This window comes from Rattus norvegicus, chromosome 7, assembly GCF_021556685.1.
Source record: "Rattus norvegicus strain SHRSP/BbbUtx chromosome 7, alternate assembly SHRSP_T2T, whole genome shotgun sequence".
Lineage (NCBI taxonomy): Eukaryota > Metazoa > Chordata > Mammalia > Rodentia > Muridae > Rattus > Rattus norvegicus.
In genome coordinates, this window is record NC_141540.1 from 61031136 (window position 1) to 61172500 (window position 141365).

General features: G+C 41.9%; 2 protein-coding genes across 7 annotated transcripts in view; one reads left to right on the top strand and one right to left on the bottom strand.

Annotated features, from left to right (window-relative positions):
• Nucleotides 1–17546: 17546 nt before the first annotated feature.
• On the bottom strand, nt 17547–81532 carry LOC134479797 (large ribosomal subunit protein eL19-like). Of its 5 annotated transcripts, XR_015624660.1 has the most exons (5): nt 81265–81532; nt 38743–38963; nt 37125–37177; nt 33430–33553; nt 31128–32683 (listed from the first exon to the last, which is right to left on the bottom strand). XR_015624660.1 is itself a non-coding variant. In XM_087559479.1 (4 exons), exons 1-4 carry the CDS (start codon nt 81291–81293, stop codon nt 18678–18680), a joined length of 378 nt encoding a protein of 125 aa, XP_087415605.1. In that variant the 5' UTR covers nt 81294–81532; the 3' UTR covers nt 17547–18677. The 5 variants fall into 5 exon arrangements, 3 of the variants coding, with proteins under 3 accessions (XP_087415605.1, XP_087415604.1, XP_087415606.1); XM_087559479.1 differs by lacking the exons at nt 31128–32683; nt 37125–37177 and adding an exon at nt 17547–18681; XR_015624661.1 differs by lacking the exon at nt 37125–37177 and having other exon boundaries at nt 31114–32683; nt 32942–33553.
• A 40758-nt stretch (nt 81533–122290) lies between these two features.
• The window catches only part of Tspan8 (tetraspanin 8), a 34272-nt gene continuing 15197 nt past the window's right edge, over nt 122291–141365 (top strand). Inside the window, exons 1-6 of one of the 2 annotated variants that reach the window (XM_087555621.1) lie at nt 122291–122354; nt 122443–122610; nt 131514–131576; nt 136574–136711; nt 138558–138632; nt 138739–138846. In XM_087555621.1, coding sequence (XP_087411747.1) covers nt 122551–122610; nt 131514–131576; nt 136574–136711; nt 138558–138632; nt 138739–138846 — 444 coding nt within the window. In that variant the 5' untranslated portion in view covers nt 122291–122354; nt 122443–122550. Of the gene's footprint in view, nt 122611–131513; nt 131577–136573; nt 136712–138557; nt 138633–138738; nt 138847–141365 lie in introns of both variants that reach the window. The other variant, NM_133526.2, reaches the window with a different exon arrangement.

A 141365-nucleotide genomic window follows, 5' to 3' on the forward strand; every position in this document is an offset into this window, starting at 1 on the left:
TTGACGTCTTTTCTTGGGAATTGTAACTACAGATGTTCTACAGTAAAGTTTAGGCCTCTGTTAAGCAGCACATTGATATTACTACTAAGTCCATCATCACTCTTGTCTCTACTCACTCCCTGAGAAAATAATAGTCCTTTCCAGATTCCCTGTGGGAGTGTTTGCTCATTAATGTCTTTAACAGTTAATTGGTGAAGCGACCTGCTGAAGGTTGTTTCAGACTTTGTCTTTAGGAAACCTGAAAACTGGACTCAGCAGGAGAGCAGTGCTCGCCAATGCTGCTAGAGGCATCGGAAACTCCAGAGGTAGCGCTTTGGAACAGAACTGTGCTTGTAGGCAGAGGGAAAGGCTCCTGCAAATTAATTACAATGAAATAATTCCATGTGATGAACGCGTGCGCTTTCAAAGAAGCCGTTCAATATCGACGTTCTTAATGATGTACATAAACTTTCATGAGCAAAACACGAATGTGTGCCAAATGATATTTTAAGGCTGCATTTAAGAAACATTCATATGCCTACTGGACACTACAAGAGGCTAAACCAATACCGTGGTCCCTTCCCTCCAGCCATAGCTTGTTAAATCACAGATGTGACTTCATACCCAGACACTGCTCAGAATGAAAGGCCACTTTCAAAAGGCCTCCTGGTATCACTTTTAAGAGTGCTTTGTGCATGGCCACACTATGAGGCCCGGTGAGGGTCAGAGAGACAGCAGCTGGTAAGTACATAAAACCTCTTGACTCTGGAGAATCCCTGACTTTACAATTTACAGTTGCTTTGTCCACAAAGGGAAAAAAAATGACTTAATTCATTCTTGTTCCTACTTAGCCTCATTAGAAACATCACCACACCGTTTAGCTTGGCTTCTTCCAACTGGCCTAGCCCAGGAAGCATGCCTACAGGCAAAGGTGCTGGAAGGAACGTGCCTACCACCTGTCCGAGCTTGTGTTTCCTTTAAGGCCAGCACTAGTACTCCTTCTGTCACGACCACGAAATCCCCAAGCCTTCTCTGTTTTAACTTAGCACCAATTCAGGGGACATTTTCTCTTCAAAGGTTAAGAGCCGGACTGATAGACCTGTGGACTGGGATGAGGTCCCATTGGTGAAAAACTTTGTTTTTTGTCTCACCAGGGGATTCACTGGACCCCCAGCTGCTTGGATATTTAGTATCCTCTTTGTTGTAAGATTGAAGTGAGGCGTGAGTGGTTAAGACGTTCCATCAGAGAACGGAAGGCTTGAGACAAGTTGACAAGTTCTGGTCTTTCTACATCATTAATGCTTGGGAGCCCCTGGATCCAGCCCGGTTGGAGCTCTGAAGCAGATAGTTTCCACATGGGTTTAGCTGCCGCTCTAGGGTACCAGGGAGCCCTACTTAAGCCCAGGCTGGGCCTCTCACTTGGCTACCATTGACCGCCCAGTTCTCTCGTGCTTCTGACCAATTTGGCTACAGCTCTTGGACAAAGCACATGGCTCATTTCGTCTTAAAAAGGCCTCCACATTAGCCTCAAAACTCTTAAATTCTCAGAAGGAGTTTTAAGTCTTCCTCTGAAGCACTCTGTTAAATCACACATTGCCATGAAATCAGGCAATAGCATCTGACTAAATTGGGGAATAGCTCAGAAAACATATTTTTTTTTCCAGTATTTTAAACACTAGCACATGACAGACATGTTTTTGAGCTGAGGTGTAAGTGATCTGCCCTTCTTTTTATCTCTCTCCTGGCTTGGCCAAGTGGAGGAGAGAAGACACATTTGAGAAGTGAGGATTATCAGAGAAAGGAAAATCTCATACTTACTCCAATTTAGAGGCCACAAGCTCTCTGACACCACGTTCAGCTCTCCATACTTTTACAGAAACCAGTGAAGGCATGCAGTGCAGCTCCACTAGCAATCGTTGTCTGTGAATGTTGTTTTCAAATTTCCGCAGCAACACAGAGGGCAGACTGGATGCAGGGGAATATGAGTTTACCTCACTTCTCAGTTCCTTCCTTTGTCCTCACCCTCAGGGAGCCCTCAGAAACCGCTTCTTCCTGCCCTGGATTGATGGGTGGGCCCCACGCTTCTTTAAGAAAGTTTATTGGGCAATCCCTTGATGGACAGTGGTCTCTGTGCTGGGAACCATGGGATCAAGCATTGACTCAGACTGAAAACTGGTGAACTGGAGAGAGTGAGAGTCGGCCTTTAAGAGTTGACATTTGCCTTGCATGCGCAACAGGAAATGTGAAGAGGGCTTTTCAACTCCTTGCAGAGCCTGTCACAGTTTTGAGACTGCCTGTACAGGATTCAAGGGTCCTGGCTTAGAGACCAAGTGTAGTTTATTATTCTCAGGAATAAGAGTTGTAATGTGACAGCCTAGCTGTACAGCTGAAATCCCGCCACGTTGGGTGTGAAGGGGGCCAGATGCTGAACATGCGCATGCGCAGAGTGGTAACTTAGCAGTTAGAAGCCCGAGTCCTTACCATGGGCAGTGAGCACTCAACCCTTTATTTAGAAGGGAGATGTCTCTATTATGCCTGTCAGGGGTCACTTGCTTCACCCTGCCAGGAGGAGCCACCAGTTTTTCTTTCTAAGGCTGTCAACTATACAAAAGGACGTTTGGAAAAGGAAAGAGTTGCAGCTTCATAAGTAAAATGTGTGAACACACGAACCACGGATAGAATATTTTTTCCAACAGGTCCAGCAATAGTCTGGTATTTTGCAGTGAAGACAGCTCTGTTTACATAGGTGAGTGACTTTTTTCCTCACAGATTACCTTCTGGTCCTTATGACCACTAAATTGAAAAGGGTGTGTCTTCAGGTGGGGCAGAGGAAGAATGTGGCTGAGCCTTCTCCGAGCATCCGTAGATCAGTAGCGGTTTGAGATATTAGGTAAGCATCTCAAAGCCAGAAGCATCAGGATGCAGATGTCGGCCAGGCCAGGCATCAGAGTGACTGAGAGACTTGGAGGAGAGATGAGGTCTGGTCATGGAATAATGACATTAAATTTAAACAAAGTCCCTGTGTTTGAAGGGAATTAGCTTAAATAAGTGTCTCATGTTGGCCAGGATTTTTCTTATTTAAGTTTGGTATACAGGGATTTAGAAATAGCCATATGGAATTTCTTGAAGGTTGGTAAAAACAAAATGTGCTTGTAAGCTGCCTGCCAAGTTTCAGCCTTAGTTAATTTTTATGGACGAGCTTTAAACTCCTAAAATACAAATGTATAATAGAAGTGCTGATGTAGACACAAACCTAATTACGAAAACATGCAGGGGAAGCCGAGACGGGCATCGTGGAATTTTGCAGAGTGAATTAGATAATGGTGTGTTTGATGATAAATTTAAGTCGAGTGAAATTTAGCAAAAACACGAAATAGCAAAAATAAAACACCCAAACCCCAAAAAGCCAAAAGCCAAACAGCAACAAAAAACCCTGAAAATAACAACATCCAAAATCCTGCTTGCAGGGATTTATAAAATGAGTCAAAAATACTTATTAATTAGAGGCTGTGATGTGGGAAATGTAAGTATATTCTGTATATTCCTGCCTATCTAGAGAAATAAATGGACCCAATGCAAATTGTCTGAATGGTCTTGAACTCACCCACGCTCCCAATTCTACTTCACCATTGGCTGCACACTTCACTTTCCAGTCTTCCTCAGAAAATCTACATTGTGCTGATTTATTTTGTTTTTAATTTTAAGCATATCTCTTGTGAAGGCTTGAGGTACTTATGCTGGAAAAGAAAACACTAAAACACCTCTCAACAGTTTACCAACAGACTTTTGCACACTCCATTTGTTTGGTCCCCCTTGGTTTTAATGACCGAGCTCTCTGTAGAGAAATTATCTCCATTCAAGAGCTTGGGAAACGAAGCATCTTCAGCGGCTGCCTTAGGCCATGCAGTAGGCAGCAGTGAGGAATGATTGATGGCTACTGAAGAAGTTCTGCAAGCTGATCCCCGGGAAATGTTGTTAAGTAGTACATGCTCGTCAGCACGGTGGGATGACAATTTCTGGCTAGCGTTGTCCTTGTAATGAAGCTATTTCTATTTAAAAATTGATGCAAACATGTTAGTAAATGAATACATTAATATAATGTGGATTTCTGTGTGTGGATTTCTGTGGTCTCTCTCTCACACACACACATATACACATACATGCACACACATACACAATCACATACATATACACACACATCTACATACATACACACACATATACACAGCCATACATATTCACACACTTTCACAGACACACACACACACACACACACACACACACACACACACACAGTGATTTCTGTGGTTCAATTCTGTAAGACAAGAAATCAAATAAATCCTGCCACTGCTTCACGGAGGAATGAAGGAGTGAGCAAGAAATGGCGCCTGCCCAGGCCATCCTTGAGACTGCACCATGAACCTTGACTCTTGACTCATGAGCTTCTGACACAGAGGTGAAGTCACTAGGATAAATAAAAGTACATGTATTCAACGAAATGTTTTAGAAGACATGTTTTTACTAAGGTGGTAAATTTTGGCAACTTAGAAATTGAATATATTTTGGAAATTAATTTTATCCCCCACAACTTATAATTGCTTCTGTTTTCAATTTAAAACAGAATTTACAGGTTTGTTGTTGTCCTTGTTGTTGTTGTTTTAGTAAAGATAACAGCAACTTGTGTTTACATGGTGAAGGGAGGAGCTTTACTCTCAGATGGGCGGCGAGCAGCCATATTGTAAACCTGACTGGGAAGCTGAGCTCTTATTCCACTTCTGTGAAACTGAAAAGCTGCCTTCATGCTCTATGAGGCTCTTTCATGTGCAAGACCCATTTCGTTTCCACGATATGTCCCTTTGCTTCTGTAATACAACTATACAGATTTGACCTCAAAATAAATAACTACTCAAAAAATCGCCAGCAATTCTTCAGCATGCATTCCTAAAAAATGAAAAAAAAATTTTTTTTCTTTAAATGTGGAGCTGGGAAGATGGCTCAGCAGGCTGAGCTGCCTGCCGACAAACCGGAGACCCTCGTTCCATCCCCAGAGCCCACCAAAGTGAGAAAGAAAGAAACTGACTTCACGCATATCTGGTGACCTCCATATGTGTCATGTGTCATGCGCATCTGCATATATCACACGTCCACACACGTCCACACACGTCCACACACGTAATGAAGAGGAAAATTCTGGGAGAAGAGTAAATATACAAACTACACAATCATCTTGGAATGACTGACTCTGTCAGGAGATAATCCTATCAGCTCAGGGACAGAGTGTGTCTCTTATTTTATTGGGAATACTCAGTAGCCCTCATAACTTCCGACCTAATTGCTAATGAAAAGAATAGTGATAATTTTATGCTAATAGAGATTAGCTCCCTACGTTCTTCCCCCCCCCCCCCCCCCCCCGGAGCTGGGGACCGAACCCAGGGCCTTGCGGTTGCTAGGCAAGCACTCTACCACTTAGCAAGCACTCTACCACTGAGCTAAATCCCCAAACCCTGCTACCTACGTTCTAGTTGAATCATTTATTATAGGTATGAGATGTCGAGATATTTATCTTTTACTATTTATACTATTTTTATTTTACACTGTTTTACTAAGAAACTCCAAAATATTACTTATTGATAAATTAAACGAACGCTCTGGTCTTTTTTACTTTTAGTGTGAGTAGTTCCAATAGTTTGTTCTGTACCACGAGACAGGCTGTTGGAAACCTGTTTACAGCTGTGTGCTTGCAGCTGGACTGAGGTAAGCAGGGGCTCGCAGAGACGGTGGGAGCACAGATTCAAAGGAGAAAGGGTCCCAGAGCTGAGAGGAGGACCAGACAAGAAGAGCTCCATCCCCGCCCAAGAATCTGTCTCCCAGCAACAACCACTGCCAGCAAAAGCTGCTTTTCCAAGGGAGTCTCGCTGAGGAAACAAAGGCAAGCCCCACACCGGACAGTAGGTGGCCAACACAGAATGAACCCACAGGGATGGGGGGGGGGATTTTGGGTCTCATATTGCTTTGCTTGGGCATGCTTTTCCAAACTTTACTGCTCTTCTTCTTGTCTGCTATGGTTTCCGACTTTGAGTGTTTGAGGTTTTGTGTGTCTTTGCGTGCATGCGTTTCTTGTACTCTTTCTTAGTTTCTATTTCCTTCTTTTTCTTTGTTAAGTTTGTTAATTTTCTTACATTTTTCTTAGCCCTTTTTACTTGCCTGTTTATTGAGAGGAGAGAGCCAGGGAGAGAGAATGGAGTTGGAAGGGTGGGGAGATGGGGAGGACCTAGGAGGGAAAGAGGGAAGGGAAACCAATTTTTGTATAAAATAATTTTATTTTCAATAAAAAGGTAATACTATAGGAAAACCACATGTCTGTTCATGTGTGCATGAGCTGTGGAGGTCTGAGGACGACTCAGGAATTCCTTCTCTTCTTCGTTTCTGAAGCAGGGTCATTTAGTTGGTTCTCAAGCTTCCAGTCATCCTGCTTCTGACCTTAGAAGCACAAGAAGACCCCCATTCATCTCGGTTTGTACATGGGTTCTAGGACTCAAACTCAGCCATCTTCCCGGCTCCCACCCTCCTAAGATAGGCCTTTATTGTTATTGGTTTTTTTTTCTGTTTCCGCTTTTCCTGATGTTTTAATTAGAAATACAATGGCCGAAAAAAAATGATTTCCCACAAATAACCAGATCTTTAACATTGCGCCTCCCACCTCCCCCCAATAAATCAATCTTCATGGTTCTCAGTTGACCTTTGCTCAGTTTTAAGCACCGAAACCTGTCGGCACCACAACTTCCGGTCACCGAGGAGGCTACTTTTTATTTCTTGGCTGCCGTCCAGCATGATGTCCTTGTAAAGCTGTGACGATGAAATGCTCTCTGAGGCACCAGTATGAGACCAGAAGGAGTTTTTATAAACATTAGCCCAGAGAAACTGACTCGGGAAGTACTAATTTGCCAAAGTTCGTGTGAGTCAGTGTCTATGCCGGGATGGCCCCAGACCCTGCCTCTCCACCTCTTCATCTCAGGCACTGAGGTTAGCTGCTCTGAGCGTGTGCCTTCCCCGCAGTAAGCCAAAAACAGTGCTGTTTTCAAAATTAAAATGAAGACTCGATAAGATTTTGCTCTTCTGCTCCATGTTTTTGTCTCCGTATTTCCATGTGTGTTCTTTTGTGATTGAGTTACCTCACTCAGGATGATATTTTCTAGTTCCATCCACTTGCCTGCAAATTTCATGAAGTCATTGTTTTTGATGGCTGAATAGTACTCCATTGTGTAGATGTACCACATGTTCTGTATCCATTCCGCTGTTGAAGGGCATTTGGGATCTTTCCAGCTTCTGGCTACTATAAATAAGGCTGCTATGAACATAGTGGAGCATGTGTCCTTGTTATATGTTGGAGCATCTTTTGGGTATATGCTCAAGAGAGGTATAGCTGGATCCTCAGGTAGTTCAATGTCCAATTTTCTGAAGAACCACAGGAACAGCCATCCAGAGACTGCCCCACCTAGGGAACCATCCCATCTGCAGACACCAAACTCCACCACTAGTGCTGATACCAAGAAGTGCTTGCTGACAAGAGCCTGGTCTGACTGTTCCCTGAGAGGTTCTACCAGCACCTGACCAATACAGATGCAGATGCTCACAGCCAACCATCAGACTGAGCTGGGGGACCCCAATGGAAGAGTTAGGAGAAGGCCTGAAGGAACTGAAGGCTTCGAAACTTCATAGGAAGAACAACAATATCAGCTAACGGGACCCCCCCAGAGCTCCCAGGGACTAAACCACCAACCAAGGGTACACATGGAGTGAGCTATGTCTCCGGCTGCATCTGTAGCAGAGGATGGCCTTACCTTGCATCAATGGGAGGGGAGGCCTTGGTCCTGTGGGGGTTTGATACCATATTGTAAGGAGATATTAGAGTGCTGAGCTGGGCTGGGTTGTGGGGAGGGGAGCACCCTCATAGAGGCAAAGGGGAGGGAGATGGAATGGGGGGTTTATGGAGGGGAAACCAGGAAAGGGGACAACATTTGAAATGTAAATAAATAAAATATCCAATAAAAAAGAGTAAATTCCCTTACTTACAGAAGCAATTTGAAGGGGCTCAATTGCTTTGTTGAGTGTGATTGTTTTTAAATTACAGCCTGTTTTGTATGACTCATGAGCTAAGGAGAGTTTGTACTATATCAGTTATGTATTAAAATATGAAAATTGAAAAATATTTTGCTTCTTTGGCTTTAAAAGACACTTGAGTATTTTTCTTTATTCTTGTATTTTTGTTTTCATTTCGGATAAACTGACTCGATTAGAGACGTTTATATCTCACAAAAGTGTGTTCTTACCCTGAAGTTCTACAGGAGTAGAGCCAGAGATAAGAGCATGTAAATACAAATTATAACTTACATGCCTGTCTGAACTCTGCAAATACCAAGGTAGTTCACATGGTTCTATGCATGAACGGGACAGGAACAACATCTTCTAAGGTTCAGACTTTCATAAGAAGGTATGTGATGACTCGTATTTATGGAGTAAACGTTGGCTTTTCAAATAAAAGATGGGGTAGAGGGATAAATGTGATGTGTAAGGAAATAGACACACAATCAGGGTGCATTCCCTGCTCGTACTGACCATGATGTCGTTTTGCTTGTATTATGTTTCAGCTTATCAGGAGCACTATGGGAGACTGAAAGGAAGGTACCTTCCTGTGTCTGTCGAAGTTAGCCCTGCATAAAAGGAGATTTGAGGATTTTAGATGCTGGCCTTTGATTGCCTACTTATAGAAGCAATTTGAAGGGGCTGTGTAGGGGAACAGTTATTGAGTGTGGTTGCTTTTAAATCTCGGCCTATCTGTTTTGTGTGGTTTGTAAGCTAAGGAGAGTTTTTGTGCTTCTTAAATCTTAGAAAGAAAAAAAAACAATACTTATGACACCAATTATAGAGAGTTTGAATTTCACCATTCACAAATCACAAGGACATACTAGTCTCATGTGTGTGTGTGTGTGTGTGTGTGTGTGTGTGTGTGTGTGTGTGTGTGTGTGTGCATGTATGTGCTTGTTGTTCAGGACTGCTTTCTCACAAGAGTGACCATGTTGAGTTCACATGCATTCCTAACACACACATATATGTGTATATACTGTACTGTTATAGGTGTATGGTTTTGTCCTTGTTCTTAAGCCAAATTTTTCCTCACAGTGTTTTATTTCTGAGATGTCAATTTTTAGGTAAGTCTCTTAAGTTACGGCTACATCACAGCAAATAAATATTTAACAGGAAATATGCTGTTTCCAGCTTGTGGGATGAATGGTTTAGATACAAGAACGACTGCCTCTCAAAACCTAAAATATTTACTCTCCCTTTACAGAAAACTAGAAAAACCTTTTAGTGTACTTGCAATGAAGAACTGCGCATGTAGCATTCATTCATTCATTCATTCATTCATTCATTCAACTATCTAGTGATGTATTCAATAAAGCCATTATTAAACAGTGACACAGATCCAGTATTAAGACTAGAGATGTTATAGGACTTTTTTTTTTGTTTTTGTTTTTGTTTTTTTTTTTAGAATTCAACCTGTAGGCCTGGCCTAGAGTCTAGTCTTCAAAATCTAAAATTTTGCAATCACCTACATCCTATATTAAAACCCATTTTACTTAAATTATTGTCAGGTGATTGTTTCTTTTTCTTTTAATTTAATTTTTTACTTATTCACTTTACGTCCAGCTCACTGCCCCCTCCCATGCTCCTTCCCCATCCCGTCTGCCCTTCTCTGAGCATGTGGGGTCCCCCTGGGTATCCCCTCTGACCCTGGCACTTCAAGTCTCTGCGAGGCTAGGTGCTTCCTCTCCCACTGAGGCCAGACAAGACAGCCCAGCTAGAAGACCACAGCCATGTATAGACAGCAGCTTTTGGGATAACCCATGCTCCAGTAGTTCAGGACCCACATGAAGACCAAGCTGCACATCTGCTACATACCAGTGGGAAGGCTATGTCCAGTCTGTGTATGTTCTCTGGTTGTTGGCTCATCTCTGAGAAACCCAAAGGTCCAGGTTAGTAGAGTCTGTTGGTCTTCCTGTGGAGTTCCTAATCTCTTTGGCCTGCAATCCTTTCTCCTATTCTTTCATGAAGTCTCCAATCTCCATCCACCGTTTGGCTGTTGGTGTCTATGTCTGTCTGAGTCAGCTGCTGGGTGGAGTCTCAGAGGACAACATGCTCCTGTCTGCAAGCTTAACAGAGTATCGTTAACAGTATTAGAGGTTGGTGCTTGTCTATGGGACGGGTCTCAAGTTGGGCTGGTTTTTGGTTGACCATTCCCTCAGTCTCTGCTCTATCCCCGGTGCTTGCATTTCTTATTAAAAGGACAAATTCTGGGTCAAAGGTTTTGTGAATGGGTTGGTGTCTCTAACCATCTACTGGGGTTCCTGCCTGGCTAGAGGAGGTGGTCTCTTTAGGTTCCATATCCCCAGTACTGTGAGTCACAGCTAAGGTCACCACCATTGATTTTTGGTCACCTCCCCTAACCTAGGTCTTTGGCATGTTGTCATACTTGAGATCTCCCTCCCCCACAGACTTCCATTCATTCTCATGGCCATCTGGCCATCTCTCCTGTCTCTCACACCCCATCCAGAACTCCCCCCATTCATCTTCCCCACCCAGTTCCCTCCCTCCATCTGCCTCCTATGACTATTTTATTCCCCTTGTAAGTGAGATTCAAGCTTCCTCACTAGGGCCTTCCTTCTTTAGCTTTTTTGTGTCTGTGGAGTATAAAAGGGTACCTGTATTTTATGGCTTATATCCACTTATAAATGAGTACATATCATGCATGTCATTTTGGGACTGGGTTATCTCTCTCAGGATGATATTCTCAAGTTCCATCCATTTGCTTACAAAATTTGTGGTATCTTGGTTTTTAATAGCCGAGTACTACTCCATTGTGTAGATGTATCACATTTCCTTTATCCATTCTTCAGTTGAGGGACATCTAGGTTGTTCCCAGCTTTGGCTATTACAAACAAAACTGCTATGAGCATAGCTGAGCAAACACTTTTGTGGGATGTTGGAACATCTATTGGGCATATGCTCAGGAGTGGTATAGCCGGGTCTTGAGGTGGAATTGTTCCCAGTTTTCGGAGAAACTGCTAGAATTCATTTCTACAAGTCTGCACTCCTACCAGCAATGAAGTGGTCCCCGGCTTCACATCCTCGGCAGCATGTGCTGGAACTTGAGTTTTTGATCTTAGCCATCAAAGGAGTTTTCTTACTGGGCCGAAAACCATACCAAACTATGTGACTTTGTTCCTAAGAAGAGTACCGTTGTGTAGTTGGTACACTACATGCGACTGTCACCTTTGATCTTTATACCAGCAGCTTCCTTATCTCCCTTTCCCAACATACCTGGCCTTAGGAATTTCCTGCTTACTGTCTCCATGTTTGACCATTTTTAGGGGTTCAGCCAAAGTCCTTTCATGTGGAGATCAGGGGAGTAGGGCCCGAAGTGGCATGATTTTGATCTTCCTACTCCCCATGGTAGATATTGCCTTCCCTTTTTTATACTTGCATTTTTTTTAAAGAGGGAATTTCAAAGATGTCACGGGGTGGAAACAGATCTCAGACATAAAGGTTGCCTGTTTCCAAAGCTTCCTGTGCCAATTTAGTAAACTTTGCCTTATGTTGAAGATTTCCCTCACCACACAGTTGCTTTTACCCTGTGTTTTTGATGTTTCTTGAGAGGTCAGCTATGAAGGGAGTCTCTCAGGCGGTGGTGGCTGTGTGGCAACAAATAAATATTTACTTAGAGCTAGCCTTCTTCCCTCTTTGTGGCGGCAGTGTGTTCATACAAGAGCGATTCCATCTTGCGTTCTATTCTTGTTCTACCTTTGTTTCTAAATCATGTGTGTTTACATGAGTAAGGAACGTTTTCCATGTGCTTCTTGAGTCACTGGAGGCCTTGGTCATATGGTAGATACTGTGGAGGGATGGCAAGAGAGGTAGCTCAGGGACATGGGACACCCGTGTTCACATCTGACTGACACGTTCTGGGTGTGAACCCTTGTTAAATGTCAGCATACTTTCCCAGCCTAAGTATTCTTCAGTTCCCCACACATCCTGGTTGAATATTTTTATACTGACAATGATTCAGTCTGGGGCCCCTGATTGTGTTGAATTAAAAGGTCAGAAAATTTTCAAACACAACAGGTGGCAGTGGAGAAATCTGGAAAGCCAAAGACAGCAGCAGACAGAGTCCAGGGGTGAAGAAAGCTGTTTATTGTGAGAGGACGAAGCAGAGTCCTGCAGTGGATTCACAGAAAGAAAGACCCTCCACAAAGCAGAGGGGGCAGGGCCTCAGGGAGCTGAACCATCTAGTCTCTTCTCAAGGGCTGGGTTGTTTTTTAAGTGTCCGAAGAGTTTTTGTCCTTTAATTTAGGGTCGGTCAGTTTGAAGAAAGATAAGATGGTTGATTGGCTTGCAATGGTTGTGTAATGTGCTCTGATCTCTCCTCAAACTTGTTGAGCCAGTTCTGTAGCAAGGGGCCTGCTGGCAGGAGAGAAAAACAAAGCAAAACAAAAAGCAAGAGAACAACCACCTTTGTTTCAATCTTCCAGCTCATTCCAGGTCAGGACGGTGAGGAAGAACCTAGTCATCTTATTACCTTGTCTTGGTCTGGTTCCAACTTCTAGTCTCTCAAAATAACCTTAGCATTGTTCCAGTCCAGTCTACTAAAAGTACGGAATTGTCCCCACGGCACCTGTGTCATTTCAGAAGTTTTTCCCCAGGCTCCACCTGAGTTCCTGGTGATGGTGAAGGGCCTTTCTCTTAGGGGACTTTATCGCCTTTTTACCTTTTTTTTTAAATTGGATTTTTTAAAATTTACATTTCAAATGGTATCCCCTTTCCCAGTTTCTCATCCATAAACACCCTATCCCATCCCCCTCCTCCTTCTTGTATGAGGGTGTTCCCCCTCTCCTACGACTCACTCCTGCCTGCCTCCCTGCCCTGACATTCCCCTACACTGGGGGGTCCAGCCTTGGCAGGACCAAGGGCCTCTCCTCCCATTGGTGCCCAGCAAGGCCATCCTCTGCTACATATGCAGCTGGAGCCTTGGGTCTGTCCATGTGCACTCTTTGGATGGTGGTTTAGTCCCTGGGAGCTCTGGTTGGTTGGTATTGTTCTTATGGGGTAGCAAACTTCTTCAGCTCCTTCAATCCTTTCTCCAATTCCTCCAATGCCCCATTGCCTTTTCACTTTGAAAGTTCCTCATTGTTAGATAAGTCTTCCATGAGTAACTGAGTGAAAAGAAAAGATCTTTATCTAATTATGTGTGTGCACATTCATGTGTGAGTATATGCATGTTCGTGTGTGAGTGTGTACATGCCTATGTAACTGTGTTCATCTATGTGTGAGTGTATTATGTTCATGCATGTCTGTGCAGTGTCTTAGCCTGAGGTTAATGTGACCTCTTCTTTTGTTGCTGGAAGGAATAATTCTTTGCAATTATTTTCTTTCTTTCTCTTCTTTCTTTCTTTCTTTCTTTCTTTCCTTCTTTCTTTCCTTCTCCCCTCCTTCCTTCCTTTCTTCCTTTCTTCCTTTCTTCCTTTCTTCCCTTTCTTTCAAAATTGAACCTGAAGACTATCGATTTGGCTAGCCCCAGGGATCAGCCTGTGTTAACCTCCCAAGGTCTGGCATATGCCTCTATGCCTAGAGCTTTGACAGGAGCGCCAGGGATCAAACTCAAGTCCTCATGTTCATGTGACAAGCTAACGGGGCCATCTTCTCATGTCCTCTGAATCGCACAATTCAGCGCGGGAAGGCAATGAGAAATCCACTCAGAGAGTGCAAGAGCTTAGATATTAGAAAGAACAAACTGAAATGCAGTCTGTAGATTGAACAAGGACCCATGGAGGAGGTCCTCAGGGTGATGTCTGTCTCGGGACAGTGACAAGAAACCTGCAAAGGAATCGTACACAGGAATCTAGGTCAGAGGACAAGCAAATGATAACATCGTAAGGGAGAGGGACAGAGTATGGTGGCTAAGACATGCCGCAGACACGGGGAGTGGGTAGTCACAGGAATATCTGTGCTCAATGCCAGGGTGAGGTCATGGGCAATTAAGCAGACACCAATACGACTGCATTCCTAAGTCAGGATCCTTTCTTTCAGTGGGCAAGGAGTTATGGTTCCACATTTTATCTTTGAAATGTTTAGTGATTAAATAAAACTAGAGGCCGGGCGGTCCCAGGCAGGGGGATTCTGAGGCAGGATGTGCACATTTCTTCATTCAGTCATCAAAATATTCAGAGAGCCTTTCCCCCTCTGCCAGTCTTCATTCCTAGGGTTTCCACTGACCATGGGAACACAGTGTTTAGCTTCTGGACCCTTTTCTAGTTGGCAGACGTGTTGTTCAGAAGCCCCCGTTTGATGCTGTTCACCTAAAACCCAGTATCCACCAGCAAGTACCAGGTTCAAATACAGCATGGTGCTGTGGACTGCTCCGGGTCACCTCCTGTTATCTTCCAATCCCTTTCTGATTAGGCAGGTAATAGATCCCCAGAACCTCACTCCAGCTAAGGCACATTAGCTCTTCCAACAGCCAAATCATGCCCTTGACTCAAATTAAATTTTCTGTCAGTAAAATCTCTGTGCTTTACTCACATAAAAAGACTACTAAGCCAAGACAAATTCAGCTAATTTGGGGTAACTGAATGTTTGAACCTAAGTGGGGGGTTTTATATTTATTTCTGATGAATTGGATCTTGTTAGCTTTGGCCCAACAGAGACGTATTTTTAAATTTTTAGTTGTTGTGTAACATATTTGGTTCGCCTTTTCATCATACGCCATTAAAAAAATATTGCTGGGCCTTATACATGCTCGTGTAAGCCATCACTAGACAGTTTTGAAGTGGTCGACATGCACTTCCTTGAATATCCATCCCTTCCTCGGGATATCCCGCCATTTGTTGTGTCCTCTGAGGCAGTTGTTACGTATCAAACGCCACATTTTGTGCCGCGGATGAAACTGTGAGCACGGTCTAGCGTGCTCCTGTGAAATTCGAACAGGAGATTCAAGAAGAAGGGTGACTAAAAGACAAATGTGCTGTCGTGTAATGTGGGCGGGGCCAGAAGACTGCACAACGCCGGGTGAGGGAGGAGTCAGGATTTCGTGAAATAATCGCAGAGCAAAATGAAGCCACTTGGAGACAGGCGGAGCCTCGCGCTTTAGAAACTCTTCTTCCCTCACGTCTGTAGCCAATCTTAGAAGAACCCCCTTTTTACATCCCTTCTATGTAGCACCAAAATTTACCACCATTGGGTCCTTTAATATAACAACAACAACAGCAGCAGCAGCAGCAGCAGCAGCAGCAACAACAACAACCACACGTTAACGAGAAGTCCTGCTGGGGTGTAGGACTTTTTACTCTTCACATTGTATGGGTGCTTTGACCAGCTTGTTCAGGATCCCCGTGTCCTGTTTCTCCATGAAGAACATTTTTAACCCCTTTTAAAGAGATTTGTTTCCGTTCTAATTACTTGTACGTGTCTGGGTACGCACTCGAGTGTCCATAGAAACTAGAAGAGGGCGTCTGAACCCCCAGAGCTGGAGTTACAAGTGGTTTTGAGTTGCCTGGTGTGGGTTCTGGGAACCGAACTCAGGGTCTCTACAAGGGCAGGAAGTGCATTTAACTGCGGAGCCGTATCTGCAGCCCTGACTCTTTTCCTTTTTCGTGTATCAGCTACGTTTCCTACTCCCTTAATTCTGCCGGGTAACCATGTCTAAGGGCACTTCAGCCACAGATGGCAACAAAGAGTGTTTATTTCAAATCCCTGTCGTGTTTGTGTGTATTCCTTAAATGCTAGAGGTGCTGTCGCCCCACCCTGATGTCCTGGTCCGAGGTGCGTTGCCAATGCTCGTTTAGAATCCTTCTGGTCTGGTCTCTCACACAAAGCGATGTGATTGGAGAAACAGGTTAGTCTCTGCTCCCCCGCCCACTGAATATCGGGGAGCACCCAAGCCCTTGTTTCACGATCGTATGGAAAGATCTTAGTTATTTTATAAGACACGAGTGAATTTTGAAATAATTTAGAAGCAGATCTTTGGACTGTGAAATGAGATTGGAAAATTACGTAGAGGTAGAAATTGGGCTCACTCACTATATGCAGCTTGGGTTGGTGCTAGTCACGGCTCGTGCTCAGGACAAAAGAGGCCGGTCTGTCTCTAAAACGTGAGGCTAGCAATGACCCCACGAAGTCCAACTCAAGTGAGAAAAACTGAGAAAAAATGTGCTCCATTTTACAGCGCATTAAAAACAGAACAAAACAAAACAAAAACAAAAACAACAACAAAAACAAAAAAACCCCATGCCATCTTCTTAGGCGTGTAGCTTTTCTTTTCAGCTCCTAATTTGGAAAGGAGCTGTGGGTTTGGGCTTTAATTTTAAAGTTTCTGAGTTAGGTTTGCACCCCAGTTTCTGTGTTTGAGATGGAGTACATTCAAAGAACTAAGGATGCCAGCGCATCTAGAGAACATCTGTACATGTGGGCTCCTGATTATCGGTGCTGGGTTAATGCTGCAAGGACTCTGGTGCCAGAGAGATGTGTGTGAAATAAAACCACTGGATTCTCCTGACCCGCAACCTCATAGCTCTAAGATGTTTCTTACCAGAGTTATGGGCGTTACTTATTGGACCAAACGGTTTTGATTTTTGTTGTTTTCCTTGAGGTGATGGTGGGCTGTGCTGTGCACAGTTGACAACAGTCTAGAAGCCAGTGACACCTCTTCCCCCAGTTGTGGTGACCAATAGTCCTTTAGACACTGCCGGATGTTTCTTGGAGGGTGACTAACCCCTCACTGACGACCATTATGCTTGGCTGAAAAGGGGATCATAAGTCATTTCCTTCAGTCCCAACACGGAGTAGTTCCCTCTACCTCTCCCTGGGAAATGTGGCGTGGAGTTCAGAGAAATACCCTTGACTTTGGCTGGTTCTTTACATCATTTAAACAGATGTGTTCTTTAGCCACAAGGTTAATTTTTTTTAAACCGTTTGACAGCGTAACCACCGTCTGAATCGGGTCCTGTGCTGTGCTTCCTTGAGAGCATTTCAGGGTACTGAGGGTGGTGTGCTAAGCTTGTGTGCTGGCCTACTTACTGGGTTTGGCCTGGCCAAGAATTCTACAGTAGAGAAAGAATTTTCGTAAATAATAATAAATGGCCTTTTTTCAACAAATATTCTTAGAGATCACCAAATAAAAGGCACGATGCTAGGAAAGTTAAATGGCAGAAAAACGATATTCACATAAAATTAATGTGCTAATTGGCCAGAGTGTTTCAAGAGGATTTTTCTATTTTCCATATGCCTCGAGCCTTTCTTGGTTTTCCCTTGGCAGCATGGTGTAGAAATGGACTCTTCTGAGCCTTTCGATGACATGCTGTTGGATTACAAAACACATTGACTTTAGATTTGTGACCTGTAAGAATTCCATCTGTACCATTCACTGGGGACGGTGCCACTGATGACAATACCAAATGTTCTATAATAATTTACCCAGCCAGCTGATAAGAACAAATGATATACAGAACAATTTCATGAGGAGAGCTGAATCAGTGATTTTATTTCTCAGAGTGGCTTGTGCAGAGAAAAATGGCCCTTACTCCACATAGTTACAGTTAACTTACAGCTAATTACTTTTTCTCCTAGAATAGACAACAGAGATTCACAAAGAAACTCACGTTAAAGGACGCTTCAATGAGGCATGTGCTAGAAGTAAATAGCACAATGATATTCACAATTCTTTTAAAACTGAGTGTTTTAACTTTTAGCCTTCATTCCAATCCATGAGAACGAATTCCCTGAGTTGACATCGTACCATGTTGTGCATGCCCGTGGTGCCGTGAAGGAAGGGGGGGGGGGCTCCAGAGAGACGAAACTCGAGTTGCTGCTCCAACCTTAGGGGACCAATTATATAGCTTCGTTTGGCAGCTATTGCTATGGCCACTTAAGTGTCAAGGCTTTGATATCCATTTGTAACCATAACCTCGCATTTCAGAAATAACTACTTGTGTTGGCAGCCATCCTAACCTAATTAGGAACTAACGCAGACTCGTGCGTTTCTTGTAAACACATCAGCCCGAGGTAAGGGCTAACACATGCTCTGAGCCTGCCCGCGGGTTTATCGGTTTCCTCCTTCCTGCGATGCTCGTCCGGGCCTGGATTATATTCAGCAGGGCTGCTTTTCCTTTGATTTCCCAGTTTTGACATTTTAAATTGATGACTCTCTTACTCCTTCCGCTCTCTGGCAAGAGTTTCCCCTTTTTCCTTTCTTTCGCCCTTACTGTTATTTCATTTGTTTTACAACTTTGTCATTTAAACATTTATAGAAAGACAAGCCGGACACCCACTGGGACAGAAAGGAATGAAGTTTAATGCTGACTGTAGAGATAACAATTATTTACTCCTTGAGTTCTAGATTAGGAATTTGATTCTTTTCAAAACAAACCTTCATTTCAGAGGAAGATTCTCTCATCTTCTGTCTTGATCTAGTTGAGACCATCTCTTAGATGAATACGGAGAAGTGGACATCCGTCTTTGGCTAAGTGCCGCGGGAAGGATGCTCTCGAGTGCCTGTGGGTATACGGTTCTACCACGGACTTGAGTTGCGGTGAAGGGACCATGCGCTTTAGATCTTGGATGACACTGGTGACAAGATGTAATTATCAATCTCACCTGTGAAAAGGAAGGATTGTGACAAGAGATAAGGATGTGCACTTACTATGCACAAGACAGTCACTGTCCTCAGAAAGGTAGTAGTTCCGATTTTGACTTTTAACATAAAAAAAAAAAAACTATGCCCAGTACTTAAATATTATCCACATAATATTTGGAGCAACACAATGGAGTCAGAAATCAATTTCATTTCATTTTGGGATGAATCTATGCTTTGACACAGTCACACATCTGTGAAGTCTGGTTCCAAACCTTCTACTACCTGTCAACCACCACATTTGGCTGTTGTCCTATTAATTTGATTTTTTTAAAAGTAATCCTCCAGAAACAAAGAATTAACTTTCATTACATAAAATGGGGATGAGATGAAGATTGTTTTTCATAACTGTGTATGTTGGCTAGGAAAAGTCAATCCTGGGGATTGGTATTTTCTGTACCATATCTTACTCCCTGGGTGTTCTGATGAGTTTTGGTAAATGGAAACAGCTCAGTGTGGCTTTTCTTTTAAGGTTGGTCCATTTATAAAGCCAATACTTTCCAATTAAGTGTTTTACCAAATTTGGGAATACAGATTCTGCTCAACACCGATACAGGACTAGCATGGAAACATCTTCTTCTATGGCTGCTAGTCTTGGAGTGGGTTGGGCACCAAGAACAGACAGGCAATGGACTTCAGGTGGTGAATTAGACAGTGTCACTGTTGGCCAAAAGGTCTTCTGGCTCTGGCTTTTAAGGTAAAAATGTGTTCCCTAAGGTATCTCTCTGTCTTAGACTATAAACAGGGGCAAAACTTTTCTATAAGTATTGCTTTTCCTGTATTTCTTCACAGTTTCATTAGCCATGTCTTTTCATTTATATTCATTTTATTTATCATTTTAAATATTCCATCAAGATATTTTCCTCTGATCCGTGTGTTATTTAAAAGTGCGTTGTTTAATTTACACGCATCTTGAAATTAGACACGGCGGTGCGATGTGCATTATTCCAGCCCTTGGGAGGTAAAGGCAGGAGAATCAGGTGATGAAGGTTATCTTCAGCCACACAGAAAGTTGGAGGCATGGATAAAAACTGTTGCAAACTTAAAAATGTTGCAAAATTCAAAGTTGAGAAAATAGAATAGTAATATTTCTGATTGCTTTGATTGCTTTCTAATTTGATTTCATTGTTGTATGGGAATGGCTATTGTTCAATATCTAATCCCAATCTCTCACGTTTGCTATGTTGTCTCTGAGGCCTAACATATAACATAATTGACAGACTGTGTGGGCGTAGTGCAGATCAGTTTGCCTTGATATTTATCTTGACCAGTGCCTGCTGAGCACCTAAGGACTATAATTTGGCCTGTGGAACTAACTTAGAAGAAGTTCTCAGTTGTAATTGTTTCAGATTTTTCTTGGTTACTTTCTTTAGTATTCAGCTTCACTTAAGAGATACACTCAGATTTATGTCTATTGCTTTATCCCCTCTATATTTTTCTATGACTTAATGATACAAATCAATTAACTGTTTCAACATTTTAAGTCCCTGATTTAGGAAAGTGGTATTCTTTATTGCAGTCATATGCAGTCTTTATACTAGTTAATTTCCTTAACAGGTTGTATTTAAAAGGATTAGAGATTAGTAAAATTCAATTATTTCTTTTTTATTTAATTCCATAAGAACAGAGGAAACAATGCAGGCAAAGTTTATCTTCTGTTGTTTTTATTTTAACTTTCAACTTTACACATTCTGGGAAGTGCTTGGAAGGACACTTAGAACAGAGAAGAGCTGGGGAAGCCTCATCTCAGAGGGCTGAGGACAAAACCCATCCCCAGTGGATGGAATCTCTCCCCTGCTTCTTACATATCATGGGGCAAACTGTTGAGCTTCTCTGTGCCTTGATTGTTCTCATCTATAAAACGGAGTGCAATATGAACCATAGAGATTTGCGAAGAACAAATTTGTAATGAGCAAATGCGAAAATACACAGAATGTACTTATCTAATAGTTGTCATTGTTGTGCCCACAGCTCCAAGCATCATGTTTTCAGAGTCTGCCCTTCCTGCCTAGAGTCTAGGCAGCAGACGTGAGTCCTCTTGTTGACATACCATTCTAATGCTAAAAGGCCTAAATCATATTATGTTCCCCAAGATATACCTTTCTGGCAAGGCTCAAGTACATGACACTTCTACTTTCAGTCTTGGCTAGCACATCTACATATGTACATTGTCCTTCTGAAGCATAAGGCATAGAGGCTTTCAGATAGACGTTGTTCTATTTTTGCTTGAGTGGATGCTTTAAGTGGAAAAGCTGTTCTTAGGTGAATGGATGATTGAATGTTTAAGCTTTGACTCTTTCTTATAATATGCATCAAAGTTTTACATTATGTTTTATGTCTACAGTGACTGCAGGTCAAACTAAAAAGTTCAAAAGCTTATCACAGCTTAACTTAACGCACAGCTTCCTAATTACCAGCCCTGGTCATGACTCTTGCGACTCATGCTGCGTGTGTGGCATAAGGGTGGGATGGGGGCGGGAATCAGCGCAGTGAGCGTTGTTGTTTCTCACCTCCCTGAGGTTTTAGGGAGCATAGGAGGGTCTCGTGCGTAACCCAAGCTGCTGCCTCCTTACCTGATGCTCTTACCCCTGTATCCTTTGCTCTGTGTGCTGTTGTTGCTCGGTGAGTGCCAGCGATGAGCAGCTGACCCTAATACAAGGTTGTTACTGCTTAGAACTTCTTGTCCTCTCCATCTGGCCATCTAGCCAGGCTCTGTCCCCACGATGGGACACACACCCACTGTGTCTACTCCTCCATTTAAACATGTTTTCGTTCAGTGATCTACTGTCCCTTCCTCCAGTTTGATGTCATTCAGGGAGCCCCTAAGCCTGAAGAATCTGTGTCTGAATCTCATTTGCTGTCCAATTTTAAATTCGTTCCCATAGAACCCCACAAAGGTCAGAGCCTCTGGTCGTTTCACATCAAGAACCGTAGACCACTCAGCGCACACAGGAAACCTCTAGGGGGTGGTGTGGACTGACACTTCAAGTCATCCCAAAGATGCTTAACTGGAAGGCAGCCCAGAATACTTTCCCTACACTCACGTTCACAGCAGCTGCTTGGGTTTCTATGAGTTTGGCTGCCTTTGGTGGGGAACTGAAAGCCCAGGCCTGTACCACTTAAACACAAAAACACCTATTCAAGTAAATTTGTTTTCCACGACACTACCATGGATGAAACAAGTCATAATACAAATTTAAGAGCTACTAGGATATATGAAGTCTATAGACTATGTTCTGTAAGGCTTAAAAAGAACGTGACGATATTAATAATTAACAGACATTAAAACAAACCCATACAAACTCACTGCTTTCTTAACACCGCATTTTGCTCTATGACGGTGGAGTTTGAGCCTCTGGCTTCATGCATGTCACCAAGTACCCTACTGCTAGGTTAATTCTCAGCCAGACAGGATCCTTGGAGCTAGGCAAGGTGATAAGCATTAAAAAATATCTCTCATTTCCACAGAGCTTCTGTTTTAGAATCCCATTAGACTACATTTTAGAGAGTTTGAAAATGTAGACATTTCACATTTAAGACAATGGGTTTTCCTGGTGTGGAGATGCCTATGAGAGGCAGCCAACTATCCCAGGACACGGGACAAAAGGATGTTTGGAATTTTCAGGAAAGTCAGATACTCCCTTTGTGAAGCTATAACATGAGGGCAAAAAAAGAGAGACTGTAATAGCACACATTTATGTGCAATTTATGAATCAAAATAATGTTAATCAGATTTCACAAGAAATTTTAATAATCATCTTTTAGAAGGCAGCACAATGCTGGTTCAGACTGGAGACTTTCCTTGAGTGAGAATCAGCGATGCATGGAGGTGTAAACTTGGGTAGTTCAGGGCCTCTGACATTGCAGAAGACTCTTAGACATCAGTCACGGTGAGACCATTCTTTCCTGCTGGTCAGAGGAAGCAGGTCATCTGAGGGTCACGCTATCTGAGGGGAGATATCTCAGAAACAAGATGGCCAGAAGCCCTGGCTCATCGCTTCAGAAGCTCTGGTTTCTGGCTGAGCTTCAGGGTTATTGCAAAACAAAAAGGACAACTGGTTAAAAATGATTAAAATTCTTACTATGAGTATGCATTATCAACCATAGAATCTCTTGCACAGCCAAGTTTATTTTATATGAAAACTACCCCCAAAAAACTGATTGGATTTGGAGGGATGATATATGCTTTCTTTCCCAGTTTCCACATTTCAAAAAGAAAAGTCTCAGTCGAGTTGAATGGGACCAGAATAGGGCATAAAATTTCCATTTAGACTGGAAAAAGTTTATGATATTTTAGGTGCTTTGGGGGAGTGGGTGGTAGGTTCTTGTTATATGGAAAAGTGGCATTTAATAAATTAACCTTTAAGAAATGAATCTAAATAGGTCCAAACCAGCCCATACCTGTTTCAAACTACCCAGGTCTCTGTCTCTTTAGCTGAAGTTTTTGTATCTCTGAATTATGAAGTTCAAAATCTCAAAAAAAAACCCACCTTTTTATGGACATTTAACAACTATGGATAATGGCACTAAAATAATTTTTAAATGTATTTTTAAGCTTTCTTACTATTCTCCTCAAGGAAAAGATAGCTTAAAGAACTGTATTGATAATTGGTATTAATTTTTAGATTAAAGTCCTCTGATACTAAAGGTTTATTCTGTAACTTAATAACTAGCACCTATTCCTTATAAAACAGAAATAAAATATAAATTGTCATCTTCCCTGAAAATATTGCTACATTGTAACTTAAAATGGTTAAGAAGCTTCTGCGGTAAATCAGGAAGGGAAGAGTTGATCAGTTGGATCTCCGTTTTAGCAGTCACGAGTTTAGTGTGCGTTTTTTTTGTTTGTTTGTTTGTTTTTTTGTTTTTTGTTGTTTTTGTTGTTTTTTTTTTTTTTTTTTTTGGTTCTTTTTTTCGGAGCTGGGGACCGAACCCATAGTGTGCGTTTGAATGCATCTGTAGCACTGTTCCAGGTGGCCGGGGCATGGTTCTGAGCATTGAGGAGCAAACATTTTTGTCAGCCTAAGGCAATAAATATGTAAAAACACCAGAGCAGAGAGCTGGCTGAGTATGACATTACAGAATAAACTTTTAGTATTAGAGAACTCTTATCTAAGATCGATACCAACTATTGATACAACGGAATTTTCCACAAGGTGGAAAGGCAGTGGAGACAAACTAACTAGGAAGTTAACATCGGGGCATGCCTTCAAGACTGGGAACAGACTGGAAATGATTACAGCATTGTGAGAGGAATCCCTCAAGCAAGGACATGGAGAGGCAGCAGCCTAAGGGAGAAATGGGAAAAACAGCAGTGATTCATTGAGGGTGCACTGTGCCAATTCCCTCTGGGTTTAAGAGGTAACCAAACACGGAAGAGAATAAAAGCACAGATGTGTGAGAGAAAACACTAGAATCTGACGAATCTGGCAGTGGCGTTTGGGACGACTTTAAGAGGTGAATGTGAAGCTAGGGGTACATTCTGAACTCGACAGCAGGAACTAGAAGTCTGATGCGCGCAGATCTGAGGCGCGCAGACAGAGGCTGTCGCCCCTTCTCCAGAGCTACTCACCGGGCTAGTGACTCAAGCCACTGACTGATAACAAGGGAGGACAAAGGGCACGCTCGTCACAGGTGATAAACGATCCCTTGTGTGTGGGCTTCTTGCCATTATCTGGGCTTCACCTTGAAGCCATTTCTCCACGCTCTTCTTTCAGCTTCGAGGAATGGCATCCATCAATCCAACCTTCCATAAAAGCCCAGTACCCCCATCACTCTTCCATTGCTTGGTGTCCTGCCAGGGTGCATCCATCCTCTTTCCATTCTCTCGTTCTCCCCTCATAATTTCCCATGAGTTCAGGGGTTCCTCTTCTACAACTGTACACCCTCTTAGGAATGTTCTGCATTCATTTTGAGACAGCCCCACTATATGTTCCTGGCTCTCCTGGAACTCAGTCTGTAGACCAGGTCTTGAGTCTGTTCTTAAGTCACAGAGATCGGCCCGACTCTCTGCCTTTTGAGTGCTTGGATTAAAGGAGTGAGCCGGCACACCTGGTAGACGCGATGTTTCATATCGCAACTTCCTACTCTTCTGATTCATCTGTTCCTCCTTTGAACTGAAGACTGTAAGGACCTGGGGGTGCTTGGTTGATCTCTGCATACCTAGCAAGTAGTATAATTAACCTAGTAGTTACCGGCAACAGCCATGCCGAAATACCACAACTTAAAGCACGCTGGGAAAGAAAGGGTTTATTTGGCTCGTACTTCTACGTCACAGTCCACGTCAAAGGAAGTCAGGACAGGAGCTTAAGGCAGGAACCAGTGGTAGGAGCTGAGGCAGAAGCCATTGAGGAAGGCTGCTCAATGGCTTGCTCCTCGTGGCTTGCTCAGCCTGCTTTCTTATAGAACGGCCCTTGGGTGGTACTACCCACAGTGAGCTTGGCCATCTCACCTCAATGATGGATCAAGAAAATGTCCCACAGACTCAACTAGGTAGTCTAATGGAGGCAGTTTCTCAACTGAAGACCCTCTTTCCAGATACTTTCATTAAGTTGGCAAAACAAAAACCAAACAAACAAACACACCAGGGGAGTTAGCAACACTGAATGGGTGCTCAACAAGTGATAGCTGTATGGATAAGGGCCTAATTTAACAACGCCTCAGTCATGTATTTAATAATAGTTACGTCCCCAGTATTTAACTGCACAGCATGTGAGACATGACAGAGATGATGACTGTCTGACTCTCTTGATTTCTCTCTCTCACAGACACAGAGACAGAGACACACTGAGAGACAGAAAGGTACAGCCACACAGAGACAGAGAAACAGACGCAAGGAGAGGGAAATTTAGCAAAACCATGATAACAAATGGTAGCTCCATGGCTTAGACATAAATAGCAAAGAACAATCAGATACAGGGAAGGCCTTCACCTTGGCTAAAACAACTCAGGAGAAGAAATGATATAAAACAACTTTTCAGAAGGAAAAAAAAAATGGACAAAGAGAACAAAGGAGCCAGTGCCAAGAGTGGATAAAGAGTAGTTTAGTTTTTTTATGTTATTGCGCAATGAAAGATTATTTTCTTTCAAGTCCTTCCTCAGACCCTCTTAGATCTGAGCACAGACTAGGAGTCTGAAGGAAGAAAGGGAAATTCTTTTTGAAGCCATGAAATACAGACATCATAGAATTGTTTCAGTAACGTTCTTTTGTCAGAAAAAGATTCAAAAGATAAATCAGTGTGGGCCCCTGGGAACCGGGCTGTGGGAATTTTGGTTATTAAATAACTGAGAATTAGTACAAGAGGCATATTTGCAGTCGTTCCTTGTGAGAGATAAAAGAGGGTGATGTAAGCCTCGAGAATCAAGTAACGTGTGATAGATTTTGGAAGAAATAGCTGGAAAAAAATAACAAGGAATTCTGGCTTGATGCTCCAGGAATACAGTCGAACAGGCCAAGACTTTATTAAAAGACAAAAGTGTGTGTTACAGAAATGAGAAGACAAAGGGTCAGAGGAAAGAGGCACTGTGATCTTTTAAGCTGGCTGAGTGAAATAGATTATGGCAAAGGAAACAGGCATAAAGGGGACAGAGGCAGACACTGGAAGAAACCAGATGGAGGAAATTCTCCCCTCGGAGCGGCGTCGAATCAATGCTGATAAATGAAGCCACCAGGAACCTGCCTTTGTAAGTGAATCTGCAAATACCAAATGGTTGGTTGACTTATGTTTACATGGTTACAATATTAGGAAAATCATACTCAACGCAGGGATTGAAATCTCAGTCTTTGGGAGGAAATATATTTATCCTAGGCTTTTAACACACAAATTCAAAACATGGTCAATAAGTAAAGGGTGACAAAAGAGTCAGAGATGACCAAAATCGATCTTGCCCGTACTTTGCCAAAATAGATACAGATATTTAAAAGGGGGGAAAAGTTAATTAAAGAGAACAGTTGTTCTGGGAGATTACTCAATACAAGATAGAGACTCCCAAGAATGATAGATGAACCGGCTTTATTTGGAAACAGCTTACTTTCTAGGAGGCACTATCTGCCCTAATGTACTGTTGAGTCTTTTAAGCTTTTAGCTATTATCACAGCCCCCAAAGACATTGCCTCCAATGAAATTCAGCAGGTACCATCACATTGACATGGATTCCAAAAGCTGTATTGTTCATATCACGAGACAAAAGTTTTATAAAAGTCAGATAAGATATGGAAAGGAAAAAGACATAACCAATGAGAACAGACATGTGATAAATGTTCAAAAAAGGAGAGCGAAAAATCCTGGGTTTGAAACAATCAATGATCAGATTTAGAAAGCTGGAAGATTGAGGGAAAATATTGGAGAAAATTCAATCTGATATCCTGATGTGTTTCAGTCCAATGGCTGAAAAAATATATTTAAGCATCCTTAATTTTTAGGCATTTCCATTTTTAACAGCAGAAGAGCATTACCTGGAGGTGGATTCACATGGGACAACTGATTGAAATATTGAAGTTTTGTATTACTTCCTTGGCATATTTTGATGTCTCTTGAACACAGACTATTGTTTAATATGGTAAGTACATGTCAAAGTGCTTTTGATATTTCCAACTTGTGCACCAAAACGTGTCCATTTTCCTCTGTGTTACAGGAACTTTAGTAACGGCTGTGTACCCACCAGGTCGCATGGATACGCTCCTTACAACAGCTCTGTCAGAGTGGTACTATGCCACTTACTGCTTTATGGCAGAAAATGCTAGGAGAGGAGATTCAACGTACGACAGACACTCAGGCAGCAAGTGAGTGATGGAGCTGATATTTAGACCCAGGGAGTTTGAGTTAGAAGTTTTGGCATTTGTATTGAAGCCATATTATCTTTGTCTTTTAAAGTATCGATCTTGGTGCCAGAGAGATGGCTCTGTGGGTAACGTGTTTCTTGCACAATCATAAGGCCCCACACAGCAATCCAGGAATCCCACAAATGCCTTTAACTCCAGCTCTGATGGACCTGACAACATCTGTCTCTTGCCCAGGTATGCACACCCCCACATGTTCACACAGACCCAGGCACACAGCCCTGAAATCTAAAAAAGGAGAGAAATATCAATCTGTCATGTAGTGACTACCCACCCAACCCCAAACCTTTTTCTGATACCAAAGAATGCTACTGTGTTAGGCACAAATGATCAAAGCTCTTGGCTTAACCTTTTATGTCTATGTCTGTTGAAGCAGCGATAAATCACGAGGAAAAGGAGAAATTGCTAAGCATACCTCTGATTTGATAGATTAATTAAACCCTAAAAAAGCCAAACGCAAAATCCCCACTTGCTAGTCTAAAGGAACACTCAAGTGAAATTTTTTTATTTACAACAGAGAATTCTGGGGTAAATTATAGTCCATATTTTACAAGGCTGTAGAAATTTGTCAAAACAAATCAAACCGTATCCTGAAAAGTGGAACATTTTGTTGGATGTAATTAGACCAAATAAAAATATATAGAAATTCATACAGTTGTTTTCTTTCCTTTCATGTTTGGAAGATTAAGTCTGGGAACACGGCTTTATGGTAGGGCATTTTCTAGCATTCACCAGGTCCTGGATTCAATCACTGGCAATATGAAATAAAAAGAAAACAAATTATAGAGGGATAGCCGTGGGGTTGTGGAAATCTAGATAACGTATGTTTCAGAAGTCAGTAGCAGTACTGATCCCAGTGTGAAAGCAGTACTGAGCTGTTTTTGTGTGATTCACATGCGTTCTGTGATATGAATGTGTCCAGTGGGAAAACAGTTCTTCTGTAGTCCTGGGTGGTGTCATTTCCAGAATAGACTTTTTAAATATATAATATAATATATATAATACATATATTTTGAGACATGGTCTGACTGGCCTGGAACTTAATCAGTGCACCAGACAGGCATCAGACTCAGAGAGATCTGCCTGCTTCTGCCTCCCAAATGAGGGTATTAAAGGTGTGTGCTACCACATCTGGGCCAAGACAGACTTCATAGATGGAAGATTAGCAACATGTACCCTGACCTCTGCCCTTGAACTTGGCCTCACAGTCTTGAGGTTCCTCATTTCTTTCTTCTATCATCCATTCTGGACTGAACTTCCCTATCTGGAATTTCTTATTTAGTTGCTGTCATGGTTGGCATGAGCCAGATCCTTATCCCCAGGAAGGGGCTGAGCCCCAGTCACAAGGATCTTTCTAGGTCCTGGCTGCTATATGTGTACATATACGGTAGTATCCTGTCCCTAAATAGAGGCAGACGATTCCTCCAAAGGCACATTACTGAGTTACCTGGAAGATGGCCTCTCTCCGTCTCAGCCATGTCCCCTTGGTATAATGAGACGTTTATTAGTCTCTCTGTGTACTGGTCTCTTTTTATGAGTTGCTCCAAAGTGCAGACATAACTACAGCTCAGCATTATTGGAAGCTGTGCTGTATCCTGGAGTGAAAACCTCTCCACTCTGCTGACTAGTCCTGAGGCCAGTTCTAGGGAGGGCAGATAGGAGCATCTCGCTTGAGCTTTGCAGATAAGATTTCCTTTTAATCCTTGTATGTTATCTTCGGCATGTCTTCTTTCAAAGGACTGATGTACTTCTCCACGAGGCTGGTGGCTTCAGATAGGAGATAAGATGAAAGGGTGTGACGGTCACATGTCCCCTGCCTAACTCCTTTTGTTTTTAAGTGGGTTTCTCTCTAGGATACCCTGGGGGATCCAATGTCAAGAGATCAAACATTCTGCAAACATCTGGAAGCAGCATTGGCTGAGGTCCCATGCTCAGGAAAGCCATTAGAAGTATGTGCTGGCTCTAGTTGAGAGCGGCTGTATGTTTAAGGTTAAAGAGGCGGTCATAGAGTGAACTAGTTATTGATGTGGTCCCTTCGGGAGATGGCACTGGGCGGAGTTTTTGCTGCAGCCTTCTGTTGTCGTGGGTTTGATCTTTAGACAGAAACTCTCTAGGTTAGCTAGGTCAGCCTTGATTAATGGGAGTATATGTTTGTTTTCTACTTCTGTGTCCTTCCTGCCACCATTGCTGCACACTTGTGCGTACACTGTGACGAAAATGGTGGTGGCTGAAGACAAAGGCTGCCATTGCCGAAATAATCATTCCGCTCCCTCCCTCCATAATCGGTAGATGTTCTTCCTGGGTAATGGGCTGTACCTGTGTTCAACTCTGTCAGCGGCCCACATGATCCCTCCCAGGCCTCCTTAGCGAGGACATAATATCCACCATGTATTGTGTTATTTATTCATTATATCATACTCAACTCTTACCCCAGGCTCTTTCTCCCTCCATGAAAGCACAGGTAGCAGATGGATTACCTGATGCCCTGTCCCATTGGAGGATTTCTTTTACCAGTGCTTTTCAAGGCCGCCCCTGTTGGCTTATTGAGTTTCAGCCATCCCTTTTTGATTTATACTGACATAGTGGTATGTCACCGAGACAAGCTTGGCCATTTTGGTCCTACACTGGGTAATGATAATGGACTCCTTCTGTAGCATAAGTGAGCTAAGGGGACAGGGGTACGGTCATGGTGGAGGCAGGAAGGTCTCGGGCAGTTGCTGTCTTTCTTATTCGGCCTTCTGTCTGTACCCGATGCCCATGGCTACCATTGGCGCCTTGCGACGATATGTTCACTCAGCTCGTGATTTATGAATTTGAAAGAACACGTCTCTGGATAGACCTGCGCGTGTCAGGCGAGCTCTCCAATCTTTCAAATCCCTCAATTCACACGTTTAGCAGTAGAGTTAGCAACCAAATACAATCCCTGGGGGTGGGGAGGGAGGAGACAAAGTAGGAGAAGGGAAGGCAGAGAAAGAACAGAGGGAAGGAAAGGAGGAGAGAGAATAGGAGATAAATGGGTGTGGGGGAGGTAAGCATAATTTCTTTGGTTTATTTATGACTTCTCCTTCCTTTCCTTCCCTTGCCTAACTGCGTATACACCTGAAGTTATGCTCAATGCCTTTCCATTGCTTCCTTCCCGTAGTCAATTTTCATGTAATTTATAAATGAAAATACCTCGGTTCAGACATATTCTTTAAAAAGAGAGACATATGTCGCATGAGTTAAGTAAAATCAGAACAACAAACCCAAGAGCAAATCACTCTTAACTGATTCGTGGACATGTGCGTTTCCACCCCACACCTCCTTTAAGCTTCCATATTGGCATCCATTTTGTTACTAAGTGAAGTGTCGGGCATGCTAAGAACCTACTGCTGGAAGAGTCTTTTCTGGCTGGAGAGATGGCTCAGCGGTTAAGAGCACTGACTGCTCTTCCAGGGGTCCTGAGTTCAATTCCCAGCACCCACATGGTGGCTCACAACCTTCTGTAATGGGATCTGATACCCTCTTCAGGTGTGCCTACAGTGCACTTATAGATAATAAATAAATCATAAATAATGAAGCCTTTTCTTCAGCTGCTTTATTATTAATAGTATAAATAGAAAATTATTTTAATTATTTTTGACAATTTCACATATATGTATAAAAACACTTGTGCTGATAGCCACTCTATTTCGCCAACACCCCTTCCCACTCCTGCTAACAGCCTTCTTTCAAGTGACCCCTTCCTGTTTGCTTTGTTCACTCCCCATCTATTCCCTTCTGGTTTGCTTTCTGCTGCTGTGATAAATGCCACAACCAAAAGCAACTTAGAGAAGGAAGGGTTTATTGGGCGTACACATCCACATCGCGGTCCATCTCTGAGCGCAGTCTGGGCAAGGACCTCAAGCAGCAGCCTGGAGGCGGGGACTGAGGCAGAGTTGGTAGAGACCGCCTTGCCCAGTCTTCGTTCTTCCCAGCACAAGATCACGTTTCCAGGGCTGGGAGAGTCCACAGCTGAGTGGGTTCTGTTACCTCAACCATTAATCAAAAGAGAGAGAAAAAACAAAAAACAAAACAAAACCCTGGGGACACACACGCCCACCGGCCAGTCCTCAGTTCTTTCTAGAGAACAACTCTAGTCCTCAGTAATTTACAACTCGATTCAACCTCACGTGTGTGAAGGGATTTAAACGGAATTTGTCTTTCACTATCCATCAATCATTTTCTTTTGGCCACGTTTCTAGGTGACCTTCATTTTCTGACGCCTAGGATTCGAGGGTTTATCTTGCTGTTACTTTTGCTCTCTACTGAATGTAACCAAAGTTGTCGCCTGTACACTTGCCAGATTGTTCGGGTAGCAGAGGAAGGAAACGACAAAATCCTTCACCGTAAGTACGGAGGACATGACAGGCTTGATCACTTTTTCTTAAAGGCTTGTTTTATTTTAATGACTAATCCATGTGAGGCCACAGCCAGGTCACTCTGTATGGAGACAAGAGAAGCTTTATTTCTGGTCTCTTCCTCCCGGGACAGTCTTGATGATCTCTTCCTTCTTGGCCTGGAGGCTCTCCTCCTGGCACTTCCGTGCTTCCTTGGTCTTAGATCTGCGAGCCTCAGCCTCCTCAGCCAGTAGCTTCTCGCGGGCCTTGTCTGGCTTCAGCTTGTGGCTGTGCTCCATGAGAATCCGCTTGTTTTTGAACACATTCCCTTTGACCTTCAGGGACAGGCTGATACATATGGCAGTCAGTCTTCTTAGATTCCGGGTATCTCCTGAGAAGCTGGTGCAGGACCCTCATCCTTCTCATCCAGGGCACCTTCTCGGGCATCCGCGCGTTAGCAGTATCCTTCCTCTTCCCTAGGCCCGTATGCCTGCCCTTCCGTCCGGCCAAGATGTTTTTCCCAGCAGTGCGCCTGGGAATGGACAGCCACAGGCTTCCGGATGATCAGCCCATTTTTGATCAGCTTCCTGATCTGCTGATGGAAGTTGGCATTGGCAATTTCGTTGGTCTCATTGGGGTCCAACAGACCTCCTTTTTACCACAGCGGAGGACACGAGAGGCAAGTGTCCTTTGGTAGCCTGCGTGTACTCATGGCTGCGGACGCAGCAGCGAAAGGCGCTTCATCACTTTTTGTGAAGATGAAAATAGCTAGGAAGACCACACAATGAAAAATTTACATCTATGTCTGTGTAGGGTTTTGGTTTTTAATTTTTGAGACTAGCTCGCCAGGTTGTGCATTTCCTTATGAAACTTTTGTTCTTGTTCTATTTGGCTGATTCTCCCCGCTCTCTTTCCCTCCTTTAAGCTCTTGTCCCTACTGTCTCTCCCTTTGAGCTACTAACTTCCTAGTCCTCGCCACAGGATCCCCTTTGTCTATTCCTGGTCTTGACTTATGTTTTCTCTCACCTGGATGTGCGTATTTAACCGTCATCTGATGTTATGTGTGTATCTTTGGAAGAGGAGAGAAAACACTAAAAAACACTTCTTAGCTGTATTCTCAAACGGACTTACAGTCACGTTTTCAGAGGTAGAAATTTTTGGAGGAGGAGTTTTTTTAACATTACTATCATTTCATTTTCCCTTCACAGATAAAAGCTGAAAGACCAAAAAAATAAAAACATAAAAATAAAAATGAGATCAAGTTGGTGAAGCCCTGAGACCAAATTTCCTCTCCTGAATGTCTTCATATGTTTGAACATGGGTCATCATTGCAGCCCGTGTGCTAGACACGCTGAGGCTAAATACAATACTGCAGCTTTCACCAAAAATAGGTGATCTGCAAAAGTCTATCGTTATCTTAGATGTATATTAAAATTGTACTTATGTCAACACTTTCTCTGTTAGGAACACACATGTACAGATGTTAGGTAAATCCATAAGAAGATAGGGTTTACACGTGATCTATAGTGATCCTCCAGAAACGCTGTGATGGTGACGGGGAAGACGGATCAGTGGTAACGTTGTTCGCTGGACAGACTTGAGCCCCTGAGCTCAGAGCCCTGTCATCCCTGCAAAAACCTGTAAAAAAAAAAACAAAAAAACAACAAAAAAACCCAACAACAACAACAACAAAAAACAAACAAACAAAAACCCAAAAAACCACAGTCCGGAGGGTGTGAGTGTGTATCTGGGTGGTAACGGGCAAATCGCTGGAGCTCAATGGCCATCCAATCAAAGCAGCCAGTGAGCTGCAGGTTCGGCGCATGCGGCTTGAGGCAGAATACACAGCTCAGAGAGGTCAGCAGTTAGAAGCACTGTGGTTCTTTCAGAGGACCTGAGCTTGATTTCCAGCACTCATATCATGGTGCCACAGCCATCTACAACTCCAGTCCCTAGATCAGAAGCTGCTTCTGGTGCCCACACAAATGGCAGATAGACACACACACATAAGTAAAAACAAATCTTAAAAAAAACCCATAAAGATTAAGAAATATATAAATGAAGTGAAAAGTTACAGAAGATGGTAACCTGGTGACATTAACCTCTGAACTCCGTACAGATCTGTACCCTCCACACACACACACACACACACACACACGCACGCACGCACGCACGCACGCACGCATCACATGAACTACGGAGTCACAGAAAGAATCATGGTGTAAACATGGAAGAAAGAAAGGAAATGAGAACTAAAGGGAGAAGACAAGGCTGACAAGGTGATCGGCAAGCAGACTTGGTGTCCGGCAAGCAGACTTGGTGCCCGAGGCTTCTGTCAGTGAGGCTGGAATTGCTCTGTGAAGTCTAATATGGTCTAGTAATAAAACAGGATGATCTGGGCTTGAAATACAGAGTGGAAAGGTTAAAAAATTTCCCAAACTATTTCCATAACAGCTGTTTTCCAAGAGCTTTGGAATTAAAGAAGGTTCAAATTTGAACAGCATCGTTTCTAGTTGGGGCCTTGAACTAAGGCCTGGGGTCTGCTAGGTAAGCATTCTATCACTAGCTACTTTCCTAGACCCTTGAATATAAATTTAAACAAAGTTCTTACTGTGAGCATATTGTATTTCCAGTATTTCCTTCACTGTGATTTAGGATAATACTATCCCAATAGCCACTGAACCAAAACAAAATGAGTGTTGGAAAGATTGGCCAAAATAAAAGTCCTAAGACAAGAATCAGAATGAACGTTCCTCCTTTTGTTTAATTTCCTTAGACTCAGAAGTTTATAAGCATAAAGTAGAAATACACATTTGTTCATGCCCGGCTCTAAACCTTCCACATGGATTTGCTCTGCAATAAACTTTTAAAGCATCTTGGGTAAATACTAATCATGTACAATTTAGTTCCAGTCAGGCATTTTAGAGGGTAGATGTTATCCATTTCAACATATTTATAATTTTCAACCCTAAGTATTTTAACCCTACAACTCTACAGCGTGCAGAAACAGTGAAGTGTCTTCTACAGTGGATCGGAACCAGAGATTCAAGGGTTAGGAGCCATGAGAGCACTAGGCACCCAACCTGGAACCATTGCTGCAGCCACAAGTGCCCTTAACCAGTGAGCCATCTTTCCATCCCAGAACGATTGAATTTTAACCAGGAGACAATGTTAAAAAGAAAGATCACAGGGTTGGGGATTTAGCTCAGTGGTAGAGCACTTGCCTAACAAGCGCAAGGCCCTGGGTTCGGTCCCCAGCTCCGGAAAGAAAGAAAGAAAGAAAGAAAGAAAGAAAGAAAGAAAGAAAGAAAGAAAGAAAGAAAGAAAGAAAGAAAGAAAGAAAGGAAGGAAGGAAGGAAGGAAGGAAGGAAGGAAGAAAGAAAGAAAGAAAGGAAGGAAGAAAGAAAGATCACACTCCCTGCATCCAGTGTATCTCGGTACAGTCACAAGGCTCACACAGAGGTGATAGGTGAAACTTTAGGAGGTGTATTTGACTTAGGAACGAGTTTGCTGAACAGTCTCGGTCCATCTAGGGGAAAAACATAGCAATGATGACAGAGCAAGAGTCCCGTCAGCAGGGATCCCTGTTCGCAATGCAACTTCTTCTGTACTTTGAGAGAAAATTTAGCTTCCACTTTGCTTAAACTAATATAAATATGGGATCTTCAGTATTCCCCACCGGCTGAACTATCTTAGTTATGACAGCCATCTAGCTTTGGCTCCCATCCAAAATCCCCTGAATATTTAAAAATAATTTCTGAAAAAAAAAGAGACAAATCTATGTTTAAAACTTCTGGACCAGCTTCATGGGATGCTTTAAAATTTTATTTCATCTTTAAATGTTCTTTTCCGAGTAGAATTTCGCTTTGTTTTCAGCTGTGCTTGTGCTTGTGTTTTATGAAATCATCACACGGAAACGTTGGCAGACGAACATACACTGAACAGGGAGTGTGTGTCCTGTTTCCCCTTAAATCAAGGGTCACAAGTACCTGTTTCATTCATGAATTTACCCCAGAGAGAAAACGTCAAATGCGCACAGGGGAGGATGCCAGTTTGTTCTGCTTGAGCTATGTGGCTGGCTTGAGCGGAAAAAGATAAAGTTACTGAGCCACCCAAGAGAGGTCTTTGAGGGAGGCTATTTCAGGCTCAACTGAGAATGTGAGGATGATGGTCCCTAAGGGTTGGACCACAAAAAATGTTTTAAATAAACACACGATCCCCACATTTTAAGCCTGAGAAAAGAGCAGCATTTAGATAGCAATTCTTTTTATTTTATTAGAAAATAATGTATCTAAGTAAGGAGTATTACTATAATATGCCATTTTGATTACTTGTAGCTGAAAGAATTCATAGATAGTTCAATACAAGAAAAGAAACTCAAGACAGACGAATTGCGGGCAGCACCTTCAAAAGTGCCTTAGAAGTGTTTTGTGGTGGTTTTAACACTTGCCTCTCTCCCTCTCAAAATGTCATACCACAAAATTCACTCCACAAGCTCCTGGGGGAAATTTCAAGTCCTAAAGTCTGACGCTAAGAGGGAAGTCAGTAGAGTTACAGCTGGCTCTGTTGAGATTAATGACCTTTCCACATTGGGTCAGCCATGTCTGCAATCACTGGAGAATGAAATGCTTCCTTCCTGCTGTATATGGGATGTATTTGTAGTGATGTGAGCATCTCACTACCGTAAAATATTCTTTTTTTTTTGTTCTTTTTTTTGTTCTTTTTTTTTTTTTCCGGAGCTGGGGACTGAACCCAGGGCCTTGCGCTTCCTAGGCAAGCGCTCTACCACTGAGCTAAATCCCCAACCCCGGTAAAATATTCTTTGAGCAGAAGCAATATTCTTTTTTAGCCCAGTAGAGTATTATAAAGTTGTAGCCATTTTGAAATAGCCTAATTTAATGTTCAAATGTTACCAATTCTTTTAAAGAATAAAAATATAATCATTAAACATTACACAGATATTAATATTTAGATATAGTTTAGGCACATGATTCTCCCTCCTGGGGCCATAGTCATTTAATAAAATCCCCAGTGCCTGGAAAGAGATGCCTCCTCTCTGATTATTGGCCAGGGGCATCCAGAGGCATCCAGACAACATAGGCTTTAGTAGCCTGCCTTTCGTTGCCTGCCCTAATTTGAAGAAAACATCTCATTGAAGACATCACACACACTTGGTCACAGGACTTGGAGAAATAAGGTTGTTACTAACCTGGAAGACTTCTTGAGTACTAGCTCTCACAGTGCCAGAAGGCGCTAAGCAAGCTACCAAGGAAGAAAAAGGAATCAGTTGTTCTACCCAACTCTAAAGTTTGGTAGCCGTAACAACAAGCAGTCTAGCAAGACACCCTCAAATGTGAGGTAGTGGCGCTTCTGTCTTGGGGGCAACCAACAGCTGTCTGATTGAACTTCAGGCCCACTTGGTAGAAGGAAACTCATGTCTAATACTGAAAAGCTACCCAAGAGTCCATAGCTGGAGTGGTCATGGACAGAGGGGAACCTACTACAACCATTTTACCTAACTAATATAGTTTCCAACTGCCTTTTAAATACTTACACCTATGAATAAGTTCAGGTCTTTCCCCCCTATCAAAGCAGCTTTTTTTTCAGCTGATGGATGCTAGGAGAGATATCTGTAACTGGTCAACACACAAAAACACGATGGTGGAGTTCTCAGCCCCAGTTGGGACATCTGTAACACAGCTCTTACACCCATGGCTGAGGGAACACCACGGAAGGGGAGCAGGAAGACTGTAAGAGACTGGCGACACCTGCTGCCAGACAGTGTTATGTGACCATGATGTGAACATGATGCTAGCTCGATAATATGGTTGAGTATACAGACCAGCACAAGACCAGGCCGTTTGTCCTGCCAACACGATGGTGAAATCTTTCGTAAGACTCTACCCCTAGATGATGAACTACAAGCGGTTAATGGATGATCGGGGAGAGATTCTGTTTGCTTCAGGTGCAAGCTCTCTGTTAGGTTTTCCAGTCGTAAGCGATTTCCCCTAAACACCCCTCCCATACACACACACACACATGCACACATACACATGCACACACACACACACACACACACACACACGCCTGCAAACACACACACATGCACACACACACACATGCACACACACACACACACACATGCACACATACACACACATGCACACATACACACACACACGTGGGCAATAGCACTTGGACTCAGCAGGTTGTATATATGTGTGTATGCACTATTATTGCTCTATATGAGTCTCGCCCACATTCTGCCTCTAACTGGTTCCCCGTTCCTGCTTTCACACCACGTGCGTCCCCTCCACCACCCTCCCATCCCCCAACTCCTCTTTCCCATCCCTGTGGTGTCTTTTCTGTCTTTATAGCCTATACCTCGACACACCCAACTGATACACCTACATAGAGACCCTATAAGCCAGGATTTACATCTGAGAGAATATGTGAGTTGCTTTTCTGAGTCTGAGTGCATCTTGCTTAACATAGTACCTTCCAGATGTGTGCATCCTCCCCACACATTTCCTCTTTAAATAGTTGGGTAAGATCCTGCTATCAACAAATGCCACATTTTCACTACCCACTCTTGTGTTGACCGTCAGGCAGGCTGGTTCCATTTCTTTGCCATGGTGAGTAATCCAGCGGTAAATGTGAACATGCATTGCCTCTGTGGTAAGATATGGACGCCTTTAGAAAGTTGCCTGTGAATTGTATATGTGGGTGTTATGGAAGTTCTGTTTGTTTGTTTGTTTGTTTGTTTGTTTGTTTTATTTATTTTGGGAAACCACTACCCTCATCTTGGTGACTACTAGTTTACTCACCAGGATTTGTGGAGTCTCGTCTCCTAATGATAGCCATTTCACAAACGTCATCAACGTTCTCACTGTAAAGTGACTGACCGGCCCCGGAGTTCAGCAATTGGAGTACCCAGGTTAGAATCTCAGCACTCACGGGATAGCTCAGCCATCCGGAAATCCAGATCCAGGGGATCTGATGCCCTCTTCTGGCAACTGCGGGCACTGCACATGCGCGGTACCTGGACCTGACATACGCACAGGCACAAGAAAGTGAAAATACAATCGATGTTTAAATAGACGTAGTGAAATACACGAGGCTATTCTCAAAATGCCTGTGTGGAACAAAAACTTATCTTTAAAATATAAAATATCCAAAGCCATATTATTGCTTGTATAAAACAAAACAAGAAACTTTACTGCGTGGTTCAGAGCAGAGTGATTGGAGTTAAGGGTTATTTTAAAGACACTGATCTTTGTATTTACTGCGTAAGTCAATGTTAAAGTTCTATTCCTTGTTTGACTACATATATATATATATATGCATATATATTTATATATTCTCAAGAGTTTTTGGGAGAATAAAAGCCCTTAATATTTTTCTCCATTTTTCTAAGGGTCAGGAAGTGACATCTTGAAAAATTCAGTATCTTATAGGAAAGTGGGTCAGTTGGATCTGTAGGCCTCCTTTCGAAATAAATACATTTATCTCTGATGTTTCTTGTGTTTGAATATGCAAAGTGCTTCCCCTTTAGGTTCTGGGTATTTGCATTTAACCTATGCAAACCTCCTGGAATTTATACCATGTTTCTATGTACATTAATATGGTGAGAAGGAACCTTATATTGAAACAATGATCCTGTTCTGTTCTCTAACTTTAGTGGTTCTTTTAGCTTTAGAATGCCTCCATTTCTCTACCAAAGTAATAGAAACTTAACTTGACCGTTTATGGCCCGGTAATGTTCTCATGAGCTATTATTCTCAAACTCCATTCTACATTGGAGGGTCATGACAAATACTTCTTAAGCTTTAGAAAGCAATGACAAGGGTTGGGGATTTAGCTTAGTGGTAGAGCGCTTGCCTAGCAAGCACAAGGCCCTGGGTTCGGTCCCCAGCTCCGGGAAAAAAAAAAAAAGAGAGAAAGCAATGACAAAAATCCCTACAAATGACAGCATTTTGGGCAAACTTTTAATAGGGTTTCTTTTTTTTTTTTATAAATTTATTTATTTATTATGTATACATCATACAGCTTTCTGCCTGCGTGTATTCCTGCAGGCCAGAAGAGGGCACCAGACCTGATTATAAGTGGTTGTGAGCCACCATGTGGTTGCTGGGAATTGAACTCAGGACCTCTGGAAGAGCAGACAGCGCTCTTAACCTCTGAGCCATCTCTCCAGCCCCTTTAATAGGGTTTCTAATATAAAAGAAGACACAGTGAAGTGACTTTGGTGCCCGTGGAGCTTGTGCTGCAGAGGGCAGAGTGAGCCGAAGGTCCCATCTGCTGCCCTCAGAGTCCCAGCATGCATCACACACTTTGATGGGTCAGGCCACCTCTGAGCCTGGAAGAAGTACTGGGGCATGGTACTTCCTGCCCGGGGAAGGACTCTTGGTGATAGACATTGGTGAAGGGCTCCTCACAATCTTGTCAAACTTCCTAACGATCTCACTATCTTCTAAGCTTCCCACAGCCTTGTATTCCTTCCCCTTCCTTCATATTGGTTAATCCTGCATCATAACCCCATGGCCCTCAGCGTCTCTGTCTCCCTCACGTTTTAACTCACAGGTGTTTCCCCCATTAAATCGCATTCCCCATCAATCCCAAGCTGGTGTTTGCTTTTACGCACTTGGTCCTTTTTGAAACTGCACTGAGAGATTTTTTCTTTGGTTTTGTAATTTGGTAGGTAGCTGACTTTCCTGTCAGCCTGTAGTGTTCATTAACTCGATGCTAAACAATAGCCCGTTTCATACCGCGTAACAGACAGACACTTCCACCTATTAAACCTTTTCCTCATGAACAATAGGGACGGCTTCTAAGAAGCACTTTTGATGCTGTTTTTATGAGACTGACTGTTCCAGAAGAATGTGAGTTAGTACTCTCTGAAGGATAATAATGCGAAAGAAACTCATCCTGCTTACATAGCATGGGTTTGAGTCAGTGACTACTCTTTTTTCTGATTCCTCCCCAAACACCTATCAAAATATCAAAACCAAGGCTAATGGAAATTATTTTTATTCCTTTGTAACAGCGGTATAACGATGAGAGCAGCCCATATGACAAAATGAATGGGGGCGTTTAGGGATAATTCAAGCATTAGTTCTGCCTTTATTACACTCACTGAATAATGGTGATTATTAGAAGAACAAAAATGTTTTAGGCTTTTTTTTTCTTATTTTTCATACATTCAATCATGCTATTCTTCCAAGTTATAGTACTTTTTCACACAGAAGCATATTTTTACTACCTATAAGTCAACCCCATAAATATTAACTAGAAAATAAAGTAAGTCACATGTATCAAACATTTAAAATTGTTTATAACTTCTGCTGATGAAAATAATGTTTTTTGTGTGGTTTTATGAATTTTCTGTGTTTAGAGTGATTTGCATTTCCTACAGAAATCATGAGGTTTTCCCTTTCACTATGCTGTTTGCACCATCTTGTTTTAGAAAATGAAATGAAACACTCTGAACTATTTTTCCAGAAGTGAGTATTTGACTGAGGTAGCGTCTGTATGTTTATTAATTGTGAGCCTTATTACCACCTTTGTGAACTATTTTCTTTCTGTTTCATACGTCTGTCTGTAGGATGTTTTCCTTATTTATTAATATATGTTTTCATCCAGCAAAGAAATTGCTGCCAGTCCATTGTATGGCACTAGATAGTGCCCTGTACATAGCCTCCTTCTTGTTTCTGTGTTTGGAGATTTATTTCCTCAGCCAGCACCTGGAGAAAGCTTCATTTTGTCAAGTTTAGGACTGGGAGCTACGGATAGTTTTGTACAAAGACAAATGCTATTTCTCTGATAGCTTCTATAATATATTAGCCAAATTAAACACCAAACAAGAAGTTATCAAAAACATCTGATATGTGCTAAGTCAGGAAACTAGGTGCAGTGTACAATAAATTATCCTAGCATCCGCACACTTCTGTGTACTAGAACACCGAGCTGCTTCATCCTTTGACAGACACTGTATATACACCGATGCATACTTAGTCACTCCCTATTTCTCTTCTCTGCATAGCCCAGCAACCATTTTTGATTCAGTGAATCTCACCACTGTACATTATGCAAATGAAATCATACGTCTTTCCATGGGTGGCTTGCTTGATTTTATACAGTGACTTTCAGGTTGCCTATTTCAGTGTTTTCTTCCTTAAAAAATAAACTAAAATGTTATTCCTTGAAATTTTTATACCTGCATACAATGTATCTTGACAATAGCCATCTCTCGTTGACCACCCCCCAGTTCCTCTCAGGAACCCAGACTATGTGTCCTCAACCGCACACCCTTCTTTAATATTCATTTACTTATTCAACCCACTGAGGACAGTTGGTGTGCTCATATGTGCACAGGCATGGAGTCATTCATGGGGACATTTGGAAGCAAAGGCCACACTGCTAAAGAAAACGGACTCACCTTGTGTCAGAAGCCATCGACTGCCAATATCAGAAACAAGATGAGGGTATCTACATCCCATTGCTATTCAAGGAAGTATTTGAGGTCTTAGAGCAATGAGACAAGAGAAGTAAATAAAAGCATATGAATGGGAAGAGAAACAGCCCAAGTGTCCTTATTTACACATGATATGATCTTACACATACAGCTGAAAAGATTCCCCTGGATCCACACATCACGGATGCCTGATCCATCCGTTAGAGGGCTTTATAGTTGCTCCCCACAGTGATTACTGTTAGAAAGGTTAGAGCGCACACAGGAAGACTGGTATGTGCTTGAGATTACCACTTATTTCAGATAAATACCCAGCGTGAACTCTGCATAATTTCTGGTTCTGTTCACTATTTTTGAGGAGCGCCCCAACTACTAGTTTTTTTCACAGCAGAGCCCTCTATGCTCCACCAAGGGTGAGCAAAGTTCCTCACTATCCATACCCGTTAACCTCTTGTTTGTTTGGTTTCTCTCCAATTAGTTCCCAAGGCTACTTGTGTGTCTTAGAGAAAATGTGTCCTGCAGGAGTAAGTTACTGTCTTGTGGGGCTAGATTAGTTTCATTGATCTTAGGTTGTTAGGTTGTTCTGCTGGTTTCTGTGTCTGTTTTTTATGCTGACACATTTGCCATCAGCTACCATGACCTTTAGCATATTTTGAAATAATGAAGTGTGTTGCTTACAGATTTTATTATCGTTTCAAAGGCTGATTCCCATATTTGTAGTCTTTTGTGGTTCTTTATGGGTTTTAGAATTCTCATTCATGTCTATGAAAAAAAGTCCTGAGTAATTTGATAGGAATTCCATGGAATCTATAGTTTTTTTCTGAGTGGATATATATATATATATATATATATATATATATATATACATATATATATATATATATTGTGTGTGTGTGTGTGTGAGAGAGAGAGAGAGAGAGAGAGAGAGAGAAACAGATATGTATATGGATTAATAGGTATGAGTAGTATGCATGTATGTGGAGGACCTAACACATGTTAGGTGTCTTCCTCAATCATTCCTCCATGTTATCGTTTGAGACAAGGCCTCTCACTGAACCTGAAGATCACCGACTGTCTAGACAAACTCAGGGATCCTCTGCCTCTGTCTCCTCAGTGCTAGGATTACAAGCACATGCCACCACACTAGGCTTTTACATAGTGCTATGGATCTGAACTCAGGCTTGGATTTTTCCTCCCATTTCTTTATCTTGCCTAATTGCTTTGACTAGACCTTCTAGTGCTAGGGTTGAAGTGCTGAGAGCAGACATCCTTATGTTGATCCTGATCTTAAAGAAAGCACTGTAAGTGACATGGTGTTGACCACACACAGTCTTTGTTTTAAAAGCTCAGGTAAGTTCATTCTTCCTCATCTCTTGAACACTTTTATGGTTAAACGGCTTTCAATGCAATCAAATCTTTTTCTTAAGCAAGTTAGATAATTATGTAATCTATTGCCCTTCATTCTGTTACCGTGGCATAATACATTACTGGTGATTTTAGCACTGACATATCTTCCCACCTCACTGATAAGTCCCATTTGATTGTGATGAGCAATCCTCTTGGTGGGCTGCTGGGATCTTGGTATTTTGTAGAGATATTTGGTATTCATATCCGCCAGAAAGGAAGGTTTGTTGTTTCTGTTGCCGTTGGTATTTCTTTCTCCAGATTTAGTGTCAGTGTAACACTGGCCTTAGAAAATGAGTTTGCGGGGTTGGGGATTTAGCTCAGTGGTAGAGCGCTTGCCTGGCAAGCACAAGGCCCTGTGTTCGGTCCCCAGCTCCGGAAAAAAAAAAAAAAGAAAATGAGTTTGCCGGCAACCAACAGATTGGGAAAAGATCTTTACCAATCCTACAACAGATAGAGGCCTTATATCCAAAATATACAAAGAACTCAAGAAGTTAGACCGCAGGGAGACAAATAACCCTATTAAAAAATGGGGTTCAGAGCTAAACAAAGAATTCACAGCTGAGGAATGCCGAATGGCTGAGAAACACCTAAAGAAATGTTCAACATCTTTAGTCATAAGGGAAATGCAAATCAAAACAACCCTGAGATTTCACCTCACACCAGTGAGAATGGCTAAGATCAAAAACTCAGGTGACAGCAGATGCTGGCGAGGATGTGGAGAAAGAGGAACACTCCTCCATTGTTGGTGGGATTGCAGAGTGGTAAAACCATTCTGGAAATCAGTCTGGAGGTTCCTCAGAAAATTGGACATTGAACTGCCTGAGGATCCAGCTATACCTCTCTTGGGCATATACCCAAAAGATGCCCCGACATATAAAAAAGACACGTGCTCCACTATGTTCATCGCAGCCTTATTTATAATAGCCAGAAGCTGGAAAGAACCCAGATGCCCTTCAACAGAGGAATGGATACAGAAAATGTGGTACATCTACACAATGGAATATTACTCAGCTATCAAAAACAATGACTTTATGAAATTCGTAGGCAAATGGTTGGAACTGGAAAATATCATCCTGAGTGAGGTAACCCAATCACAGAAAAACACACATGGTATGCACTCATTGATAAGTGGCTATTAGCCCAAATGCTTGAATTACCCTAGATGCCTAGAACACATGAAACTCAAGATGGATGATCAAAATGTGAGTGCTTCACTCCTTCTTTAAAAGGGGAACAAGAATACCCTTGGCAGGGAATAGAGAGGCAAAGATTAAAACAGAGACCGAAGGAACACCCATTCAGAGCCTGCCCCACATGTGGCCCATACATATTCAGCCATCCAATTAGACAAGATGGATGAAGCAAAGAAGTGCAGGCCGACAGGAGCCGGATGTAGATCGCTCCTGAGAGACACAGCCAGAATACAGCAAACACAGAGGCGAATGCCAGCAGCAAACCACTGAACTGAGAATAGGACCCCCGTTGAAGGAATCAGAGAAAGAACTGGAAGAGCTTGAAGGGGCTCGAGACTCCATATGTACAACAATGCCAAGCAACCAGAGCTTCCAGGTACTAAGCCACTACCTAAAGACTATACATGGACTGACCCTGGACTCTGACCCCATAGGTAGCAATGAATATCCTAGTAAGAGCACCAGTGGAAGGGGAAGCCCTGGGTCCTGCTAGACTGAACCCCCAGTGAACTAGACTGTTGGGGGGAGGGCGGCAATGGGGGGAGGATGGGGAGGGGAACACCCATAAAGAAGGTGAGGGGGAGGGATTAGGGGGATGTTTGCCCGGAAACCGGGAAAGGGAATAACACTCGAAATGTAAATAAGAAATACTCAAGTTAAAAAAAAAAAGAAAAAAGAAAGAAAGAAAAGAAAAGAAAATGACTTTGCAAGTTCTCCCTCCTCTCCAAGTCTTTGGAAGAGGTCAAGAAGAGGTCAAAGAGTTGGCATCAACTCTTTGAATGTTTGTGGGATTTGGCAGTGGAACCACCTGGTCCCAGGCTTTCATTGCTGAGAGGTTTTTAATTACTGACTGAATTTCCATGATAGCTCCAGGTCTGACTTTCTAGTTCTTCCTGATTTAGTGTTGGCATGTTGCATGTTGTTAGGTTCTTATCCATGCCTGTTAGAGCCTCCAACTGTTGGCGTATAGTGATTCACAACAGTCTCTTACCATTTTAATCATGCAGCTTTAATAGCAATACAGCCTTTGCTTGATTTTATTTATTTAAATGCTCTCATTTTTTTTTTCTAGTCGTTTGCCAATCTTGCTAACTTTTTAAAATGACAAGCTCAGTTTTGTGGTTTTTCTATTCTTAGCTGTATTTCTGTTCTGGCTTTAAGAATTTCTCTTTTTGCTAATTTTAAGGTTAGTATCTTTCTAATTTTTTTTTAGCTTAAAGAGGTGGTAAATTACTTATTTAGGAATCTAACTTTTAAATGTAGGCATTTATAATTATGAAATTCCCTCTTACTAATATTTTGCTGTATAGGATCTGATATACTGTGTTTGCACTCTTGTGACCTACGCTATGCTATCTATCTTGGAGTAATATTTGTGTTACCTTAAAAAGAATATATAGTCTGCTTATATTAGCTACTTACATACTATATTAGGCCTATTTGATCTATATTGCTAAAATCTCTTGTTTCTATATGGATAATTTAGCTAAATCAGGGATTCTCAACCTGGGGTCTTGACCCCCTGAGAAATTAAATAACCACACAAGATTGTCTGAATAGCAGATATTTTAATTATGACTCATAACAGTAGCAAAATTATGAAGTTATGAAGTCATAATAAAAACTGTATGATTGGGGTCACCACAACAAGAAGAACTATATTTAGGGGCCTCAGCGTTAGGAAGGTTGAGGACCATTGATCTAGATGACATGCCCAAGATTTAAAATGGAATCCTGACGTCTCCTACCATCTTAACATTGGTTCTTTATCTTTCTGTAGTTATGCAAGTGCTTGCTTTACATGTCTTGGTGTTGTGATTTGGATGTGTATCTCTAGTAATATCTTTTTGTGAACCGTCTCATTTATCATTTCACAATGAGCTCGTCTAATTTTTTAATTAAAGCTTATTCTGTCTGGTATAAGTGGATTTATTTTTTTTTCTGTGTGGAAAACTTGTTTTAATTTTTTCCTTAAATTAAACAGAAAGCCTTTTTTTGTTTTTGTTTTTCCTTTCTGAGAAATTAGTTTTGCTACGCTGGCTGGCCTAGAGCTCATTGCATGTCTCAAGCTAGCCTTGAACTGGTGACAATCCTGCAGTTTAAGTATCCAGAGGAATTGGATTTTAGGTGTATAACAGTACCTCCATTGAGTTTCTGTCTCTTTGCTTATATACATTTATCATAGTTAAAATTTTCATTCAGCTACTGCACACCTTTTAATTGGAAAATGTAACCCATTTATGTTTAACGCAGTGATGGGGAAAGCGTTGCTACAGAAGTTTTCATTGGTGTTTCTCATTTATCTTACAGGTTGTTGTTGTTGTTGTATACTTCTTTCTTGATATCTTCCTTTTTGTTTTGTTGGTTCTTGATTTTATGTGTTTTGACTTTTTACTCTTCTTTTGTGTAACATTATATGTATTCTTGTGTGGTTACCATGAGACTGACAGGCATATTCTTATATAGCCCATTCAAGGTTGACAATACATTCAATTGCACCGAACTTGTACCTTAATTTCTGTCTCTTTGCTTCATGTTTTTAAATAACAATTTATTATATTATTATATTGTACATTCTTTAAAATGTTAGTTATATTTATTGTGATATAATTATATATTGTTCTCTGTTCATGGTTCCTGTCTTTTCTTTGTAATTTTCTGTTAGTGCTATTAACAAACATTTTGAAATAATACTTATGTTTCCAGTGTACAGTTCATTCAATCCTCTCCTGATGGGCACCTAGAGTGAGTCCATATCTATCTATTGTAAATAGAGTCATAATGAATATAGGATTGTGGGCATCTCTTTTGTATGTTGGTTTCATATTCATCATATATATGATGTCATATATAGACCTGAATCATGCTGTAATTACATTTATAGTTTAATTATTTTTTATACAAGTCTTTCTCTGGGGGCCCAGGCTGGCCTGAACCTTACAATACCCATGCCCTTACCTTCTGAGTGCTGGGTTTACAGGTGTACACCATGTTGGCTAACTACTTTCGTTTAAGGAGGCTCTGCACTGTTTCATTTGTTTGTTCGTTTTGTGTGTGTGTTTGTGTATCTAATTTAAATTTCACTAGGGATGTATATGAATTTATTTTTATATACATACTCATCAACTTTTGTTATTATCTCTTTTGTCGTCAATAGCAAGGTAACTGGAGTGAGGTAACATTTTTTTCTTTGTAACTCTGGTTTACATTTCTCTCCTGGCTAATATTACTGCGCACTTTCTCCAGATTATTATTATATATCATATCATATCATATCATATCATATCATACTACATTACATTAGCTCTTTGTAGTTCTTTGGAGAAGTGAGTATTCAGATCGTCTCCCTAAGTTTTCTTTGCATTACATTTTTTGTTGCTTTTGTTGGTTTTTGGTTATTTAGATATTTTAAATAAACACATACACATATATATGACAAATGTTTTTCCTATTATATTGGTTGTCTCTTTAAATTTTTAAATTTAATTATTATTTTGTATATGAGTTTTTCCCATATATATGCCTTACACTACAGACACACCGAATTCTGCCAGAGGCCAGAAGAAGGCGTCTGTCAGAGCCCCTGGAACTGGAGCTACAGATGGTTGTAAGTCTCTGGGTGGGTGTTGAGAATGAAAGCCAGGTCCAATGGAAGAGCAACTGGCACTCTTAGCCACTGAGCCATCCCTCCAATCCTTGTAGGTTGTATCTTTACCAACACTGATGGTCTCCTTTGTTGTGTGGAAGCTTGTTAATTTAATACGATATCGGTTATAAGTTCTTGCTATTAAAGCCTTATCTAGTAAATTGTTGCCTATATCTTTAACTATTTCCCCTGCGTTGTTTCCTATCAGGTTCAGAAGTTTAGGTCTTACATTGAGGCCTAGGTTTTTATTGGAGTTTTATACAAGATAAGAGACAGGAATGAAAATTCTGTCTTCTACTTTGGGATATCCTTTGTTACCAGCAGCAATGGTTGAAAAGCTCTACTTTCTCCAGTATATAATTTTAAACATTTTGGTAAGAATCATTCTGGTAAAGACAGGTACCTATTTTTTCCCCTGGGCCTTCCATTTTGTTCCATTTATCTATGAGTCTGTTTTTAAGCCCACATCATATTGTTTTGTTTTGATAGTTTTAGGTATTATTATACTACCAGCATTGCTAACTTTCCTTGGGATAGATTTAGCTGTTCAGGAGATAAAGCTCCCATTCTAATTTTAGGGAAATTTCTAGTTCTGTGAAGATATCAGTTGGTATTTTGATCGGTATTGAATAGAATCTGTCATTCAGCTTTGATAGCGTGCCATCTTAACAATATTAATTTTCTCAATCCATGAATATCACTCTTTTTGCCTATTGATCTCTCCATTTTCAGTAATTTTCAATATAGAGATTTTCTGGTGTTATAGGATTATTTGTGGGGTTTTATTGATTACTTGCGACCATCGTGAATAGTGTCACTTTCTCAGCAAGTTTATTATAGGTGAATAAGGAAGCTACTGTGTTTTTAGTTTGTTTATTTTGTATCCTCTATTTTACTGACCTTATCAGTTCCAATAGTCCCTGGCAGAGTCTGTGAGATGTTTTACATATAGAACCACATTGTTTGCAAACAGGAATAATTTGACCTTGTTCTTTCCTATGAATATGCATTTAAAGGCACCTTTTAGTGCCCTATGGTATTGGCTAACATGTCTAGTGTATTGTTGGAAAAGGATAAAAGAGTTGACTCTTCTGCTTTGCTCTTGATCTCTGAGGAAATAGTTTCAGTTTTTCCCCATTGTGGTTTCTGCTCATAAGAATAACATAAATGGTCTTTACTATGTTTAAATAGTATCCCTCTACTCCTAGTTCAGTCAAGGCCATTGTTAGTATCAAAGATGACTGGAGATTGGGTCTTTTTGCAGTTCTGACCTGAATTCCCATGCTGGTTAAAGTTGGAGTAGGAGTGACTGCTAAAACACAGCTCAGCTGGTCTGGGAGTTCATGTCGGGGGTAAAACACCCTCTCTATGTCCCCAAGATCCTGGGCGTGATCTCAGCACTGTGCCATTTTTCTCCAAAGCTAAACATTAATACAACAGAAAATAAAAGGGAAATAATGTAAGGTTAAAAAATATAGAGAATAAGGTAAAAAAAAAAGCATGAAAAGTAAAAATTGAAAAAAAATTACAGAGAAGAGAGAAAGCAGCAACGAGAGAAAGCAGCAACACAAGTGAAATTGGAGCAAAACCAGGAACGGAGTCTCCCCACTTTCAGATGCTTGAACAAAGTGGTTGGTTGGTTAATTACAACCTAACCTAAAGGTCTTCCTAGGCTGTGTGCCCTAGACAGGGTGATGACTAAGCTTTCGCTTGTCTCCTCCTTTCGCTTGTGGTGTCTACCAGATGACGAACAGGGTGATTTTTTGGCTGAAGCTTGCTGAAGTCACTCTCAGCTGTTTTTCACACTGGAATGAGCTAGTGAGGGACGCCCGGCTGACAGGCAAAGCTCGTCTCTAGAGCTCTTCAGTCTGCCCATGCTAGGGTGGGCAAAGACTCGGACCGTGCTGTTTCTGTGTGGACCAAGTGGGGTGATACCTCTGAGGAAAAGTGGGGTGATGGAGCCAACACCAAGTTCAATGATGGGTGGGGTAGGATGGTGGGATCTGTGGCTCTCTGCCCAGCACATTCTCTCTCGGGGGCTCTGGGGACAGGATCCTCAAACCACAGATTTCTGAAAGGACTACTCCTGTTTCCTCCATTCTGTGTTACAATCTGCATGTCCTAGGCAGAGAACTCTTGGGGCTTGAACCCGAGTCATTCTTCTGACCCAAGACTACCCTAGGACACAGCTACGAGTTGAGGTGGTACAGCGGTATAGCTGTAGGGTTCCAGGGGTAGGAAAAATGCAGAGTTTCTGGCTCCCAAACAACAGGAGGGGTCTTCTCACGATGGCTGCTGACTGTTCACCAAGGGACCAGCAATGCCAGATCACCTACCTAGTTAGAGGGTACGTCTTGAGGAGACAGATTCTGCACTAATGGTGCTTACTCGGCACTGTCTTTCATGTGTGTCTTTCACATGTATCTCTGACTGGGAGATGCTCCCTCTTCTGGCCACATTGTCACAATACTGCATACTCTGTCCCAAGTGTCTGTGTTGCTACTGGTGGACTTCAGTGATCACCTCAACACGTTACTACACATCTACTGTTTTGATTCTGTTTCATAGAGAATTAGGCAAATGCTGGTGCCACTATTTGGAAATCTTTCCTTTCTGAATCTCTTTCTGGGTATAATACTATTGGTTAACAGGTCTTCTGTTTGGTTTTACCATTGGAATTCTATCAGCCTACTCTTTTATAGCCTTCATGGTTTCTGATAGAACTCCCCTGTTAGTTTAGTGTGATATCTTTTGTAAACAACAAACCATTTTTTTCTTGCCCCTTCCAAAATACTCTAATTTTTGACAGTTGTTTATAATATGCATTCGTGACTTTTATTGGATTCAAATCAGTTACTTATTAATTTTTGATTTCCTGGATCTACGTGTCAATTTCTTCCAGAATTTTGGGAATTTCTCAGCCCCCACTCTCCTTCCTTCCTTCCTTCCTTCCTTCCTTCCTTCCTTCCTTCCTTCCTTCCTTCCTTCCTTCTTTTTGAGTCAAAGTCTCACTTTGTAGCTCTGGGTGTCTGAGAACTCACTATGTAGACCAGGCTGGCCCTGGACTCACAAAGATTCACCTGCCTTGGCCTCCCTGCTGAGTGCTGAGATTAAAGGTGTGTGGCAGCTGCCATTCTTTGAGCAAGCTTTGTGTTTCCTTTGTCTTTCTCTGTTTGTTGAGTCTCAAGTCTCTCTGTAGGCTTTCATACCCCTTCCCCCCCACCTCTCCACCCCCCGCCACCCCCCAGGGTGCAGGAGCCTTTGAGTTGTTTCTGAATTTCTTGTTTGAGGAATTTGCTATGAGTTGTTACTACATTGTTTGTAGGAAAAGGAGGATTTGAGGTTTCCTCTTCTGCCATTCTGTTGGCAGTATTTCATTATTAATGTACTAAACACAACTGAAATTGTTAACAAATAAAATTTGATTGAACAAGAAGGTAGAAGTGGGGAAATGAGTCAAAGTTACGTAGCAGAAGGAAGCAGGGCTTGAGGGATTTAAAAGAATAAGAAACTTGGCTTTTATCACAAAATTTCAGAAGACCAATTAACAGTTTCTTAGTAGGAGGAGGATGCAATGGAATTTACTTGGGAAAACTTATTCTGGTTGCTGTGTAGAGAACGGCTAGAGGTAAAGAGCAAGGGCATCTCACCAATTAAAGAACAAATGATTCCTCCAGACTAGCAGTTCTCACACTACGGGCCCCGATCCCTTATCATAGCAGCTATCCTGCATATCAGATATTTACATTGCAATTCATAATAGTAGCAAAATTACAGTTATGAAGTGGCAATAAAAATTATGGTTGGGGGAATCACCACAACATGAAAAACTGCATTAAAGGGTCACAGTTTTGAGAATCACAGCTCTTGTGTAATCAGTTGAAAGTCAGTGGCTGCCTGGCTGGGCATTGTGTTAGTGGGCACATTAGAGTCCATTGGCCTGGGGACTGTATAGGCAAATGGCAGATTCCCAGGCTTCTGACCCAAATGATCAGAGGGTGCTGTCTCCTGAGACAGGAAACAGAAAGGCAAACAGGAAGGTGTCATCTGCAGATTTTTTAAAACTGTTCTGAATCAGAGCCCAGCCCCTGCTAAAAATGTCCGGGGACCCACATGAAGACCAAGTTGCACATCTGCTACAAATGTGTAGGGGTCTAGGTTTAACCCCTGCATGCTCTTTGGTTGGTAGTTCAGTCTCTGTGAGCCCCCATGGACCCAGGTTAGATTACTCTCTAGGTCTTCTTGTGGTGTCCTTTGACCCCTCCAGCTTGCTCAATCCTGTCCCCAACCCTTCCACAGGATCTCCAGAGCTCTGCCTGATGTTTGGTCATGGCTCTCTGTATGTGTTTCCATCCACTGCTGAATGAAGCCTCTCAGGAGACAGTTATGCTAGGGTCCTGTCAGAAAGCATAGCAGAGGATCATTAATAGTGTCAGGGGTTGGCTCTCCCCCATGGCGTGGGTCTCAAGTTGGACCAGTCCTTGTTTTGGCTGTTTCCTCAATCTCTGCTCCAATTTTATCCCTGGACATCCTGCCATTGGATCCCCTTCCCCTAGCTGGACTGCTTGGTGTGGTCTCGGTGGTAGAGGATGTACTTAGGCCTGTTGCAACTTGATGCCCCAAGGAGGGGCTCCCTCTTCCCCAGGAGAAAGGGAGGGAGTAATGGAGAGAGAGAGAGATATTTGTGAGGGTGGGGCTGGGAGGAGAGGAGGAAGGGAGTCTGGGATCAGAATGTAAGGCGAGTAAATAAATAAATAAATGGGGGAAAAAAGCTATTTTTAACCTAACAGTGTTCTTGGCGATTTGTTAATTCGAAAGATGAATAAAATTTTTGTTATCTATATTTTTCACAATTTTGAAATTCCCTTGGCTTCTGCTCAATAAAGATTTGTGATTTTGTTTAGGAGGGGACTTCCAGTTACTAAACCACAGGGAAGAACTTCTCTGCTGGCATTCCCCAGACTTACGATCAGACGTTGGGTCAATGACCAAATTCTCACAATCCTGAAGTCATAGTCAAGGTTTAATTGATAATATAGACAAAATTCTCCATAAACAATAGGCAATTACTTATGACCATGGAAGAACTGACAGAGGAGTGCTCCAAAAATGGTGTTAAATACAGCCAGTGTGGAACAGTGTTACTGTAACTTCTCACAGTGGCTCCCAGCAAGTCTATTATAAGTTTATATCCTTTTACATCCTTAAGAGTTAAGAGTTAGTTTCTTTTCTTTTCTGGTGTAGAAAAAATAAGCACATAAAAAATGAAACTGGGACTCTTCAAATATACAGCTAATAAAAATGATACAAAAGACACAGAAAAATTTTTTTATCAGAATTATGCACTGGTGTTATTTGGACTAGCCCATGAGTACTAACATTTTTATTTGCTAAACAATAGATAAGAACAGTTTTTTTTATAAGTTTCTTGATAGACAATTTAAAAATATTGTTTATTTATCTAATTCGTTTATAGCTGTGTGTGTATGACATATGTGGGGGCACATAGATGTCACAGCACTCAAATGGAGATAAGAGTATAACTGTGTGAGGTTGGCTCTCTCCATCCATGCAAAAATGAATTCCAGTGATCAAATTCAATCTTCAGCGTGCCTGGGAAGCACTTACTCACAGAACCATCTCATTAATCTGTTACTGGATCATTTGAAAGATAAAGAAACCTCTCAGAGTGTCATACTCTTGGGCATTTAAAACTAGACCATGATCTATGCTTCTAAAAGAGGGTACAGTAGTTTTACACACCAAACACGATGAAATAGTTCTCTCTCTCTCTCTCTCTCTCTCTCTCTCTCTCTCTCTCTCTCTCTCAGTGTGTGTGTGAGTGTGTGTGTGTGTGTGTGTGTGTGTAAGCAAGAATGGAGTATATACTCATGTGCTCTTATAGCATACTGATGTGGCTTAATTTTGTGTTCCCTGAACCTCAATATTATATTATTTTAATAATCTAATAATAGTATCCAAATTATATTCTAATACTTGGGTTTAATACTCATTCTGTGAGTTATAGGAAAAAAGCCATAGCTAACGAATTAGATGTGGGTTGGGGTCTGATTGCCTAGCTGGGTCTCACATCTCTCATTCTGAAGAAAAAGAAGGAGGAGAAGAAGTAGAAGGACAAGAAGGAGGAGGAGGAAGTGGAGGAGGAGGAAGGGAAGGAGGAGGAGGAGAAGGAGAAGGAGAAGAAGAAGAAGAAGAAGAAGAAGAAGAAGAAGAAGAAGAAGAAGAAGAAGAAGAAGAAGAAGAAGAAGAGGAGGAAGAGGAAGAGGAAGAGGAAGAGGAAGAGGAAGAGGAAGGAGGAGGAGGAGGAGAAGGAGAAGGAGAAGGAGAAGGAGGAGAAGGAGAAGAAGAAGGAGAAGAAGGAGAAGAAGGAGAAGGAAAAGGAGGAGGAGGAGAAGGAGGAGGAGAAGGAGAAGGAGGAGAAGGAGAAGGAGAAGAAGAAGGAGAAGAAGGAGAAGAAGGAGAAGGAAAAGGAGGAGGAGGAGAAGGAGGAGGAGGAGGAGAAGGAGAAGGAGAAGGAGAAGGAGAAGGAGAAGGAGAAGGAGAAGGAGAAGAAGAAGAAGAAGAAGAAGAAGAAGAAGAAGAAGAAGAAGAAGAAGAAGAAGAAGAAGAAAAAGAAGAGTGTAGTAGTAATAGAAGAAGAAGAACAACAACAACAACAATTGGGACATTCTGTCAAAAACAGAGGAGACTCACATATAGCGTGTTGTCCTCTTTATTAGGATCCTCTAAGTGGTTTACACACCCAGCTTGATGATTACCTGTTCTATCAGAAGTTGTCTGAGGGGTTGGGGATTTAGCTCAGTGGTAGAGCGCTTGCCTAGCAACCGCAAGGCCCTGGGTTCGGTCCCCAGCTCCGAAAAAAAGTTGTCTGAAAATAAAGTGTTGGGATTCGCCAGTCAGACTTCACACTTAGACGTATTTCATATCTAATGTATATGCATATTCATGTCTATTGAATCATTGAGAAACTGATTCTTGATGAATTTGAAAGGAAGATGATAAAATGTTGGGCCCTATTCAGGCCCAAAATCTCAGCTATACTCTGTGGTGGCCTGCCTTCTTCCTTCTCTTCCCTTCTTTCTTCTCCTTACCTGGTCTATGCTATACAGGAGACAGGAGACGCTAGGGCCCCTGAAATGCTCAGCCCCCAGGCAGCTTCTCCAGCTGACCTAGACACCTGGCTATAGGTACAGGGCTCCAAGGGCTGATTGAAACTGCTTTTTATTCATTTGTTCCTTTTTGAAACGAGTTAAAACCAAATCAAGATTGACAGATAAAGTTTTTATCATTTTTTCTTTTGAACATGAAACATAAAACATTTAAACAATGAGAAACAAAAACCACAGACATAAACTGACAGACATGGACAGCTTGGTGCACCAAGGTCAGACAATAGACAAAGGGGAAAAACTAGATGGTGTCCCACCAAAGGGACCCAGATTCCAATAGGAGTCAGCAGAGAGGTAGGATTTCCCCTTTCTCACCACCTCCACGGTTACCATCCACTCGAGTGGAGTTGATATGGACGATGGATTGTCTCAATTCCTGGACTAGTCCATCAACGTGTTGAAACTAAATTCCTGTAAGATACTGAGATATATTACAGGATATCTGAGCAGCACGACTGACATTCACAAATGGTATGGAAGTGAAACACAGTCCTGAATATTTCTACTCACAACCCAATTACATTAACTCCATCAAGCTGTGCATGGGCGTTGAGATGTCCTTGGGGGTAGGGGGTAGGAAAAATGAAACTAATGCTGTAGCTGATGTGTTCTGACTGGTCCCAGCTAAAAGTCCTTGAGACCAGGAATCCAAGTAGGCACACTCTGTAAAATACAACTCTGAAGTCAAAAGTTTAGAATTGAGATATCTTTTTGTTTGATTCTCCTGAATAAATGTTTCAGGCGGTCTACCTCTATCAAATCTGATCAGTATGACTCTGTGAAGTTTCCAGAGCCTAATCACACCTTTTACAAGCACAAAGACAAAATTTTTCTCCCAAAATACTGTGTTCCTTTTATCTCCTCCCTTTTTCTCTCCCAGGGCATCCTTTCCCTTATCTCTCGCTTCCTCGGATCCAAGGTCCTTGGAAGGGCCTCTTTTCTTAGGTGCACCTTTCCTTCTTAAAGCTTCTAATCTTTCACCTCGCTCTGTTTCTGACATGCTGTCCTGTAACTCCTCTAACACCCCTTGTCCTGTTATTACTGTTGGGCGGCATTTCTCATCTTCTAGGCACGACTTCTGACTGTGCCTAGTGGCAGCCGCAAAATCAAAAACCAAAAGAAAAAGAATAAGCGCTGCCAAAACAATAACAAAAGCTTCCACCGCATCTTCTAATGGGGGAGAGAGACGAGAGAGATCAAGACCAAACATGCCTCTCAGAGCGATGGTGAGGTGTTTTTCCCGGATTTCGGCACCAAATGCCCCGTGCTATCGTCCTGCCAGCAGGAACGACACACGGACACCAGGATCCTTCTGCAGCAAACCGTTTATTGCATCTTGAAGAGGAGAGACCCGGGGCCCAGAAAGGCACTGCTTATAAAACCCTAGCACGGCGTGTCCACGCCTGATTGGTCGCTTACCCATGATCTCACTGGCACGCCCCAGGGTGGGCAAAGACTTGGCGCGAACACACTCTTGCACATGCGCACACAGCTAGTTTCCTGAAAGGAAATCAGGCTGGCGCAGCGGAAGCCAGCGCCATCTTGTAATGGCGAATGTTATCGCGGCTTTCCACGTGGGGCACAGCGGAAGCTGGTGCCATCTTGTAATGGTGAATGCTATCACGGCTTTCCACATAGACATATACTTTTTAGGATTTTCATTTTGGCGTTTATTGCTTAAAATATAAAATATCCCCCATACATTCATGTGTTCAAGTCTCCATTCCTAGGTGGTGAGACTAACTTCGTAGCTTCTAAAAACTGTAAGGGGACACCTAACTAAAGGAAGTAGGTGGACTTATGGAGGTCTCATAGCCCTGGAACTTCTCTGTCTCTCTGTCTCTCTGTCTCTCTGTCTCTCTGTCTCTCTCTCTCTCTCTCTCTCTCTCTTTCTCTCTCTCTCTTTCTCTCTCTCTCTCTGCCTTCTGTCTGTCAAAAGGTTAAACGTTCTTTGTCTTATCTTCCCATTAGCCAAGCTTATGCCACTGAACAAAGGTGATGGAACCATCTGATACAATGAGCCAAAAGAAGTATGTCCCCCTTTGTATCCTGGCACAGAAGGTGGCTTCAGGCATTAAAGGTAGCTGGAGAAGGAGGGGAAAGGGAGAACATGATAAAGATGGGGATGAGAATTAAGGGGACTTCATCTTCAAGATGCCAAGACTTTTCCTTCTTCGCCTCAGCTGCACTAAGAGCTATTTCTAGTCATCCCTGCCTGAGTGGAATGCAGGTTTTTTTGGCTGTCTGATGGCCTCTCCAGATCACTGTCCAGGTGAAAACATAGTCCCTTTCTTAAAAATACAAAATACAAAGGAAAGAAAAACACCTACAGTGAAACTTGAAGACAACGAATAGAGAAGCTGGGAGAAATAGACAACAGAAGATACAAAGACTTCCCATGCTTATGGATCAAGTGTATCAGTATTGTGAAAAAGGTCAGCCTGCTAAAATCATCTGCAGATTCAACACAATCCTCTTGGCTGGGTTTATTTTGTTTGTTTGCTTGGGTTTTTTTTAAATACACTGGAAGGTTCTGTGCACACCACCGTAGGAGAAAAGTACTCAACGGTCTTATCCAGATATGAATTCTGGATGCTATAATGATTTGCATGGCAAGATACACCTAGTTGTAGAATAGAGACACAAATGCTATTGGAATAACCAGCCTCATTACAATTGGGTTTAAAGCTTGTTCCATAAGTCATTCTTGCCCAGAACCATTAACTGGGCCAAGAACCTACAACTGGCTAAGTTGTGGGCCCTAGGGTACAACATAGTGCTATTATTCTGCTAACTGAATATAGTATTAATTGGTCATACAAAATGGTAATACCATCCCCCTTAAGGCTCAGGAGACATTACAGAAGAGGGAGCAGAAAGAATTGAAGATAAGGGAAACAGAGAAAAGGAATGTGAAATGACATCTTCTAAGTACCTACTATAGCTGATGGCCTATTGACAAGTAACAAATTATTTGAGGGGATGGAGCGTGTCATCTAGTTCTATACCCACTGATGACCCCTTAGGCTCTCCCAGATGGTTCCAAGCCCATGGTCATGTAGATGTCCTTAGGTCTAATCAAACTGTGGGAAAAGAAAATAAACAGTCACAAATATGAGATAGAAATGTATGGGGAAGAAGGGAAGCAGGCAGGACTGGAGGGGGTTGCAAGAGAGGATTGAGGGAACACAGTAGCCAGACTGAGTTATACAATATAAGAAGTTGTCAAAGAACAAAGTTTATTAGAATACAAAATATACAATATTTTCTAATTTCAGTCTGTCAACTGCGTCTCCATTTCCTCTGGCACCAGAACCTCTCCTGCTGACTTCAGTCCATGTTAACCTTTCCCTTCTCAAAGTCTCCTGCATTAAAGTCAACGTCACATGGATTAGTATTCATTGCTCTCCAATGACTTCCATTCGTGATCAATTAATTTCCTAATAGCATCACAAAATGCTTAAAGACAAAGACTAGGTGTGACTTCTTTTAAATTCACTAGACAGAGGTTTCTTTGTGCAAATCCACAAGACACCCCCAGAGTTAATCTGAATAGGCTAAGGTTTGAAGACCGATGGTCTTCATTGTTGTGGTTTAAATATAGCACACGTACTGTTCCCTTCAGGGTTAGGTTGAAAGGACAGTGTCAGGTTCCTTGCTGGGAAACTATTCATTTTCAACCAACATAGGTAACAGCAATGTTTTAAAGCCAGTCTAAAGAGTAAGGAAAGCAATCTCCTAGCTCAGGGACAATATTAGACACATGGGGAGATTTTCAATTAATTCTTATCGATGACACCCGAGAGAATTGTCATATGAAAGGGTTACTACAAGTTTACTCAAGTGTGCCCACAGCAGAGAGAAAATAAAATTAAAAATGAGGAGAGGATTAAAAAAAGTAAAAGAATTGCACCTATGTAACAATTTTAATCAAAGATCTAAACCTCCCAAGTGGTACTTTCTATGCTGTTTTCCCCATTATCTTTTGTTTGACAGTTTCATGCCTGTGTATACTGAATTTTAGTCTTCTCAATCTCCCATTCTCCTCCTTTTACCACGGGCACCCTTTCTTAATCAAGCCCCTCCTACGATCACATCTTCTTTTTTATGCAACCCATACAGCTTAATTACAGTCTCTTGCCCTAGCATGGATGGGAGGTTTTTTTCAGTGGATAGGGACAAATTAGGACACATTAGAAAAACAAAACAACACGACAACGACAAAAATCCTTAATTTAAGTCTTAGGGTTTCACTGCTGTGAACTGACACCATGACCAAGGCAACTCTTATAAGGACAACATTTCATTGGGGCTGGACTACAGGTTCAGAGGTTCAGTCCATTATCATCAAGGTGGGAACATGGCAGTGTCTAGGCAGGCATGGTGCAGGAGGAGCTGAGAGTTCCATACCTTTATCTTAAGACTGATAGAAGGCTGACTTCCAGGCAGCTAGGATGAGGGTCTTAAAGTCCAAGCCCACAATGACACACCTACTCCAATGAGGCCACACTTACAAATAGTGCCACTCTCTGGGTCAAGCATATACAAACCAACACAATTTATTTTCTATTTTTCCTTATATCTTCAACAACTTACCTTGTAAATGTAAAGCAATACAGTAAGCCTTCATTTATCCCCAAAATAGGCATCTATAAGACATGGCTTAGGGCTAGGAACTCACTTGAGACTTGCTAAGTTGAGTTCTCTTAAACAGAATCCCTAGGGCTAAAAAGCAAAGCAGACAAAAGCAAGTGAACAGGAAAACCATTACCTGTTTCTGCCTACTTCTTCAAGTATGGAAGTTGAAAGAAGTTGTATAGTTCAATACTCTTTAAACAACTGGTAATGTTCTGAATACCACCCCTAGTAAAATGTAATCGCTGAGCAGCAAGTGGAGAGAAAAAGAAAATATTTTGAAAAGAATCAACTGCTGCGAAGAAGTATGCGCCTAACTGAAAGCCCTTTCAAGGGTAATTAAAATCACAAACATCAACTTCCTGGCTCCAATGGGCTCTGTGTTAAAGTGCGATGGGAATTTCTGGGCTGTTTCAGAACTACATTGCTAACACAAAACATTGCCATGCCTCATACGGAATGCACCCACCCAGAAGTCAAAAGCAATTTAACAAATGTCTTGAATAAAGACAATTTTGTAAGTCTATGGCACATTAAAAAACACATTCAAATAACCCTCAAATAAGACTTAAATTGAAGAATGTGAGGGTATTATGTTTTATGAGAGCCTTAGGTATAGGCAAGTAACACCTTCAGCACCTTACCCTCCATCTGCCTCAGATTTGGAATAAGGGATTATTTCAATAATATGCTTTTGCCAAGATTCACAAACATTGCGATCCACTCTGAATTTGTGGCAAAACAGTTCTTCTGTTGGCCTTTTTTTTTTTTTCCCGCTCATAAACAGATGAAAAGTAACGTGATTTCCCTTCAGTGGCTCCGCTTTTATGGAAACCTTTCCAATAACTTCACCTCTAAATACAGTGGAAGAGCACAGAACACAGATGAACATTTAGGTCAGAAACCAGCTGTGTGATTCAGAGGGGAAAAATGGACTAATTTATACCCCAGACTGAGCAAGAATGAAACACTTCCCAGGGTTCTGAAGCATCAGGAAAATCCGTTTTCACGCGATCCATTCCATTGGTTTTATCCCTTCGCGCACCTCCAGCCAACATGGGGAGCAAAAAGAAAGGGCAGAAACTTCTTGAGAGTGTTGCACTCAGCTGGAGCCTGAAGAATCCAGGCTTTTCCTACTTGACTTCCATCCCAATGCTGCATACTTCTGGGCTGGGGTTTTCAGTGTGCCAGCATTCCCTCCACCAAAATAAGCAAGGATCCAAGTACTTTGGATTTCCTCTGTCAAAATCATGTTTCATTACACTGGGTCTCAAAGGAGTTAAAGAGCACTGCAAAGTCCTGAATTGCTTTTGCATTTGTCTGGATATGTAGCAAAGGAGGAAAATGGAGGCACTGGGTTCACCTTACTGCATTCGAGCCCTGGTGAATAGCTGGTAAACCTGGACTCTCTTGTGTCCAAAGAGAACGGAGTCAAAAGAAGGTTTATTCTCATTGTATCAGATTCCCCCAAATCCAAAGACCTTGGTGAAACTCTCCTCTGCTACAGAGACTATCTCACTGACACAATCACTTGGGTGGAAATTCCTCTGACTGGAGGCAGTAAGGTCTTCTGGGTAAATATGAACTGAACTGCTGTCATACATGAGACACCCTCAGTGACTTAAGACCTGAGAATTGTCCGCTGTGGCTTTCGAAAGGTTTTGACCCTTGCCACCCAGTCTCTTGCAGAAGGGCAGTATTTCCTATCTACCCATGTCAATAAAATCAAGATTACTCACACAATAGCTCTTAACTCCACAAAAACTATTCCTCTATTCCCATCTGTAAAACTATGTGCATCTCTCGAAATGCCTGTTAGGTCGAACTGAAAGTGGCCCAGCTCCTGCTAAAGCCAGAACGTTTGGCCATCCTTCCTCCAGTTAGGATGCCCTCTGGAATCTTCTTCCTGAGCTTTGGGCTAATGACTTTCTCCCCTCCACACTAACAGTGCTGATCTGGGTATAGCATTGGGACATCTCTCTATTGTTCAGCCCAGAGCCACCAGAATCCTCTCTTCCTTCCTTGGTTTTGAAGTATCGTCCCAACATTTATTCTTCCCTGTCACTGCCTTTGTGTCCACCTCTTGATTTTTTTTTTTTACTATATTACCTTAATTGACGATCTTGCGGGTGAGGTATGCTCATAAAGTCAAGGAAAGTTTGTAAATTGTTAGGCCATTTGAATACATATTTTTATATAATAGATATAGTTGTTCTAGATACTAGAAACTCCAGCAGGATTTTACCAAGGACAGTTTAGTGCTTTTATGGTCAACTGAAAAATGTGGGGCACAAATAAAAGAATCCACTTTTATGTCACCACAGATTCAAAGATTCTAAGGATTCTAAATAATTTTTAATATTTGTAACTGGTATGAGGGAAGCTCTTAAAACAAAGAAATGCCCCGGAATAAATTTAGTCAAGGAAGTGGAATATATCTACCTCAAAAACTTTGACGATGAAGAAAGAGGTTGAAGAGTACACTTTCCCAGCTCTATAACAAGGGGGGTTAATATGTGGATTATATAAAGAATTATAAAATTAAACACTAAAGTAACCAAATCTTTTAATCAGTAGATGAACTAAGTGAAGTGGATCAACCATTTCAACAGAAGAAACACAATAACAAATAAATGCTTGAAATGAAAAATTGTTTTAGCATGCTTAGCCATGGAGGAAATTTGAGTTTAAAATGTTTCAAGATTCTACCTCAACCCAGTAAGCATAGTTACTATGGAGGACAAAACTTGCTGGCTGGCAAGGGTGTATCCAAGGAGCCTTTATTCACAGCAGGTGGGAATGTGAGGTAGAGCAACCACAAAAGAAATCACCGTGAAGATTTCTCAAAAACCTAGAGGTAGACCTACTGTCTGACCAATGTACCGCACACTTCGGTATAGTCAAAAGACTTTCAAGTCTTCCCACACAGACACTTACATAACTTCTTCATTCCTATGCTATCCACACCACACCAGCTAAGACATGGATGCCAATCGATAGATGAGTGGATAAAGAAAGTCTAGTACATACAATGGAATTTTCATTCACCCATAAAGAAAAATGAAATCATGATGCTCATAGGAATATGGATAGAACCGGAAGTCATTATGTTAAGCAAAGAAAGCCAGACTCAAAGAGACAACTACCACGCGTTTCTCTCTTATGGTGATCCTAGGCTTTAGTTTGTACAGAGGTGCCTATCAGTGTGTGTGTGTGTGTGTGTGTGTGTGTGTGTGTGTGTGAATTATGAAACTAGAAAGGGGACCACAAGAAGGAGAAAGGGGGAGAGAATAAACGAGGCAGAGGGTAAAGGAATGTATGTGACGTGAATGTAGAAGTGAAGATTTGGGATGAGGAAGAAAGGGTCTGAGTGAGCATGGAATCAGACGGAATCAGGACCGTAGGAGAAGGGCGTGGAAAGGAAACAGACATGAACACAGTGTGGGGGGTTGGGGATTTAGCTCAGTGGTAGAGCGCTTGCCTAGTGAGCGCAAGGCCCTGGGTTTGGTCCCCAGCTCTGAAAAAAGAAAAAAAAAACACAGTGTGGGAGAATATGCTGCATGAGAACCTTACTTTGTAAGGTGACTCTAACTCTGCCCCACACTCCAACCCTCTAACCACTGTCGCACCCCCAAACAGCAAACTGGAGCCAGGGACTGACATTGAGGGAAATAGGAGATGATTCGAGTTAGGATTTTAAGCTGTTACTGGGTAAGAACGTCCTTGTGTGGAAGGACGACGCATCCTACCATTCCGAAAAATAACACTGGGCTGTAAAGCAACAGAGGTTCCCCTGTGCCTCTCATACTGGACATTGAGATGCTAATACCCTAGCCGATTGTTCCTGTCCTGTTATTTCACCATGAAAAATATAATGATGCCTAGAGTAGGAACAATTACAGAGATTCTCGTTTTTAAAATCCGGGATCATGAAGATTTTCAATACATGCTGACCAATCTGATGAAAAAATAAGTTTTCAAAAATTGTGTTTTAGTCAGGGTTCTCTAGAGTAACAGAACTTATGAAGTGACTCTGTCTCTCATCTATCTGTCTGTCTGACATAACTTGAAGTGAATCTGTCTATCTGTCTATCTATCTATCTTATCTATCTATCTATCTATCTATCTATCTATCTATCTATCTATCTATCATCTATCTAAATGGAATTTATTAGAATGACTTACAGGCAGGCTATGGTCTAGCAAGTCCCACACTAGCTGCCTGTAGACATAAGGTCCAAGAATCCAGTAGTTGTTCAGACCACACGGCTGAATGTCTCAGCTGATCTTCAGTATATGTTGGAATCCTGAAGAGGTTGGCCTACCGCCAATGAAGGAATGGACTTGCTAGTAGGGTGAGAGCAAGAAGGCAAAGAGCAAAAGCTTCCTTCTTCCCTGTCCTTCCTCTAGGCTTCTAACAGAAGGTGCAGCCCAGATTATATCTGGATTAAAGATTTGGATTAAAGATCTTTACACTTCCTACCTCAAAGATCCAGATTAGAAGTGGATCTTCCCATTTTGAATTAAGTAGAAATCACTCATGGGTGTGCCATCTATTTTTGGATCTTAGTTAATTCCAGATGTAGTCAAGTTGACAACCAAGAATAGTCATCACAAGTCCACCCCTTGCCAATTTGACATACAATCGTATCTCCTTATATTGTGATAATTTCCAAATATCCAAATCATCATGACACCTAAACATAATATAACGATCCCATGTACAATTAAAATGTATTATATTTTTAAACGGGATATAATTATGCAGAACATGATATAACTATCCCTCCCTCATATAACCACAAATGCATTATATCTTTAGAATAGTTACAATGTCTCTTGAGGGACATTCTTTAGTATCTCAAACTTAAATATGATAGTTGTATCACCAATATTCTCTCCTTAATGTTACATCCCATGATAGAGAAATTGAAGAAAGAAAACACAAATATCTGCAGAAATGCATTCTTAACAAAACAGGACAGAAACACTCATGTCAATTATAATTCTATTTCCTGCAACTGGTCACATGGCCTTACTTGGTATTTATCCCTTCCTCTGCTACCCGTACTAGATGTCCTCCACTCTTGGCAAGCACTTCACAGATTAATAAAAAGTAGGCAAATATGGATATAAAGTAACCGAAAATAAGATCTCCTAGCAGTTATTTTGCGGTCTTCACTGATGAAATTGATTGGTTAAAAAACATCCAGTTATGTAGAGGAAGAAACTGGATCCATTGTCAATCTCAGGAAGGCTTCAATCTCTTCCAGAATATTCCATCTCAGCAGGAGTGAGGAGTTGTTGGTTTTCTTATACCGGAGGTGACAAATGACCTCAGGAACTAAAACACTGGGTGGAAGACTTTCCCTAATGGTAAGAGTTTGATTCGTATGCTGAAGCTCTTTTGCTTTAGAAAATATCATTATTGGGTAAATAAACAGCCTTTCAAATTAAGCTGTTAGAAAAATTCAAGATCAAGAGTACGCCCATGGTCCATCTATAAATAAAAACTTATATATTACCAAGTAAAGGAACACAGAAAAAAATTTTCCCTTCTTAATTAAGACACAGAATATGAAAAGATAAGGGATAAATGTCATGTGAAGGAAGAAATCCCCCTGAGGAAGCTGTTTGCACAGTTGCTTTTCAAACAATAGACAGGCGTTTTTTAAGCAACCTCCCTAGGTTGTCCCATCAGCTGGGACTAGGACTATAATTCTAGCCTTAAGGCCAGTGACCTTTCTATGATGCCTTCCTTTGAGTAACCAGAACATTCCAGCAGTGGGATTGTCAAGTGTTTCTCTTATGAGTCGACATACTTTCCACACAGTGATTCAAGCCCAATGCATTTGCGGCAAGAAATCTACTTTGTAAATTGGGTGTTACTCTTAACTGTGATCTGGAGAGGTTTTCTTCTGGAATGCCACCTAATAGAATCATCTGAAGTTGGTAGAGATTGATTTTTCTGATACTTGAGCTCATGGGGGGCAGGCACAATAGAATCTTCTATTACTGAAAAAGTGCCCAGCTAAAGATCCCAGGTTTAGATGCTTCAGTTGACACAGGCTTTTTCTTCTATGCTTACGTGACAGATTCAGAGAAGCACCCCTCCCAAGGGTGGGGTGGGGTTCCAGGACTTTCAGTAGCAACCCACTTTGCCACATTACATGAGCTGTCTTCTTTGTGTGCACTATCAAGAGCAAAGTCAGCTAAGCGGCTGACTTAAGATTCCATTTCCCCCTTTGGCTCTGCCATTCCCACTTTCTCTTGGCTGAAAATACCATGTAATTTTCTGTTTGTAGACTAAACTGTGGAATCTTACTCTTCTAAGCTGAATATATATCTACAACATAGCAATTTTTCACAACAGGACTTTGAGAAAGCCATACAAAAGACCTGAGACGCTTGGTATATATTTACTATATATCAGTTCCCAACAAAATCAGTGGTTCTCAATCTTCCTCGTGCTGTGACCCCTTAATACAAGTTCCTCATGCTGTGGTGACCCCTAAACATAAAGTTATTTTTTCGTTGCTGCTTCATAACTGTAATTTTGCTACTCTTATAATTAAATCATAACGTAAATATCTGCATCTTCCAATGGTTTTAGGCGGGACCCTGTGAAAGGGTCATTCGACCCCCATAAGCTTCACAATCCACAGGTTGTGAACCACTGTACTAAAGTATAAAAGTCAAGGTGAGGTCAGCCTATATTTCCATCCAAGAATGAAGCTAGAGCAACAGACAAACCTACATTTGATGAAATGAGAAGTCTTCCCATTGATGTTGAAGAGAGATGCTAAGAACATCGTCCCCTAAGGCTTCACGTATCCTGCTCTCCTTCACCTGTTTATCTGCCCTAAGTTATTGTTTTAGCTCCTGATGAGTCATCTTCTCTCCCTCTGATGATGTCTCCATTGTTAAACAATGATGCCAATCACAGGAACAATCCTGTTTTTTCCCATCTGAATTCTATGTCGGTGGAGGGACAGAACCTGCATTTGGTAGGACAAAGTCCTGGGGAGATGGGTAATGTTAAGGTAAGACAGGAGGCCGACACTAAGCCTTTGAGAAATACTGTGAAGAAAGCCAGGCACAGTTTTAAAAAACAGCTAAAGTCCTGGAGAATCGTATTTGGAATAGAAGATGTATTGTGAAGAATAAAACATAGAAAAAGGATAGAAAAAAGCAATATTTTACACAACGAAGTTAGTATTCCTTTATCATACAGCCCTGGGCTTAACAGTCCTCTTAGATGCACTAAGGTATGAGTACAAGTTGATTCTTTTTTTTTCCTTGGATTTCTTTAAATTTACATTTCAAATGTTATCCCCTTTCCAAGTTTCCTGTCCATAACCCCCCCACCCCTCCTCCCCCTGCTTCTATGAGGTTATTTCCCCACTCACCCACCCCTTTGAGCCTCCCACTCTGTCATTCCCCTACACTGAGGCATCGAGCCTTGGCAGGAGCAAAGACTTCTCCCATTGGTGCCCAACAAGGCCATCCTTTGCTACATATGCAGCTGGAGCCAGGGGTCTATCCATGTGTAGTCTTTGGATGGTGGTTTAGTCCCTGGGAGCTCTGGTTGGTTGGTATTGTTGTTCTTATGGGGTTACAAAGACCTTTAGCTCCTTCAGTCCTTTCTCTAACTCCTCCAATGGGAACTCCGTTCCAGTTCAATGGTTGGCTGTGAGCATTTGCCTCTGTATTTATCATGCTCTGGATGAGCCTCTCAGGAGACAGCTATATCAGGCTCCTGTCAGCATGCACTTCTTGGCATCAGAAATATTGTCTAGTTTTGGTGGCTGTATGTATATGGCTGGATCCCCAGGTGGGGCAGTTTCTGGATGGCCTTTCCTTCAGTCTCCACTCCAAACTTTGTCTCTGTATTTCCTCCTGTGAATATTTTTGTTCCCCCTTCTAAGAAGGACTGAAGAATCCACACTTTGTTGTCCTTCTTCTTGAGCTTCATGTGTCTGTGGACTGTATCTTGGGCTAATATCCACTTATCAGTGAGTGCATTCCATGTGTGTTTTTTTGTGATTGAGTTACCTCACCCAGGATATTTTCTAGTTCCCTCCATTTTCTATGAATTTCATGAAGTCATTGTTTTTAATAGCTAAGTAGTACTCCACTGTGTAGGTGTATGACATTTTCTGTATCCATTCCTCTGTTAAGGGACATTTGGGTTCTTTCCAGCTTCTGGCTATTATAAATAAGGCTGCGATGAACATAGTGGAGCACGTGTCTTTTTTATATGTTGGGGCATCTTTTGGGTATATGCCCAAGAGAGGTATAGCTGGATCCTCAGGCAGTTCAATGTCCAATTTTCTGAGGAACCTCCAGACTGATTTCCAGAATGGTTGTACCAGTCTGCAATCCCACCAACAATGGAGGAGTGTTCCTCTTTCTCCACATCCTCGCCAGCATCTGCTGTCACCTGAGTCTTTGATCTTAGCCATTCTCACTGGTGTGAGGTAGATTCTTGACTCCGTAGGGCAGCGTAGAAAGCCATCAATGGAACTAGCTATTATACAGTAAATAAAAGAAGAAGCTACACAGAAGCACATGACCAGTGACTTCAACACAGAAGCACATGACCTAAGTGACACATTCCATTTGCATCTTTTTGTAGGTGAGAAGATGGAATATCTTGAAAAACATTGCCCAGTGGAGCAGTTTTGTCTCAACTCACTACCTACATTTTATAGACCAGGAACCCTATTAAGCTCTTTCTGAATTTAATTTACAAAGACGTAAAGCTGAGAGCACATGTAGTACAGATTGGATATTTTATATCTAATATATATTTTATATATTTTAAATCTTATGGACCATAAATATTTCCTATTTAGATTTTTCCAGATTTTGAGGTGTCTGCACATGCATGATGAGATATCTTAGGGGTAGGAACAAAGTCTAAATATTAATAGATTTGTGTTTCATCTATACCTCATACAAGTATCCTGAAATAAATTTTAAAAAATTAGTTTGCTTATGACTTGTCACATGAAATTGGCGTGTGGTTTCTACATATCATGTTGATGCTATAATATTTCCAGTTTGAAGCATGTTGGGCTTCAGGTTAAAGGTGTTTAGCATGTGTGGGTAAGGTAGCAATCAGGCAAGGATAAACACCAAGCCAATAGCTGTGTCTTTCATCCTTCGGAAGCAATTCTAATTTTCTCACTGAAGAAGATACTTTCTGGGTACAAAGTCTTTTCATCTAAATGATCATGTAACACAGTCTAACATAACCAACAGTTATGTATTTTGAGCAAAGCCTTTTCTATCAGATGGTCTGTTTCCCCCTCTGTCTCTCCTTTACTATTCTTTCTACCCATTATGTAGGAACAAAGCCATAATGCCTGAATGAGGAATGATATCCTGTAACCACGACACGCTAACATGAGGATGAATATCAAAATCTTAAGTGTGGTAGCGCTGAAGTGATAAGGGCCGACCCAATAGATCTACCCCCTTTTTTGTACTTAGGACAATGCACGAAGGATACTCTGTCAGTACAACTTTAACTACTACAAAAAATTCCGAGGTGTGTTTAAAGTTAAAAGAGGCTTATTTAATTTATACTTCTCAGTTTCAAGGGCTTCCATTTGATGGCCATCTTCATATTGGTTGTCCTGATATGGTACAGAGTAAGGGTTCCTCCTGTGGGTCTTTTCTAGTTTCTCTTCCTCCTCATAAAGCTACACATATGTGATCATAGAGACCATATTGTGATGAGCTTATCTAATTATCTTCTAAGGGCCATATCTTTTAACAGCACTTTTAGACGAAGTTTCGATTTCATAATCGATAAATTTCAACATGTGAATCCTCGAGAGATGCGTTAGAGCTCTATGAAAAATGTAGAATTCTATTAATAACCCTATTTGCAGTTAAAGGAGGGAGAAAGTGTGTGTGTGAGAGGGAGGAGTGTGTGTGTGTGTGTGTGTGTGCATGTGTGTGTGAGAGAGGAGGAAGCATGTGTGTATGTATGGTGGGGGGGAGAGTGTGTGTGTGAGAGAGAGAAAGTGAGAGAGGGGGGAAAGAAAGTGTGTGTGTGTGTGTGTGTGTGTGTGTGTGTGTGTGTGAGAGAGAGAGAGAGAGAGAGAGAGAGAGAGAGAGTCACTATCTTCACTCCATTGAGTGTGTGTGTGTGCATCAACTGTGTGTATGCATGCCCGTGAATGTGCGTTTGTGCTGTAACAATGAAAGAGGAGGAGAGGGACAGAAGCATGTGCTGTGTCCACTGTTGACATTTTTCATTTCCCTCTAGGTTCTATTTCCCATTTTTCATGCTGTGTAGACTCCCAGAGGACGGCTCCATATGGAACGCATCAGGAATCACTTGCTCTCCACCCTCCTGTTGGGTTTGGCAAGTAGAAGGCATTGGCAAGGGCTCTGGAGATCAGGAGGGCAGTAAGATGAGGATTTAGTCCTAGGCCTTCTTGGCTGTTCCTTAACTAAAGGCCACAGCTCTTTTGTGATGCTGTACTCCATGCAACTCACTCTCTAAGTTCCTATGGCCACTTCCTTCCTTTATCTATGGGGTGGGCCACAGGGTGGTGATGCCACACCACTTCACTCCTTGTTAGTTTTGCTGGACTCCACTTACATTTTTGTGAATGGCATCATTAGAAAATCTCTCTAAAATGCCCTGTAAGCCCCTGAAGTAGTGACAGAACTTGAAATGCATGGAAACAGGTCAGGTACGCCAGACAACAGTAGGGTAAAGGACTCTTAGAGGTCCTGGAAAGGCAGATCCAGTGCAGAAGGCAGAACCCTGACTCTGACATCATCGCATTTGACTCAATCCTGAATCAGCTCTGACTCTTTCTGTCCAGGGGCAGCTACTTTCCCTGCCTATAAAGTCTGATAACACTGGTATCTGCCTTATAAAACTGTAGTCAATACTGGACATAGTGTACATGCAAAGGACATCAATTCTTGTGACTTGGTAATCAGTCCACAAATGTGTTAATGGTAACTATTACTAAATGCAAAGGAGCAGACCAGATGCTCCTGGCTTCAGAAGACTTCTGTGGAGACAAATGACGAGACTGACTTCATATTCTAACATTCAATAAGTCACAGCTTTTACCCTCAGCTCCTGCTCTTCTCTTTCTATTATACGTGTGGACAGGCTGACAAGAGAGCCTGGTTCTGTTTTCAGCCCAAGGCAAACCCCAATTCTATGCCCTGAATTCCACTTGCCATCTCAGTAAGGTAAGACCATCCTCCCTCCTCATCTTTTCATTTCTGATTTCCTTAAGGGACCTGTCCTGCACTCCACAGCTACCTTGATGCTGTAGGTAAGTCATGCTTGTCTGGTACTGGTGCTCATTACTAATATCAACATGCAAATTAGACTTTGGACAGAAATCCACCTGTCCCTCTACGGGGGACATAGCAACCCTCTAGATTTTAGAAACCACTGCAAGGAACACCACACGTGTGTCACCCATCCTGTAAGAAGAGGAAGAAAAATCCTGGGCAAACTGAACTTATCTTTGTCTCCACAGCAGATGATATTTTAAAACTAGAAAATAGGTTGGGAGATAGAAAAGAAAATTCTAGTCTTCCCCACTGTGGGCGGCACAGGGAGATCTACCCCTTCCCATCCAGATTATCTCATGGTCTGTCGTACTCGTGGTCCTTCTCCCTGGCATGACTCAGCCAAGTCTTCTCTATTTGGGGCAAACCCTTTTCTATCATGTGGTCTGTTTCCCGCCTCTATTTTTCCTTTATCATTCTTTCTTCCCGTTATGTATCAGAAAGGTGCTCAAGCATCAAAGAGCAGACATCAGAATTACTGGAGGATATTTTCAAAATTCCGGACATGGAGTGCCTAGCCTCTGACTCGTGGAGTGAGAATTTGCTAAGAAGGTTCAGGGAAGAGGAAAGTCAGAAAAGTAAGTTCTCCAGTAGATCCCAATAAGCAGTCAGATAGAGAATTAGAATAGATCAGATACTGGATATTAGTTTATAATAGCTGTTATTGATGTTTAAGATTTGACCATGCCCATCCCTGTTTACTATCCTCTAGCTTTCCCAGGCGCCCCCAAAAGTGTTCTTTTCTCATCTTCTGTTGCCTTCATGTTTTTTTTTAAATAATTGTCTACTGAGTGCAGTTGGTGCTGCCCATGTGTGCATGGGTGTGGGGTCATCCACTGAAGCAGGAGAAACCTACCCTTGGCTCTACCTCCCAAAGGAAAGTGACTGTTCATTCCCACCAGTAATCAACTGCAGACAGCTCCTCAGCTAGGCATTAGGGCCTCATAAGCCCCTCCAACACTGGCTTGTTTTAATGCCTATGATGTCTTAACCACAGTGATGGTGTGCTCCAGGTGTTTGCTAGTCACTCTGCAGACAGTGTATCCAATTAAGATAGAATATATCCTTTCTTCATTTGTAAAGTGGAATAAGGTAGAAACGTTGAAGAGAATATTTACTAATACAAAGAAGTACCAGAATACCGTACATCAGAATCACATTGACTCCGCTTACAATTTTCTTATGAGTGAGCTAAGATACCAGAATAAAACCTATTCATTCTGTAACCATTCCATACTAAATATTTTTGCTAGCAGTGACCAGCACGGAAAAAAGAAATGGCAATAATTAAAGCTGCACACAGGAAAATTTACAGAGAATGAAAATGTGACTGAATTTCTCTATTTCGATGTTCATAGAGTCTTACATGCAAATAACGAATAGGGGAAAATCAGACTTGGCGAGCATAATCCGCAGCTAATAAAACTGCTAAATTGGCAAATGTAAAAAATTTATTGTTGCCCAAAAAGTTGACAGAAGATTCCAATTTTTTTGCTAAGTTTAGTATAAATACTTTGACCCATGACAATTGGATTCAGTACAAATAATAACTATAAAATAAAAGTTACAATTACAGAAACTATAATCATTAAAATTTGATATGAATAACAACAAAAGTATCCCCATATTAAATAATATATTCACTTAAACCTCATGTGGAAAATAATTGATTCCAGTGAAAAGAATTTTAGTAAATTAAAATAGAAAATGGAAAAAATGGAAATATATTAATCTTTTGGAACATAAAATGTATCCAAGAATTAAAGTGGCGCAACAGAAATTAGACCTAAAACATTACAATTGCATTATTTTAAAAAATGCAATTCTATCGTTATTCATGTAATTCTGATATAAAAGTTTCTTTCTGTTCCTTAATGCAGGAATCGAAAGATTCTTGGTTCAGGAGGTGCACAAGGTCAAAATGAAATGGTTTGGTCAAAAGAAAAGGCTCATAACTCCTTTTACTTAATGATTTGTTGGATGTTCTGATGGAAAGAACGGTCGGATGAGTTTGGAAGAGGGGAGGAAACCGTGGAGCAAGAGCAGGAGCACAAAGCTCGGTGGCCGCAGGTGCGGGGGTCTCCACATGGTCAACCACGCAGGCTGGAAAGGAAGAGCCCAACCGCCACTCCGTTTAGGTTTTCTTGAGTTCCAGTTCTCTATCTAGTTTTGTATTGGGGTAACTGCATTATAATTCCAAGTCTGGAGCTAGTCAGCAGCGTTTAGTTTTCAAAATGAAGCTTTGAGTGTAAGGAGAAAGAAGGATAAAAGGGATGTTGACAAGAATGCGAAGGGATTAGATCCTCACAGGGGCTCCTGGGACTGCAAAGAGCTGACATCACTCCGTTCACGAGGCCTTCTAGTAACGCTATTTGTAAGAGAGATCAGAAACAGTCTAAGTGAGGAGGAATGAACGTGTGGACAAGATATGGAGTGTTGGCTCACCATAAGAAGCAGATATCCAAAACAGGGTATAACAGGGATCATCTCTGAAAATGGCCATAGTGTGGCCAAACCCTACTGATATCAAATGACCCAAGAAGGGATATCTATGAAGACAGAAAGTAGATGATGAGTGCCTATCACTTTTATTTTTTACATCCCTATGTTTACTTCTATGGGTTGGAACCATAACTGGGGAATAGAAGCTCAGTGTCTATGTTTCCCATGATGCCTTGCGTTCAGTTGTGCCACATTCCGATTCTGAAATGTGGCCCCATGAGCAAAAGTTGTGTGTGTGGTCCAGGTGACGAGACATTTGTTTGTGTCTATTCTTTTTCCCCTGGCCCAACGGACTCCAGACAATCCACAAGAGGACTAGAGCATTAAAATGGAAAATTCCTGGGTCTTTAAATCCCTATGCGGGGGAAACCCCAGCTGTCACTGAGCACGCTACACTAGGCTGATCATCTCTGAGAAATAAGCAGCTCATGCCACGCTCGCTAACAGAAGTTTAAACAGTCAACACACTTTTGACAGCAATGGAGCGACATCTGTGACACTTGCTGTCATTTTTCGTGGTTTTGAAATAAAATACAGTAGAGACCGGGAAACAGCTGAATACAGAAACCGAAAGGTAGGCTTCATTTTTGGATGGGTGTGGGAGGCTGACTCTTCTACCGAAAGTTTTACTGTTTACTGTACACACCAGCAGCCTGACATTGCTTTAGATGCTGGTGCACTTTGTTTAATCTCGAGTTCACGGGACAAATAACATGTCAATTCTGAGTCATCTGTCCAATTCGTGAGTTCTATTCTACGTAGAGCAAGCCTACAGCGGCAATGATAGACAGTAAGACAAACACACGTCCTGAATACATAAAGCATGCAGTGGAGTGGACTGTGCAAAGTTCCGTGTAAGTACAGAAACAAGAAACTGAGCAGTGGTGCTCCGGTTTGAGGAAGGCCACCAGGTAACATGTCACAAGGGGGGTGGGAGGGTATTGCAACCACGATTCCAGGACCACAGGGAAACGAGCCATGACTTCCAGACAGAGGTAAAGACAGAATCAAGGAGGTGCTGCAAATAACTAAGTTCCTGGGGGAAGGTGGATGAAAGGAGACTGGAGATGGAAAGCCAGACACAGGAGACCTCTGTGGGGCCCCCTTGGGCTGCCAGCTCTACTCGTGCCATTTTTGAGTCTGCTTCTCAGCAACGTTTAGTCAAAGTAACAACCATTCCCTTCTCGGGACATTTCCATCACTTCTGTGGCACCAACCTTGCATCATTCTGTTCTCTGGGTGCTCCTCTGGGGAATGGTCTTTGACAATGGAATCCCCCCTAGGATTTCAATTTGGGCGTTTTGGGCCTCTCCGTCTACACAGAACATTCTCGTCATTTCAGTTAGATGCCAACGTCTTCCAGCTTTAAACCTCTAATCCAGAAACTAGACTTGCATATTGTACTGGCTGGTTTTGTGTGTCGACTTGACACAAGCTGGAGTTATCACGGAGAAAGGAGCCTCCCTTGAGGAAATGCCTCCATGAGACCCAGCTGTAAGGCATTTTCTCAATTAGTGATCAAGGGGGCAGGGCCCAGCCCATTGTGGGTGGAGCCATCCCTGGGCTGGTAGTCTTGGATTCTATAGGAAAGCAAGCTGAGCAAGCCAGGGGAAGCAAGCCATTAAGAAACATCCCTCCATGGCCTCTGCATCAGCTCCTGCTTCCTGACCTGCTTGAGTTCCAGTCCTGACTTCCTTTGGTGATGAACAGCAATGTGGAAGTGTAAGCTGAATAAACCCTTTCCTCCCCAATTTGCTTCTTGGTCATGATGTTTGTACAGGAATAGAAACCCTGACTAAGACGCATATATTTGAATATCTAGAAATTAAGCTCGCAAATTAAGTTACAGCATCCTAAGTGACCTCGGGCCTCCATGGGATGCTCTCAGAAGGCCTGGTGCTGATGCGTTTTCCCAGGTGGATTTCACATGGTTGATTCTTGCTGAGGAGGAAGGGCAATGCTGGAACTTTATTGCTTTTACTTACTCCTGTGCTCTGCAAACACTCTTAGATATCTACCAGTAGGGAGGATTAAGTGATATTAAGGTGGATACAGCTAGCTTACTACTCAGAAGGAAATCAATCTATACTTACCAATGAGTTTATAGTGTGTCAGAAATTACTCACTGCTACATCTTTTTATCCTCACAGTTCTTAAATCTTTTAGATTTATTTTTATACATATAGTATTTTTTTTTTTTTTTGGTTCTTTTTTTTGGAGCTGGGGACCGAACCCAGGGCCTTGCGCTTCCTAGGTAAGCGCTCTACCACTGAGCTAAATCCCCAGCCCCTACATATAGTATTTTGTCTGAATGAATGTATCCATGCCATGTGCATGCCTGGTGTCTAAAAAGGTCAAAAGAAGGCATTGGATGCCCTAGAACCAGAGCTATGGATGGTGGGAGCCACTGTGCGGGTGCTGGGAATCAAATCTGGTCCTCCTTAAGAGCAGCAAGTGATCCTAACTGTTGAGTCCACTTGCCCAGTCCCCTGCAATTCTTTTGATGGATATTATTGTTACCTGTAGGCAATGAGGACATGAGGTAACTCCTACATTGTACATGGATTAATGACAATACATAAAGCAAGAACACGTAACTTAGACAATTTTCCACTGAAATTTATTCTTTTTCCTCAATACTGAGAAGTCATACAACTATGTGAGGGGAGCCATTCCATTCCCTGCAAACATCTATATCCATACCCATATTATATTCGTTTCTGTCCCCACTATACACTCTTAAATCTCACCCCTCAGAGAACCCAGATCCTACCTTTCCCTTCCTGCTAAGGAAAGCAAACCTTAAAGTATTTACCTGAACTGAGTAAAATTGTGTTTGTTGAAATACCTACCATTGAAGATTCTGCAATACTTTCTCATGTGCGTGTGTGCGCGTGCGTGTGTGTCTGTGTGTAAATCCTAGGGGACTGGCTTACAAAAGTAAAGAGGGCACCAGTACACATCTGCAAGCCGCAAACCCAGAATATTCAAGACATTAGAGTTGTGTTAGAGCTAAGGATAAGGAATAGGGAGAATGGACGTTCTAAGCTCAGCTCAAAGGTCAGCAGGCTTGAGACCCGGGAAAACTCAATGCTTTTGCTTGAGTCCAAGGTAGGGGAAAGGCCAGTGTCGAGGTTCAGAGGCCTCTCCCCCAAGCCCTTCTTGGATAGCCAGCTTCTTTGCTTTACTTGGACCCACAGCTGATTCACTGAAGCCAATCCTCACAAAAGCCACTTTGCTTCTTTGGCCTAGTAACTTATATGCTTCCTTCTCAAAATGTCGCTCAGCTACATCAACGCAGAAAACGAACTTAGCTAGCATACGGGACCTGTTTGGGTATAATGGCCTCATGGTCTGTGTAGCGGAGGTTGATAAAAGCCTAGTGGCTGCGCTCTCTCAGTGTGTTCTTCAACTGTCTACTGAATACACTCGAGTACATTACGATCCTGGCCTTGGAGAGAAACAGCACTTTACGGTTTTGGTGATGATGATAATGAAGTGTAAGTCACTTAAACACTCCACAGTTGTATTTATGGAGCAAGATGTTTCCTTTAATGTTATTTTACAGGCAACGGGGAAGCATCTGCAAACACATTTTGGATAACAGACAAGTTTGTCAGGGTTTTGAGTTACTCCCCACTCAGAGCGCTGGAGTATCTTATGTTAACATGGAACATTCACACTTTATACAACCAGGCCTTGGGCAGACTTCAAAATATCTGGGAAACAGACTCAGTCTAAAGAGAACTCTGTGCACTGGGGACTGGGCAATCTGTCCTAACTGCCCCAAGAAATAGATTAGAAGTTAAAGCTCATTCACATTAGAGTTTGATGCAGTGAACATTCAGCTCCAGAATCCACCACAGCAGGGACGAGGGTGCCAAACTGAGGGTGGATGGTTCCTCCTGTGCTTAGCACTTGGTTTGGAGCTCAATTCCTTCCTGTTCTGAACCAGAGAATAAAGCCAACACCTAAGGGGAACTGTGAAAACAGATACTGTTCAGAATTTGCTTTGAGGGGACATTACTCTCTTGGAGTACAAAACACAGGGGATTGGGGGGACTTTGACTTCGGCCATTATGGTTGGCATCGTAGGGTGAGGGACTTTTGACATCAGTCCTTCAACAACTTAACCAGCTTCCTCTGGTTAACAAGTCACAGAGAGGAGACGCATTGAGAAACTGCTGATTTCTCTGTCACCTCCAACTTAGAATTTGGGAGTTCACTCTTCTGGCCCGGGTACATCTGACCATGGTAGAGTCCACGTGAAGCGCCATGAGTGCACAGCTTCAGGGTGCTTCTCATTCTGTGTGTGAATGAAGCGGGTCCTCTCCCACTCACACTGACGTTGTTGGTAGAAGTGTTCTCATTTTCTCTTGGAAGTAACATATGAAAACTGTAAGCTAGCACCCATTTCGTTTACTTCTTTATTTAATACCGTTTTCTTTTTAGCATCTGAATAGACCCTGGGACTAAAATGTTATAGGAGAGCTTAGGAATCATGACTTCATGGAGATTTCAGCTTAATGATTTCATTAGTAGTTTCATAATAACTTGCCTGTCCATGCCCTTCATTGTACATTTTATCACTATAAAGAAAAAAACTAACAAAAGAAATGAAATGAAACATTTCCTCCCTCCTAGTTTGACTTCTCCCATTACGAATTTCTTTCCACAGCGTAGTCTTTCCTATATCTTAATGTTAGTGTTAATTTGGGGGTATATTTTGCACTCATGTTCTCAGGCACAAATTACTTCTGAAAATTTCTCTCCATGGATATCATATCACAAGAATGCTCAAAATTTTGATTTTCAAAAAATATAGGTGGCTTGACACATATTGCCTAGTTATCCTTTTATCCTGAGGCATTTAGCTGCATAGAATTCTGTAATAAATAATGTGAAATTATTTTTTTTTCTTATACTGTGTCTGTCAGAGACTAAAGAGCTGGAATTCTGTAAGTTAGTGCTGTGAGACACATCTCCTTCTGTGTTGAATGAGAAAAGGAAGTGACTGGCATGAGGCACTCGTGTTTACCTTAAAACTGTTGGGCATCCTGTATGAAGCACAAACACAAACCCTGTTTCTTAGTGGACATGTTATACAAAGGCATTCTCTCCTTCTCTTTCTTAAAAATAGGAAGGAAAATAGAAGGAAATATATGTGTGCTTGTATAACTTACATGTATTCTAAGAGAGCCTTAAACCCTTCATGTCTCTGAGAATGACTGTGAACTTCTGATCCTCCTACTTGTACCTTCTGAGTGCTAGGATGACAGGTGTGTGTCACCATAGCTGGTTTATGTGGTGAGGAACTCATGCCTCTAGTGTCTATCAACTGAACTACATTCTTTTTTTTCCCTCCATCTTTATTAAATTGGGTGTTTCTTATTTACATTTCAATTGTTATTCCCTTTCCCAGTTTCCGGGCCAACATCCCCCTTACCCCTCTTCCTCCCCTTCTATATGGCCTTCCCCTCCCCATCCTCCCCCCATTGCCGCCCTCCCCCCAACGATCACATTCACTGGGGGTTCAGTATTGGCAGGACCAAGGGCTTCCCCTTCCACTGGTGCTCTTACTAGGATATTCATTGCTACCTATGAGGTCAGAGTCCGGAGTCAGTCCATGTATAGTCTTTAGGTAGTGGCTTAGTCCCTGGAAGCTCTGGTTGCTTGACATTGTTGTACATATGGGGTCTCGAGCCCCTTCAAGCTCTTTCAGTCCTAACCAAAAAGACATCTTTGTTTTTGAGGGGAAATCTTGTGTAGCCCAAGCTGGCTTTATTCTTGGTTGTAAATGTAAGTCTAGACTATATTACAAGATGTATGAGTGGACCTAAAAGTTCATTTCCAGAGAGAATTGACTAAGGGGAGATGACCCTACCCCAGCATGTGTGGCATCTTCTGTCAGGCAGCCTAGAAAGGAAGAGATGGGAGGGGCTGCCTGCTTCTTGCTCGCCTGCCTTCACGTACGTGCGGCTGGAGCGTGTGTCCATCTCGTCGTTGTTGCTCTCCTTTGATGACATCACAGGGCAGCTTCTTGGCTTTCAAACATGTTTGAAGACCAGAGACTCTTCTGGAATCTTCTAGGTTTTCAGGACCAGATTGGAAGTGCCAAGGCGTTTCACCTAATGTACTGAGTAGCTCTGAGGTTCTCAGCTTCTCCAGTGCACAGACAGCTATTGTTGGACCACCCAGTCCCTATTGTGTAAGCCAATCTATTAAATACCCTTATAATATATTGATTTTGTATTGGTTATGTTATCTAGTGAATCCTGACTAAAACATGTTAAAAGAAAGATTTGTGAAAACCATCGAAAGTTTAAATTATTCTTAAATCAACACAATTTATAATGACTTATTGGAATTCTAAAATGTCGATTTAATGTTGCAACAGATGCATTCTTTGGTAAGATAGAATTTTTTTCTTTTGCCCAGTCTTCTAATAGCCTTCTTGTTGGCTCTTTTTATTATCTATTTTTTAGACTGTAATTTAGTTAAAACATTTTTTCCTTTTTTACTTCCAAACCTTCCAAATAACCCTCCCCTTCTTTTTCAAACTCATGACCTCTCTTTTAATTGTTACCGCAATGCATATATGTACTTGTATGCACACATACATTCCTAAGTACAACCTGTTCAGTCTATATTCTGTCACCTGAATGTAGATTTTCACTGTATTTGTCACTGGAAAATTGATTGGTGTGCTCTTCCCTGAGAAGGATCGCTAATCCCTAGCAACATTAGAAGCTCTACCTGCAAAACCTTACCAAGAGGGGCCACCCAAACATTAGCTGAACAGAAATGACACCAACAAACGTGCCAAACTGGATGGGGGAAAGTCCATGATGCCTCAACCCTACACAAAGAGTTGCAGACAACATAGTGACCCTTGACCACCCTTACTCATTTTCTTACTGATCAGATCAATTTCTTTCTTCATGCAAAAATCGGTAAGAACTTACTGGGAAAAAAGGTGTGACCTGTTATCCATCTTGGTTTGCTTCTTCAAAGGGCGAGGAAGTGTGGGGGTGGGTATTCCGGCTGGGATTCTTCATGCAGCCATTGTGGGATTGTCTGTAAGGCAAGGCAAGCAGAAGCTAAGGAAGAGCAGGACGGAGTAGTTAGGTGGAGCTCCCAGAGCTGCTTCTGGATTTCCAATGCCCTTGAGAGGCCTACTGGGCTCCGAATTAACAGCAGCTGCTCACTCTCGCTCCCTTTCCTGTCTGCCACAGCTACCAGCAGCTGTTCATCTCTTTTACCCCACGGCCAGATGCAAACAGCTGTTCTCTCTCTCCTCACAATTGTCAGTGGTGGCTCATTTTTTGTCCCTCACCCCAAACACATGAGCACCAATTTCATTTTTCAGTTCTAAGGAAATATGCAAAGGCTTCAGGAAGGTCGGGACGGGGTGAGGAGAATGGGAACAAGACGCGCTTAGATGCAGAAAGAGCTTGTGCGAGCAAGCTGCAAGGTGGGTGAGAGCGCCTTCATTATTCCTTTGGGGCTGCATCAGCCTGTCACACAGGCTCTGTGACATCGTCCTTACTGAGACCATCACCTCAGAAAGTGGTGAGACACAGTCAAGAAACGACAAGAAACAGAGTTCCTAGGAGGAGTCCTGTGATGGAACTCTGGGGATCCGGCTTCTGTTACTGTATTTAAGAAATGTATACAGGATCCCAGCATATCTCATGCTCTTTTGGACACGAAATAGGCAGTGAGTAAATAACGACACCGTGCCTCGATAGATATATTTATACATCCCTACATTCATCATTATCAGCCACGTCAACTCATGATGTCAAAGAGCAAGACTTCAACGTTCTCTCTGGGGTCTGTGAGGTGGTGGCGTGTACATGATACATGTACACTTGTGAGTTCCTGCAAATGCCCATGTATGTAGAAGCCAGAGGTCAAACCTGGTTGCTTTACACAGTGGTTTCTCACTTGGTCTCAAGCTCATTGGTCATCTCTGGATGACGTGCGAATGTTAGGCACAGGCCTCTGCCTCCCCAGCAGGGATTCTGACCTGCCACAGTGTGTTCTAGAAATGCGTGTAGGAGATCCGAACTCAAGCCCTCAGGCTTGTTCAGTAAATACTTACCAACTGAGCTCTCTCCCTGGAGCCTAAGTGGATTTTCTCTATTGAGATTCTCTTGATCCAGAGATGTTTCTGGTTCTCACCCTGCCTCTCTTATTTCTTACAGGGACCACAGAGAAGCTTGTTTATTTAGTATTTATTGTGTCATTGCTACTGGGAATTTAAAAACATGATTGGTTATCTGTGCCACCTTCATCAGAAACTGAGGAAATAAACATTCGTACTACCTCTCAGGCCACACAGAGATATGTGAGGGCATCGAGGAGCTGGTTACCTGGGTCCCACAGTCAGGGATCTCCACCCCAATTTACAGCATCTCACACCTTTGGTCTCTAAAAGGCACATCGGGATGGAAGGAAAAGAAATGAGTTCATCTGTTACCCGATTGCATATGTCTGAATGTCCCAGATACCGATTTAAGAAACTATGAACGACCACCTGTGTTTATAAAAATGACAGTTTTGAAGAGAATAAGCAGAGGTCAAACTCAGGCTCCTGACACTCTGGTTCCTCCTGTCCTTCTCCCTCCTGCTTTTCAGAAAGCAGAGTGGTGACGAGTGGCTTTAACAACACTGCGATTACGAAAGCAGATGGACAGTCAATCCGTCTTCAATGGAAACCCACGTGAGCGTCACCTCATCACGTCAAACTATAGGACACTGTCATAAAAATGTCATAAAAGGTAAAATAAAAAGAGCAGGACTCCAAAATGGCTCAGTTAGACTCACCAGTCAAATCACTGCCTTGCCCTCAGACTTCTTTTTTTCCCCTCACTGGCAAAAGATTTTGAAAGGGTTTTAACCAAAGTTATGAGAAGGCTTGATAACCTCACTTTGCACCTCACGTCCATCCATTAGCATCCAAACCACGTGAGTGTGGATCCGGTGGAACGCTCGCTCTCCCGCTCGCCGGAAAGTAGCTGGCTGAGGCTCTAAGAAAACTTCCAATGGCCAGGGAACCATTTAAAAAAGTTCCTTCTTCTTATAAAAGATTTCCCAAACTTTCAGGATGGGGTTTCTGAGGCTGGCAGAAAGTCAGCTTCACTTAGGGCCCTGCCAAATTGAGCCACAGCAGCTCATTTGGCTCAGGAGAAAAAGAAATGAGAAACAACTGACATTTGTATACTTGAAATTATGAGCTGCTTCCCTAACAAAGAGACCAAACACTTTCAGCTTGTTTTACAGTAAACATACACATTGGACAATCTGGTTGGCTAGCAGCTGGCTGTACATATGCGGGACATATGTTGACACATATGCGTACATAAAACTCCCATATGTTCACTTAAAAGGACACTGTCAAGTCATTTTATGACTTTTTTTTTTTTTTGGTTCTCTGGGCTCCATTGTTTACAAAATCTTCTTAGAAGCTTAAAAATACAATCTTTTCCCTACTGATTTTTGTCCTCTCTCTCTCTCTCTCTCTCTCTCTCTCTCTCTCTCTCTCTCTCTCTCCCCCCCCAATTAAGTATTTTTGAATGGCACTCAAGTAAATGGGGCTGATTCTATTTAAAGCATAAACACACTTGAACCTATATAGCAAAGCACACTGTTGAAACGGAAGTAAACCAGTAAGAGAGAAAACGAGAAAAGTGTAACTGTCGTGTACCTTCCGTGCAGACATTTTCGAATGGCAACATGAAAGGTTGTTTTCTGACATGCTCCTCTTTTTGATGTTAGATAGCAGAGGTGGAGCATGAAAAATTCCACTCTACAATACATTTTAGTCATGTTTTTCTAGCTTTCTTAAGTAAAAATCCTCTTCAGAAGTCCTTGGGATTCGGGGATGGGGTGGCGGGGTGAGGAAAAATCAAGTCAAAAGAGCTTGAAGACTTGAAAAGCTGCTCAGAAATCACAACTTCTGAGGGAAATGAAGAGTGGACTATTGACAGATGACTATCTAATGTCTGCTGCGCTGGCACGTGGAAAAAAACATAAAACCGCACTCTGTTAACGAAGACACAGAGTAAAGCATGTTTCATACACTAGTGGTAGAATTTGAAAACAGAGTTTTGGAAGGTAATCGGGCAGCATCACTTATTATTTATTTATTTATTTATTTATTTATTTATTTATTTATTTTTCAAAGAACCAGAAGTATATACTTTGCGACTTGAGTTCGATCCCTGGTAGCTGACATATAAAGGTGGAAAGAGCCATGAGAACTAACTACAAAACTCTCCTAAGTTCTTTCCACAAGCCACATAATACATTTTGTTAATGTTTTTTTTTTCTAGTTTTATCTTACATAACAACAATCTGGAACAATTCCTGGGTTTGGAAAAAGCACACACATGTGTGTGTGTGTGTGTGTGTGTGTGTGTGTGTGTGTGTGTGTGTGTGTGGTGTGTGTGTGTGTGTGGCATTCATTCACAGTTTGTATCAATTTTTCACTTTCTGGACCCTCACCATAGGAACACCAACCTGAAAACATATAGTCACAATATCTCTACAGAAATATTATTTAGTGTGACAAAAATGAAACCAAGCAAGTGGTTTATTTAGTGAGAACTACTGCTGACTACGTTAAGGCGTGTCTACACAGAATGGCAAAATCCTCTCCAAGGAGGGAAGTGCAGTGAGGGCAGCTGACTTAGAAGGATCGCCACCTGGTGCTGTTGAACCAGATAAGATGAATGGATGGACGAACGAGCTCACTTAATAAACGACGAAAGGAGCCTTCGTGTGCAATTGTTTACTATTGTCACTTACCGTCTACCACCTGCCATTATCTCCCCTAAAAGATAAGGGTGAACACACACAGGGTCAAAAATGTTCCCTTCTGGTTCAAACAGAGAAGGCCGAGGAACAGGGACACGCTCATGCGGCCACATCTATGCGAAACTGGTCATGCGTACATGCTTGCAAGAAATTTTGAAATAATCATTGTTAAGTCATCTCATCTAGGTTTCAAAGGTTTTTGAAGATGGGACAAAGGACAGTGTGAAGACCGCGGTAGACAAGGACAGGACTTGAGGTTGGCACTATGCATTCCCAGGATAAGACCCGGCTGGAGGAGCAGGCCATCAGGATGCTGGCGCCACCAAGTGGTGCCTGAAGCATCTGTCGGCCTTCTTTTTGCCCCACCAATGATTTTAAACCCTCTTGGCTTAGCTTTGCCTTTCGGGGGTAACTGGTAAAGTGTGTGAAGCTCTAGTTCTTTCATGAATGGAGTACACACATGTGATCCTGCCTCTTAAATGAACCAGAAGTGTAAAAGTTGGCCAGACGGCAAATAGCTTTTGCTATACAACTTGAGATCTTTTCGGTTCCTGATTTGGGCCGATGCTCCCCTGTGCCTGCCCTTTACCTACCAAGTAGATGGTGTAAAGTCTTTCTAACTTCCTGGACTGGGTCTTACAACTGTGTGCCTCTTCACTGTCCCATCTGTTACGCCCATTTCATCTCTTCACTGCCATTTCCCTAGCCCGGCTTGCTCTTACTTTTCTAGTGAACGCTCAAGGGCTAACCATATTCTCTCTGCTTAGGCTGAGCTGTAACCAAGTTCCGTGCTAGAATTCCTCAACTCTGGCCACTGGTGAGCACTCGTTAACAGTGAAATCTGGTTTCACTGCAACCTACTTGTAAGAGGCGATGCCTAGGTTTTCCAGAAGGAGCCCAGTTTACCTCTGTTGGCCCACTATGACTTTATTCACAGTTAAAGTACTCTGGTTTTGAGAGTCCATTACATGGTTACATAAACACCTTACCTATGTGCTTCTCCTTCTCCTGACGCATATAATAAATAAACTAAAAGAAAAATGTGTCAAACTTTTGGTGGATCGAGGAATTTGATTCAGTAAGGGAAACCCCTCATGTCGTAGTGAAGAGAGTGGGGGTGGGGGGGAGAAACAGAGATAGAGAGAGAGAGACAGAGAGAGAGAGAGAGAGAGAGAGAGAGAGGGAGAGAGGGAGAGAGAGAGAGAGGAGAACATGTGTCTTTTAAAACACTCAAATATTAAAATTCAAATTTTTCAGATTTATCACTTCATTTAAAATGTATTTTCTTTAGAATTTATATTGATTCTTTTGAGTCCCAATAAGAATATAAATATTGGGGGTTGGGGATTTAGCTCAGTGGTAGAGCGCTTACCTAGCAAGCGCAAGGCCCTGGGTTCGGTCCCCAGCTCCAGAAAAAAAAAGAAAAAAAAAGAATATAAATATTGTAGATTTAAAAAATTTTACATTTTAATTTTTCATAGAAGGGGGTCCCAGGTAGGAAACAAATAGCACACTCATAGTTCATCAGCAAATGGAAGAATGTTCAAGTAAGTGAACACAAAGTCTCTAAATGCTTTGGGCCTGTAGCAACACTTACACTGTAAGCCCCTTCAATGCCAAAGGTTGTATCTCATTTATCCATGGCCGATGTTGTGCTTGGTGCACAAATACTGTTCAGGAGAATTGACAGGGGTTTCTCTCCATTTGTGTACCTGGTCATTATGGCAATGTACTTGGGTTTAAGTGTTTTCTAGTTGGAGTTAACCTGGCTGAGCCTGTACCATTTAAAGCCTCGCTTTCCCTTCTCCCCTTATTAAAAATTAATCCCCAGAGTACTGAGGGGTTGGAGCTCACCCACACAGTCCCTTACTTAGTCTTCCTCATAATCAGTAACAATTAGTTTTGGGATAGCCAGAGTTGTGTCTTTGGCAAGGAGTGTGAGAACATGCTGACCTGTGTAGGTTTGGAGGTGTTGCCTCATTGACTCTGAAAGGTCATGGCTATTCTCCTTCTGGGATGGCCTAGACCTGACCCACTTTAGAACACAGGATGTTGGTATTTAGCTGAAGCTACTCTTTAACTAGGTGAGTCATTCATTCATCATTGTCCTGTTATCACCTGGGTATTCTGCACCTGCTGAGTGCACAATGCAGAATGTGCAGGACATCCTGGAGGGGACTTTCCAGTGTGCCTGTGCCTGTGGACACACACAGACACACACAGACACACACAGACACACACACACACACACACACAGAGACACACACATACAGAGAGACAGAGAAGAGACAGAGAGAGACAGAGACAGAGAGACAGAGACAGAGAGAGACAGAAAGAAATGGGGGGGCAATGTATCGTGTTCATGTGCAATTGAGTAAACTGTCTCTGTTACTTCCTTTTCAAACACGGTTTAATTTATAAAGCTGTCTCCACATTATACCAGCATCATTAGGGGGAAGGTCAGGCCCCAAACATCAGGCCGTGTGGACAGACATTCAGATCTGCTCTCCTTAAAATATTTTTTCCTTTTCTCCAAATGTGTGTTTAGTGGCTCTGCATAATTTAGATACAAGGACAAGTATTTTGCCTGACCTGTAAAAACCCAAGGTTTCTCAGTCTTTTTCAGCTTAGGAAAATATATTATTTAATATAAGGCTAAATTTGAATCTGTATTCTGTCATTTGCCAGGTTATTATTTTATTTTATTTTTTTCCTTAGACAGAACAGGTGAGTTCTCTGTGTTCTAGGTTACTTATCTGCAGCATGGGGCTATACTCTATTTCCTGGGTCTTCAGGTTTATTTTTTACATAAAAATCCACAAACCACAAGCTGTACCCACTAGTCATTGCTCTTGGTATATTTACCAATTTGGGCAACTATCTCCAATTCTAATTTTAGAACATTTTTATTATCCCTAAACCGCGATTCACCCCGAGGCCACCAGTCATCCCTCTCTATGCCCAGTTTTCAAAACGTGAACTAAATAAATGTTTATGTGAAAACCATTCATAACACCATCCAATACCCATAAGTCCCATATAAATGTTGTCAATCATGACCTTGATATTATTTTTTACCAACATCATTGCTATTATCTTTGTACTGTCAGTCAACATGGCGTCTGAAAAATCCCCATCTGTAGAATAAATGAGGAAGGTAGTGGAAGTCACTCCCTTTGCATTCTGAATAATGAGCCAGCACATGCAAATTACAAAGGGATCCGTGAAGGATACCTTAGAACATGGCCAAGGGCATGGTTGCAATACCAATACTCAGCTGAGAACGGAAGATCGCTGTTTCCAGGGCAGCCTGGGCTACAAGATGAAACTTTACCCCAAAAATCCAAAATGAAGTTCAAAGAGCTCTTACTGCAATGTCTTGACTCAATGGTACTGTATGGAGATTGTGGAAAATTCAAATCCAGTCCTGAATGCCAGCCAGCAAGTAGACATCTAATCAAGGGAAAGCCATGGATTCGGAGCATCTATTTCTGCCGAGTGGAGTTGCATCTGATATGATTCCTAAAGCCTCTTAACATCTACAAAATTGTCCATTAATAAATATGATGAGAACTTCATGCATTTTTTATGTATTACAATTTAGACACACAGCCACATCTTATAACCTTATTTCGTTACAGTTTCCAGAGCCGACTGTTTCCTGAGAGAGACCTCATGAGTAAGGACCAGCTCCATCCTTAGACCTCCACTGGCTTCTCTCTGCTTGCTTAAACTCCCTGGCAGGGTGCCATACTCATTGGTCTCATTTGCCTGTGGAATATCTGTCCTCAAGTCCTCTCCAACTGACGTTCCTCTGGCAGAACCACTGGATCTTAAAGCCTGCAGGCCTGGTACTCTACCATTCTTGTGTTTTCCCCTCCCCACCAAGTTAGGGGAAAGAGTTTAATGTTGAATAAAGAAAGGACTGAAGATACTCACAGGTGATGCACTCAAGGCACCCATTATAGACTCGTCATGAGTTCTGATACCCTACGAAGATTGCCCATTTGCTTCTCTGCCCAAGAAGATTCTTTTAGCTGCCCTGGTAATTTCAAAGATAGACACATGTGATATTTTGCTTGCTTTTTGCAGTTGATATCCTTCCTGTGAATTAGCTCTTTTCTGTTCCCTCATCCCTCTCACTTAAGGGTTGGAAGAAGTTGGCCCTCCTGTTTGTAAATAAAGTTCTGGTAGGAGCTCCCAATCCCCATCAGATCCTACATCTCGTTTGGTGGATTCCATCTTCTGTCTTGGACTTCTAAATTGGAATGTGCTTTCTCACGCTCTCTCTTGGCAAGACATCTTCTTCCTGCATGTGTCTAGTGAACGTTTTATTACTTCAACACATAGCACTTCTGATAAAACTTTCCCCTGACTTTAGTGAATAGAGCTACAAGTCTTCTCCTCCTAATCTTACTGAATCCTATGTACCCCGATGCTAGGAGCCAACCTTTACTATGTGTCGGAAATGATTAGCCTTGTGGATATACATTAACTAACTTAATCCTTCCTTCTGCCTTATATGGGGAAGCACAGTTATTGCCACTCCATTTTATAGACCCAGAAACAAGAGCAGAAAGGTTAAACTGCCCTAAAGTCTAGTCAGTAGGTAGCACACCCAGAACTTGAGCTAAGCCAGTTGTGTTATGAGTGACTAATTTACAGCATTGCTCAGAGGTTCTTTGTGATTCCTTCACATAAATGTGCTTACATGTCTGGCCACACCTCCAGGCAGGGGATTTTCTACTTGGTTCAGCTTGTAATTTCAGGATACAGTGAGTGCCTGGCACAGAGAAAGATTAACAGGGTGGGAGAATGAACAATGCTTTGGCATTTTTTTTTTAAGGAATCACATATTTTACCAGTGTGATTAATTTTTTTCGTTTGATGGACATTTTAAAGTGTTTCTGAAGTTGGAAGATGCCTTAGTGATGACATAAATATTTAATAGGCTGGCTCCTTGCTCACAATTCAGCGTACTAGAAAGCTGTATTTAAGTGGCCCATCCTAGACCCAGCACATCACAGAATCACGGTAGCACTAGTATCAGATTGCATTTGAGAGCAAATTTCTCTTGATTTCTCTCCCCCAGAGTATCCTCTATCTCCATTTTGTCTGCTGCTTTTTCTCCTTCAGAAGCAAAGTTGTGACGATGGGTGAGAATTGTTTGTTACTGTTGGAAATTCCTACGGGTTTGAAATGAGCCCATGTAGGCTTAGATGTTGTCTTAGTCAGGGTTTCTACTCCTGCACAAACATCATGACCAAGGAGCAAGCTGGGGAGGAAAGGGTTGATTCAGCTTACACTTCCACATTGCTGTTCATCACCAAAGGAAGTCAGGACTGGAACTCAAGCAGGTCAGGAAGCAGGAGCTGATGCAGAGGCCATGGAGGGATGTTACTTACTGGCTTGCTTCCCCTGGCTTGCTCAGCTTGCTTTCTTATAGAACCCAGGACTACCAGCCCAGGGATGGCACCACCCACAATGGGCTGGGCCCTCCCCCCTTGATCACTCATTGAGAAAATGTCTTACAGCTGGATCTCAAGGAGGCTTTTGCTCAACTGAGGCTTCTTTCTCTGTGATATCTCCAGCTTGTGTCAAGTTGACACACAAAACCCACCAGTACAGATGTCAATGAATCTTAGCTCAGAGGTAGTTGGGTTGGAATAGGCTGATGCTTTAGTTATAAGGGCTCAAAACTGAAAGAAAGCATGGCCTCCAACCACATTCTCTACCTGATTCAAAGGGTAATGTCAGACTGTGTTAGTCATGGCATTCCTCCTTTCCCTTCCTCCCCCCTCCCCTCCCTCTCCCCTCTGCCTCTCCCTCTCTCCATCACAGGTCAGCCTTCTCTGAATATGAGCTGCTTCTCAAGAATATACCCTTGAAGGCCAGCCACCCTTCTCTCCCGAAGTTCCAGTCCTCAGTAACAGAATCAGTGATGTTTCATCCCCGTCCTGTTTCTTTATTCTCATTTGTGGCCAGGGTTAGAATGACAGTTGTTCACTCTGTTCCAGAATATCTCTTGGATCAGCCTAGATACTCCTGTCTCAGAAGAGCAAAACGAGACAAGCTAAAGCAGCCCATGAATTGCTCACCTTGAATCTTTTCTCTGGACCCGAAGCTACCATTTTTGACATAATTGCTATGATAAACTTAGGCAATCTAGGCATCCTGTATTTCAAATACATATGCAGCCTCTCCTTGGCCCGGACAAACTTGCATACAAGTGAATACCCCAAACAGACATACCCTACATTTCAGTTTCTCAGTATTTGGATGCTAGGTACATTAAGTAATCCTGCTGATTTAACACAGCTTTGGAAAGGAAAATCAAAACCATTGGTTCTTCTGGTTTAGATTTTAGAACAGGATGCTAGGTGAGAGCTTTATAGTTACTATGCGAGTTAGTAGCTTTTCTAAGTTAAATTCTTAAAGGTCACAGGGGCTCTTTTTGTTATCTGAGCTAAGGTCCAACCAGAGTGGACTTCTCCAGCGATCTTTTACTTTTTCCTTAGAGAATTTGGTTGTTATTTGAAGAAAAGAATAAATGCAAAATCCTTCTCTATTCTTTAGACATACTTAGCTGGCTTAGCGAGCCTCAACTGTCTAAGTATCAGAGAGCAGGAATCATTTTTCTGATGGAAGAGTGTCACAAGCTCTTCCATGCATTGACGGATTCAATCCATACATCAAGAAAGCCTCCCGCTAATCTTAAGAATGAAGTAGCACTGGGCAGTGTGCCCTGGATGCTTGTATGTGCAGGAGAGAGGCAGTCAGATAGGAAGGAGCCATACAGGTCATCAGGCAGCAAGTACCTGTGAACTGAGGAAGACAGGACCATCCCTTGCAATCAAAGGGCAGGGTTGGAGGAGAAGTCCCTCAGGCACAGAGCCTCAGGGGTGGTAGCTCCTGAAATCCCCAACACCCCACATATACAGACATGAAAATCCAGAGGTTTATTATTAGGGAGCTATCTTAACTCCAAACCACATATTTCATGTTATTTCTTGTTAGGCCTATGGGGCAAAAAGAAGTTCCTTGGGGCTTCAGTACTGAGTTAAGTCAGACACATTACAGACCCTGTCATTTCCACCTTTCCTCAACCCTGAAAAGTAGTTGCCTCAGTGAACTTGCTCAAGGCAGTCTGTCCGTCCGTAGGAGCTGGTTTATGTGCTCAGCTGCAGTTAGATTGAAGACTTCACAGCTTCCTGTTGGTCCATCGGTGCCTCTAGCCTCAGACAGAACTTTTATCCTTCATAAACGGTACATTCAGATGCAGGTTCCAGGGGCCCTTCTAATAGTCTCCATCTCAAATGACATATTAAAGATAGTACAAAATGTCTCGATAAGAGAACTGCACAACTCAGGAAGAGGAACTTATCCACAGTGGACCCACGATAAGAAAAATTCCAGGGGGCCAAAATGTTCTTCTTGGCCTTCTGATGTTAGGATTAAAAAGGTGAATGGCCTAACTTACAAACAATTCATTTAATCAAGTTTTAAGTTTAAAAGCCAGCCAAATAACCTCTCCTCATCTAGAAGGGTATATAATGGAATAAGAACCAGTTCCTCAAATGGGTCAGTAGTCCTACTGTTAGTAACTTGGAAACTCCGATATTTAGATATATAAATAATTCCATATTAATAGTCCCAAGAGTTTAAGAGCAAAGATAAGATCGAGTTGTAGAACGAGTTATAAAAATCCATAGGGGTATATTTGAATGCACATGTGCGTGCGTGCATGCGTGCATGCGTGTGTGTGTGTGTGTGTGTGTGTGTGTGTGTGTGTGTGTGTGTGACAGAGTCAGAGACAGACAGAGGCAGAGATTGTCTTTTATCATTCTTCCCCATGTTTTTTGGAAGACAGGGTCTCTCAATGAAGTCAGAGATCACAAATTTCATAGCATATGTGTTAGGTCCTCTTCTGTTGCTGTGATAAAATGTCATGACTAAGCACAGCTCAAGGAAGAAAGAGTTTATTTTGACTTACAGTTCCAGATGGCCAGACTCAGATGTTCACGTCTATGGGAAAGACTCATGCTCTGTCGACAACTGTCAGAGTAGAATAAGAATAGCACCTAGTCCCTAGGGCTCCTGGGAAGCTGTCTTCAGAAATGTAAGAACACTGAGACTTGAAAGCAAACACCAGGGTCTTTCTTCTCTCATCACAGGAACCGCAAGAGAGGTGCGCCAGCAGGAGCAAAAGCTGGGTGATCACCTTTCATCTGTGCCCAGGAAGTGTAGAGAAGGGACAGGAAATTGGGGAGGGGCCATAAACCCTCAGAGCCCGCTTCCCTGTGATATATTTCCTCCATCCAGGCTTCATCTCCTAGAGGTTCTATAACCTAACCAAAAGCACTACCAACTGGGGACTCAGTGTTTGAATACATGAGCCTGTAGGAGACATTTCTCATTCGAAGCACCACAGACTAGATGTACAGTAATCCCTAGGGGTTTTCTAATTTTTGTGTCTCTGTGACTGCAATGACGGCTGCGTGCTACCATTGCTAATGTCTTAGGTGGCTTAGAGAACTTAGATCTCAGGCTATCGTGTTTGTATAGCAAATACTTTAGAAACTAAACCATCCTGCCAGCCCATATAGAAGGCTAGATTACAGTAGTTCTCAACCTGTGGGTCACAACCCCTTTGGCAATCCTCTATCTCTGAAAATACTTACATCACGGTTCATAACAGTAGCAGAATTACAGTTATGAAGTAACAATGAAAATAATTTTATGGTTGGGGGTCACCACAACATGAGGAACTGTATTAAAGGGTCACAGCATCGGGAAGGTTGAGAACCACTGAGCTAGAAGAAGATAGGGTTAGCGTTAAGGTACTCCACCCCCCCACCCCTCATACCCCGGAAATCCTTAGTTTTGTTACTGCCAGGCCACTCATCTGAAGCAGGGGGTTGGGGTGAGCAGGGAGTTGAGGCAGAGGGTAGTGGGATTGTACAGCATAGGTTAAGCAGAAGTCAGTGATGACGAATTCTATTGCTACTCCACAAGGCTTTTCAAACACAAATTCTCATGATGTGGTTTCTCTTTAGAGATTTCCTGAAAGCCTAACTGCACCAGGCACCAGGCGCTCTCCTGATCCTTTTCACAGACTGCGTCAAATGCCCAGAAGCCTATGGGCAGGAAGAATTCTCATCTTTGATTGCAGATGAGGAAACTGAGTCCCAGAGAGTGAACATGTCGGTGTGGCCCCATCTGACTGTATTATTTTAGCTCTGGGATTGCTCCTAATTTTTTTGGGGGGGGGGCATTTCTAATAGATCAATTTTCCCAGCATTGTTAGTGGCTGCATGGTAACGGGTGTGGTCTGTGATGAGCTGAATGTTCTACAGAGAATTTCTTCAGCTTTTGTTCTTAACTCAAAACACGAGTGAAGCAAATAGCAGAAATCATGGGTTTTTTTTTTTGTTGCCAAATTCATTCGGGAGTTTTTCTCAAGTACTTTCCTCGCATGTGGGTGATTAATCATTATAACCATTACATTAGTAATGAATAACTAATATGATCCACTTACACGTGAAAAAAATTACATGACAAAGAGTCTGCAAGGCAATCAGCTGAGTAGATCATTGTATTAGAGATGTCATCATGGCTTATTCCAAATGAGAACTGACACTTAGGATGTGAGAAGTTGACTTTGACTTTCTTGCTCAAGTACTATGAGTCTTTTCTATTTAGTAACAAAGAGATGTGCCTGTCACATGTCTGTGTTTCTAAGCATTGAGAAGGTAAAGGCTGACTGTCAGACACTAAATTCAAACTGAGTTCAATAAATGCTGTGGAATGAGTGCCAAGTGGCCATAGAGCTAGAACTCTGAGGCAGGCTGTTTGGTTCTCCATTTCCGTCTTCCTCTGTTCTTTTATGTACACCCCTCACCATCGTCAACCCCCATTTGTTATTTCTGTTCACTTCAGGCCCTGAATGAAAAACAAATCTGATTAAAACTAAAATTGCTGACTTGCCAAGTTATTTCTTTGAGAAGAACTGACACTTTCCAAAGGGATCAGAAACAGGGTTGAGAACTCATGTTAGAAGTTCACTGTCAACAGTGCCCAAGGGCTTTCAAGGCCATATGAAAGGGTGATTGAAAGATGGGCCGATTCGGAGATTTCTTTGCAGATAGCATGGGATTGCTTGGTGGTGTCTGGATTCTTACACTGATCTATCTTCCAGTTGTCCATTGGTGATCATGCTAAGGGCAGATCAAAGACCAGAGTGGGGACTCAAAGCATGGTTCCTTTTCCTACAGTGTGTTTGCTTCATATAAATCAACACACACTCACCATACATTACAAAAGAATGTCCGTGTTGGGAACAATTAGTACTCTTAGAATAGAACCCCAGAGAACCTCAGAACTGATGAAATGAATAGCCTCTAGAATTCTCTAGATAAGGATAGGCAAACTGAGGCCCCAGAGCTATTATTCCCTAGTTAATGTTTGCTTAGCACAAGATCTGTACTAGATCAAGCCAGCACCCAATCAATCCCAGCATAGATAGGGGAGGGTCTCATGAAACATCACCCTTAGCTGAGAATCCATGGACATTGAATGCTCCTGGGGTAGGAAGAATAAGTTTTCTTCATGGTCTGGATCCTGGTAGGTTACGAATGCCCCAGTGCTACATCTGTGAATGACACCTATCGCACTCAGTGAGTCATGAAAATAGGACATGAAATGGAAGAAATGGGCAGGGGCCTGCAGGAAGTTGGGATGAGGTGATGGGTAGGTGCAATTCCTGGTTGTTACCTTGACTACAGCGAGAATGAACTACAATCCAGAATTGGAGGGCTCACCTGTGATCCAGATCTTGAGGCTGGAAGACATTAAGTTTCTGACCTGGATCTTGGCAGGGAGATCTTGAGACATAGTAGCCATGAAAAGCTTAGGCCCAGGCAAGGTAGTACATGCCTTTAATCCCAGGAGACTGAGGCAAGCAGATCTCTGAGTTCAAAGTCAGCCTGGGACAAAGCAAGTTCCAGATCCAGTCATGGTGGTACACACCTTTAATCTGGGCCATACCTTCTGCTGGAGACCTACATAAGGACATTGGAAGAAGGAAGATTCACTCTTAGCCTGTTTGCCCTTACTAGCCAGCATATCTGTTGGAACCTACTTCTACAGAAGACCAGCCTCATGGGACTGAGCAATTACTAGACTCTTGGACTTCCCATTCACAGCTGACCATTGTTGGGTGAGTTGGACTGCAGACTGTAAGTCATCACAATAAATTCCCTCCATGTAGACAGACATTCCATATATTCTGTAACTCTAGAGAACCCTGACTAGTACAGTAGGTATAACCAAAATACATTTTCTACATATATGAAATTCTAAAAGAATAACAGACAAAAAGCTAAACGTTGAAAAAAAAGAAGCGTATTTCATGACATAAGAAAATTATATAAAATTCAAATACCAGTGGCCCTAATTAAAGTCTTTCTGGACCACAGTCATGTTTATTAATTTACCTACTGCCTATAGTTGCTTTTGTATGGGATGAAAAAGTTGAGTAGCTACAGCAAAGACCTGCATATTCCTGGTTGTTTCCGGATTCAGCCCGTTGACCTTCGATTTAGCTGCTCACCCAACTCATATCAGAGCTGTCTGGAAATCGTTGTTATTTCTCCTCGTAGCCATTTGCTTTCCCCTGGAAGCCCTGCCAGCTTGATTAATTGCATCAGCGAGTATTAAAACTAGACAGTCAAGCTCAGATTTGCCTGCGGTTCTGCCAATCTGTCTGTGTTTCCTAGTAATAAGACAATGGCAGCAGTGCCCTTATGGAAATAGCAAAGTAGAAATAGAAGATGTAAACAAGAGTTGATAACATTATCAACGTTGTAATATGATTTTCAACCCTTTGGACATTTCAGTAACTGGGTATAAAAGTCATTATGAATAAAACATGACAGAACAAGGCAAGGCAAACAGACATAGTTTGTTTAGCCATTAGTAAACTGTGAGCAAACGAAATCTTGGAGAAATTAAGAACCTTCCCAACATCAAAAAATTATAAAACAAAATCCCCATAAAATGGCTGTGCCCAGCTATAGAGAGCACAAAGAAGAGAAACAGCAGTGTCTTTTTAATACTCAGTTCCCTGGAAAGGCTGGAAGGGCATTTAGCCAATTCGTTCTGATCTGTTCAATCTTCTTTACTCATGGAGTTCTTGGGAGGTTGCAGGGACTTCTCCGTTTCTTTTTCATTTGAGAGAATAGAGTTGTTATTAGGTGAAAATTGGGGTTACTTTTGAATGTATCTATTCTATGCTCCTACCCAGAATGGTGGGGTGCAAATGCATGTGCCCTGTTATGTACAGATTTTTATTTTTCACAGACAAGTCTCTTTTCTGTGGAAGGTAGTCTAGCTGATAATATGCCTGAGATGGGAGATGCCATTCACATAGTCACTGCTGTAAGTGTGGTGTTGGGTTAGGATTGTGGCTTTTGACACTGTATTTTTTTTCTCACTGTCAGGTTTTATAACCATGTCTCCTGGGGACATTGAGTTGCTAGTCTTCTGGATATTTTACCTCAGCAAAGAGGCCTATGTTTGCAAAGTTGCAGTTTAGGCAACTCCAAAAGGAACCATATTGCTTTATAGAACAGCATGAAGCCTATGCCTTTATTGTGCCTTCACTTATGGAAATTTGCAGGAAAGAACACCAGATGTGTAAAATTAGAGAGAATCGGAGGATTAATGTTATACATTCAAAACGTGTGTAACTTTAGCACTCGAATTTCCTCTAGTTGATCTCTAGGACTGAGGCTTTGCATTTTCACTTTATTAATGGTGTGTCTGTATATAACGCACGGGCAAGTGCACCAGCGCTTGGTTAAAGCAGAATGCACGCAGGCGCCTTTTAACACTTCCTGTTTTGTTTCTTTGCTCAGTGACTTTGGCAATACTTTTGCGTTTTGCCCAAAAGACTTTATTGAACTAAAACCAATTTGCAGTTCAGCACATGAGGATAAATTATTAAGATAATGGCTATAAGACCAGGAAGGTAGTTATCTTTTCCAACTTGGGGGATTAAAAAAAAAAAAATATATATATATATATATATATATATATATATATATATATATATATATATATATATATATATATATATCACTGGTCAAATGAGATCATGGCACAAAACACATGTGAGATTCACCCCCATATTTTATGTGCCAAGGTCAGTGACCCCGAGGAAAGTATACTTCCCGCCACTGTCTTACTCCTATCACAGAGTAATTGATTTATTATAATGACAGTAAACCATGGCATTGATAAGTCTTGCCAAAACAACATGGCTGCCACAAAAACAAGATAAAAAGGACACAAAAACTCCTGTAAAATATTTTCCTCCCTCCCTTTCTCCCAAATAACAGGCACATTTCTCTTCCCTATAAATTTACCGTAATGCTAGTCATCTATTCCCTGGCTCAAACAATAATTCACTGTGGACTTAGAGCCAGGTGGCTGAGCAGACTTTTTGAAAATGTGGTTAATCAGCCTTAGACTGAAAATGGAATTTCTTTAAAAAGAGAATGCTCAGTTTCATCAACGAGAAGAGACCGGCACTGCAGCTGTTCTCACTAAACTCCTGAAAAGGGTCTTAAGCGAAGCAAACTGTTGGCTTTGATGAAACAGAAACACACGATGTAGCATGAAATGGGAGTGGTACACGTCTCCAACAAGACACACAAGTGGTGAGAGTTTTAAATTTGTGACTTTCCCTTGGGTGAGACAGCCTTCGATTTTGGAATGCTTTGCATAATTACAAAATGTGGAACTCTTTTATATGTTGAAGTCCTCTGTGAGTACAGATGGCCTCTGTGGGCAAATCCGTCCCCCTTTTCCCCAATAAAGCCAGCTTATGCTCCAGAATATTCTTCATGGAGAGAACAAAGTCTATTGAAATAGGCAAAGCTCTCTGAAGATGGGACACACAGCATTCAGACCATGCTATTTTTGCTGTCCTTAATTTATCTGGGTTCCTTAGAAGAAAAGCAGAGGTTTGTGTGACTTTAAAAAGACATGAATATAGCTGAATATTACTTTTAGGGGCAGTGAAATGGTCTGAATTCTAGTCTAATACATGCCATTTACGTTGTGTCCAAACCCTTCCAATAACTATACTGGAGTAAACTCATAAATTAAAGCCTTTGAGTGGCATTGGTGGTTGCTGTAGGTTCTGTCACAAATGCACATTTCTGGTGGGGAATATTAATAATGAGAGTGTGTTTTGCACTATGCTTTCTGCTCAGCATGGCTATGAAATTAAAACTACTATGAAAGGTAAATTCTTGAGAAATGAACCCAGCCAATCATTTCTAATTTTTAAGGATTATCATTATTATTATTATTGTCATTATCATTATTATTACAAGGGGCCTATGCTGTTCAGGCCCTCTGTGTCCTCCAACTGAAATAAACATATAAACCCCCCCTCAATAGTCAAATAAAAAGATGAGAGGCAAGCAAGGTCAGGATTAAACAGTTCAGGCGGTAGAAATTGCTTAATAAACCTTAAGGACATGATGTCCAAGGACAGTTTTCTCATCGGTTCTTTTCTTAAAGTTTCTTAGGATCAAGGTTCCATACAAGGAAGGCAAGATGCTATTTCTTACTTTTCATAAGAAGAGGCTGCCCTTTGATTATTGTAAAGCAATAGAACCTATGGTAAGATTATTTTACCAGGAAATAATTGATGTTATTCAGGGGAAGTCATTATTTTCTTGAAGAACCAGGAACATGTATTTGTAGCATACATACGAATGGTTAAGCTCCAAGTTGTTCCGAGTAAGCCTTATATAGAAATAGCTGTTGAATGATCTAAAATACGGGGTGGGGGAGAGAGGCTGTCCCTACCCCATAAAAGATAAGGAGCAGGGTTTAAAATATATCACTGGCTGCATCTACATACATCCTCAATGATAGACCATAACCTATACAACAAATGAATGGATTCTTTCCCAAATTGTTTTGGTTAGCATTTTATCCCAGCAACCAAATGCAAAACCGGGACAGAAATTAGTACCAGAGAGCAAACTGTTTCTGTGACTGATCTGATCCTGTTGTTTTGGGAAGGATTATGAAAGTGTTTAGAATTTTGGGCAGAAAACACCACTGAGAATGTAAAACTTAATAGGCTGCTCTGTGGGAGCAAGGAAGTAAGAACATTGAGAGGAATATTGATGGTGGAGGCCCAGCTTGTGAAATTTCAGAGGGAGGCAAAGACTCTCAGGACATAGTTAAAGAACAGATGGGATAAGAGCTTTGCTCTGTGGGGACAATTGATACTGATTGTCTGGGGCTGAAATTTTTGCTGGGATCAATAGTAAACCACTAAGATAAAATTGGTTACTATTTCAGCAGAAACTGTGGTCTAGAGACAGCTAAGGCTGTACCTCAACCTAGAAATTGGGAATGTGGAAGAATCTCCCACCTGGTACTGGTTTGGGCAGAAATGAAAATGGAGGGTTGAAGAAGTCATGGGAAGAAACTGAGAATTGCCACCATGTAGTCGGGCAAGAGTGCCCCGATGATTGTAAAAGACCATTGGTGAAGGTGTGACCTCAGTTGCAGTTGAGACTCAGAATATTGGAGCTGCCAGGATCATGAAATCACCACTAGATAGAGTAACGGGTGATGAGTGGAACAGGACTAAGCCTAGGAAACAAGCTGTGTGTATGCACCGGGGTAGGCAGAGCCAGAGAGGCAGGGCGACTCGAACTCTTTGGAGCCCAGAAGAGCATGAACGTTAAACATGGTGGATTTTTTTTTTGCACTGTTGGGAGTTTGGTTTTGCTTTTAGCTGATCATGACTGTGCCTATTCTTCCTGCTTGCAATAAGAAACTTATTATATATGTAATTTACTTTGAGTATGTTCATTTCAAACTCAACACATCTTCAACTATGCTAACTGTTCTTCCAGGTTTTTTTTTTCCCCTTGAGTTTTCCTACTGTAAACATTATTGAGCCATCTCAAGATCATTCATCGTTGGTAGAAGAATATCTAATTATTTTTGGCTCAACAATTTACATGATGGTGGCAGTGATAGTGGTGGTGATGATAAAGATGTGTGTGCCTCCCTCACCTTTCAAGTATTGCTGCATTGCTCTGGGTCTTTTTTTTTTTTTATCTTTATTAACTTGAGTATTTCTTATTTACATTTTGATTGTTATTTCCCCTTCCCGGTTTCTGGGCCGACATCCCTCTCCCCTTCTATATGGCCTTCCCCTCCCCATCCTCCCCCCATTACCACCCTTCCCCCAACAATCACGTTCACTGGGAGTTCAGTCTTGGCAGGACCAAGGGCTTCCCCTTCCACTGGTGCTCTTACTAGGCTATTCATTACTACCTATGCAGTTGGAGCCCAGGGTATGTATAGTCCATGTATAGTCTTTGGGTAGTGGATAAGTCCCTGGAAGCTCTGCTTTGTTGGCATTGTTGTTCATATGGGGTCTCAAGCCCCTTCAAGCTCTTCCAGTTCTTTCTCTGATTCCTTCAACAGGGGTCCCGTTCTCAGTTCAGTGGTTTGCTGCTGGCATTCGCCTATGTATTTGCTGTATTCTGGGTGTGCCTCTCAGGAGAGATCTACATCCGGTTCCTGTCGGCCTGCACTTCTTTGCTTCATCCATCTTATCTAATTGGGTGGCTGTATATGTATGGGCCACATGTGGGGCTGGCTCTGAATGGGTGTTCCTTCTGCCTCTGCTCTAAACTTTGCCTCCCTATTCCCTGCCAAGGGTATTCTTGTTCCCCTTTTAAAGAAGGAGTGAAGCATTTGCATTTTAGTCATCCTTCTTGAGGTTCATGTGTTCTGTGCATCTAGGGTAATTCAAGCATTTAGACTAATAGCCACTTATCAATGAGTGCATACCATGTGTGTTTTTCTGTGATTGGGTTACCTCACTCAGGATGATATTTTCCAGTTCCATCCATTTGCCTATGAATTTCATAAAGTCATTGTTTTTGATAGCTGAGTAGTATTCCATTGTGTAGATGTACCACATTTTCTGTATCCATTCCTCTGTTGAAGGGCATAAGGGTTCTTTTCAGCTTCTGGCTAGTATAAATAAGGCTGCTCTGAACATAGTGGAGCATGTGTCTTTGTTATATGTTGGGGCATCTTTTGGGTATATGCCCAAGAGATGCTCTGGGTCTTTATTGCTTATCTCTTACTATTGTAAGACCCCATAGTGGCCATACCTCAAGAGCGCAACCCACAGAGCACAGATTGACAAAGTGACCACTGTGATAGCAAGAGGGTATAAGATTTTTAATCCACATACGTGGGGTTGCTCATCCATGCAGGGAAAGGCAACCCTGAACCCAAAAAGCACACAACTTTTATTCCTTACAGAGGGCAGACTTCAGCAACAGGGTTATCTGGCCTATTCTCATTGGTGGTACACAGGACAAAGGATCTGATCAGGTATTGGCTGGTCTGCTCAAGGGACTGTTCTTGACTCAGTTGGTCACTCTCCTCATCCAGCTCTACACCTGGCCTTGGAGAATCACTGGGAAAGTTGATTCTAAGGGAAAGTTGGCACGTCCCTTAGGGGGGGGGTGAACTGGGTGGTCAGGCAGGGTCAGGATGACACACTGTAGTTGTTCTCAGGATTCACCACAGGGAGAGGTAGGGGGTCTTTCCTAGAACAATTGTTATTGCTTAATTAGCTTAGTCAGAATCTTGATCACCAAAATTTTATCATATCACTGGGCATCCTGACCTCAGATGTATCTCTCAGAAAGGTCACAAGTTTGTCATAGGCATCCTGACCACCAGATATATTTCTCAAAACCTTGTTTTTATAGTTTTGTTTTTTCACATCTATAAAACTTTATTTCTTCATTACCTACCCTATACCCACAGTTCTTTAGTGATCACCACAGTCTCCAACTCATCTTCTGCTTTGCCATCAAAAGAATAAAGACTTCAGGTCAGCATAAAAGCCAAAACATCATTTTCCCAACTTCAAACCATTTGTGAAGGCTCTGTCCAGCACAGATATAAAATGTTTAACTTGGTCCAAGAACAGCTTCATGATTGTACTCTAGTCTGAAAATGTAGGCCTTGGCCCATTTGCTCATGTGGATCTTTCCAAGTAGGTTCAGAAATTCACCTCTGTGGGCCTTTTCACTCTCCCCTTCCACTCTCGCAGTAAGATAAAACTAAGCCCTATTCCCTTAGTGGTAGGGCTGCGTAGCACAGAGATCTGAGCATGGTTCCAGAATCATACTTAAGTTTTGCTTCCATCTACAGCTCTACTTCGTATGATCCATGGCCTCCTGCAACCAGTTCTTTAACCTCCTTGTGACTGAGTTTATTCATCTGCAAATGAGGCTGGCAATTGGACCCTTAGTATACAGCTAAGAGGCTTAAAGGAAGCAGCCACAGGAAACACATTTAGAACAATTAAAGGCCCCAAAGCACTTACTGAGGGTTCTGATCATTTCAGAACCCTGCTATGGATTGTAAACACTCATAATTATCTGGTACTTTGGCCTTTATGTGTTTACACAAATGCCTCTCTCCTGTGCTTTTTGAAGAGAGCAACAAAGTATGATTCACTTTCGTTACTTAGAGACCCCCTTCTTTCAGTATTTGATGTACTTAGACTCCATATATATATATATATATATATATATATATATATATATATATATATATATGATTCAGAAAAGTACAACATATTTATGCTTTAGGGGAAACTGCTTAAGTGGAAAATTGAATCATTAGATCGATCCCTTGGATTTATGGGTTCAGATAATATAGAGGCTTAAGTTATCAATGATGGTGAAGTGCTTTATAACTCTGTGATAGTTAAGTGATAGCAATGAGTCATGTTATTTAGGACATGCAATAAAGCATGTAGAGATGTAAAGCCAGTAGAGATTCAACTGGCTTCTCTCACACTTTGAAAGTAAGAAGGCCTTTGTTTGCATCTTCTTTCCATATTTGTAACCAATAAACTGTTTGTGTGTTTTAATTCTCCCTTGATTTTTTTTTTTTTTTGGTAACTTCTCAATGACTTCATTAGCGATAAATAATAAAGTCTTTAAAAGTTATTTGTCATCATCTGCATGACGGTCATATAATAACGATGTTTTATGGCTCTCCCTTTCACATTAATGAGGCTGAGCACTTGATTAAAATGTGTTCTTGAGATAACAGGAAACGTTGTCCAATGGGACATCAAGACCATGATCCAGAATTCATGAATCACATTAGTCACCGAAGGCCGAGTTTGGGATGGTCTGTCAAGATGAGGCCCGGTTTCTGGGTGTCTGTGATAAAACTTGCACAATTCTCCTAACGATTCATGTCTTTCCACAAGACAGAGAACAAAGGAGATTTTTAGGCATGCAGAGTCATATGGGGCCCTTATGGAGTTCTGGGCATATGGAACGGAGACGTGAGAAGACTCTTGCGGATTGCAGAAAGGGAGATTTGGCAGAATAATAAAGAAAGGAAAATTGCATCTTTGAGCACCCTTTCATTTTTTTATCAAATTATAAATATTACAAAGATCACTTGAGCATGAAGAATCTACCTTAACTAAATCTATGGCCTTCTGGAAAATGACAAAGTGTAAATTATGAAAAACTTCTAAAAGGAACAGGTCAGCTTTGGAACCACATAGAAAATCCTAATTGGGAGTAAGTGAAGAAAAAAGGTCTCAATGAGCTGCAGCAGTGACTTAGAGTGAACTTTTGTCAACAAACACAAGTTTACCAAGGTTGAGCCTCAGAGGGAGTGTCTACCCTGCTGTAATGAGCAAGTTCCCAGTCATTTGTAATCAACACATTAATTATATGCAAATGTTCAAGCCTCAGACACAACAGATTTCCACAGTTAAACATTCTGCCTCCTCCAATTTTGATTGTGTTACTCATTTGCTTCCAAGAACAAACGTAAAAGTCCCTAATCATCATCACCGATAAGTACGATTTTTGCCTTATTACAAAAATCCAAGTGACATATTAATCAAGAAAAAGCAATAGGGTAAGTTGAGCCTTGTACGATTTTTCTCTATATTTAATGAAATTTCTCATCTACTCTGTCTACGTAAAATATGCAATTGTATATGCTTAATGTGTAGGTGTCCTTTGAGGTTTGAAAGATTGTTTAGTGATCCTAAGATTTCACAGGCTGGCTAAAGAATATGAAGTTTACAAGCACTAGCTAAGCATTTTACAAAACGCCAGTCAGTGCTAAATACCTAGTATGTAAACTCCTACTAGAATACTCATTTTGTGGATGGGCTAAAGCACCTCTTTTTCCTGCGTAATTATTTCCCTGACACACTCTATATGGCTAGTTTCTTAAAGTGTGTGTGTGTGTGTGTGTGTGTGTGTGTGTGTGTGTGTGTGTGTGTGCAGATGTGCATGCATTTAAAGCCCACAGGACAGACAACCTTAGGTGTCATTTCTTTTGGTAGACAGGATCTGTCATTGACTTGGGCTCAACAATCAAGTTAGGCTAGCCAGTCAGTGAGACTCAGAATTCTTCCTGTCTGTGTTTTCTGGGCTCTAGGCTTTCCAGAACATACCACCACGCCTACACTTTTTATGTAGCTTCTGGGGACTGAACTCAAGTCTTCACGTTTGTTCAGTGAACACTTCACTGAGCTATGTACACACACACACACACACACACACACACACACACACACACACACAATCAACTCAAATAATTTCTCTAATTAAAGGAAGTCTAGCCCAAGCAACAACGCAGGCTCTTAGCATGCCTTCCTTAATGCCTGTGTCTCTCCTACCCAGCACTTACGCAAATAATCAAGAGAGATTGGTGGGTTGGCTTATTTGCTTTCTTTCTCTGTGCCTTAATGAGAGTGAAAATCTCTCCAGGCCAAGATTACATTGCTTTATCAATTCAGTAATTTTTAGGCATTTAAAAATTGTTTTTGAACAAACAAGAGTTCTCCAAGCCGGTAGGAATGGGTATCTTATTTTCAATCCCATACTTTGTAAAGGTAAAAAACTCAGTCCTTTGCAAGGAGCCTTTGACTTGACATGTCTTGTTAGCTTGCTGTCTCCCCTGTTTTGCCCCTTCACCTCACAGCCCCACTGATGGAGCCAAACTGTCTTTCTGCGAGCCAAGCTGTCTTATATGTCACGGTTTCCAGGGGTGGGTGGGTGGGGGTGTTGTGAACCTTTCATTATTGAAAACACTGTGTTACTCTGACATTGTCTTCACCCCGCTGTCTGTCAGCTTAATTGGAACCTGTCCTCCTCTTGGGAGGGCTGGGTTGTGCAAGGTGACTTCAAGACAGGCAAAGCTAACATGAAAGCACTCGGCAGACGTTAACTGGTTACGAAAGCAGTAGAAGGAGATAAAAGGAGTAAGAGGGATGTTGACAAGCTAGAATACGGCCTTTGGTTTTGTTTGCACTGTTACTTTCTCATTAGGTTTAAGAAAAAGAAAGCACAAACGTTTGAGCTACAGTGCTCATCTAAACAAACAAACAAACATCTCGAATAATGCTGACAGCAAGTAAAGTGAGTTTGGGAATAGTTGCTCTGTTTACAAAGAATCAAAACAAAAAGATGATTGTTTTTCAAGGTTATACCTTTGTTTCTAGATCATATATACATGTTAAAACATGCACTCTTCTTTCATTTAATTAATATAATTTTGAAACGAGAGTTACAAAGTTGAAGAAATGTAAGGGGTCTGGATGCGTTTCGGTAGAGAGAAATATAAGCCAGCAGTGAACCACATAGACTGAATTATGGGGGCTTCCAGTTTGGATCTTAAATATTCGTCAAATGTGGAGGGCTTGGGTGCCAGCCTGTAGTGATGCTGGGAGCTGACAGAGGCTGGAGCTTAGCAGAGGAACATTGTGCCACTGGTATCGTGCCTTTGAAAGGGATGTACTTTGAGAGGGAAGCAGACCCTTGCCCGCTTCCTCTTCCTTCTTCCTTCCTGGCTGCCCGCAGGTGGACAGTTCTCTTTTACCTCACGCTTCCCCCATGATGCTTTGACTCAGAAACCCAAAGGCAGCCTCACCAGCTGGCCATGGGCTCTGACCATGAGCCAAAGTATTTTCCCTTCTTTTAAGTTACCTTAGGTATTTCTGTCCCCACCGTAGAATGCTGACCTGGTATGCTTAGAATGCACGAGAAGGAAAAGACTAATTTTTAAATTATCCCACATGAGCACTGTTATTTGGATGAATACACAAATAAATCTGACTGTATTGATGAAGCTGTTGATGTGGGAAAGGCATCTGAGGTAGGGTGAAGGGGATGACTAAAAAGACAGGGCTCATTAACACTCATTAAAAGAAGTCCGTGTCAGTGGGCATCGACTACAGGTATTAGGGCATTTTAGGATTGAGTGTAGTAGAGCTAACTGGGGTACGGATTGTTAAAAAAAGATCTTCTTGGGGCTGGGGATTTAGCTCAGTGGTAGAGCGCTTACCTAGGAAGCGCAAGGCCCTGGGTTCAGTCCCCAGCTCCGAAAAAAAAGAACCAAAAAAAAAAAAAAAAGATCTTCTTATGCTCTGCTAGGGATTTTATATTTTGTCTATGTTATCCTTAGGTAACAGAATCCTTATTTCTGGCAGTTCTCTTGGAACTAGAGATGTTATACTGTAAGAAGCTTCCCGATGATTCCCTCATGTTTCTGCACATCCTCTGAAAACACAGGCAGCATCGACTCTTTCCCCGGCTTCTCAAGAGTGTTTGTGCAGCCAACAATTTTGGAAGAATGATAGTCTCCCCCTTCCCCGTTATGGCAGAAGGGAAGTGATCTCTTTAAAAGATTGCAGTTTTCCAATCTTGTGTCCAAACTTGTGACTTGGACTTAGGGCAAGATCAACCTCCACCTGGGTTTATGGGCACCTCTGCGGTGAGACATGAGAAGCCCCTGCTACTAGGAACCTCATCCAGTCTGCTGTGCCACGGTTTATACACATATGTATGGAATCTTATCTTTGTGACAGCTACCGTCTAACTAACTTGTAGTTTGAAAGTATAGGAAAGTCTCAGCACGTTCACAGTCTTGGCAGACTGAAAGCATGAAATTTCCACAGAATTCAACACAGTAGGTTACCAGTAGTGGGCATGAGGCTTAATCCAGAAATAGTCCAGAGGTTCCAGAGATGATGGAACCGAGAAACAGGAGCAGTTCTTCCATTACTAGATAAAGCCAGTGGCTCAAGAGTAATGAGAGAAGACCGGTATTTAGTGGTCAAAAGATGCCGAAGTGGGAGGCTCTGCCCCCAGAGGAAGCTCTTAACCCTAGAGCAATTCCATCAAGATGCGCATACTGAAGAAGACAGGATAAGAGAGGGGAGGAGTAATCATACGCTCTCTTTGAATGGGAAGGCTTCTTCCAGGAACTTGGATGCCATCTTTTCCCACTCCTTTTACGGTTTCATGTTCCTAGTGACAACAGCAGATAGGATGAGGAAACCAGAGGGTAAGGCCGCAGAGGAGACCGGTAATTCAGGTACCAGTGTTTATAACCCAGCAGCGGGTCTTCTGCAGGCTTAAGAGAAGAGTGAGTGCTTCCAGAAAAGTGATCTTTAAGTCCATGAAAACAGGAGCCTAGGCTCCTGTTACTGAGTTGTGTGACTGACTGAGGGGTTAAATATAGCAAAGCTAGTAAGGGACTAGTACTGCTGTGTGACTTCCAAAGGTCACACGGAATTCTAAGCAAGCTGAGAGTGAGCAGGGCCTGAGGGTTGATTTAGGCTTTTCCTTACTAGGAATAATAAAGTGTGTGGATAAGGGAAATAAGACTGTAAATTATAATATTTCTGAGCCCTATTTTGTGTGATATTATACTTGTCTCCTAAGAAATCAATAGCAAAAAAAAAAAGATATGACATCATAAAACAGGAGAACACATTATTATAATAAAAGCACGTGTTTTGGAGGGGGGGTCAGAAAAAGATGTCCCCCAAATATGTCACTTTGAACGTTAAGCAGAGCACCTGTGAACCTGTGGGCCAGCAAACACAGCAAAGGACCTTTTCTGTGATCCTAGTTCTTCCAAAAGCCTAGAACCAGCAATGAGCTTCTAATGCCATTCCTGAAGTTCTGTTAACCAAGGTGGATTAAACCCCTGTCACTGAGGGAGAGAGTGAAAACTCAAACATCATACTTGAAGCCCCAGAGAACTTTGTCAGTCTTTCCTCTAAAAGAAAAAAAAGAAGTCATTGGTTGGATCCAGGCTTGGTGGCTTACACTTGTAATCCTAGCACTAGGAAAGGCTGGGCAGGAAGATTGCTATAAATTCAAGGCTAGCCTGGGCTACATATTGAGCTTGAGGTCAGCGTGGTCTATAGAGTGAGAATAGCTTAGTTTCATTCCTATTGCTGTTGTGAACACTATGAGCAAAAGCAACTTGGAGAGGAAAGGGTTTATGTCAGCTCACAGTTGAAGTCTGTCTTGAAGGGAGGTCAGGAGCTGAAGCAGAGGCTGAGGAGAAACAGTGCTTACTGGCTTGCTGCTCCCGGCTCCTTCAGCCTGATTCCTTATGCTCTCTGGGGCCACCTGCCCAGGGTTGGCACTGGTCCCAGTGAGCTCAATTAACAAGAGTATGCCTTACAGATTTGTCCACAGACAATCTGATGGAGCATTTACTTTCTCAATTGAGGCTCTTGTCACAAGAGAGTTCCAGGTGTGCCCAACAGACAAAAGACCAACCAGGACAGAGAACCTCAAAATAAAACGAAACAAAAGCACCAACATCAAATAAACAACAACAACTTACAGTCCTATTTCTTCCAGGCGAGTTGCTATAGCACGTCAGGATACACGTCTGCTGCAACATGGAAGATGGTTACCAGAGCAACGAACGTGGAGATTAACATGTAGAATCCCAGCCTTAAATTGGCCTCAGGCTTCATCCAGCAGGCTGTGTGGCCGCCTTGCTTGGGTGTTCAACTCAGAAACCCGAACAACATGGTGAAGAGCTGGACCAAATTAATCGAACTCCAACTCACTCTGGCCTACATGAGAAACTGAGGCCCGGTTGACTGTCCTACATGTGACGCCCCTTTCTTAGATCCTTTACAGCAGAGGTTCTCAACCTTACTAATGCTGTGACCTTTTAATTGTTTCTGTTGCTACCTCATAACTGTAATTCTGCCGCTGTTATGAATCGTAATGCAAACATTCTTAGAGATTCAGGTTTGCCGAAGGGGTGGATGGAGACCCACAAGTTGAGAGCTGCTGCTTTATGGCGCACCTTAGATGCTCCCTGACTATAGGGAACAGCTTTTCCAGTCAGCCTGCATCACCCAGCCTTTTCTTCCTGTTATTCTAGAACATGGCTGACTGAGGTCTATGAAGAGTTAAGTGGCTGTTTGCCAAGGAGATCTACCCAATGTGTGTGTCAGGCATCCTAGGTCCCTTCAGTAATACCAAATGCAAAGCATTTACAATAAAGTCTTAAAGCTGAGGGTAAAAGCCCCAAAGATGGCTATTTCCTTGTCAGGACCCTTCAGGGAGGGCAGAGCTGCATGGACCAAGAAGACCTATGAGAAGTTTCTCTTCTTCCACCTGGGTTTTTGCCCTCAACACACTTCAGAAGAGACCAGGGTGAGGAACAAGTTCTTAACTTTTAGTTTTTCCCTGTAAAGTTAAAAACTGGGCAAAATGTCTGAAGAGCTCACGAAGGAAGACACACAGATAGCAAATGAGCATGTGGAAATAGGTTCAATATCTAAGGTCATCGGAGAATTACAAATTGAGTCATCATGAGATTTCATTGCACATCTGTTAGAACGGCTAAAACCCAAAGCAATGACAGTATTGGACGCTGACAAAGATGTGAAGCAGTGAAAGCTCTCATGCATTGCCTGAAGGAGTATAAAATAGTGTGTTGTTGTGTAACACTATTTTGAAGGCTGCTTACGAACCTGGACAACCTCTACCATGTAATACAGAACTTGTGTTTCCTGGTAATTACAGAGGCCTCTACCCGATGTTAGAGAACCTATTTCAGTTTGCCGATCAGGGGTCTCAGAGACCCCACAAACCTATAGAGGCTTTTGCCATATCTCACAAGAACTTGATGGCAAGACCCAATTGCTGTGATACTTTGGTCACAGAGCATGGGAAGACCAAGCCCATCTTGGTCTGGAAGCTTGTGTAGTGCTGGAAGATGCTATGCAAACTTCTGGGGAAGAAAAATGGACTTGCTGGCTCCTGTCAAGAGAAATGACGGGAGAAATTGATGGCTGGTCTAGATTGATGAGTGTGTGTGTGTGTGTGGTGTGTTTAATATCGATTTTTAACTTAAACATAAAGAAGAGGGAGAGACGTACCTTGAGAATCCCAGGAGGTGATCTAATAGAGATGCCAAGTGGGCTGTTCAAAATATAAATATAGGATTTAGAGAAAGTTTCATGACTGAAGATATCCAAGTGATATGGGTGGATGATATTTAGAAGAAAGGGATCAGGTAAAGCTGCTGACGGAGAAGGATGATAAGAGAACTCTGTTTCCTGTCTCAGAACAGTATTCAGAACTACAAAAGGGGGAAGTAAACACACAGGACTCAAAGCAGTTCACAAGGAGTTAAGAGGAAAACCAGCAGTGTGGAGTCCAGGAAACAAGCAAGCAAGCAAAAAAAAAAGTCTTGAGGAGAGATGGGGAGTTGCCAGAAGCTGTAAAGAGAGAAGTTGGTAAGGTGAGAATTCTCGAACTCTCATTGCCACTGGTTTGCTGCTAGGCTGGAGAGAAAACCAGTTTTAGTGACATAACTGTAAAAGGGCTGAAGAAAGGATGAGATGCATTCAAATCAAATTACGTCTATAGCGATCATTTCAAATTTTACAACAAAAGGAAGCACTCAATCTACGGATCTATTCCACAGTCCTCTAGAAACGTCAGAGGGGTGGGAAGATGAGTTTTCATATGAAAGGAACGAGTTTCTTGCGGTGTAGACGAGTAATACTGTGTCACAGGGTTTTAATATCTTCGTTGGCTCGTTAAAAGCCCGTAGGGAATCTTATATACAGTAAACGCTAAGTACAGTGTGCTAGAAAAGAGAAGATATACAAGGCTCCTTGGATAATAACTTCTTATAGAGCCACTCAAAGAAACCTCGCTCAAATGCCACAATAGCTAGAAATCATACTGAAGAACAGAATCCGATGCTTTGTGAGATCAAAGAAAAGAGCAGGAATCCAGGATTGCATAGCGCTGCTGGATGAGCCACCGCATGCGCAGTACAGACGCTTTCCGGGACCTTCCATTCTAGGATGCGGGGTTTCGATCCTGGTTTCCCCTGAGTATATAGACTACAAGTGATACGGGTCGCGATTTTCTTTGGGTGGCAAGGCTAGAGAAACAGGGCATCATGGGTTCTACTGAGGTTGGAAACTAATGACAGTGAGGAAAAAGAACGAGGTTCTTAGACTGACCATGAGGCCGACATCCCAACTCTGGTACGTGTCTGAAGAGTTATTTATTAGCCAGATACAAGCAATATTTTGAATTCAGTTCTTCTTGAGCATCCCGGTAGCTCTGGTTTCTCTTCTCAGTATTCGTTTTGTTTTGTTTTGTTTTGTTTTGTTTTGTTTTGTTTTGTTTTGTTTTGTTTTGTATACTGCCTCTCTTATTCTCTAGACTACAGGTTTCTCTCCTGACTATTGAATTTCATTCTATGTCATCTCATATCATAACATCTCTTCGGACCTCAAACTCAATGCTATCAAATTAAAATGATTTATTTCTTCAGATAACTAAGATCTGTTATATACTTCTGCTTTACAATAGTGACAGGTTTAGAAAGAAACTAAGCAGAAAATAAACATTCTCCACATACTCGAAACCCCAGCCCCTCTAAAATGTTCCAAACTGCTAACACCTTGCACTGATGTAGAATAAATACATTTTAAAGTTGACGAGCCTCTGTTGATATGTTGTCATTAAATAAAGTCTGTAGAGACAGCTATTCGAGTGTGGGTCACCTACCAGAGGCTTCCTTCTGGAACTGGAGTTATGGGTGCTTGTGAGCTACCTGATTTAAACTGGAAACCTAGCTTGGCAATAGTTTTAACTGATGAACCATTACTGCAGCCCCAGTGTCTATCTGTTTGTCTGTCTCTCTTCTGTCTGTCTTCTCTGTCTCTGTCTCTCTGTCTGTCTGTCTCTCTCTGATGCTCTCTCCCATCTGCTTTCCTGACTCATTCTGTCAAATCTTTCTCTGTGTCTGCTGCTCACTTAGAGGTCCCTTTCAAACATGGCTGCTTTCTTTTACAAACTAACGTTAGTTTCCTTGTTTGGTGTTAAAGGTGTGTACTAAGGGTGTGTCTGCAGTCCATCCAGAGGGCTTAAAGGAATGTGGTGTGACTGCATTCCAGATAGAACACACAGACCTAGGTCTTTGGATGTGATCTCTTCACAGAGCAGCCGTGTTGCTGGATTAAAAAATCCTCTACGCTTATATATTATCTTAATGAAAGTAATTAATAATTTGCAATTTACTATTAACAGTTAGATTACTTAGGAAGATTGCTATTCAGTCTTTGGCTTAGGAAATAATTATGTGCTTTCTATATCCCAGAACCTGGAGATTATGTCACTGAACAATAAGAAAAAAAAATTCCCCTTCCTGAATTTCCAGTTCAAGAAAGAGAACAGAAAACAAAACAACAGGCAGACAATATATATATATATATATATATATAATACCATGGAAGAAAAAGACGCAACATTTAAATGTGTTCTGAAGTGGGAGGGACAGGAAATCTATTAATGAAGAGTACACTTGGCAAGTCTCAGAAGTAGCAAAGAACATTGAGGTGCTTAGGGAGGGGCAGGGAGAGGAAGGAAGATGCCCAGACCGATGGGAACCCATCTTGTATGGCTGTGGATCTTGTTTTAATAGCGATGGGAGTCTGTTAGGGCTCGAAGCTGAGTGGCATAATCTTTCCCAGTGCACATTTGCTTTAAGAACGGTTTCTTGCTCGTGGAGTTCCTGAGAGGATTGGCTGAGAGCACGGTTCCTAGGACTCTCGACCCTCCTGCCTGTTCCTCCTCACACACCAGGCCTTGTGACGGTAGCTGAAGATTCTGGAATGTGTTCCCATTATTTGTTCATTTTGGGGAGGGCTCCGGCCTGGCCAGTCTGTCTGGCTTAACAACATCTCTTTATGCTAAAGTGTGAAGGGAGAGGGGAGACTTCAGAGTGATCACAGAAATTCCATGGCTGCCTGAAGCATCCAGGAAGAGCAAGGAAGAAATAGAGACTATGTATAGTCTGGGTCCGTTTACAATTTCAATAAGTAAAAACAAAAAACACAGCAAGAGGAACAAACAAACAAACAACAACAAAAAGCAAGACCAAACCCAGGACAGTCTCCTCTGCAATATTTTCCTAAGGTTTAATGATTAATGTAGGCAAAAGTAGAAGTCAACTGACTGTGTAGGGCAAAACAATCCTGGGATTTGCTTGACCTAGAGGCAGTTGGATGGCCCCTGAGACTCATGTTTTTTAAAACACGTTTCAGCTCTCTCTCTCACATGGCTTGACCATGGAGAGACATTTCTGAATCAACCATGCTGTTAATAAGTAAAAGAGTTTCTGAGAAGGCTGAGAAAGGCCACAGTAAGATCTGACTATAGATGAAAAAGGGAGCCAAAGAATGTTCTGAGAGACTCCATAATGTTTACTTCCTGGTTTCTAGAAAGACTGTGCTTGAACACATATTTTCTTAAGGCTTTTTGTCCCTTTAATTTGAGGATTTCATACAGGAGTACATTGTGTTTGCATCCTTTCTACCCCTCCTTTCTTCTCAAACTCCTCTTATAGGCTCAATCACACCCTGTAAAGTTCATGACCACACACATACACACACACACACACACACACACACACACACGCGCGCGTGCGCATGCATGCACATGCACACACAGACAAATACAAACCCACACACAAGCACACACAAGCACACACAAGCACACACAAACACACATGAGCACAAACACATACACACACACACACACACACACCTATTACTACTCAATATACTGAGCCCTATTAACATTTCCCCAATGGTTTAGGACCGACCCGACCTCTCAGGCTTGGGGATCTCATTCCTGTAAATTAAAAAGAAGAAAAATATCATGGCCTCCCTCTCACAACATTAGTTGACTACCTATATATAATCCTTCAGGGATGGGGGCTTGTAAATTTTTCCTCTGTCTGTGTGAGCTTGCTAACTGGTGCAGTCTTTGAGGATATGCTCAGGCCCCCATAGGGTTAGTTCATTGGAACAGCATTATCATCTCTCCAGAAGGAACACAGAAGACATTCTGGTCCTCAGGCTCTTCCAGTATTTCTCTCTTCTTCTACGACATTCCCTAGACCTTAGCTGGAGAGGTTATGTTACGGGTCATGTCACAGGTGTCCCATGGTCACTGATTTCTTACGTTTTAAGCAGTGGATCTCTACACTAACCTCCATCTCCTACCAAAGAGCCTTTGATGAAATGTGAGCATGGCGCTCACCGATGAATTTCAGGAGAATCCTTACAAGGCGTTTGGAGTATGTTATTTTAGTGTATTTGGTGGTGACAAAGTGGTTCTTTTGTAGGGCCTGTGACCTCTCCAGCCAAGAGTTCTTGGCTAGGTTTATGGGGCCAGGTATGAGTTGAGCAAACTTTTGGTATAATTCAACAGATGTTGTTTGTCCTCCCCCAACACACATTCCATCATTTCACCTCTAGGTCTATCTGCCAGTTTCTGTCTTGTGGTGGCTCTCAAGCTTTATGGCTGGGTAGGACTGTTGTTAACATTCATCCTCCTGGCAGCTTGCGTAATACACATGAGCGTCTCTGCTCGGAGAGGAGGATTTCAGGTCTGCGTCAGTTCCATTTACATGGCGTCCTATGACCAAAGCGAGAGGTGTCTTCAGGAACAGATCTTACCCCTACATTCTGACAGGAAATCAAGACTGAGGCAAGAGTTTATATTGTTTTAGAGCTCCTTTGGAACCCTTTGACCAACCACTCCAAGGGAGGGTCCCTGGGCTAGGGCTGGGTTAGTGTTAAACAGTCTATGGTTCCTGGGAGGAGCGCTGCTCCCTTATGAAGCAATAATTGTAAAACTAGAAATGTGTGAACATAGTGCAGTTTTCAAGCAATCCACTTTAGCTGGCTGGATGTCCCATTTGTATGGGACAGGTGAGGATAATGCAGGTAGACTATTGTCTCTTGTGTTTGGAATGATGATCTAGGTATTTAGCCAAAGGTTTCATAGGATGCACTCCCCCCTCCCCTCCCCTGTCCCTCTACACCGCCCCCAGCCCCTCCATATCTTCTTCTTTATAATAAGAAAACAATCAAGTCTCATATGAAAAGCTTAAAAGAGAACTCTTGGCGGTTTAAGAACTACTTGTACCAGAGCAAGCGGATGCTTTGTTTTTGTTTTTTTATTTTCCTTTCTGTTCTTTGTCTTTGTCACCTGTGTTTATTTGGGGTCTGTTTCGTTGTTTCTTATGAAGCCGGAAAATGGAGGTGGTAGAATTTCTTCACAAGTGAGCTTTTCCCATGAATTCCTATTAATTTATTCTTCTTCTCTGGGAACCCAAGTTAGCCACGCGTCATAGTCTTACTCTCTTGAACTAATCTTTCTGACTTGGAATTAGTCACTTGTTAGATCCTAACTTGTATTATGAATAAAATGTCTGTTGAGTCAAGGTCAGTCACGGGGCGAGCCTGTGTTGGATTCAGTGGGTGGCTCTGTTGTCTCTTTCCGGGTTTTTAGAGGTTGGAGTCTGACATAGGCCTTAAACAGCCCTACCCAATTCTTCTGTTACTACTACTTTACTTATACATTTTCATTGGTGACCTTAACTCACTTCCTAATGTTTAATCCCCATTAACTCAGAAACTAACCATGCTCAACAACTAATGCAAACCCTGCGAGTGCATCAAACAAAGGACTTATTCAGAGAGCCCACAGAATATTAGGCCGTCATGTAAACTAGGAGGCAAACAACCAGGCAAATATATGCTGTAAGGATGGACTCTCCGGTGAAGCTGACACAGCTATTTCCAAGTCCTATTTGGTATTCCTCATTGTCTTGATGAGCACACTAGTCTGAACACGATTATGAATGCTAATTTGAAGGAAAGAAAAGATAAAAAAAAACAAAAACAAAAAAAGATTAGCTCCCAAGAGATCAGGTAGTAAAATCTTTAGGCTTAAACAGATAGATTAATCACATGTAAGTGAAGGATGTTTAAAAAAAAAAAAAAAGCGCAAACATAGAAGGGAGTTGTTCTGACAACCTGGCAAATAGAAACCTAATAAATATCCCTGTGCCTTTGTCTGGAGATTGTTAGCAATCAGAGTAGATAACGCAGAGGGAGAAGCCAGACTTGAGCAGAAACACTGCTGGCTGGTCACAGCGATACTCACACTCACGGTGAGGAAGCAGAGCCTGCTGAGAGCCCCATCTGGAGGGTCTGATGGTTGACCAGATTCAAGGAGTTCTAGGCTCAGGAGTCTAGCAAATGTTGGAAACATATGCTGATCCTTTTACTGAATCCACCCCAAGACATCATCGACGCTTAGGGCTCTGTGCTTACTTTTTTTAAACAGGGAAAAGGCTATTGAATATTTACTGTCTTGTCATAGGTGGGTGTATCTCTCATCATAAACTAAAGAACTGGCAAGTCAGCTCCCGGGAGAACATTTAAGGCGAATCCCTTAAGAATTAGTTCACCCCAGGAAAGGTTGGAAAAGCTCATCATAAAGGGCTGTCAAAGGCATGACCTTGAATCCCAGGCAGCATCTGGCTTTTTTTTTTTCTCAACTTGCATAAAAGGAGTAAACAGGGCTATAGAGACACCAGGGAAGAATCTACAGGCATCTCGATGCTACCGTGGTCTGGTTGTATCTGTAATCACTGCTCCACAGTGACTCAATTTTTATTTATAAACATTTACTACCAGATTTTAGTGATCTGAATTGGATTTTTCTCTATACACACTTTTATATTTCCCCTTATGCCATGCGCATGGTTATCTCCAGTCCAGGAGTGAAACCATGAGTATTTTAAAATAAAAATATTTATAGAGGATGAAGAATACTAAATATTGGCATTTGTAACCGTAAACCACATTTACTCCCGAGTTATAATTAATGTAAGTACAGCTTGTTTACAACGACTTACAAAGGAGCAAGAGGGACTGTCCTCATTGCACATGTTTCCCCCCTCCAATGGGAACACAAGGAAAGTTTTCAGGGGCTGGCTGTGTAAGTGTTTGGAGAAGGAAACCTGAGCAGAACCCTGGGCAGGCAGGGATTAGATCAGAGCACAAAGAAACGGATGGAAGTCCCACCCTTTAACTTCTCCCAAAGGACAGGAGTAAGGCTGTCCACATGAGACCAGAGAACTTCCCTTTCACTTTAGTACTTTAAGGTGGACTCTGATTCCATTACAAGACCACCCACCTCTGAGTGCAGTCCTCACAACATCCCAACATCACTTTCTCACCACTGTTAGTAACCTTTGAGAAAATGAATTCATTACCCACAATGTGATACTTGTATATCTGAGGAGATAATAGAGAAAAGAACCTTTCTTCATTAGGTTTTTTTTTTTTTAAATACCTACTCCATTGACAAGAATTACTGGATTTTGAAACATAAATATAAAGAAGAAGTGATCATCTTATTATAGATTCTTTGGAAACATCTTTTCTTTCCTTCCTTCTCTCTGTTGCACAGTGAATACAAAGTTGCTGCTCAATTAGGCGGCTTGACTTTTGTTTTTGTAACAAATGGCATGAGGCAACCACATTTGCTGAAAATTTGTAACATCATTTCTCACTATATGTAAAATGTTGCATTAAATCCAAGGAGGAATGCTTAGATAACAGTAAGATACATAAAGATACATAAAGATCGGTGGGATGCCACGAAACCAGATCTTTAGATTTCAAAGAAAGTCATTGCCTTGGTCACGTTGCAAGTTTCTATGGTGCCTCTTATCAGATATTTTAAGCCTTGGTTTCTAAACCGTTGTGCTCACAACAGTTGTAAGACATCCAGAATATAGTTTCAGGGATAGAGTTTAGGGTGCGTCCTGTAGAGGAGCCCTTACTGTGATGATGAAAGTGTTATGACTATTTTTTTCAATAAATTCTAATTTAAAGGTGTGTCTTATGCTTTTAAAACAGAGTATATCAGCATGAATAAGTCTTGAAGAAGAGAGGTTTCTTTCTTACAGTTTGGCGGCTTAGAAAACTCAAGTCCATTTACTGTGTTGGATGAGTGCCTTCGTTCTGCAATACTCTACAGCAGACGGTGGAAGCTCAGAGGAGGGTATGCTCAGGCATACATGTGGTGTGTGTGTGTGTGTGTGTATGTGTGTGTGTGTGTGTGTGTGTGTATGTGTGTGTGTATGTGTGTGTGTGTGTGTGTGTGTGTGTGTGTGAGAGAGAGAGAGAGAGAGAGAGAGAGAGAGAGAGAGAGAGAGATCAGGAAGAGGTGACAGTGAGAGAGAAAAAGGAAAAAGGGATTAGGGGAGAGCATGCTATGCCCGAAAGGGCATGATAAAGGCCGAGCATGCTTTTACAAAACAATCCACTCTTGCGCTAAGAACCCACTCCCACCAGAACACTGTAAATCCCTCATTACCTGATGACCTCTTACAGACTCCACCTCTCGACACTACGATATTGGAGATTAAGCTTGTAACATGTGACCCTTCAGGGACACGTTCAAATCACAGTAGTTTCCAAGTGAAAATCAGATAGCCTGGAGGATACTGTATTAAATACCAGGGCCCTGACATTCCTACTCCCGCCCTTTCACCACCCGGAGAGGAAGAGTCTCCTCTCTCTCCTCCCAGGATTTCCAGCCTATCAGCAACCTGACTGGGTGACAGAGGGTTTCTATGATCAGTCAGACTTGAATTCTCCCTGCCTTTGTTTACCCTGTGCATTCACTGTGAGTAACAGGACTTGGTGGGGTGTCAAAATGAGGGCAACTTTATAGAAATTTACTGGGAGTTTCTGCCCTTGACCCTGTTGTCATCTCTTGCTGCAATAGCCCACTTGCCCTTGGCGCTCTTTCCTGGTTTGATCTTTCATAAGATTTATGATGGACACTTCTAACGCCACCTCGTTCTCCACCCTACTCCGCCCTACTCCTGCTACCTAAACGGGATAACTAGACCACAAACTGTAGCAATCCAGGTGATAAATGACGAAAACCTCACACTTCAGCAGTTGAGGCTGGGGGACAGAATTCAGATCTGATAACCATCACATAGTTTTCTTTCTAGAAGGGATTCTGTCGCAAGCCAGTTTTGTGAACAGAGTGACACTTTCTTGAAGTAGTGAATTTGAATATATATATATATATATATATATATATATATATATATATATATATCCAAGTTTCTGAAACTATGCCCACATCTGTGATACTGGTTCAGGATATCTTTCTGGAAAGATAGTCTATGGCTGCGTGCATTCATGCGTTGCCACATAGCGCCATGATGGAATAGGAAGTTAAAGGTTCCAGAAAGGTTTGAAATACAGAAAGGGGATTGGGGTCTGGATGCCACACTCAGAGTTCCCTACAGAGCTCAATGTAGGAGCTACTGAGGGAACGTTCTGAGGCTCTGGATCGCAGGTCTATGCCCCTTTATCTCCAATGTTAGATCTATGACTAATGAGGGCAATGGGTCAGGACCTCTGCTTGTCAGACATAAATGGTCAAAATGGGGGAGAAACACTAATACCTGAATGTAATGGGGCACAGAGGTTTAGAGGAGATAGTGGCTCTGCCAGGAAAGTAACATGGAGACGTGGGTTTCATTCTCCAGCATCTAAGTAAAAGGCCGGTGAGACTGAGTCTATACATCTGTAGGCCCAGGGTTGGGGTGAGCAGAAACAGACTCCTGAAACTCATTCTCCTACTGATCAATCATGTTCGGTATTGCTTGGGGAACTAATCCTAAATTCCACTGACTACACTTAGTGTTACTACTAACAATCCATCAGGAATATATTTTTTATGGTTACAGAGTAAAGTCAGATATTAATGAAAATTAGAAAGACTTGTGTGTGTTTGTGTGTGTGTGCGTGTGTTTGTGTGTGTGTGTGCGTGTGTGTGTGTGTGTGTGTGTGTGAGAGAGAGAGAGAGAGAGAGAGAGAGAGAGAGAGAGAGAGAGAGAGATAAAACCCCAGTTACTTGTTATAGTTGTATTCAATGAAGATTTTAGGGAATTGCTTTCGTAACAAACACTTGAAGTATACAGTTGTTTTATTTAGGGAGCAAGGGAGGTCCTCTGAGAGGTATGAAAGGAAAGACCCAAGACACAGGTTGTTTCCTCAGAACAATAGATTGCAGAACCGTGCATTTACACAGGGAAGGCCACATCATATGAGCACAGAAAGACCTGAATGAGCTGCTTTCGTTGGTCCACAAGCATGTTCCCAAATGAATTTTCTTTGTCAATTGCCCAGAACCCAGAAACTGAGTTAGGAGTGGAACTGTTGCTGTAGGTCATTTCTCACAAGAAAGAAACCTGAGTCTACCTTAAAAACAAACCAGGCTATCAGCCCTGGTCACTGAGTCATAAGTAAACACAAAAGAGGTAGTCAGGAGTAGCTCCTCAGAGTTTCCTTCCTTCTATTTTTTTTCTTTTCACACAAACACACAAAGGCAGACTACTTCCCCTTTAATTCTTGAAAGTGGCAGGCATTTAAGGGAGCACCCTGGGGGTTTCTTTGAAAGGAAAACAACAACAATAACAACAACAAACAAACAAGACACACTGCAGCTGTAGAACGGTTGTTCCGCTGCTCGCTTGCTCGAAGTAGAAGAAAAGAGGTTACTGAAACCAAGCCTGCAGGCTTTGCAGGTTTCCAAATACCTATTGCTGCATTTGAAAGGAACTTTGTGCTCCTATCAAAAAAGTGATGCAAAACAAAGGAAACACAAGGCCCATTTACTTGAGAGCCCCGCGGGCAGCCCAGCCGATTTCCCCAGGGTTAGAAGAGAGGGCAGCGCCAGCCCATCCACCTACTATCAAGCTGTACCATTCTCCACCTCTGCCCCAGCCACTCCCTTAACTTGATATCTGTTTACTCAAGAGGGAGCGGATTTTGAGAAGCAGTCATAAATATCCTGGCTCAATGCCTTAGCAGCCATAAGAAGGGAACGTACTTGCCTGAAGATAACGTTTGGGATATTTAAAGGTGTGGGTTAATTTTTTATCCATTTTAGTAACTGGGTTTTTTTTTTTTTCTTTCCGACTACTTCCTTGCTTTCTATTGCTACCCGAAGCTGCAGGCACACGGATCTCTGCAGGCAAAATCCCTCAGAGCCTTCGCAGGACAGCCTGGTAACGACTGGTTCGTCCTACTGTAACTGGGTGGCTGCCCCTTCTCCGAAATGGCAGGTGTCAGTGGCTGTTTAAAGTATTCGATGTTTTTCTTCAACTTCTTGTTCTGGGTAAGTAGTTTTCTTTTAATTATCAGTCTTGTACAAGAAAGAGGACTTGAGATAAATATCATAACCAAGAACAGACTTGCACAGAGCTAGAGGATAAGGAGGAAAAGACATTCTCCATTGAAATGTTTAGATTTGTTTGTCGCTGGTTTGAGGAACTCAAAATAAGCCAATGACTCAAAAAAAAAAAAGCGTACTCAAGTTCTTTGAAGATAAACATTTCCAAAATGTTTTCATATTGTTGCAAGACTAAACACAGGGGGAAATATCCTTTAATTACAGGACAATTATTCTTAGTTCTGTGTCAATCAGCAAACAGTTTGATTTAGCCTGGCTTCTGGTTCCCTCCCTTTGACATCTGGGCTCAAAACAGGTGACTAACCAGTGGGTGGCGGGGCGGGAGGATCATTTTCAGAGGCCCCAGAAGAAATAAAAGGTCTTGAAATACCCCAGGGAGAAGCAGTAAGAGTATTTAATCATAAGATTACGCTAAACCAGTGACTATATATTAGTATTTTGAAGTCAGTATTTTGATGTGTCATCAACCCACCCTTTCAAACAACAGGGTTTGTTTCTTGCAAAGTATGCCTTGCTTATGTCTGATGATGGCCCCAAAACAAAGGCATTGAAAGCATCATTTAGCATTGAAAAAAAAAAACAAATACAATTTTAAGGTGTGGGATAGGATTCTGGGGAGAGAAGCTTTTCACATGCACATGTATGGTGTAACTAAAATGTGTTCACAAGTAAAGGAATGGATATGTCCCAGGGTGCTCAAACAGAAAACAATTATATGGTTTCTGAATTGAAAAGTAGTTCAGGCATATTTAAGAACAAGCAGCTCTGGTTTTGTTTCTGAGCCTTTTGGCCTTTAATAGAGCGATGGCTGGTATCGGGTCAATAAATTCATTTTCTCTTCTTTCTTAACTTTGGGTAAAGGGAAGATAAAATAGAGATATGGACCAGCCAGAAGAGAAGGACAAGCTCTAATCTCTTACCTCCATTGCACTTAAATAATAATGATTTAAATAAACTAATATAACACTAGAGTATGAAATGGCTTTCCACTCAATGGCTAGTAGCCCTAATGAATGAAGGTGACATAATGTTGAATTAAATTTATTAAATAAGCATTCATTTGTAGAAATAAGTAAGAGAATAAAAACATTTTGTTCTTTATACTTACCCTTCTTTTCCTTAAAAAAGGGGAACTGTTTTTGAAATTACTAGAAACTAGAGAAATATTTTGAAACTCAAGAATATATGACAAATTTGAAAAAGTCATCAAACATGTGGCTTCTCTTGAATTAATAAAGTCATTGGGAGTCGAATATAAAGGAAGAAATGAATGCTTGCTTTGACTTTGTTTCAAACTTCCCAACATTCACAAATGAAGATAAATTTGGAAAATTAACTCCATGACTTGGCCTTGTAAAACGGTGAAACCAATCTGCATGGGCACAGTCTCAGTCACTTGCCCAGGCGATTATGAAGAAAATATTAGGGTTATCATTCATCTATCAATACATCAGCATGAATCTTGAAAGGAAATTACATTCACTAATGTATGTACAATAGCGTTCTCATACTTTAAAATTTTAGTAAGAATTTCTTAACCGGGGTATAAGTTTCTAATTGCTCCAAACACGTTATTTGAACTGTAATCCAGAATGTGCCCACAGACCGAGGTCAGTTGATACAACTTGTGTGGCAATTTTAATCTGTAGCTTCTTCCTCAGACCTTGTAATTTCCCCTCTTTTTGAAATTTTTTGTGTAGCTATTTCCGTTGGCCCTATCATGGGTTCTATTGTCTGAATTTTGCTGTCCACACACCCAAGACACCCCTTGCTGTGTTTCTCTGTCTTCTGTATTTCTGTAAATAAGCAATGGCCTTAGGCCGGTTGACAATACATGATGTTGTCATGTTTGTGATGATGCTCAAGTTCATTTTGGGTTTATAACAACATGAATGAAGTGGCTGATAATCAATGATATCACTATTTCTTCATAGAAATGTACTATTTGGTTTCCAGGGCATCTTGTGTTTGTGTGTGTGTGTGTGTGTGTGTGTGTGTGTGTGTGTGTGTGTGTGTGTGACACACACATATAATGTATATATAAGAGAAAGAGAATGTATATCACACATTTTATATATCATGAAGGCACACACAAATGAGGCAGAAACACTTCTTTCTTACTTTTTATCACATTCCAAAACAGCGAGTTAACTTTTTCATACCATTTAACAATAAGATATTTTCCTTATAAAGTGAAAATATAGCCCAATTCAGTTCTTATCCTTATCAATATACAATTTATTCTGCATTTTCGCCAAGAGGCATTTCCAGTTGGCTTGTGATTCTTTCTGATATGATTATAATAGTTTTCTAACTTCTTTATTATTAAGTGAGACAAGATATTTCAGGGTCATTTGCTCACTTCCTGGCCAGCGTTAGAGTTGCCTGCTTCCTTAAAAAGTCCTGATCTCTTTATTTTATACAGAACTACAGCCATCATTTCTATTTCTATGATATATATGATACACTTATGGTGACTAAATATTAATATACTATTAACACATAAGGTTTAGGATACTTAAAAACACAGAGGTGCCTGAAAGTACACAAACCAGAAACAATCTTCGAATTAGGTAAAGGTTGAAATACATCTCTACTTTATGAGCAAAGCATGTGACAGACAGGCAGGTGGAAGTTCGAATCCTTTGTCTGATTCATCGACAGGAGTTCGGAATAGATCCAGACTGTGAACCAAGAAGGCTGTGAGGATAATCCAGGAAGGGGATGTGTAATGGGTTTAAGATAAAGGTTCAAGGTCAGCTGCAACTGTCCCCCAGTGTTCCATTATGTTCCCCAACACTGTCACGGATTTCCTGGAGAGCTCTGATTACTTTATGGCTACAATCTGTTCTCCAGGGTCACACATAAAGTCTTTCTGGCCCCACAGATTTCAGTTAGATAGCTCTAACTTCTGTCACATTTCCATGTGTGGTGGGACCTGCAATCTCTACGTCCGAGATAGAGACTGTGGGTGAGGACAATAGTTGGGAAGGCCAGTGATGACTTCTTAGCCACATATCACATCAGCATTCTAAATAAAAATGTAGGCATCTGGCACTCTTTCTGAGGTGAGAGGACATTCCTATCTTTACTCTCCTCTCTCTCCTCAGCCCTGAGCTCTCAGTTGGAAACTTATGATCCTTCGTAGGAAATTAACGATTTGTCACATTCTTAATGTTTACTTAAGCAAAAATTTTAACGTTTCCATTGATGTGGTTTTCTCGTAGATGTCCGAGGCCTTGCGTTTTTTTTTTTTAAATGCATTCTTTCTGGTTTTAACTTGTGAAACTTGGTTTTGGTAAAGTGGGGCCAGATGCTGAAGTATCTCTGAGATAGGCATATGGTCATTTGATCTGAACATACTGGTTTCTCTTCCGGGAAAATTTGATGTGCCACACAAATATGTGGTGGTTTTCAGTTGATAGAATTGATAATGAAAGAAAAACACATGAGTCGAAAAATCATTCCTAATCATGCTGGAGATGGCTGCAAATGGGAGAATTGGGGGTATTATCAGTAATAGAAAAGTTACAGATACCAAACCTATTTCTTTGAGTCATAAGTCAAACAGGAAATGGACAAATTTTCTCACACCCTTCTTAGATAGGACAGACCCGGGAGTATTCAAGAGGCTTAGTGTTTTCTGGGTGTCTGGGTAAGCAGAAGTTTGGGAAAATGTAGGATAATAAAATCTAGACACAGAGCATCATGGGACCATCAGGTCTCATGCAAAAAAGCACAGAGACACATTACCAATCTTCACATGTGCACAGTGAGGAAAAGGGCTTAAGCCAGCCAGCCAGCCAAAGGCATTTGCATCAGAAGTGATCAATGCATAAGGGAGATTGAACTTTTTGGAAGATACTGTGAACATGAAGCAAATCCAGGAACCAGTGATCCAAAGTTCATTGTCTTTTCTACACTGGATGTGCCCAGCTTCATTAAGAGCTGTAGAAGTTAGGTTCTCTGTTCTTTCTCCCAGCTCCATGTTCCCAGAAATGAGACTCAGACTCAAAAGATATTTACAAATATCTTGACATTTAGCCAGGCTTTTCTCTGACTAGAATCATAATTTAAGATAACCCATTTATGTTCACCTACATTCTACCACATGGCTACACTCAGGTACCATGCATCTATGTCCTCACATCTTCCCTGATAGATCTTTTTCTGCCTGGCCCTATCCCAGAATTCTTTATTGCTCCCAGATGTCCTACCTTCTATTTCCTGCCTAAACCATGGGCCATACAGGCAATGCATCCATACAATACACAAGATACTCTCTCTACAGGAGCTTGGATGCAAAGCAGCCATGTTTCTGAGATAAAGGGGCATGAATAATGGGACACTATTATATTTTATTCTATCAGCGTTTGAAAAGCCCCACAATAAACAATTAACTGTGGCTGAAATCTATGGCCATTGTCAATACAGTAGCTGCTTGTCATTGTACAGTTAATGCTATTTAGTTGAACTATGGGAACAGCAAAGGGGTAAAGGTGCAGTTGTAGTGAACTTAGGTCAAATAGGTGCCCCATCACCAGCTGTCCTTCCTTGGAGGGACTTGCTTCTCAGTACTTTACAGGTTGTCATTTACACAAATGATGACCATAGCTCATTCTACCTCCTTAGATCACTGTGTGCACAAAGGACTCAAAATAACAATAGGTGCTTATGAAAAACGATGTTTCAACCAACAACTCAGGCATTTTAATGAATAAGATATGGAATTATTTCATATCGTGATGAATAATTTTCCATGTTGAATTTTGGAACAGAGGAGGAACTAATACAGAAGGATTTATGATAAGGTAATAATTCTTCAAACACAGTTAAAGAAATGGAATAAAATGTATATTCACACCAATCATGATTCAGGTCCTGAACCTCCCCACCCTATTGCTTTGTGTGCTAACATATGCTCGTAGGCTCTTATCTGCTCCACTTCCTGCATGTATAGACTGAGGGTGGCATAGACTGAGAGTGGCATAGACTGAGGGTGGCACCTTTACCACTAACTGTAAAGATTAACTAAGAAGCTTTATGACAACTTAGAAGCAAGGATTGGTATGTAGTAGTTTAATTGATATTATTTTTTATCCCAATGATGTCTCATATTGCTTTTTAATATAAAAACTTGTCCCTCAAATGATTGTATTTGGTGCATAGTAAGCTTTTAAAACATAAGCATAATTTTAGTCCTACTCTATGCTCTTCTTTTCTCACAAGGAAAGAAGTCTGTGGGAATAAGGGGACCATACCCTCAATGATGCTGGCCTCTACTGTAGACAGTTGAGACTCCAAATATCCCCACCCAAGTGGCTTCAAACCTGCTGCTGTTGATTATACACACTCTTCTTCACTAATGACCATTGGGGGCGATTGTAAGCTGAGCTTGGGTCTCTAGGTACTATGTGAATTTCCGTCAACTCCTACAGAGCTCAAATCAGAAGTTAGTTCCAGATGGCATCTGGTCATTCTCTTTCTGACATTTTGTTGATTCCAGAATATTTCCTGTCTTAGTCAGACTTGGGCTTTGTCTTAGTCAGAGTTTGTATTCCTGCACAAACCATCATGACCAAGGAGCAAGTTGGGGAGGAAAGGGTTTATTCAGCTTACACTTCCACATTGCTGTTCATCACCAAAGGACGTCAGGACAGGAGTTCACATAGAGCAGAGACTTGGAGGCAGGAGCTGATGCAGAGACCATGGAGGGATGCTACTTACTGCCTCATCTCCCCTGACTTGCTCAGCTTGCTCTCTTATAGAACCTAAGACTACCAGGCCAGGGATGGCACCATTCACAATGGTCCTCCCCCCTTGATCACTAGTTGAGAAAATGCCTTACAGCTGGATCTCATGGAGGCATTTCCTCAAGGGAGGCTCCTTTCTCTGTGATAACTCCAGCTTGTGTCAAGGTGACACATAAAACCAGCCAGTACAGGCCTCCATAAGAAATTACCACAGATAGTTGAAACAACCGAAATTCATTTCTTGCGTTCTGAGAGCTAAGAGGTCTAAGATTGACGTGCAGGCCCATTGGGTGTCCATCAAGGATCCCCTGCATTCTCACTTTTTCTCACATGGTCCTTCCCGGGCATTAAGGTAACAGACAGAGACAGATCTCTCTTGTAAAGTCCTCAACCTCACTGGATTAGGATTCTACGTTTGATGGCCTCATTTATCCTAAATTATCTCCTAAAAGTCCTGATTCTAAATACAGTCATTGAAACACAGGCTTATGCGAGAGTCTAAGGAAATACGAATCAGGCTATTGCTTGCCCATCCGTCAATATCAAAACTGCCTGCCTTTTCTGAATACTGCTTCAGAGCAACCACATCCTAATTGTAAAATCCAAAGATGTCAAGTGAGAACTGGGTGAAAACCACAGGGGTTCTCCTGAACGTGAAGCCAGAGTAAAGACGGGTCAGTCAGCTGTCTGTGGCCACTGATGCCAGGTCTGGAGTCAACTTATAATGCCTTCCACTTCCCAGTGCTACAAGCACAAATATGCAGAGCCAGACATATTTCAACAACTTAACACATCTTTAGAGCAAACGGAGAAGGATGCAGGAGGCCTGGGGGGGGGGGTCTCACGGTAGTGGTCCATCTCAAGGCAATGGGAATAGAACTGCTCTGTACTTCACCAACTTGATAGAAGACACGTAGATCAGGGTATCCCTCAACCCTCATCAGAGAAGCTTCTTGGAGCAGATGATAATCAACAGAGGGACAAACAGTATGCCAAGTGAGACATCAGAGTGCCCATCCCCGAATGGGATTTCTTTTTAAAATCATATTTCTCCCATATAGACTGCGTCTATGCAGATGAGGGGGTAGAAGCAGAGGTGGAGGGTGATTTTAAAGAAACATACATGACAGCGAAGATACATATAAGAACTCAAAGAGACAATGAAAGCATGTTTGAGACCGCACAAGCTCGAGGGAGGCAAAATCCCAGCACAAAGGAGAAGTGGGCAGAGACTCCCAGCCCTAGCCAAGAAGCTATTCACAAACAGTGGCAGGCAAGAGAGGAAAACATCAGTTTTCCTCAGCGGAATGATACATACTCCAGCGTAGCAGACATACTCCAGGCTGCTCGTCGCCGTTGGCCAGCCCAAATCAGACTCCATGCTTTTCAGTGGATTTTTCTTTTGTTTTTATTTTTAAGAGAGAGAAAGAAACATGAAATTGGTTGGGAAGAGAGGCAGGATGGCTTGTGAGTTGGGGGATGAAAACTATATCAAACTCTTAAGAACAAAAACTTAAAAAGATGATTGGTATAAACACACTGGTGATGGGAGAATTAAAAAACAGAAAATGTGAACAAGGAAGCCAATTAACTAGCAAGAAAAATGTGTTTGTTATAAAATCACTATCAAAAAGCCCCGTTTTACTTACACTAATTCTCACCCTCTGATTAGCTAACCTGGGCCCTTATCTTTCCTTGTCAATATTGACTCTAGTGGGAGGAACGGGAAGCAGGACTTGCAACTCTAAACTTTTATTAATTTATTTGTATAGCATCTATGTAAGATAGTTAATTGCATGAGTTATTGGCTAGTGGAAAAGTCTTTTTTAATCACATTGGAATAATTGGGGCAATTTTTTGTAGTACTTAAGGCATGTAGGAAAGGTTTAGGAGTTGGTCTGGAGTTTCAACCTTGTGACTATAACCTGTCAGGTGCTGCTACTTTATCTTAAAAATCAGTTTGGACTTTCCAGGTCTCTGAGGTCTTTGAGGCAGGAGAAAGTCAGTGTTTCCTCAGCGACTCAATGCACTCCCTATTCTTTTAACAAGCCCTTTTACCTTATTTCTACTGCAAACTCAATGAGAAAGCACTCGAGGTTCAACTTGAGGGTCGCAGGCATATGGTTCAACCATGCATACATGAAAGCAAGGACAGTCCAGGGTCACTAGGTTTTGGAGAACTCAGACTTTATTTTTTAGAGTACGGACAGTCAGAAACACCTAGAAAGTCCTCCAAGGCCTACTATGTCTGGTATGTTACTGGGGCTGCTCTTAATATATCTATCTAACAATACATCTTTGATTTTTTGAGGATATATATACATACATACATATATATATATATATATATACGTACATATATATATATATTGACCTTGAGAGGCAAGAGTTTTCCTTACACTAAAGTAAAATGTGTTTCACATTTTATGTGTTGGCCATGGCCCAAATGAAATAATCTGGAAAAGCCATTAAAGGAATTTAAGACTTTAAATACTATTCCCCGTTGTTTCCCTTCTCTGGGTAAGCTTTACTACCTAAAATAATTTATTTTTTTTAAAAATTTATCGGAGTTTTAAAATATTAATTAATATATACCATCACTGCTTAATTTCACATTTTGTCAAATGTTCTACTATTCTCTGCCTTTACAAACACCTATCTTCCTCAGAAATACTGACTGCATATTGAATGGTTAGAGAGTTATGCTTTTCTTTCTTGGTCCAAGATAAGAGTCCAAAAGTCAAATCCAGGATATATTAAGGATATCTTATCTTTAAATCATAGGGAAAATTCCACACAATTGGAGTTAAATCCTGTGAAATATCGGTTATCACCTAGCAGTGATCTCTTCTTGTCATACTATGAATGGACTGTGATTATCAGTGGTCTCTTCTCATACTATTATGAGTGGACAGGGATTCTTACCATTCTTATATATTGCTATGGAACACTTCGGAATGTAATGGCCTGGGTATTAATGAACTATCCCAGCAGCCATACAAGTGGGGTTTATGGAATTGGCATTTGATCGCGTCTTTGCGTTCTAACATTCTTCTTATTTTTCCCTTTCTACAGGTATGTGGTACACTGATCCTGGGTCTAGCCATATGGTTGAGAGTAAGCAAAGACGGCAAAGAGGTAAATGTAGACGCACAAAGCAGCTTTATCTCCATGATGAGAAGCAAAGCGACAGAGAGTAAATGCCCTATAATGTTCCCCTTAAATGCCTCTCTTACCATGTGTGACGCTGCATAGGTTTATAATTTAGGCAGTCAAAATTCCTTATTGTGTGCCTTGCATGGCGCGGTCCTGGAGAGCTGAGAGGGGTGCTAAGGGTACAGAAGCATCCATGTACATTAAGGGAAAGCCATTCTCTGGCATGGGTACAAACTACCCCCAAACAAGTTAGTCAATCCAATTGGGCTAATCACTTGGCCAAGGGGCCAGTCCTCTGGAAGGCTTATTTACCCTAAGCCATTTTGAAAATGTAGGAAGAGTTATCTCTTCAATGAGATAATGTATTTTGCCTTTGCAGAATCCCAGCCCTCTGTGTAGTCAATAATGGAGCGTGGCCATGCAGCTGGGTTAAGCCCGCTTGCTCCTCTGAGTTCTTTATCTGTGTCATCCAGTGCAGTCCTGACATGATGTCTACTCTAAAGCCACCCCCCACCCCACCCCCAGCCTCTTTCTTCCATATGGCTGTTTGCCCAACTGGCATGGCTGACCATGGCAGCTCAAATCAAATAACATGGCTTCCTCTTTTCCTCTTAGCCATCTTCCTCCTCCAAGAAGCTGCCAAAATTTATACTTTGGTTTTGCTTTTAAACTCAAATAAAATTATCGTTGAGGTTTCTTCTGAGCCCATTCTTAAACTGTTTTATCACTGAAACTGCAAACCCTGAGCAATGACCCCAATTTCCTTGGAAATATATGTCAAACCCAGGTGGGGCACTCTCCCAAATTCTAGTATCATTATTCTCAAACTAGAAAGACTTCATTCAACACAGGGAGATGTTGGAAGGGGTTTAAGTAGAATCTTGCCTCCTTCACTACTGAAAGGCCAGAATACCTTTCTTCTCCACCAAGAACAATGTCTATAGCACATCTGATTATCATGTGGATGACTCCAAAGTGGTTGGTCCAAAATGGAAGGAGACGAGATGTTTTCCTGGGGACAAATGTGACTCCAGATTTCAAGGGCAGCACAGCTCAGGGATAGATAGTTGGAATTTACCTCTTGCAACTAGAACTTGAGGCAACCATTTCAACACAAGATTGTCACATTAGTGTGACCAGGATAGTGTTCAGCTTCTTGATCATGCAGTCAACAAGACCCATCTGTTCCCATGACACACCTTTCCACCCTAGGGACAGCGTTCTTATCGGTGTGTCCCCAGGTTTGGAAGTTTGGTTTGTAGGCACAATTCCAGCTCCAGTCATTGGACTCAATGGCGTACTATTTCTATCCCATTTTCCAAATGCAGGAGGAAGAAGAAAACAGCAGGGTGTGGGCGGGTTGTTGATCCAGATTTACCCAAAATAGCACGCTGGCTTCATTTCCTGATCTCTTAGCTTCATTCTCTTCTGCCTTCTCAGTTCAAAGAGTGACCCTGCTACCTGCTTTACTGTTTTCCAGTTCCTTCAGAGCAGTTTGCTCAAGGTTGTGAAGGCAGGCTCTTGTCTCCGACAGAACTTCTATTGTTAGAGCCTTTTCAAAGGTTTTGCTCTAATAGTTTGCCTCCCTTAAGAAGAATTCTGATTCCTATGGAATGTTACAATGATACTATTAAGCCAGAAGTGAGGACAAAGCTTTATAATCATTTAAACACATTGTATCATGGTGTGACTAGATGCCTTTGGACACAATTTAGTGGAAAGAAGGGTTAAAAGCAAACAAAGTTAGTTTGCCCCCTTTTTAAAAATAAGGGTAGATTTTCTATAAATATACCCGGCTCTCTATCCTGTCCTCTCTCTTCCTTCTCCTCTTCCCCACCTTCCCCCTTTCCCTTCTCCTCCTCCACCCCCTCTTCCTCCTCCTCCTCCTCTTCTCTCTCTTTCTCTCTTTATCTAGCTCCCTCTTATTTACTTTCTTCTATCCCAAGAGAATCCAGAGCATCCAAGGCGGTTAGGTATTTCCTCCTTCTGTACTTTACCCGATGAATAAAGTAGGGCAGGATGGGTGGAGCACATAGTCTTGCCTCCCTGTTCATCGGAATTCCATTTATTATTTATATTGATAAATGTGGCTCTAAGCTTCTGATGGCCCCAGGATCTGGTTGGTGTCTGAGAGGAGGAAGAGGGTTTTGAAGGTGCATATAATCTGCCTGACTTTGAGGCTCATAATTAAAAACAAAGACTAACAACCAACCATTATTTTGAGAATACTTTAGACTTTTGAAGATATGTCTGCAGCCTGAATTTTATATTGTTATTTGATTTGTGCTCAGCATTTTCTTTCTCCCCAGTGTTTCTGTTAAGCAAATGTGGTGTTTAGTCTGTTAAGAAGCAACACACATTGAATGGATTAAAAGAGAGCTGTTGTCCTTGAGAGAATGGGAGTCCACATCTGGGAGTGAAATGGACTGAGTGAGGGGGCTAGGCAGCACCGCCAGTTACAGTTAGATCTTTGGGCTGTCAGCTTTTTACCCAGAACAAAAGTCAGTCCCAGGATAACACCAACCAGCCTGCCTCACAGGAAGTCAGTTGATTTGTGTTTATCTGTAGAGTCAACACTGAGCGAAGAGCTGAATTTTATTACTAGGAAAATAGAATGAGTTGTTTTACAAGGGCTAACATGAGCACAAACACATCCAAGAAAGGCAGAGGGGTGACATCTCTTTCTGCTAACGTGCCTTGGGAGAATAGTTTTGTTTTTTTGTTTTTAAATGGTTAAACTCAATAGCTCCCAAGGCCAAAAAACAAGGGTACCACCCTTGTCTTAGGACATCTTTTTGAATCAAAAGAAGATCCTAATATCCTCATCTTTCAGACTAACCAGGCCTCCTTTAGGATTTCCCCCCTTTCCTTAAGAAACACGGGCTCTGTTTATATGGGGCAGCTTTGTTAGCATTGCTAGGTTCCAGCTGTAACAAACACTGAGCTCAGATATCCAGTTCATTTTTCAACAAGAAGAGGCGTTTGTTGGGTGACACTTGCAGTGGTGACTGCTAGTGGGTCAGCATGCAGCTCTGTCCTTACTACTGCCTACACAGGTGTCAGCTGCACTACTTAAGCTCCCTGACAAGTCCGAGTATCACTGTGAATGGGCTTTCTCTCCTGACTTCTAAACACCTTACTAGAGTCTTTTACCTGTGTAGATGTCATATCATGGCCTGGAGAGCATCCAGAACGGCCTTCCCAAAGAGGTTTTCCTGGCACATATATTTTGTCTCTGACCTTGTGCCTGCTTATTCACAGTGATTTCTCTGGCTTTAGTAATTTCCTAATCCTTTTGAAAATATATATATTTTACCAATCCTTTGTGAATCTCATACTTCCTTCCATACAAGGTATTTTGTATTATATCCATCCTCCCTCACTCCTCCTGGTCTACTTCTCACCCCTCCCAAAGTTTTCCTTTACTTTTGCTGATGTTGTAACAACTCACCAAGCCCAGTGCATGCTGCTTATATACTCACCGATGAGGGGTTGTCCACGAGAGCATAGCGGTCTATCTACCCTAATTCTGCCTCCTAAGAAGTCTGGCTCCCGTCTTAACAATGAACCATACAACAGCCCCCCAAATAAAAAACAAAATAGAACACAAGCAAGCTGTAAATCTGAAGCATGGTGTGTACATAGATACTTTTAAAGGCAAAGGAGGCTTTAGAAATCACAGAACAGGTCTTTTCCCTTTTATAAACTAAAAATGGGCCTAGAGACTCCTATCTCTTACTTTTCTTGGGGTTACAAACTTGTGCAATTGGACCCCAAGTAGAGTATTGATAGTTGCAATTAGACTTTCATAATTTAAGTACACTCCTTCTTAATTACTCCTACCATCGAGTAAATGGGTTATGACTGGATTTTAAAAGCCTTCAAAACAGAAGGATCACTGGTGGCACCATGTACTTTTGCACTGATTGTTAAAACAGGTGAGCCATGAGCGCTCTGGTAGATTTGAGAGGACAGAGTCTTGCTTCCTTGGCCCAGTACTTAGATGCTGCAGGGAGCACAAGGGCTGTACACAGCATCCATGTGTAACACTGGCACATGATTTCCATCTTTATCTGTGATTGACTGCTGTCCATTACATTAAGGAACGCACATGTCAATGCATGAAGGAAAATAAGTGGCCCAGGGTTTGGGGCACTCTGAGGTTTATGTATAAGAGTATACTTGGATTGCATACGGAAGACCTGAATTATACCAGACGAGTAGTCCACCGACTGTAAATAGTCCTAAAATAACATCTCTTCAACATCCCATAATTTGACAGTCAGGTAAAATTAAAGTTTCTGGGTTAGGTCCTTCTGAAAATGAGAAGACAAGATTTGATGCAGACTTGTAGGAAGTGGGCTTACTGTACTCTTACCAAGATGTAAGGGCATGTTTATTAACCCAAGCCCTTTCCCAGTGTGCCTTTCAACCACTTCCTGCCTTCTGTCCTAGTCTGCTCAAAGGCAAACCACTCTGATTTTGGTCACTGCAGCCTTTGCCTGTCCTTCAGCCTCACATGAACAGATCTTACAGCATTTGCTCATTTAAAGACACACAGCACCTCCAGTGCCACATGATTCTGAACTTCCTTCGTGTTGTAACCAGCGTGAACCTGGGGAACTTGAGATGTTTTCTAGTCAAAATAATTAGGTTATCATAAAACAAAGGCTTTATAACGCTATTCTAGGTATAAAATATACAAAGTGTGAACAAAGGAGCCCATAAAAAAAAAAGGACTAAAAGCATCTTTCCTTTTTAAACTGTTAGCAACAACTTTAATAAGATGTGAGCTGTGCCAGGGCAGTAATTCTTTTTTTTTTCTTTTTTTTATTACTGATTTAGATCACAAAAGCTTCTTGGGGTCTCAGAACAGGACCTGGCACCCAGTGGGCACCCAAGGAGTATTTGGAAAATGAGTAAAATAAATATCAAGGGAAGGAATCCATACACCAATTCTTTTCTTCTTCTTTTTTTAGATTATCACATCCGGTGACAATGGCACGAACCCCTTCATTGCTGTGAATATCTTGATTGCAGTTGGGTCCATCATCATGGTTCTGGGTTTCCTGGGATGCTGCGGAGCTGTGAAAGAAAGTCGCTGCATGCTTCTCTTGGTGGGAAAATATCACCCTTCAGACCCCATGGGTTATCTGTGATCTGTCACGAGACTTGGGCATGCCAAACTCGATGAAACCCTAATTTATTTTAGAGAATCTGGTTATGGGAGATACTATGGCATAAGTTTTAGATTACATCAGTGTACTTTAAAACATTATTATGTTCGGTTTATATTAGTTAATGTTGGAAATTAATATGGCTGCAATTATCCTTAACCAGCTTTTCCCCAAGTAACCACACGGAAACCCTTTAATATTTCAAAGCCTTAGTTGAGCAGTCTCTCAACTAGCGCATGTATGTTAACCCAACCTACTAGCTTCATTCAGCCACATGGAGAGCTAAGCTATACTTCCCAGGCCTGTAATAAGGACCAATTCTTCCCATGTCTCCTGAAAAAAGACCTTTCTTCTCCCCCCCCCCCCCCCCTGAACCCAGGGCCTTGCGCTTGCTAGACAAGCGCTCTACCACTGAGCTAAATCCCCAACCAAGACCTTTCTTCTTTTTCCTTCCCGGAGTTCCCTTTTCCCTTCCAGGAAGTCCCACCTTCCACTTCCTGCCCAGCTGATTGGTCATCAGATTTTCATTAAAGCCAATCAGAGAATGCCTTAAGTAGGTGAGGAAGGACAGACATACAGTTTCACACAGCATACGCCAATCCGTCGGCTTAAATCTGAGTTTACTCTAAACTTTAGAGTCTAAAGGAAGATGCAACGTCGTTCATGAAATGATACCATGTTTCTGTATGTCAGACACTGTGTTCAGTGATACTGAGAACCCTAAGATAGACCCCATTGTGGGAAGAATCAGTGAGGGTGGTGGAAGAGGAGAAGGGTGAGGCTGGGAAGGGGAGGTGGAAGTGAACACGCTGTCTGTGTGGGGGAGGGTGTGTTGTTGACTCCAGGAAGAGAGCCTGGGGTCCAGGGCTGCAGTGTTTGAGAAATAGGAGTGTCTTGGGTGTGACTGGAGTGGGCAGAGGCTGTTTTCAGTAATAGTAGGAGATGTATTTGTGTCGGCGGCAGCCAAGTCATAAAGTACATGGTGTGCAACAACATTGCAAGAGAGATAATCAGATTTGTCGGTGAGAATTTTCCAGAAGGGTGGATTAGCTCATAGACATTCACTTTTAAACTTATACACTAAAAAGCAATGGGCAGATCTTGTCAAACTATTAGAAAATCGTATTTATCAGGTATGAATTCGAATGAACTAAGCTTGCTTCTCTAATAAAGTAAGGATTGTGCCTGTCTGAGCGGGATGGCGCTTAGCGGTTTGCTATGAAGGAAGGCAGAGACAAGTTTAACAGGACTCTAGTAACATCTCCTGCCAGAGCTGTTTGAGTAAGGAGGCCTCTTTTGCCATTTGGGAAATTTAATTACTCGAAGAACTTGTTTTCCAAACAGACCGGTATGTGGGCTGCCATCCTCCAGACAGAGTTCAGGATGTGCACAGGGAACAAGGATCCAGTGATTTCCACAGTGAAGATACTGTTTGGAGGCCAGTTTTATGCAAGTTTTCACCTTGAATTAAACAGGAGTGGAGAAACAACACTTGGATCCTCTAGGCTTTCAAACCGACCCCCCTTTAATAGGCTAGAATAGACCAGGGGTCTTTCCGATGAGATTTAATTGCAACCACTTTCCTTGATCCATTTTTGAAGCAGACATTTCTGGCTAGTAATGGATCGAAAGTCTGTCATTTCAACACCAAGTATAATAAAGGGGGACAGAGGCTGGTACTCCATTTCTGAGGTTATTCTGGCTGCCAGGGGTCACATGACACTGGATATGCTGTTGGAAGTTACCCACTGCTCTGAGAATAACAGGTCCCTGTCTCGTCTTTCAGTTTTTTATCGGCTTGCTCCTGATTCTGCTTCTGCAAGTAGCCGCAGGTATCCTAGGAGCTACTTTCAAATCTGAAGTAAGTTCACAGACGATGTTTGACAACTCTCGGAAAAGCCTGAAACATTGAAATTCTACACTATGACATGAATAATTTAACGATATATTTCTCTCCCAATTTTCAGTCTAGCCGCATTCTGAATGAAACGCTCTATGAAAATGCCAAGCTTTTGTCAGAAACAAGCAATGAGGCAAAAGAAGTACAGAAGGCCATGATTGCATTTCAGTCAGAGGTAAATGGAATGTTTTGGCCACTTGGGAATTCGAGTATAATTATTCAATAGTTAATTTTAAATTAAAAAAGTTATTACTATTTTCTATCTGTGGTGTTTTGCTGCTTGTATGTCCATGCACCACACGTATTCCTCATGCCTGTAGAATCCGAAGAGGGCATTGGATCCCCAGGGAGCTAGAGTTATGGGTGGTGGTAAGCTGCCCTGTTGGGTGCTGAGAATCAAACCCAGGTCCTTTGAAACCATAGCCAGTGCTCTGAACCACTGAGCCATCTCTTCAGCCCAATATTTAATTTTTTAAATTGTTGTGTCCTGTGGAAATTGCCCATTTTGAAGTTTTTGACTAATTGTCATTTCAAAATGTAATAAGAAAAAAAGTATTTGTAACGGTTTCTAGTCCCTTGGGACTTGAAGCAATTTTAGGGCATAAATTAAGAAGGGGTGTGTACAACAAATTAAGCTCTTATGGGACAAACCAATAACTACTTTAATATTAATATTTAATATTATTATACAATATTTAATATTCAATATTTAATATCAATTAAATATTTAATATTAATATTAATTTAATATTTAATATTTAATATTAATATACAACTCATTATGGTCTAAATGAGTTGTGCTGTGGAGCCTACCTCTCCCCACTTAAAACTAACAGTGTGGTCCTCACACCCATATGAACTAGTGTTCTGGTTTATTTTGGTTTATTTTATTGCTATGACAAAATGCCTGAGACTGAGTATTTTATATGTAAAAGACAGAAAAGACATTTATTGTTTGTTAATTGGGATTCTTGTTTGTTTGCTTATCTTGTCCATCCATCCATCCATTCATTCACTTACTTTACATCCAGATTGCTGCCCCTTCTTCCCAGAATACCTCCTCATAGTTCCTCTCTCCCTTCTCCTTTCTGCTCTGACAATATGGAAGCCCCCTACACCCCCGGCGGGTATCACCCAACTCAGGCACAACAAGTCCCTGCAGGGCTAGGCCGTCCTTTCCCAGTGAGGCCAGACGAGGTTGCCCAATTAGGGGAACAGGATCCACAGGCAGGTAACAGATTTAGGGACAACCACTGCTCCAGTTGTTGGGAGACCCCCATAAAGACCAAGTTGCACATCTATTATATATGTGCAGGGGGGCTAGGCCCACCCTGTGTATGCTCTTTGGTTGGTGGTTCAGTTTCTGAGAGCCCCCAAGAGTCCAAGTCAGTTGACCCTGTTGGTCTTCCTGTGGAATTCCTATCCCCTCTGGGTCCCTCAGTGCTGCCCCCAAATTTTCCAGACGACTCCCAGAGCTCCACCTAATGTTTGGCTGTGGGTCTCTGCATCTGTTCCCATTGGCTGCTGGGTAGAGCCTCTTGGAGGATAGCTATGCTAGGCTCCTGTCTACAAGCATAACGAATATTATTAATAGTGTCCAGGATTGATGCTTGCCCAAGGGATGGGTCTCAAGTTGGGCCAGTCATCGATTGACCATTCACTCAGTCTCTGCGCCATCTTTGTCCCTGACCTCCTTGTAGATAGAACACGTTTTTGGTTTGAAAGTTTTGTGGGTGGGTTGGTGTCCTTATTGCTTCATTTGGGCCATGCCTAGAGACAAGATTTGGCCCCTTCAAGATACATATCACTGCTAGAAGTCTCAGCTATAGTCACCCCCACAAACTCCTGGGAGCGTCCCCCATCCCAGGTCTCTGGCACATGCCAGAGATGCCTCCCACTCCCACCCCCTCAACCTCTGTCAGCTGCTGGTTTCCATTCATGCTCCAGCCCTCTGGCCCTCCTGTCTTCCCCCACACCTGATCCTGAACCAGCTATTTCCCTCCCTATCCCCTCTCCCATCTAGCTCCCTCCCTCCATCTGCCTCCTGTGATTATTTTATTCCCCTTCTAAGTGAGATTCAAACATCCATGATTGGGCTTTCCTTCTCGTTTGGCTTCTTCAGGTCTGTGGATTGTACCATGAGCATCTTGGCTTTATGGTTAATATCCACTTATAAGTGAGTCTGTACTGTGCATGAGGACATTTTATTTTTTTAATTGGGGCCCCTAGCCCCTTTCCTTTATTCTTTCTCTTCTCCACTAGCCTTCTTCCTCCATTCCTCCCTCTTTTTCTTCCTTCTTCTCCTCCCCTCCTCTCTGTTTGTTTCTCTCTCTCTCTCTCTCTCTCTTTCTTCCCTTCTTTTGTCTTTAAGGTAAAGTCAAAACTAATGGAGGCACTAAAGACATTCAACTATCTGGTTTACTTCCTAATCTGTACTAAGTTCAACTTCTTGAGGAAGCTGTGTCAGACTGGGTTTATCTAGTCAAGGTCCCTTGGGCTACTCTGTGTTCCTGTATTAAAATTGTTACACATCCTTGGAGTGCACTTCATTTCTTTCCCTTTGTGAATACATGCACTTTCAAGAACGACTAAATTTTATTTTGTGAGAGGCTTCCTAGCCACACATTTACATTTTAGAAACCTCATTATAATAACTACATGTAGTATTCACTGCAGATGTGGCTTGTCATAGAA

Coding starts and splice junctions, on each gene's coding strand:
- LOC134479797 (XM_087559478.1), bottom strand. CDS start 81,293: ATGGATAACAGGTCACACCTTTTTTCCCA. Junction 33,554..38,742: donor ACGAGACTCCACAAATCCTG/GTGAGTAAACTA, acceptor TTTTTTTTACAG/GTTTTTGCAGGGATGACAGG. Junction 32,684..33,429: donor AGGATCACTATAGATCACGT/GTAAACCCTATC, acceptor TGGTCTTCCTAG/CTATTTTCATCTTCACAAAA.